The 116,141-nt window shown below is 52.8% G+C and overlaps 5 protein-coding genes across 5 annotated transcripts; 3 read left to right on the top strand and 2 right to left on the bottom strand.

Annotated features, from left to right (window-relative positions):
• Positions 1-1,493: 1,493 nt before the first annotated feature.
• LOC148129500 (uncharacterized) lies at positions 1,494-3,603 on the top strand. The gene is made up of 3 exons (XM_087943263.1): positions 1,494-1,793; positions 2,489-2,599; positions 3,298-3,603. The coding sequence occupies exons 1-3, from the start codon at positions 1,536-1,538 to the stop codon at positions 3,448-3,450; spliced, it is 522 nt and encodes a 173-aa protein (XP_087799389.1). The 5' UTR covers positions 1,494-1,535; the 3' UTR covers positions 3,451-3,603.
• A 2,452-nt stretch (positions 3,604-6,055) lies between these two features.
• Positions 6,056-30,353, bottom strand: LOC113424191 (pyruvate carboxylase, mitochondrial). Its single transcript, XM_087943259.1, is given in 13 exon segments — positions 6,056-6,441; positions 6,636-6,754; positions 6,757-6,775; positions 10,787-11,032; positions 11,445-11,624; positions 12,063-12,307; positions 13,459-13,708; positions 13,995-14,235; positions 14,593-14,749; positions 17,113-17,334; positions 18,807-18,896; positions 19,377-19,521; positions 30,315-30,353. Coding segments are annotated over 13 exon segments (2,187 nt in total). The 5' UTR covers positions 30,339-30,353; the 3' UTR covers positions 6,056-6,192.
• On the top strand, positions 28,599-38,243 carry LOC113424192 (leucine-rich repeat and fibronectin type-III domain-containing protein 4). Its single transcript, XM_026685796.2, is given in 4 exon segments — positions 28,599-28,720; positions 34,876-36,276; positions 37,425-37,880; positions 37,882-38,243. Coding segments are annotated over 3 exon segments (2,055 nt in total). The 5' UTR covers positions 28,599-28,720; positions 34,876-34,894; the 3' UTR covers positions 38,099-38,243.
• A 1,055-nt stretch (positions 38,244-39,298) lies between these two features.
• On the bottom strand, positions 39,299-83,417 carry LOC148129499 (pyruvate carboxylase, mitochondrial-like). Its single transcript, XM_087943699.1, has 13 exons — positions 83,200-83,417; positions 73,017-73,152; positions 72,654-72,838; positions 70,503-70,668; positions 68,621-68,766; positions 68,216-68,333; positions 67,548-67,699; positions 66,939-67,057; positions 60,264-60,426; positions 52,642-52,823; positions 49,383-49,509; positions 40,019-40,074; positions 39,299-39,446 (listed from the first exon to the last, which is right to left on the bottom strand). The coding sequence occupies exons 1-13, from the start codon at positions 83,356-83,358 to the stop codon at positions 39,299-39,301; spliced, it is 1,857 nt and encodes a 618-aa protein (XP_087799825.1). The 5' UTR covers positions 83,359-83,417.
• Positions 83,418-108,186: 24,769 nt separating this feature from the next.
• LOC148129498 (uncharacterized) lies at positions 108,187-110,489 on the top strand. The gene is made up of 2 exons (XM_087943439.1): positions 108,187-109,026; positions 110,031-110,489. Exons 1-2 carry the CDS (start codon positions 108,697-108,699, stop codon positions 110,130-110,132), a joined length of 432 nt encoding a protein of 143 aa, XP_087799565.1. The 5' UTR covers positions 108,187-108,696; the 3' UTR covers positions 110,133-110,489.
• The last annotated feature ends 5,652 nt before the right edge of the window (positions 110,490-116,141 follow it).

The following is a 116,141-nucleotide window of genomic DNA, read 5'->3' as shown; positions in this document are numbered from 1 at the left end:
TCTACCTGTTCACCCAACAAAATACAGCGTTTTCTTCCTTAAATGTTTCGACTCCCAGACCAGCATTACAGAGACTTTAAGAAATATTTTGACAACTTCAGGAACTTGGTCACCCCTCACATTTGTCCATTCTACGCTACTCTGTCTAGATAGGCCCACTTGACAAACACCCAAGGGGACGCGGGGCGAAGAGAAGCACCTGGGATTTCTTAAACCGGCAACAGTGCAATTAATTAAACCCTGAGTCAATTATTCCAAGTCAAAAAGCATTCCATGCCTATTTCATATTTCCAACAGCCTTAAAACTCTCACCTGCTTCTTCTGCAGTGCTGTCTGTCCTCCTTGGCCAAGATATGCGCCTGATTACGGCACAGGCCATTTCCTCAACAGTCCCAGCATGATGGGGTTGCTTTCATGCAACGTCCTGCTACTTCTGCCTTCCCAACATCTCCCCTGCTGGCTCACATCGAACCAGGGATAATCCATGCTTTTTTGGTGATCATTTAACCTTCTGAAAGTTATATGCAATTTCTTGGAAGGACCACGCTTGGTAAAAATTTGTCTCCCAAAAGCCAGGTTCATGCCTCCGAAAAATCCCATTTACTTTTAGAACGCATTATTCACATTTTGATTGGGTGGCAACATTAAAAAAAGAAACAAAAAACGCCAGCTAGTACAACTTTTGTTCGTTCTCCCCTTCCTGTTGACCTGGATGCTCTATAAAGTAGCACAAATGTAATTCGCTTCCATTTTTGAGCAAATGCACAAAATTAATCCATGGTGCGATGCCTCATACTGGAAAGCAACTGTACTGTTGGGTAGTGATATTTCACCTCACCAGATCTGTTATTAAATATTGAGCTTCTTGAGATGGCATTTGAATACCAGCGTGTGTTTATGTATTTTGATTTAGCAGATATGTTATTTCCTTTTTATCGGCTTCTGAGACCATTTCTGATTGGAGTGGAATATAAATTTGATAAATGTTTGTCTGTTTAGAACTACACGTCTACCCCCTTGCTGTGTACCACCTGTCTATCTTATGACTTGATATTCTTCCACATTTTTTCCCACTGGGGGGGGGGGCATTAAGATGCCCTTTCTATCACATCCGTCTGCCCCAGGCAAGCGGTTCCCAATATTCCTTCCTTCCGTTCCCCCCCAGGATTCTGTTTACAGCCAGTCCTCCTCATCCATCTCACTGGGCTCCATCCAATTACAAGTTCTAGTAGGCACAAGCAGAATTCCTAGAAATTCCCAAGAAATTTCAGGCAAGACTGAGGATTGTGCCCAAGGTCTCCGTCTCCTGTGCAGGAAAAGGATTCCTACCAGTGCTTCCTCCCGACCTCCTTTTGGCCCAGCCCTTGAGGCAGCCACCTCTCTCTCTCTCTCTCTATCTCTCTCTCTCTCTCTCGGGGAGATAATCCCTCGACTGAGCATTGGTCGCCCAGCCCAGGGGGAAGGCCCTCTTGCAGTGGCTCCCCTATTTAGAGCAGTGCCACCCTCCGTGGGCACTCCAGTCCCTGACCACCACAATGGCCAAGGCGTTGTTGTTGTCTTTCTCTGGGGTATGTTGCCTTGTGGCCCTTCTGGGACAGCCGAGCCGTGGACATCAGCAGCCGTGGCCTTTCTCAGACCACAATGACTTTTTCGGCCTCTGGAACAAGATGAAGGACGACGCAATCATCTACCAAGCTACCATCATGTACCACCAGGCCGTGGACCACTTGAACAAGGAGCACAACTGCACCTACCTCTCGGCCCCCGAAGAAAAGGTCCACGTCCAATTGATGGTAAGGGGAGAAGGGGTGGGAGGAAGTTTCCGGTTTTTTTCTCATTCTATTCGTGTCCGATTGTAAAACTACAAGGGATTCTGCTCATGGTTTTTATTGCTGACGTATGCACACGTCGTACTCTTCCGTTTCCCTCTTCTAGAGTTCAGCAGCAGTACTTCCATCTTTTAAGTAGATTTGGTCTTTGAAATACTTTTTATCATTTTAAAGAATTCCTGTGTTTCAAAGTGAGGAGTCCTGCCGCCGCTCTTCAGTGGCCGGGAAAGAGAGCCAGAGTGGCGTCCTTCACTCACCGGCCACGGGACGGAAGCGGCTCTCCCTGGTCAGCAGAACCTTTTTTGCTCCATGCCCCTTTTCCCTCCTTAGACCGGCTATTGTCATAAAGAAACAGGGTTTTTTAAAGTACTCTGTTGCCTGCTTCTTCATTCCAAGAGGCTGTTCTTTATCTGACTGAATTTTTAAAAGGCAAACACTGATCTATGCCTGTCATTTTGAAAAGCAGATATTGGTGCAAATTCTGTAACATTAAAAAGACTCGCCGGCCTTCTTCCCGGACTCCATCAGGTCTACCCAACCATGCCCGACCCTCCAGCTGGTCAGGACCTGCTGCCAACCCTCTGAAGGGAAATCAGGAACGTGTGGCGGGAGGGGGAGAAGCGGGAGATCACCGGAGAATTTTCCTGGCTATCTTTCAGAGCATGCACGGGAAAATTTACCACTTCAGAACCATCCTGGTGAAGGTCACCTGCCCTCCGGGGGAGAAAAGACCAAATCACAAGAACTGTCCGATTGTTCCTGGATCACCGGTGAGGAAAGGGGTTTTATGCCTTTTTTTTTTTTCAAGGATGGGGTTTATGGAGTCAGTCCTAGCTGTTAGCACAGCTGGAATCAAGGTGGGCTGGAGGTAGCCCAGTGGGGTGGGGGAAGGAAAGGTGGCATGGGATTTGGGCCTCCAATGCAACCCTGCCTGTGTCATTGTCACACGCAGGCAGGCGCCCCAAGCAGAGAGGGTCGCGGGGGTCCTGCCCCCAGGGTTTCAACCCCCATCCCCCGCTGAGCTCCCCTCTGCCCTGGAAGTTTGCAGCTGGACAGAGGGGCCAAAGCCGCTGGGCTGTTTCCCCCTTTGGTCCGAGGAGGCCAAGTTCCTCTTTGAAGAGCCACGTTGCCTTAGAACCCGAGAGTAGGAGAAGGAAGGAGGGGGCTCCCCATGCAAGTCCCTCCTGCCCTCCACCCATCTGCCCTCCCCCCCGCTCTGGGGAGGAGGGGCTGCCTCCCTCTGGCCCAGCCCCCTTGAGCTGCTGAGGCCCCATCACCGGCACCAGGATGAGAAACCGGGAGCCTCTCGGGGTGCTCTTTGCACGGCCAACTGCCCATAAAAGACAGAGCAACTTCCTAGATGGAAAGGCAGGGAAGGAGGTCGAGAGTTTGGAAAACTTAAAGACCAACAACCTCCATGCAAGAGCTCTGCAAAGTCTCGTCTCTTTTATTTCTTTCATGTCTGTAGAAATATTTGTGCTTCTTGGAGTTGGCAACCTTCCCAGCGTTCAACATCCATAAAACAAGAGTCAAAACTTGTGAGGAGTACAAGCCGAGTCCTCCTCCCGTCGTCACCCCTGAAAAAGAACCCGAAAAAGAAGAAGGCACTCCGTACATGTGAAGGGACCGGCTCCCCCCCCCGCCCCGCCTTCTCCGTCGGGTAGAGGGCCCTGAGGTGGATCCCCAGCCCTGCGATCCTCCCCCCCACATGGGGGTCCATGCCATGAAAATTCTGTAACTCTGAATGTTCAACAGTGGAATGATCCAAAACGCTGCTCTTCTTGGCTCTTCTTCATGCTTTGCTTATCTATTCCAAAATTCCAGTTCCAGGTTGCACAAAACCTTCCCAGAAAAAGTGAGGAACCCTGAGTTTTAAAAAAAGGTGTTTTTTTAAAAAATTCAGGGTTCCTGACCGGTAGACAAAACCGGTTTCCAAACCCTGCCTGAACCACAGGTGAATAGGCCGAAGTAGATATTTACGGCTGATCACCTACGTTGCAAGACTCTGCCTCCCCTTCCCTTGGGAAATGGCAGACCTCGGGGTGCCCCCCCAAAATCCCCCCCCCCGCCATAAGGGGGAAAGAGGATGGGAGAAATCCGAAGGAGGCGATGCAGGGCGTGGGTGGGGTGGGAGGTTCGGCAGAACCCAAGAACGCAAGAGCTGCAGGACCCCCCTCAGGAAGGGAGGCTACAGCTGAAGTGCAGCTAAGATTTGCAATAACGTCGGAAACAACAACAAAATGTTTGGCAGCTCATTAGGACGGGGGAGGGGGGGAGGGGGCAAAGAGAAATTCGTAGACATTTGCAAGGAGAAAATGGCAAGAATGCAGAGCTCCTATTTTACACCGTTGGGTCAGGAGGCCCCCTCTGGCCCCGGGGAAAGAGGGGGCAGCCACTCAGGGGGAGGGAGACGGGGGGAGGGAAGAGAGCTGATTGAAACAAACCCAGGTCTCCAGGTCCAGGTGGGAACCAGCACGGGGGGACCATGGCACCTTATCTTGGAGACGTCCCGGAGGGTTTATCTCCAATGAACAGAAGGGCAGACCCCCCCGCCCCCGCTCCTGTACAGAATGCCCAAGCCATGTGGGGCAGCCCTCCGACAGGAGGAGCTCTGGTCACAAGGCTGGTGGTGGATCAGGACCTTCAGCTTCTTTCCCAGTGAAGATCCCCCCTGCTCAGCTAAGCTTCGCCCCTTTCCTCAAATGGCAAAAGGCAGAGCAGATGGGAGCCCTCCGGGGCCCACAGAGGACACTCTCCTGGGCTGGGGTCTCCCACCCTTGGCCAAGGGCTGGCACGAAACATTTATCCGGTCTGCAGAAGACACACAGCCGGAAGAGATGGCTAAGGGTCTCCAACCGTGGCGACTTTGAGGCTTGTGGACCTCAACTCCCGGAGGCCCCCAGCCACGATGGCTCAGGAATTCCACAAGTTGAATTCCACCCGTCTGAAAGTTGCCACGGTTGGAGATCCCTGGTCCGGACGATAAAGGGAAGGATCGGAAAGACCTGGGCGGGGGCCCGAAATGAACAGCAGGCCCCGGGAAGGAAGGCCCAGTCCTGCCTTTCGATAGAACAGAAAGGCATATAAAAACAGGGTGGTGGGGGTGTGTGGGGGGGCACCTGTGATTTTGGCCACGGAACAAAATGCTGCTGGAGGTCTCAGAGACCCTGTTTGGGGAAGGAGGGGAGAGAAAAAAGGGGGTGTGGGTGGGTGGGTGTTTCTAGCAACTAGAAAGAGGCTTCCAGGAGAAAGCGGGAAGCGAGCAGATGTTCTTCCGGCAGAGCTCAAGCTTTGGAAATGAATGATAAACACGCGTCTTTTTACGATCCCCCCACTTTACAGGCCTCAGTCTCTAAGGCCCCACAGCCTCCTCTCTCCTACAGTGGACCCCCCGAGGGCCAAAGCGACCACGGCCTGCTTGGTTTCCGCTCTGCCAGTTGGGGGCTCCTCCTTCAGCGCCACTGCGATTTTGACCAGTGGCTGAAGAGACGCAGGTGGAGCCGGGGCCCCTCGTCCCAATGGTCCTAAGGACTGTTCTCCTGAAGGGAAACCGAGGCCGAGGGAGCCGAGGGAGCCGCGCAACGTACAGAGAGACACAGAGCCAGGGGCGGCAGAGCCATTGCGTGGCGTTTCATTTCGTGCGGGGGCTTCCACCGAACGTTTTGCCCGTCCCTTGGTCTGCCCTTCAGTGTCCATCCACGATTCTCAGGCCCAGCCCAGAGGATTGATTGGTCCAGTCGTTGGCAACGGGAAAAGCATGATTGGGTTGCGCTGCCTCCTCCGGTGGGGAAGGAGGGGGGCAGCCCCTCCACCCCCTCCAAAGCAGCCCGGAGTCTCGGCTTAGCTGGCCTTTTGCGTCACAAAGCCCAGGGTGCGAACTTGGGCATGGAAACAGGAGGGGGACGAAGCGGGTGGATGAAAGGAGGGAGCGGGGGGGGGCTTTCTTTCCCCTTCTGGAAAAAAAAGGCTGGGGCAAAAACCACCCTCCACAAACGAAGGAGAAAGGAAGGAGGCAGAAGCTGCAGCTGGAGGGGACAGGAGGGGTCCCGTCTTCTACCAAACCGGCTCACAGCCTCCAGGAAAAGGGGGCGCAAGAGAGAGAGGGGGGTCCTTATGCGCACATGGCCACAGCCGTTCCTTCTCCTCGGCTCCTCTTCCCTCTACCAGAAGGAAGGCCACCATGCTCACGGGGGGGGGCAGCAATGGTCCCCACCCACTGAAGCCCCAGCCCTGCTCCTCCCCTAGAGGAGGGGAGGGGAGGAAAGGGGAAAAAAGTGACAAGAGCTTTGAGGGCCTCTCGGCGGCCCCAGGGCTCCCCAGAAGAGGCAGCCACCGGCGGTGGGGGGTCCCTGGGACGAGGCAGCTACTCAATCTCCAGGATCAGATCATCCCCTTCCAAGCTCATCTCGGGCTTGACGTAAATTCTCTTGACCAGGCCTGTCACGGGCGAGTTGACCACGGTCTCCATCTTCATGGCGCTCAAGACGCAGAGCGGCTGCCCCTTCTCCACCTGACCGCCTTCCTTCACTTTGATGTCGATGACTTTCCCTGGCATGGGAGCCCCCACTTGGCCCTTGACGTCCTTCAGGGCTTTGGGGTGGAAGTGCATCTCCTGGCAAGGCAAAAGATTGAGGGCGACCATTGCAGAGCGGGTGGTGGTCAGTGGCCGTAGAGCAATGGACCTCAAGGCCACTGAGGAATAAGAGCCGCTGATCTTCAAGAAGGCCGATTGCTCTGCAAAGCAAAATCCGACCTGCAGGGACTACACGCATTAAGACTGCCCCCGCGGCCTGCCTCGTCCGCTACCTTCATGGCCTTGGCGTCCTTGACCAGGATGGAGCGCAGCTGCCCATTCAGTTCGAAGAAGACTTCCCTCTGGCCAGCCCGGTTGAGGTCCCCCAGGGCCAGGGCCTTGATGTGCAGGGTCTTCCCCGTTCCAGCTCCACCTGTGAGGGGAAAGAGCGCGATGAGGGTCCTATGCAGCCCCTCCCTCAGCCCCACCTCAGGCCCTGGGGACGGGGTCTTGTGAGAGGGGTGCTGCCGCCTCAGAGGCCCCAGGACCCCCCCCAGAGCCCTTCTGCCGTGCCCCCAGGTTAACCAACGGGAGACGCCACGGCGGTCTGGGGCTCTGCTGCGTCCCCACCTTCCGGCCCTTGGAGTCTGGGAAGCGGAGGAGGGAAACCGGGTCACCGAAAGCAATCGTGCCACTCGCGCCAGTGCTACTTTATCCTCACCTGTGTTATCCGAGGGGAGGGGCTTTCCTCCTAGACCCCCCTGCTGTTTCCAGGGGTGTCCCCTTCTTACCTACAGTCCCATCCCTTTCGTTCTCTTGAAGTGCGTGCAGGAAGGAAACGGGTCGCGTGGAACTACCAAGGGCAACTCCAGGAGGGACGCTGAGCAGCACACGGCCAGGAGAAGGTTTGGGCTCCACCACCTGGATCCGTGGGGCAGGCAGGCCCAAGCATCGTGGGTTGCACTTGGGGTGAAATGGGAGGTGAAGGTTATATGCAATGAATGAATGAATGAGTGAATGAGTGAGTGAATGAATGAGTGAATGAGTGAGTGAATGAATGAGTGAGTGAATGAGTGAGTGAGTGAATGAATGAGTGAATGAATGAGTGATGAGTGAGTGAATGAATGAATGAGTGAGGAATGAATGAATGAAGAGAGAGTGAATGAATGAGTGAGTGAGGAATGAATGAATGAATGAATGAATGAGTGAATGAATGAGTGAATGAATGAGTGAATGAGTGAGTGAATGAGTGAATGAATGAATGAATGAGTGAATGAATGAGTGAGTGAATGAATGAATGAGTGAATGAATGAGAAGTGAATGAGTGAGTGAATGAGTGAATGAATGAGTGAGTGAATGAGTGAGTGAATGAGTGAGTGAGTGAAGTGAATGAGTGAGTGAATGAATGAAGTGAGTGAATGAGTGAGTGAATGAGTGAGTGAATGAATGAGTGAGTGAATGAGTGAGTGAATGAGTGAGTGAGTGAATGAATGAGTGAGTGAATGAATGAATGAGTGAATGAATGAGTGAATGAGTGAGTGAATGAATGAGTGAGTGAGTGAATGAATGAATGAGTGAGTGAATGAATGAATGAGTGAGTGAATGAATGAGTGAGTGAATGAATGAATGAATGAGTGAGTGAGTGAATGAATGAGTGAATGAATGAATGAAGTGAGTGAATGAGTGAGTGAATGAATGAGTGAATGAATGAGTGAGTGAATGAATGAATGAATGAATGAATGAGTGAATGAATGAGTGATGAATGAGTGAGTGAATGAGTGAGTGAATGAATGAGTGAATGAGTGAGTGAGTGAGTGAGTGAATGAGTGAATGAGTGAATGAATGAGTGAGTGAATGAATGAGTGAATGAGTGAGTGAGTGAATGAGTGAGTGAGTGAATGAATGAATGAGTGAATGAATGAGTGAATGAGTGAGTGAATGAGTGAGTGAATGAATGAGTGAGTGAGTGAATGAATGAGTGAATGAATGAGTGAGTGAATGAATGAATGAGTGAATGAATGAATGAGTGAATGAATGAGTGAGTGAGTGAATGAATGAAGTGAATGAATGAGTGAGTGAATGAGTGAGTGAATGAGTGAGTGAATGAGTGAGTGAGTGAATGAGTGAGTGAATGAATGAGTGAATGAATGAGTGAGTGAATGAGTGAGTGAATGAATGAGTGAGTGAGTGAATGAATGAGTGAGTGAATGAATGAGTGAATAAGTGAATGAATGAGTGAGTGAATGAGTGAGTGAAGTGAATGAGTGAATGAGTGAATGAATGAGTGAATGAATGAGTGAGTGAATGAATGAATGAATGAATGAGTGAATGAGTGAGTGAATGAATGAGTGAATGAATGAGTGAATGAATGAATGAGTGAATGAATGAGTGAATGAATGAGTGAGTGAATGAGTGAGTGAGTGAATGAGTGAGTGAATGAATGAGTGAATGAATGAATGAATGAGTGAATGAATGAGTGAGTGAATGAATGAGTGAGAATGAGTGAGTGAGTGAGTGAATGAATGAGAATGAATGAGTGAGTGAATGAGTGAATGAATGAGTGAGTGAAATGAGTGAGTGAATGAATGAGTGAATGAGTGAGTGAATGAATGAGTGAATGAATGAAGTGAATGAGTGAGTGAATGAGTGAGTGAATGAATGAATGAGTGAGTGAGTGAGTGAATGAATGAGTGAATGAATGAGTGAATGAATGAGTGAGTGAATGAGTGAGTGAGTGAATGAGTGAGTGAATGAATGAGTGAGTGAATGAATGAGTGAGTGAGTGAGTGAATGAATGAGTGAATGAATGAGTGATGAATGAATGAGTGAATGAATGAGTGAATGAATGAATGAGTGAATGAATGAGTGAGTGAGTGAATGAATGAGTGAATGAATGAATGAGTGAATGAATGAGTGAGTGAATGAATGAATGAGTGAATGAATGAGTGAATGAATGAATGAGTGATGAATGAATGAGTGAGTGAGTGAGTGAGTGAATGAATGAGTGAATGAATGAGTGAGTGAGTGAATGAGTGAGTGATGAATGAGTGAATGAATGAGTGAATGAATGAAGTGAGTGAATGAATGAGTGAATGAATGAATGAGTGAGTGAGTGAATGAGTGAATGAGTGATGAATGAATGAGTGAGTGAATGAATGAGTGAATGAATGAATGAATGAGTGAATGAATGAGTGAATGAGTGAGTGAGTGAATGAAGTGAGTGAGTGAATGAGTGAGTGAGTGAATGAATGAGTGAATGAATGAGTGAGTGAGTGAGTGAATGAATGAGTGAATGAATGAATGAGTGAATGAATGAGTGAATGAATGAGTGAGTGAATGAATGAGTGAGTGAGTGAATGAGTGAATGAATGAATGAATGAGTGAGTGAGTGAATGAATGAGTGAGTGAATGAATGAGTGAATGATGAATGAATGAGTGAATGAATGAGTGAGTGAGTGAGTGAATGAATGAGTGAGTGAATGAATGAGTGAGTGAATGAATGAATGAGTGAATGAATGAGTGAGTGAATGAATGAATGAGTGAATGAATGAGTGAATGAATGAATGAGTGAATGAATGAATGAATGAATGAGTGAGTGAATGAATGAATGAGTGAATGAATGAGAGTGAATGAATGAGTGAGTGAATGAATGAGTGAATGAATGAATGAGTGAATGAGTGAATGAATGAATGAGTGAATGAATGAGTGAGTGAATGAATGAGTGAATGAATGAATGAGTGAATGAATGAGTGAGTGAATGAATGAGTGAATGAATGAGTGAATGAATGAATGAATGAATGAATGAATGAGTGAATGAATGAATGAAGTGAGTGAATGAATGAATGAATGAATGAATGAATGAATGAATGAATGAGTGAATGAATGAATGAGTGAATGAATGAATGAATGAATGAGTGAATGAATGAGAATGAGTGAATGAGTGAGTGAATGAATGAATGAATGAGTGAATGAATGAGTGAGTGAATGAAGTGAATGAGTGAAATGAATGAGTGAGTGAATGAGTGAGTGAATGAATGAATGAATGAGTGAATGAATGAGTGAGTGAATGAATGAGTGAATGAATGAGTGAATGAATGAATGAGTGAGTGAATGAGAATGAATGAGTGAGTGAATGAGTGAATGAGTGAATGAATGAAGAATGAGTGAATGTGGAGTGAGTGAATGAATGAGTGAATGAATGAATGAGTGAAGTGAAGAATGAATGAGTGAATGAATGAATGAGGTGAATGAATGAATGAGTGAGTGAGTGAGTGAGTGAGTGAATGAAGCGCCATGTTTGTGTTCCTTCTAGGGCAGACTAAACTTGCGCTGACCGGCCTCCCCTCTTCACCACCAGTTCCTTGGCTCATTCCTGGGGGCGTGGTGGTGTCCAACTCCTGGTATCTTGACCAAACGCTTGACGCTTCCTGGCTCTGGGTCTCACCTCAAACTCCTCCGCTATCTTGGGCCCCTCCAGGAAGAGCCGTGTATTGAGACATTCGACAGGCCCAAAGGTGGCCGTGAAGTCCTTGAAGTCGCCGAAGACCGAGGGGTACATGGCGGCAGACAGCACATCTTCCGGGGTGATCTCCTCGTGCTTCTCACACAATTCCTGCTCCAATTGGGCGAAGTCCAGAGGGGGCAGGGAGGCCCCGGGGCGGCCCTCCATGCGGGGCAGGTCTTTCAGCACCTAGGAAAGGAGAGTTGGGCTTTGGGGCGGAAGGGCAAAGCCGCCCTGATCTCTTCCTCCTCCTCCTCCCCCTTCTGACTCGCCCGGCCTCCCACTCAACTGCCCCAAAGCAGGCATCGAGGTGTGTGGGGGAGGGGGGGGAGCAGAGGGGGGGGGGTCTGAAAGCCTCGCTTTCCTCAGGTTTCAACCCTGCCAGAACCTTTTCTTTCTCTCTCTCCAAGAATAATTCCGCCAAGATCCTCCTCTGCTGCTCCGTGGCTCTGACGGGCAGGCACCCCAAAATGCAACGAACAGACCCCCCGCCAATACCAAATCCTCAATATGAAGTTAAGACGAGGAGGCTGTGGGCTTACTCCCCCCCCCCACTTTCTCTGGGCTCCTGGGGGTCAAGGCAGGCCCCCCTCCTTCCTACCTTGGAGCGGAAGGGCTCCGGGAAGCCCCCGTAGGGGATCCCGATGTAGCCTTGCAGGAACTCCACCACGGACTGCGGGAAGGAGAGCTCGTCCGCCTGAGCGTCCACGTCTCCCCGCGTCAGGTTGTTCTGGACCATGAACTGAGCCAGGTCCCCCACGATCTTCGAGGAGGGCGTCACCTGCACTGGGCGGCAAGGAGGAGGTCACCGGCTGCCCCTCCCCGGGAGCAGCCAGCAGCCCTCCAGGCAGACCAGGGGGAGGGACCCTTCGGCAGGCAGGGGGAGGCTGGAGGTAGAGAGTCCAATGGTCACAGCTGCAGCGGCGGCATTTTCTTAGAACCAGCGGCGTGCTCAGGAAAACCAGGCCAGGCTCTGGCCACAAAAGCCCCTTTTCTCCAGGCGCACAATGCTTGTCTGAGCCGCCTGTGGCCTTTAGGCCCCTTTGAACTAGAGACCAGCAACCTTTGAGGAGGCCGGGAACAACTCTCAGCCGCTGGCTAAACGGGGGATTAGGCCAAGGAAACTGGAAGCGGGTGGAGGGCTGCTTTGCCTGCCCGAGTCTGTGGGGTTCACCCTGCCCTCTGGGGAGGGGGGGGGAGGGGAGGGGAGAGGACTGACCTTGATGAGGTCGCCCAGCAGTTTGTTGGCCTCCACGTAGGCCTTCTTCACCTCCTTGAACTTGTGGCCCAGCCCCATGCTGTGGGCCTGGAAGTGCAGGTTGGTGTACTGGCCGCCGGGGATCTCGTTCTCGTAGACGTCCGCGTTGCCCGACTTCATGGTGGCCGTGCAGTCGAAGGCCGCGTAGAGGCCCCGGGCCACCTCCCAGTATTCGCTGTAGTCAAAGACTTTCTCCATCTGGATGCCTGGGGGGAGGGGAGAGGGGGAGGGGGGATCCTTCAGCCCTGCCCACCACCCTCTGCTCCGACTGCTGTCGGAAGACACACACCTGAGTCCCATTCTCGGACACCTCCAACCAGCTAACCAAATCAACAAACCTTCTTTCAAGGTTGAAGGTGGCCAGACTGGAGTCAGCGTGAGTCTGCAGGGACGCGGATCTCCCCTTTCCCTCTGACTGGATCCTGGTGACTCACCTGCTCCCTTCCCATCTTCCCTGGGGCCAGAGGGCAACGGGGCCCATATGGTCTCAGCCCGGCTGGGGCGTTGCTATGGGACAAGCTCCTGAATGGGCCCGGGGACTCGGGGCTCCCCCCTCGCTCTCTCTGCTCAGCCCGCCTCACAGGGGGCTCGTGGGGATAAAAGAGGGGAGGGCCTCGGATTATAGGGGAGCCTGGGCAGGGTCCCCTCCCCCCTTGGGGAATCCGAGGAAGCCCCCCACTCGCCCAAGGTCCAAAGACGTCCAGGCAGCCCAACCATCGGCCACAAAGCTCCTCCAGGAAGACATGACTTCCCTCCGGAAATGAACCAGTACGAGGAACAAAGTTACCGAGACTATGGGGAGTTCAGGTGGCCCAGAAGGCAGAGAAGCTCCTTGTGCCAGGCAGGCAGGGAGAAGAACGGCTCCACGAGAGAATCCGAGGGGCAGGAGGGGCCCTTGAGGCCATGGAGTCCAGCCCCCCCCCCATTTTATTAAGTACAAGCCAGATGTGGCTTCTTTCCCACTCCTGTCCCAGACCTCAAGGGCTGACAGGCTGGAAGGGACGTCTGGCTGGCTCCGGAGCCTTCCAAGGGCAGGGAAAGCCCTGGCTGGACTTCCCTGGCATACACACACACACACACACACACACACACACACCCCTTCCTGCTTCTGTTTTTGTCAGCTCTTCTTTAATTCTGATTTTAAAGATAGTTGTAAGCTGCTGTGGGTTCCCTTGGACTGACTGGCCCCAATTCCTTAAATATATAATTTTATTTCTTCTGGAAAATACGATTTTCTAACTGCTTAAAGCGGCTCAGGGGCCTTCGTTCTCCTGCTGCAACCCCCAGGCCAGGTGGGGGGGGGGGCAGATCCTGGCTGCCCTGGGTGGGACGGACCCCTTTCGCTCCCGCTTCAGACCTGTGTCGTGCTCTGTGCCGCGGGTACAAGCCACCATGGCGCCCATGCTTGGTTGGGAAGTCATGCCCGACATGGCATCCACCGCCACGTCCACGATGTCAGCCCCGGCAGCAGCACAAGCCAACATGGAAGCCACGCCGGCACCCGAAGTGTCGTGGGTGTGGATGTGAAGTGGGACGTCAGGGAAGTGCTTGCGCAGCGCCCCCACGAGCATGGAGGAGGCCTGCGGCTTCAAGACCCCAGCCATGTCCTGCAAGGGAAGGGGGCAAAGGCTGCAGGTGAAGAGGAGGAGGAGGGAGGGAGGGAGGGAGGGAAGGGGTGCAGCTGCAGAGGAGACCCTGGACCCCCTGAAGTCGGGGAGGGGGCATCGACTTCCCTTCTGGAGGCGGGCCAGGAGGAGGAGGGGGATAACCGGCTCCCTCGCGCTCGCTCCTTCCAGCTCCAAGTCCCAGGAAACCTCCCTGACGGAAAGGGGTCCCCACCGCGGACAGGGCAGAGCGGGAGCATGCAGGCCAAGCCTTCCCTGTCCTGCCTACCTTGATGGCCAAGATGTGAGTCCCAGCCTTGACCAGCTCCTCCGCCAGGCTCACGTAGTAATCCAAGGTGTACTTGGTCCGGCTGGGGTCAGCCACGTCGCCTGTGTAGGAGATGGCGGCCTCCACCACCCCTCCGGCCTGCCCGGCGGCCTCCATCCCCAGCAGCATGTTAGGGAGGTAGTTGAGGGAGTCGAAGACGCGGAAGATGTCCATCCCGTTCTCTTTGGCCATCTGGCAGAACCTGCGATGGGGACGGAGAGGAGCCCTGAGCCAAGGCCGGCCCTGCACCACCTCTGGGCTCTGGAGGGAGGGAGCAGGCTACCCGAAGGCAGATCCAGGCTAGCAAGGATGTCGGGTTAATGTGGGAAGCCACAATGGCTGGAGCTTTTCCTCCAGGGCGACTGGACTTCCAGGAGGGACCGAAGGAACGTAAAGGATTTAAAGAAGCAAAAACAACATCTTAGCTTGCCGAGCACAACCGGTAGGGCTGCCAAGATAAACCCCAGGAAGGCAAGACCGGTTCTGAGAAAGACGAGGAGAGCGGAAGGCCAACGGGGCGTTCCCTTGCTCGAGCACCTGGAAACAGCCCGCCACTTACTTGAAGACGGCGTTATCGGGGTAGTTGGTGTAGCCCACCGCATTCGCCCCCCTCAGCAGCATCTGGAATGGGATGTTGGGGATGAGCTCGCGCAGTTCCTGAAGCCGGCGCCAGGGGCACTCGTACAGGAAGCGCATGGCCACATCAAAGGTGGCGCCTGGGAGGGGGGGGACAGGAGGATCAGCACGCTGGGTCTCTTGGGAGCTCCCCCCCAGCTCCCCCCCCCACACCTTCTTTTAGAAATACTTTGTTGGGTTTTTCCCATTTTACTCATCACTTAACGAACAGAACTGTGACTTTTTTTTTATACATTTACATATCATATCCAATACAATCTATATATTCTATTTCTATACTTTCTACATTTATTGCATACACTTTTTCTTACTTCTACTGCCTTTCCAATTGTACAATTTTTCCCATATTGTGTAGCATTCAGAGTCTACTCTTCGTTCAATGGTCAATTTATCCATTTCTGCACACCCATAATTTCTTTTAATTACTAAGCCTTCGGATGGCATGCAATCTTTCTTCCAACGCTCAGCATGGGCTAGCCTTGCTGCTAATACGTGGAACACCAAATATTTTATCTTTCTGTCGTAATTCCTTTTCATTATCCCTAAAAGAAATAGTTCCGGGACAAACTCTATTTGGCCTCCAATTAGTTCCTGTAACCACGTTTGTGTTTTCTTCCAATATTTTTTCGCTTCAGGGCAGAGCCACCATGTACGATAGAAGGTGCCGTTATTTTGTCTGCACTTCCACAGTTTGGATAAATCTTGGCCAATCTCGTGGGTGCCAAATGCTAGCGATAAAACATTTCATGCTGGTTTCCTTTATAAGTCCCAGCTCCTTTGATTGTCAGAAAGAAAAATACACCAGGGAAGGCTGAGCGTGTGTCCTCTTTGAGAGCAACTCCAAAACCCAAAGGGTTCCCCACTGGTCCGATGGCTGCTCCTGGGTCAAGGGGTCTGGCTCTGGCCTCAGTTGCGGCCATGGAGCCAAGTTCAGCTCTCTTGTCCCACAGCAACATCCCTGCTTAAGGCCCTTAATTCCACGAGTTCTACATGCCACAGAGCCTCATGCCTGCCAAATTCAAGGATCAACACGGTAGGCAGAGACGCAGCCCACTCATTTCAAAACTGCCTCTCCTCAAGTCTTTCGGATGGATCAGACCTAAGAACCAGATCCATCTGGGAAGGACCTGGACAGAGACCATCGGTGCTCGAGGTGCAGCGTTGGTGAACTTGCAAGGAAGGGAAGATGCAGATTTAATAAGGATGAAGCGACCACACGGGGGTCATCTTATCAGTAGGAATTTTACTGCAATAAGGGCGACATTTCCATCGGCAAATAGCTGGGCCGGCCATTTGTTCAAGGTGACCCAGCCTCTCCTGGATAAAGGAGCCATCAACTGGACGAAGACGTCGCTCGGAAGAGGTCTGTTCCAAAGTGGGCTGGACTGTAAACGTCCCCTGGAGTTGACGAAGAAGAGTTGAACCTGCTGCTCCTGAGGAGCCGGGGAGGATCCTCAGAGTTGTGAGTTAAAAGGCTTGTGTGGCTTATGGTCGCACCAGAACTATCCCAAGATGGCGTGCGGTAGGATCCACCTGGCAGCGATGCATTCTTGAGGGGCGACTCCTCAAGGAACTATTTTGATTTGGTCTCCAAGCCACCCATTTTAGGGAAGGTTGTTGAGAAGGTGGTTGTTAGCCCTCTGGGGTTAGGAGTGAGGGCCTGGAGTTGTGGTGATTCTCCTTTCTCCAAAACCGGCTCCAGGCAACAAAAGGTCTGGCTTTTACGCCACATTTACCCTCCCCGTTAAGTTCTACCTGGCGTGGATGGCTGAGGAATAGAGGACCACCAGAAGGATGGACACACACAGCTATGCCTTCCAATAGTGGAGAAAGCAGGTAGCTCAGGGTCAGGGACCGGCTGAATGCCTCTCCATTAGATTACTCCCAGGTAGGCCTGGCACCACAGTGGAAGGCCCACCAGGATTGGCTGCTGTGTTGAACCCAGGCCTGCTGCTGACTGACTGATCCCTCAGGGAGGCCTTGTTGCTGCTTTTGCCACCTATTTTTTCTGCTGCTGTTGCAGTTCTCTGCCCTCACAGGCTTTGATGAGAGCAAATGGGGCCCTTTACTCTGCTGACTTGGCTCGGGAGTTTTAGCGCCTGTATAATCCTGTCAGAAGGCTCTGACAAGGTAACAAAGAGCCAAATCCTTGCTAAACATTAAAATCTCAATTTTATGCCATTCTGAAGTTCTTTGCGTAATTTTGTTGTTTTATTTACTCTTCTGATTTGCTGTTTTTGACCATTTATAACGCTAAGCTCGCTGTGTCTTCCTTCGAGCTCAGGATTATTTGCAGGCGGGATAAGCCTGTCCATTTATTTCAGGGCTGAGTTGCTGGCTCCAGGGTGAGCCGTTGGTTGCAACGACCCAACCGAGAACTCACGTGGGCACCTCCACCTTGGCCGGCCATCAACCTGCCCGAGGACCCCAGCCGCTCTCTCACCTCCCCAGTTCTCGATGCTGAAGAGCCGGCTGAAGTTCTGGGCTACGAAGGGGGCGATCTTCTTCAGGTCGTGGGTGCGAACACGAGTGGCCAGCAGCGACTGGTGAGCATCTCGGAAGGTGGTGTCCATTAAAAGCAGGCCCGGATGCCGGCGAACGGCCTTGGCGAAGCCCGCAGGGCCCTCGCTGAGAAGGACGTCCCGGAAGCCGGTGGGGAGCTGACCTGTTGCGGGGAAAAAAAGGAGGGCACTGCAATGCAAAGCACAGGAGGCGGCAATAAGAACCTCACCCCTTTCCCAAGAACAGGGAGACCCAGCGGACTCTGATCTAAGAATTTTAAAGCTGGCAGACAAACACCCCCCCTCCTCTTCTCATGCTCCACGTCATTAGCCTCTGGGCTCCCCACGAGCAAGAATAATTGCGGGTCAGTGCAAAGTGACAAACTGTCATGTTTCCCCGAAAATAAGCCCTGGACTGATTCTTTTCCCCGTGTGCCTATAAGCCCAACCCCCAAAATAAGCCCCAGTGAAGATTGCCACCAGCCTGAAAGGGCACGGGAACACGCAGTTTGCACCCTGCCGGGCCCTGAGCTCGGGTCTTGCTCAAGCTGCTGCTACGATGAGGGCGAATGGTGGGTCAGGATCCGCTGCCTGCTCCTGGGGCCGCCGTGCATCGGAATTGCCTGCCTCTATTAGATTGGCGTCAATCCGACCCAACGTCTCATGGCTTGCCCACGGCCACCACGGGGCAGAAGGTCACATGGACGTCAGAATCCCCCGCAACCTCTGCTCAGTTGGTGGGCCTGCTCGCTGCGCGGGGACCCTTCCTCCTCCTGACCGTGCTACTCTCAGCCACCCTGCTGAGCTGCTCCTGCCTGGCAGGGGAGCGAGCCCAGATCTGCAACCTCTGGAGTGCCTGCCTTGCCAGGGCCCCTTTGCCAGTGGTCCCTGGTGGAGCCCCACCACCTGCGCCACCTCGCCCACCATCGCCTTCAGGCTGCTGAGTGCTGGCTGCATGTCTACGGGCTAAGCCTGGCCCTGGTGGGCACGATAGCCCTCCCACTGGCTGTGTGAGGTGGGTGCGGGGTTGCCCCATGCGTCCCGCAGGCCAGGCAGTGCATCTCCCCCCTGCCCTGGAGGGGAGAGGGAGGCAGTTCCACCTCCCCACCACCTGCCTCACCAGGCCGGGCGGAAGGCGAGGGGGTGGCAACAGGCAGCCGCAGGTGAGAGAGAGGCCAAAGGCAGACATTACGTCATTTGAATGAGGCTTTATTGATGGGTTTATATGCTTGTATCTCTGTTTTAACCTGCTTCTGTTGGGTTGATGTTTTCTCAATGCTGGGAGCTTCCCAGAGCCACTCAGGCAAGTTGGGCGAGTCTACCAATCGAATCAAATCAATCCAAAGATTATTGCGTGCGGCTGGGATTGTGCGCTGCTGTGTTCCAGTCCTGCTTTTAACCCTGTTCCTGTACATCGGAATGGAGGCTGCAGAGAGTCGCCCGAGGCTTGGGTACTTTATGAGTGCCACCAAGCCATTGACCATCCTTGGCTGCAAATGGTCCCCTGTGACCCGGAGCTGCAGCATCAGGGCCTTCTGGAGGCCAGCGTTAGTCCGTCAGGAACGCCCAGCCCAGCGTTTCCCTTTGGGGCAGCCGGACGGCTTGGGGGAGGCTGGTTCTTCTGGAAACAACTCACCTAAGGGCACCGCCGGGACTACCGGGTCAATGGGCGAAGGCCGGGCTTTCACCGGGATGGGCGTGGTGGGGCCATTTACCATGACGTGACCTGGAAAGGAAGAGGAGGAGAAGTCAACGGGGGTTCACTGCCTGCAGGGTCTCCTGGCTGCTGGCAGCACGAGAGAAAGGCCCAAGTCCCCTGACCTGGCCCTGCACTTCCGTTTCTAAGAAATAACCCCAAGGTGATTCCGATTCACTTGGCTTCCTTTCTCCCTTCCTGCCCAGTCAATGTGTGAACCCACCGAGGACCCAAAGGGAGGCAACGCAGAAGCAAGTCCAGCTGGGACCTCTGCCACTCCAGGGGGAAGGGGTGGAACAAGGCTTGAAGGGACAGGAAAGCAGGTTAAATGGAGGGGGGGCGGGGAGAGATTCTTCATCGTAACAGCCGCGATGGTGGGTCCCCTCCTGCTGGGTGTGTCCAGGCCAAAAGAGAGGCAGCCGTTGGTCCCGAAGGATTTGGGTTCCTCCCTTGAGCCTTGCCTGGGGGTGGGGAGGGGGACTCGTTTCAATGGGCGGATTCTAAACCTACCCAGGTAGTGGAGCAGCTTCTGGGCTCGGTTCTGGCCAGCCCGCAGGTGGAAGAGGTCTGGGTTTTCATCAATGAACTGGGTGTCCACAGTGCCATGGAGAAACTGATCGTTACTGAGCACGTTCTGCAGGAAAGGGATGTTGGTCTGAAAGGGAAGGGAGAACAGCTTAGGGGAGGCGGAGGGGAGTCACTACGGGGGACTCGGTTCCTGCATCCCTCAACAGCACCAGGCGGCTCTTCGGAACCGAGCAGTTGCTCTCTGGCTGCGTAATCTGGATGAGACTGGAAGTGAGATGTTGCTGGATGAGACTCACCTTTTCCAGCCAGCCACCTAAACCTGCCCCAAACTAAGGCCCAGCACTGGCCCTTAGAGGGGCAGAGCCACTGATTATGGACCTTCCAAGTACCTGTAGCTGCTCGCCAGGGGTGGGATTCAATTTTTTTAACAACTGGTTCTGTGGGCGGGGCTTAGTTGGTGGGCGTGGCTTGGTGGTCATGTGACTGGCTGGGCGTGGCCAACTCAATATCACTCACATCGAGGCATATATCTTCTTGCCTGACCTCTCATGACTGTGGGGATGCTGCAACAGTCATAAGTGTGAAAATGGTCATGTCACTTTTTTCTGTGCCATTGTAACTCTGAATGGTCCCTCCACACAAGCAAAGTACCAGCAAAGGAGGGGGAAAAAACCCCAGAGATGTTCCTGAGACAGGAAGTCTAGTCCTGCCAAGAATGGAATAAGGGTTAACGGGGAGGCAGTTTCTGTAAGCAACACCAGAATGTTTCCTTCCTGCCTTCCTTACAGGATTAGCCCAGGAATTTCTTCTAACAATTGGTTCTCCGAACTGCTTAGAATGTTAACAACCGGTTCTAGCGATTAGGTGCGAACTGGTAGAATCCCACCCCTGCTGCTCGCATAGTAGCTGCTAGAGCAGCCTTCTTTTCTTCTGTGAATTATGTTTCTGTGCAATAAGTTGTGCAAATGGGACAAGGGCCTGGCATCAGGGTTCAAAAGAGACGGAGCCCTGCCTTGTCTCCGGGAGGGAGGGAGGGAGGGAGCGAGCTTCAGCCACCTGAAGCTGGTACCCAAGGGCACAGCGCAGGCTCATCGGGGGCCTGACCACCTTCTCAGTCAGCCACATGCAGGGCAGAAAGGCAGCTGCCCTCCGCAGCCCTTTGCTTCCAGCAGTGGAAATCCCCAGGGAAGCTCCACTGAGCTGCCAGTCCTGGCAGCTTCTCCCGCCACTTCTCCGTCACTTGGATCCGATGCTGGTCTTCGCCGATTGTTTTAAAACAGACGGGGCTGCAATAAGCAATGCCCCAAACTATCTAGGAACCACTCAATTTTAAACCCTGCAGCGGCCTGTCCTGCCTGGGGCGATGGAAAGGATGCGGCTGTGAGCCAAGTTGTTATTTGGATGAAGATCTGTCACCCCAAAGCTCAGGTGAGCCTCTTGCCCTCACCCTGCTCCCCTTGGGGCTTCCGGGGACATCACCCCACAGGCTCTTGTTCTATTCTCAGAAATACACACGGCCAAACTGCATATATGCTCTACAAGTCTCTCGCCTGCCCCCACCTTCAAGCCAATACCCTTTTTCTGGACAATGCCAATTTAAGATAATTGTACCAACATTTAACAGAGTGATTTTTATGCTAAATTTAAAGAAGATAAAACTACAAGTATTGTACAAGTAGAACAAGGAGCCTTAGAACTGACAGTGAAGGCATACAAGGGGCAGACAGCTTCTGCCTTTCGGGGTCCACCAACTACAAGAAGAGCACAGGCAGTCAAGGAACAGGCTGCAGATTGGCCCTGGGCACAGCAGCCACCGAGGCCTTGAGATACGCCTAGACCCACAAAGACCAGAACCAGGCAAGCCGGAGGATTCCATACAACAATGACAGCTGGACCTTGAAGAAGCAGGTTGTGAAGAGCGTTAACACCAGAAGTTCGATGTTTTGAACTCTGGCTTTGGAAAAGGCCGCTGAGAATATCGTGGAGAGCCAAGAAAACAAACCAATGGATCATTGAACGAATCAGCCCACTTAAGGCACAGATGGCCGGGCTCGGATGATCCGTCTTCGGACATGTCTCTGGCCAACTTGTTGCAGCTAACTCATCACAACAACTCACAGTAGGACAACTTGCTGCGGGACAATGTAACAATTCTATTTAAATATTTAAAATAAATTTAAAAATATTTCAATTTTTGCCATTCACATTTCACTCTGTCCTTCCTTTCGCATCCTTTCTTTCATGATTTTATTCCACCATTTCCTTGATATTTAGCGTAACTCTTGTGCTGCAGTGAGTTGGCCGTGGCAAGTTGGTCGTGGAGAGTTGACTGTGGCAAATTGTCATAGAACCCCCCCCGGAAAAAAGATCTATCGCTAGGAAAGGGGAAGAAAAGAGAAAATGTAGACAACCCGCAGCAGATGGGACGCCCTCGGGCACAGCGATGGAGGGAGAGTCCACCTTGAATGCAGCAGGTAGCCTCCGAGGGAGACGGGCGGTTAAGAAATACGAAATACAAGTAGAATAAATAAATAAAAAATAGTCAAGACCTTGTTGATGATCCAAACTCTGTCCAGGACCTTGGAGTACTCATCTCTAATGATCTAAGTCCTAGAGCCCACTGTAACTACATAGCCAAAAAGGCGTTAAGAGTTGTTAATCTAATCCTACGTAGCTTTTTCTCTGGTAATATTACACTACTAACTAGAGCATACAAAACATTTGCTAGACCAATACTCGAATACAGCTCATCAGTCTGCAACCCACATTACGTATCTGATATTAGCACAGTTGAGAAAGTCCAGAAATATTTCACAAGAAGAGTTCTCCATTCCTCTATTCGTTGTAGAATACCTTATGCCACCAGACTCGAAATTCTAGACCTAAAAAACCTAGAACTACTCCGCCTTCGGTCTGATCTAAATATAGTATATAAAATCATACATTGCAATGTCGTACCTGCAAATGAATACTTCAGCTTCAACCATAACAACACAAGAGCAAACAATAGATACAAACTCAAGGTTAACCGCACCAAACTTGATTGCAGGAAATACGACTTCAGCCACAGAGTGGTCAATGCCTGGAATCCTCTACCTGACTCTGTGGTTTCTTCCCCAAACCCCAAAAACTTTAACCTTAGACTGTCTACTATTGACCTCACCCCCTTTCCTAAGAGGTGTGTAGGGAGTGTGCATAAGCGCACCAACGTGCCTACCTTCCCTGTCCCATTGCTTCTTTTATATTTTTCTTATATGTATCCATTTCATGTATTCATAACTATGTTTATACTTATACCTGTTATCTCACAATCGCTTGACAAAATAATAAGAAATTAAAAAAAGCGGTTTGCTTCTTAGAAGAGACAGACGGGGACACACACACACACACACAGGCAGAGAGATGGCCCTAAGTAGGCCAACTTGTTTCTAGTCTGATGCCTTTAACCATTGCACCAAACTGGCTCTCAGATAAGGTGATGAGGGTCTTTCTCTTCTTTACCCCACTGGTGGGGGGGCAGCATCTGTTCCCTATTTGAAGAAGAAGAACTATCTTTAACTTTAAATATTTTTTTCCACATTCCTGGAAGGCCTTCGTTCCTTTTTGCCACTCACCCCCAGGCCAACCCCCCGCCCCCACCCCGTGTGATGTGCCGGTGGCCGTAGCTCCCAGCCAGCTTCCTCCCCCAATTCCACGCATTGCTGCTCAGCTGAGGTAGTGCTTCAAAGGCAGTGGGTCAGTCCTGCCTCTTGGAGACCCCATGACAGCTGGGTGACTTGGGGGCTTCTGCAAAATGCTGGCCAGGAAATGGGCAGAGACCTCCGGCATCATCCCTGCCAGTGCGCCAGACAGAAAACCCAACCAGGTGAGCCGATAGCGCTTTATTGGCAGCTCTCGGTTCACAACCATTCATTTGATGGCCGTTCAAAGTTACAACGGCACTGAAGAGAGAGACACTGACGAGCGTTGCAGCGCCCCAGGGTCACAGGATCGGAATCCGGGCACGTATTTAGGATGGTGGCAACATCCAGGAATCCCCACCTGTAACCTTCCCAACTGGCTTCCGATAAGCCAAGTCAGTGGCGGAGGCCAGATTTGCTGATCGATCCTAGGACTCACTTAACAACAGTGGCAAAGAGGTCGTAAAGTGGGAATGCGACTCACTTAACAACTATCTTGCTTACCAAGATAAATTTTGGGTTCAATTGTGCTTGTAAAGTTGAGGACCACCTGCATGGTACAGAGACATAAAAAGACTTTTGCCAGCCTGAAAGTAAAAACATCTCCGCCCTCCTCACTTTTAGCCACTTTTAACTGCTTGACCCGTCTGTCTCTGAGAGCCCCTCCCCCCTCCCTCCCTCCCCCCCCCCAGGGTCATCCTGGTATTCTGTTTCAGGTAGGCACCAAGGGCCAGAACAGATTCGAAGGCCAAAAATATTTCAAAATTAGAGATTAGTATTTTGGCGCAGAAACTCCGTTCCTGACCCCTTTCCCTACCTTGTCCAAACACGGCCACCGGCATGCTATGTTCACATCTGCATTATTATTATTATTATTATGTATATTATGATGCATATTGATCCATACTAACATAAATACAATTCACAGAAGGAAAACATAGTTCAATAGAATAATAAACAAGCAATTATTTATGAGTTGCGAAACTGTGCGGGAAAGTGATGAAGAAGAGTCACTGTCTTGTCTCAAGAGAAGATTGGTTTTTCTTCCAGCTGGCACTTGGGGCAAATACAGCTGGACCCTTAAATATGCCACAAGCTTTGCATCTGACATCCTGCAGTGTTTCTCTTTTTAGACCCTGATTTCTTCTTGTTCTTGTGTAAGACCGTCTGCGTACAACTGGGACTGCCTAGCTTGTTGTGCCTCATCAGTGGGGTCATCAAGAGTATTGTAACATGGCCATAGCACTGAGAAAGCGAGCTATGGCTGACCACTGGGGAAAGTCCAGCAAGAAGGTCCTTAAAGGAGGCCAACAGAAGAAGACGACAACGAAGGGCCCCTCAAATGGAGAGGTCTTACAGAGGGTGCCTTAGCTTTAAGCAAGTCATCAATCCTTCCATGAGAAAGACATGAGGCTGGAACATGTTTATCTCGTTCCCAGAATTCTTTCACCTGGCCCCTTTTTCCTGATGTCAGACTGGAGGAATGAAATTCGGGGAGAATAGAGCTTTCTGGGTCATTTGCATCCAAGGACACAACATTGGAGGGTCAGGCTAACATGGAGCAAAAGTGCATTTCTCACCCAGACTGGCTAGGAGAAGAGCAGCGGTGGAAAGAGACAAGGGGCCTTCCGGCCAAGGGTTCCACTTGGAAAGGAAAAACCTGGGACACCCCTGCAAGGTGGGGGATCCGTCCCTTGGAAACACGACCCTGGAGAAAGAGTTGGGGTTGTCTACAAGCCATCCAGTAAGGGGAGATGGTGGCCTGGAGAGTCAGTGACCGAGGAGAAGCGCAGGAAAGGCCTTCCATTCCATTGCAGGCCCCTCCATTCATATTCATCGATAGGACAGAATAATAACAGGGACCTTGGAGGTCTTCTAGTCCAACATCCTGCACAAGCAGGATACCTTGTACCCATGATGGCACGAACCTATGGCACGCCTGCTATAAGTGGCACGCAGAGCCATTTGTTCGAGCACGCGAGCCCAAGCCAAACTTACCCGCGCTGAGCACGCACACGCCTCCCAGCTGATTTTCAGCCCCTTTGAGGCCGTTTTCGCCCTCCTGGAGGCTCGAGAGAAGCCTCGGCAGCCTCGACAGGCCGAACGGGCCTTCCGAAATACCGGAAGTGATGAAACGGGCCTGTTTTTCGGCCTTCAAAGGCTGCAGAGGCTTCCCTCGAGCCTCTGGGAGGGCGAGAATTGTTTCAAACAGCCGAAAATCAGCTGGGAGGCGCACGCATGCACAGTGCAGGTAAGGGGGGGTGTTGCAAGCGCATGCGTGGGGGGGGCGCATTGCATTGTGGCTGCCAGCGCGTGTGCGCTTTTGGCACACCACAACAAAACGGTTCATCCTCACTGCCCTACACCGTTCAACCCAATGGCTGTCCAACCTCCTCTCCAAACCCTGCGGTGCTGGAGGATCCACCATCCCTGGAGGGAAGTTGCTCCACTGGTCAATGTAAGGGAAGAAGATTCTACCTCCAACCTATTTGTGCTTCGTTCTCTACCTTGCCAATTTTGTTAATATTTAGGATCTTCATATGTTAATGTTTTACCTTCTTTTTATGCTGAAAGCTGCCTAAAAGTGACTCTATGTGGCTTACACTGTAAAAGCAAGCTAAAACCTTAAAATATTAAGATCATCAATAAACATTAAAATAATAAACATGGCAGCCAAAATTAAAATCATCCCACACAACCAACATCTTGCAATTATCAAAATAGTAGCAAACAAACAATGAAATTCCATTAAAGCAAGAAGAACATTAATCATTTCTGCTTTGGGTAAAGACTCCTGAATATTCACACTGAGTAGAAGGTATTATTATTGCCAAAAGGAGGAGGAAACGGCTTCTTCTTGTACCACACCAGGTGAAGGTGTCCCTCTCAGACATTTTCCTTCACTGGCTTTTTCTCTGGGCTGAAAGCCAATTTCTTCCCAGCATTGGGAGCTGCTACCCTCCCTCCACCGTTCTGGCTCCCTTTCTGCATCTTTTCCAACCCTAAACGTGGATTCTGATGGTCAGGTATAAACCTGATAGACAGTATTTCAAATACACAGTATTTCAAGCGACAGATTTATATCAGGATGCTTCTGTGTTGGAGGCTTTATTTTTTATTTTTTTTGTTCTCTTCCTAAAAATTCCCAGGATGGAATTTAGCACTGTGCTGACATTTTCATGTAATTCAGCACGAATCCTCACTTGTCCCTTTTTAGTTCAGCCCCAATTAATAGGTAGACTTTGGGGTTCCCTGGCACTCTATTGGTGACCCCAATACCTGTGTTTAAGGCCAGTCCCGGAGGACCCTGGGACAATGGCTTTTGTCACTCGCTCAGAAGCCCCGCCCCTGGGCCCTTTCCCAACCCACGGATCCCCATTCCAACCCTCGTCCAGAGCAGGGCAGGGCACTGAACGGAGACCTTCCTCCCTTGGGGTCCCCATGGGGACTGTGAAGAAGAACCTTTCCGTTGCCATCAGTCCTCCTTCCCCAGAGTTTCACTGTATTCTTTCCATGGCTCACTAGTCCTCATTCTGAAGTTCGTATTTTTAGGATGACCAAGTTTAGGGACCTCTGCTCTGCCAGGTGCTCCCCAACCAGATGCGCCCAGAGCCCAGGATGGCTTCACTGGCTTCCCTTGATATTTAATGCCATCAGGGAGTCAAATGGAGCCCATCCCTTTTGCATCGGCCTGTCCTGCCCAAATCCCAACCTCTCCTGTGGACGCCATCATCTTATTGCTCTAGGGAAAACGGGCCTTCTTGCTGGCTCTGGCTCCCAAGCGCATGTCGGGCAAGGAAACAAATTGGCCCGCTTGAGCCCCAAGACTATTTCTCGTCCTATCGCTGGGGCTGCTGACCCGGAGACCCAACACAAGCCACCCTTCCAGGCTCACTTTGGGAGCAGCCTTCCCTGAAGCGCAGGACTGTCTTCGGGACTTGGTTGTTTCAGAGGGTCAATCCTGCACGCTTGACCTCCCCCTTATGGGGGTCCAATGCTCCTCTCCCCCTGCTGGGCCCACCTCCCCTTTCCTGCCCGGAGGCCAAAAGAGCCTGGGCTGGTCCAGAAGCCCCCCCCCCCTTAAGGGAAGCCTGCCGCCTAGCAACCATCCCCCAGGGCATGGAGATCACTTGGCTGCGCTCCCTCCTTCTACGGCGCTGGTGGGGGGAGGCAGGGGAAAGGTGTACAAACACTTGAAAGCCTCCCAAGTCAGAGACGGCATCCAGCCAGCACACCTTGGAACGAAGAGCGTGGGGAGGCAAAATAACGTTCCATTTCCTAATGCAGACGCCCTTTCACAGCCCAAGGACCCTGGTGGGCGCCCCACATTCCTGGAAGAGAGAGGGGGGATTTTCCCCCTGAGCAGCTGCTCCATCGGTCTCCCTTCCCCAGAAAGGCCGGGAAGGAGGGCGAGGGGGAGGGAGGGAGGGCCTTGTCTGGCTCCTCCATCTTCCTCCCCCAATCAGAGCTCGAGGAGGAGGAGGAGGAGGAGGTGGCGAGGAGGCAGCCGGGGCCGCTCCCTGGAAGAAGAGCAGCAGCAGCCCAGCTTCCATCCCCTCAGCCCCCCTCCCCCCGCCAACTGGAACGGGAGCAGCCTGAGGAGGCAGCGGGTGGGAGCCGGGAGAGCAGGGGCTGCAGGCGGGCTGCTCCTCCCCACATCCCCCCCTCCCCCTCCTGCGCACCGAAGCAGCAGCAGCCGCAGCAGCAGCAGCAGCCGAGACAAAGAGGGGCTGCCGAAAGACGACACCATTCTGGGAATCCCGCCAGACCTTCCGGGGGCCAGGAGGAGGACTGCCAGGAACCCCGATGGCAGCGGTCCGGAGAGGTTCGGCCCCACCGGCACCGAGGAAGGACTGAGACCCAGGGAGAACCCTCCACACCTGATCCAAGAGGGCGGGAGGATGGAAGACCAGCCGCCGGGTCTGCAGAGGGAAAGAGGGCCAGCAGCCTCCGGGAGAGAGGAGACGGGTGAGCTGCAGCAGCCGGGGGCTTTCCGGAGCTGAAAGGCAGAGGGGCGCCTGGCCGAGGGACCCCCAGAGTGGGCCTGGCCTGGAGACCCAGAATTTAAGGCTGCCGGGAGAACTACACGCCCCCCCGGCCCCCAAGAGAACTCCGCTTGGAGACCCCATGGAATCCGCCGGGAGTCCCGAGGGCTGAAAGGCCCAGAACGGACCGGGGGGGCACCCGGGCTCCCCACCTCCCTTGGGAGCACTGGGAACCCCAAGGCCTGAGGAGGGCCTGGGACTGGGAGCCGAGACGCCTGAGGCAGCCAGAAGCGAATGGGGCGAGGAGTGGAGGACCGGGTGAGCCAGGGTGCCCATCAGCGCCGAGGCTTGAAGAGCTTGGCATGGCTGCCGCCTCTCCGCCTGCCTGAAGCTGCAGCAGCGTTTCTCTTTCCTCTGCCTGGGGGAGGGGGCCGAGGATGCTCCTCTGCCTGCAGGCTGGATGCTGCCCTCGGCCACCCCGAGCCTCTTCCGCCCAGGCAGCCGGGCGCCTCCCCACGGCACCCCAAGAGCCTGCGGGAGCCCTGGGGCCACAGCTTGCTCAGGAGGGGCTGAGGAGGTGGCACAGGGACAGGTGACTCGGTGTGGGGAGCGGCTGGACTTCCACGGCTCATCTCTGGCGAGCCCAGAGGCCCAGGAGAAGGTAAAGCTGCCCGTGAAGCCTGGGGGCCTTCGCGGTGGGTGGGGGGCCTGCAGAACGACCGCTGCTGCTGCTGCGACGTATTTGGAGGGCCAACAGCCGAGCGGACCAGGGGCCTCGGGAGGCAGAGGAGCTGGGTTTTCCTTTCTCAAGCCTTCCACTCCCTGGACCTTCTCCTTCTCCCCCCCCCCCCACTCCTCCCCAAAACAGCCATGGCAAAGTGGTGCCAGGACAGACACAGCAGGGCCTCCTCCTCCCCCACCTGTGCCCCCACCCCTTGCTCCTTCACCCTTCTATCCTGAATCCAGACCTCCAAGGCTGGGCCCATGCGAGATCATCTTTCCTGCCTCCCAGGCATTCTCCCTTCCTCCACTCCCCCCACCCCAGCCGTTGTATCCCAGTCAGTGGGACCAGGGCTTGTCCTGGTCTTGAGAGGGAGAGGGGAGGGAAGGGCGATTCGAGTGCCCCTGAGAACTGGGGAGCCTTTTGCCATCCGTGGTCCCCTTCCCCAGCCCAGCATCTCCCACCTAGAAGAGGGAGAGGGAGCCCTGGTGAAAACCTTCGAATCCCCCAAATGTTTGTCACTTTGGTCACAACCCTGAATTGCTTTGAGATGGTTCCACCCTTCAGCCTCACTCCCCATCCCAGCCCCCACCCCAAATACCCCCACCCACCCACCCACCCAAGCCAAGTACAGGAGGACCACCAGAAACTGTCCCTGGGCTGGTGGGGCCCCTCCCTGCCCTGAGGCCCCTGCTGCCAAAACTGCCTCCATGAACCCGCCTGCTCTCCACTTAGGGCCATACCTGGCTCAAAATTGAAGGCCCCCACAGTCTGAATCAGAAAAGTGCTGCACAACTAAGATCACCCCACATACACACAAGCCCCCCCGTCCCAGTGCACGCCCTCCCCCTTCTATACGCACCGACAGGCACCTACCAAATATACAGCCTAGCCCAGCTGGACCCCTGCAGCCCAAGCTGAGCACACACACCGCGGGGGCCCAGGAGTACTTGCAATCTGGGTCTGTCCCAGCCCTGACGCAGGCCAGGGCCCAATGCTGCCAGGCCAGCAGAGATCTGGGGTGGAAGAAGAAGAAGATTGAGGGAGATGAACGAATCGCAAGAGCATTGATTCAATGGGGGTTGGACTTATGGGGAAAGCCTGGGTGCTTTTGAGCCCCAGGGCACCTTCAGATCCACAGAGGGGGAGTTTTCAAAATCACTTAAAATGGCAGTCCCACTTTATACCACCCTAAGGAGGCCACACCTGGAATAGTGTGTCCAGTTGTGGTCATCACAATACAAAAAAGATGCGGAGACCCTAGAAAGTGCAGAGAAGAGCCACAAAGATGACCAGGAGTCCAGAGGCTAAATTGTATGGTGAACGATTGAGGGAACCGGGTATGTCTAGTCTGAGGAAGAGAAGGACTAGGGGTGCCATGATACCCGTCTTCCAACATTTGAGGGGCGTCCACAGAGAAGGGCTCAACCTGTTCTCTAAAGCACCTGAGGGCAAGACAGGTGTGGAAGACCATTAAAGGGAGCGCCAACCTGGAAATGAGGGGAGGGTGAGAATGGCCGGAGGAATAGCTCACCTCCAGAAGTTGTGGCTGCTCCATCGCTGGAGGTTTTTAAGAAGAGATCCGACAGGTCTCCTTCTTGAGCAGGAGGTTGGACTAGAAGACCTCCAGGGTCCCTTCCAGCTCTATTATTCTGTGTCCGGTGACAGGCGGAAGAGTGCCAGTAGGGGGGAGGCCAGGAAGAGGCCAGGCAGGAGCTGCTCCCCATTAAGGTCTCGGTTCATTCTGGCCCCACAACTTCCACAGGCTGCAGGCCGTGCCAGGGCTCCTGGGAGACAGGGATGGCGAACCTTTTTGTTGTGGTGTGCCGAAAAGTGCACGTGTGTGCCGGCACCCACAATGCAATGCGCCCGCCCCTCGAGGAAGCCTCTGGCAAATCCGGCATTTCCAGAAGGCCCGTTTTTCGGCCTCCCGAGGCTGCAGAGGCTTTCCTCAAGCCTCCGGGAGGGCGAAAATGGCCTCAAACAGGCCGAAAATCAGGTGTGCACATGCGCAGTGCAGGTACCTTTGGCTGGAGCTCATGTGCCTGCACCAATGGCTCTGCGTGCCACCTGTGACTCTTCCGCTCCTTCCTCATTTTTACAAGCGGGGGGGGGGGACGGGGACTTTAGAGTACCTTTGCCTGCTTGATAAGGTGGTCAGAACTTATGTGCAGTAATCCAAACAGGACTGCCCCAAAACCTGCCTGGAAGTCTTGCCAGTTTCATTTTCCTGCCTTTCCTAATGGCCTTCACGGCTATGTTTGTGGTCCATTATGTCCTCCTTGGCCAGCCCAGACCACATCAACAGAAACACACATTTTGGATCCTGCCCTTGCAACGGCTGCTGCCCCTCCAGCTGCAGCAGCTGACAACCAGCACAATAAAAGAGTAGTCAGGTAACCCCAATGGACAGATACGTTTTTAAAACGGATTAAAAACACAGCACAGCCAGAGCAAAGGACTGATTCCCGGAGGCTCCTTGGACGTCTGCCCTCCTGCATCTGGGCATGCTCAGGTGGAGGGATCTCAAGAGGTCCCGAGACTGGCAGGGCGTCCATTCCAGGCTTCTCCCCATTCCAGGTAGCCCCTGGCAGAGATTCATGCTGACTGATGATCTCTCTAGTGGCTTCACTCGGATTGGGGGATAAAGGAGGGCTTGACCTCTTGCCTCCCAAGGAAACTGCCCAACCGCTGCAGGCAGCTTAGACCACCATAATTGCTCACAGTGAAGACCCCCCCTCCAGCTGACCAACAGTGACCAATGGGGTGCCACTCCCAGGCCCAGGCCTGACCCCTGACTGAAAGTGATCCAGGCTCCCTGTAATGGTCGCCTCACCCCCTCCTCCAATAGAGGTGCCTCTTTTTACGTTAATCATTCCCCCCAAATTAGACATTGTCACCAATCTTGCCTACCTCACTCTGAAGAATTCTTTAAAAATGGCCTTTCTCGTGGATTGAATCGTCCATTTCTCTCGGGCTCTTCCCTTCCCGTCCGGCCCCAGTTCTGGTCAGGGCCTAGCGTTGAAAAGCTCCCTCCCTTCCTTTCTAGATGCTTTTCTCTAGTCAGAGCTTCTCTCCACAAGGTGGACTTTCAAGGTGTCCAACCAGAGAGGCGATTTCACCTTTTAATGTTCTTCCGATTACAACATGACCCTCTAGCGCCCTATTGAGTGGGAGGGCTTCACTAGCGTTGCTTTTTAATTAATTATTCTTTTCTTTTCTTTCGTGGATGCAGAATTGCAGATTATATTTATCTATTCTAGTTATAGATGACTGTTAAGAGGCCAGGTTTAGAATTCCTCCTCTCAAAGTCGGTGCTTTCTTTTCTTTTTTTAACACAAAGCTGCACCATCCTAGTTTTCAAAAGCTTGAGTTAAGGGCTTTGAAAAGAAGTCTTTTAAAAAAAATAAAAGAGTGGCTATTTATTCAGAGAAATTCTTGTTGCATTTGGCCAAGCAACAAACGAAGAAAAAAAAAAAAGAAGTTTCCCTAGAAGAATCCTGAGAGTGACCCATAAATCCAATAAACAATAAAGACTTCTGGTCCAAACTGCAGGCAGAGAGGAGCCAGGGGCCCAGGTGCATCTCGCCCACCCCAGTTACCTGGCCCAACCCCCGAGCAGCCTTTGGGTCCCTTCCAAGCAGCAGGATCAGAGACGCAGCTGGGCCAGCCTCTCCAATGCAGGAGGAACCTCCTTAGAGCCACCGTGGCTCACAGGTGCCAGCCAGCCAGCTAGGCTGCTTCAGGGCAGAGAAGCCGCACCGACACAGGAGAAGATCGGCCCACGATCCGAAGGGGGCTCTCGCTCCAGGGGTTCCCAAGGCGGGAGGACAAGGAAGAGTTTGGGCCACGTTGCCTGACCTGAGACCTGCGGGGCGCCATCTCAGCCACTGGTTCCCTTCCCAGGACATCATCCACAAGGGGCGCAGCAGGGACCAGCTCTCTCTTGCTCTGGCCTGCGCGCCTCTCGGCTGCCCCGTTGTTTTTTATACCATCTCCTGTTCTAAGGATGAACCTCCAGGGCCGCGGAAGTTAACGGAGCCTCCCCAAAGGACAATCCAGCATCTCACCAAGGCTGGAACAGAAGAGCAGGAGTTTCGGCTTTGCAAGCCCTCGGACACTCTGGGTGGGCAGAAATCAAGTCATCCTATGCAACACCTCCTTCCTAACCTCAGATAGTTGCTAGCAAAATTGGGAGTATCCAAGACAGCACGTTCTCACACACAACACTGTACTAAGCCATGGTTTGACTATGATTTGTTGTACAAGTCAGTGGTCTGGATCACACAAGACTCTAACCATAAAACGGGGTGGGCAACACACAGACCACATGTCAGTTTTCAGCACTCAGACCGTTGGAGGCTGCTGCCCAAATTCAGAATTGTGATACAACTAACTAGGCTCCATTACGGCTTTACAAGTCGTGTGCACCAGCCTCTAATTTTACACACCTTATGCTGGACAGAGACTAAGCTCCAGCCCCTTGGTGTGGATTTTTTGGAACCCGACATGGCCTGCCATCTTCTTTTGGGCCAATGCTCAATTTTGAGCAGTGTGCCACGGCTCACTCAACAAACTGAGTACAGCCTCAATAAAAGCTAATGCAGATTTAATTTAATGTTTATTAGATTATGTTCACTCAACAAACCAGGTATTAGACAAGTATCAACATTCATTTAATTTACTTTAAATTTGGTTTAATTAATTAAACGCCATCATGGGGTTATTCTATATCAGGGGTGTCCAACCTTGGCAATTTTAAGACTGGCTGAGGAACTCTGGGAGTTGAAGTCCACAAGTCTTAAAATTGCCAAGGTTGGACACCCCTGTTCTATATATTTTGCCCTTTAGCCACTTTAAGAATCTCTGTGGCAGCAAATTTCAGAAGGCCTCCTGGGGGTGAGAGAGCAACTTGTGAGAAGCTGATCCCGAGAATCCCCGATTCTTCTCTTCCCCCCTTGAAATCCAGGAACTCTGGTAGCTGCCAAGCGGATTCCCAGAGGATCCTCCCAATGGAAGCAGGGAACTCAAGCCGGCCAGGTTAGCAAAACCTGATCCTGGCCGGCCCATTTGCTCCATGCTCACATTTCACCCAGAAACAGAAATCCAGGGAGAAAAGAGGATGAAAACCTTGAACCGTGCAGTAAAAAAAGCCTCTAGAAGCGCCAGGTTTTTCCTCACCAAGCGCCTTTTGGCGTTCCCCCTTTCTCATCTCACTCACGATAATCAGTTCAGATTTTCCATCTGGCTCGCAATTGTACCTATTGGGCTCAGAGGTGTCGGTCGATCAAAGGAGCCCTGAAGTTCCTAATCTGAAGGATTTCTAAGTAAAAGTGGCAAAGCTCTGTGCTGAAATAAGATGGAAAAAATGTATGTCTGATAAATCATTTATAATTGTATATAGTTTATGGAGACTTCAATTAACAGAAGCCAACATCGGCTTGCCACAGATGACACAAAGGTGCAAGAAGGCGCTAAGATTTTGGACCACAGAAGATTCAAAAAGATCTGGGTAGCCTCAAAGACTGGGCTGAAATAAAGAGGATGGAATTTAAGAGCAGAAATTCTGCACAGGGTAGGAAAAAGAAAGGCGCAGGAGGGAAAGGGATCGGAGCCAAACGCAATCTTGTACTGCCCTTCCCTTCTGCCCTGGCCAGAGCACCCGGGGAGAGCACGGTGGGTCCAAACCTGAACGTCAGAAAGGGACAGTGAGGAGCTGGGATCCAGGGGTGGGCACCAAGCCGGAGGAGATTCAGTTAAAAGATCTGGGTAGGTTCGGCCCACGGAACAGACGACTGCGACGCAAGAGCGGCCTTTGCATGCCGCCCAGAAGAGGAAATGGGCTTGCTGGGTATTGCACGGCCAGATTAACTGCTAGATTAAAATAACAAAGAAGGAGATGGATCCATGGAGCAGGCAACTTTCAGAGGTGGTCCAGCGGTAAGAGGGGACCACCAGCGGCCTGGGCAGGAAGGGATCTCAGTAAATAAGCGCCACGTCCCGAGAAAGAGAGGAAAGGGCCAAAGGTCCCGAAAAGGACAAAAACTTACCAAGGGTCCCTAGGTGACCACTGACCTCTTTTTTCTCTCTTCCAGGCCTGCCGAGGCGACTACCATGGAAAGGCTGCTCCTGGTCCAGGTTCTGATGGTGGGGAGCACCTTAGCCCAGGTGGAGTCCTGCCCCTTCCACTGCGTCTGCCAAAACCTCTCCGACTCGCTTAGCACCCTCTGTGCCAACAAGGGGCTTCTCTTCATTCCGGCCAACATTGACCGGCGGACGGTGGAACTGCGCCTGGCCGACAATTTCATCCGGGCGGTGGAAGCCCCGGACTTTCTGAACATGACGGGCCTGGTGGACCTCACCCTCTCGCGGAACACCATCGACACCCTCCGGCCCTTTGCGTTCGGGGACCTGGAGAGCCTCCGCTCGCTCCACCTGGACAGCAACCGGCTGACGGAGATCAGGGGGGAGGCCCTGCGGGGAATGCTGAACCTCCAGCACCTCATCCTGAGCAACAACCAGCTGGTCAATATCTCTGGGGCTGCTTTTGATGACTTCCTCTCCACTCTGGAAGACCTGGATTTGTCGTACAACAACCTGCGCAGCGTCCCCTGGGAGGGCATCCAAGGCATGTTCTGCCTGCACACCCTGAACCTGGATCATAACCTGATTGACTTCATTATGGAGGGAGCCTTCGACGAACTCTATAAACTCTCGCGGCTGGACATGACCTCCAACCGCCTTTCCACCCTGCCCCCTGACCCACTGTTCGCCCGCTCCCAGATTGGGGCCGTCAGCCCAACCCCCTACATGGCTACCATCGTGCTCAGCTTCGGAGGGAACCCTTTGCACTGCAACTGTGAGTTGCTGTGGCTGCGGCGTTTGGCGCGCGAGGATGACATGGAGACCTGCGCTTCCCCGCAACACGTGGCCGGCCGCTACTTCTGGTCCGTGCCAGAGGAGGACTTCACCTGCGAGCCCCCCCTCATCACCCGGCACACCCACAAGCTCTGGGTCCTGGAAGGCCAAAGGGCCACCCTGAGGTGCAAAGCCCGCGGAGACCCTGAGCCGGTCATCCACTGGGTCTCCCCCGATGACAAGATCATTGCCAACTCCTCCAGGGCCGTATCGTTCCGCAACGGCACCCTTGACCTTTTGGTGACCACCATCCGTGATGACGGGGCCTACACCTGCATCGCCATCAATGCCGCTGGGGAGTCGACAGCCACCGTGGACCTCAAAATCATCCCCTTGCCTCATCGGGGGAACGGCAGCGTCACGGTGCTGCAGCAGCAGGACCCGGGCTCCTCCGACATCAGCACCTCGGCCAAGAGCTCTGCCAATGCCACCCAGGAGGCTTCCGAGGAGAGAGTGGAGGTGCTGGGGGTGACCGCCACATCAGCCCTGGTGCGCTGGCTGGCCAATAAGTCCACCTACGTGGCCTGGATGTACCAGATCCAGTACAACTGCACTGCGGACGATGCCCTTGTTTACAGGTAAGGGGGCTGCGGTGGGGGACCGGGGGACGAGCAAAGGGTTTCGGGTTCTCCTTCCTGGAGAAATCCTGGCGATGAAGGTCCCTGGCGGCTTCCGTACCGTTCAGGTGTCTCGGGTGACAAGTGGTCCTCTCCCGGATTACATCATGGCTGCTCACTCAGCCGGAGGGCTCTTCCTGGTGAACCTGGCTGGACTGCGCAACAGGCAGAGAGCGGCCTTCCTCCGTTCGCCCCTTTCCTCTGTTCCCACAAGACCTGAACCACGTACCAGGGAGACAGCTGGCTGTGCAGCTGATGAGATTTGGGGTTGGGGACGCAGGAGGTTGTCAAGCAGAGTACAGCATACCCAAAAGCTCTAGCGTTGCTCCCCTGAAACTGAGTCACCCAAGGAAAGTGACATCGGCCCTCGAAGGCCTTGGCTCCGCTTGGTGAAGAGCCGGGCCCGGTTCCTTCAGCGAGGTGGGGGAGGCTTCCGAGGCTCAAGCACAGGGCGAGTCCGGGGTTTCGGATGGCTTCTGCCCAGCTTTCTGCGCAACAGCAGGTGGGGTGGGGGGAATTAAACCACAGAGATGGGTAGCAGAATCCATGCTCTATGAACGGAATCCTTCACTATGAACAGCAAACCCAGGCAAGAGAAAGGATTCTGCACAAACAAATCTCTTTCCTAATGGCTCCATTTCGTAGGTATTTCCTGCCCCTGAGCAGCCCAAACAAGCGCTGGCTCTGAAGAAATCGCCTCTCCTTCCCAGAGGCAGGCAGCCTCTCTGCCCCTCGGTCCTCGCCCACCTGAGGCAGAGGTTCCCCCTCCCCGGTGCCACATCCACAGTGCCCCTCACCAAGCACCTCTCAGGGGTTCAGCCCTGGATCCCATTCAAGAACCAGGTGCAACTTCTTCGCTGGCTTTGCAGGAAGGCCGGAGAGACCCGGAACAGCAGCTCCTTTCTCTACGCTCACCTTTTCTTTCCTTTGGCACCAATAACTGGGCCACAAGATTGATAGAGAATAATAGGCCATTAATGGGCAGATAAGCTGCCTACGTAAGGGGGGGGGAGGCCTGTGGCCAGGAATGAGGGAAGGACCCCCCCCATCAGAGGAGGGGAGGGGTGGAGGCCACGGAGGCTCACTCTTCCCCTCTTTCTCGCCTGCAGGATCATCCCCGCCAGCAGCCAGGATTTCCTTCTCAAGCACCTGGTGCCCAGCATGGATTACGACCTGTGCGTCTTAGCCATCTTCGATGACCTGGCCACCTCTCTGGCAGCCACCCACCTGCTGGGCTGTGCCCAGTTCACCACGCAGGAAGCCTACCCAGACTGCCACTCGCTGCACGTCCACTTCCTGGGGGGCGCCCTGACGGTGACGGTGGGGGGCATCATCGTGGCTTCCTTGCTGGTCTTCACCGGAGTCATGATGGTCAAGTACAAAGTCTGTGGCAGCGTCCACGGGAGCCTGCCCAGGGTCAGCAATGTGCACTCGCAGACCAACGGCGGGCACCCAAACGGCCTGCTGCCCCAGCGGACACCCGCCGCGGAGTGCCAGCAGGGGCAGGCCAAGGCGGCTGCAGCCCAGGGCGCAGAGCGTTGGATGGGAGGCGCTGCCGGGAGCCCCGGCCTCCGCCAAAGCCAAGCGCAGCAGCTCCCTGGACATGGGGGACGCCTCCTCCAGCGCCTGCTACAGCTACGCCAAGCGCCTGAGCTTCATGTGGGCCAAGCGCAGCCAGTCGGTCCACGGGAGGCTGGCACAGAGCACGCCCCTCGACGACAGCGCCGGCACGCAGCCGGGGCCCTTCCTCAACGTGGATAAATTGGAGGAGAGCGTGGTGTAGCCCTCGTGGGGGGAGGACCGGCGTCCTACCCCCGAAAGCACCTGGGACAGCGACCCCCGAGGGGGAGGCCCACGGAGGAGGACGAGGCGGCAGCAGATTCAGCTGGCCCTGCTCCAGCTGGTTGAGCCCTGCCTCCCCCATGGAGGCCGGCCCTGCCGACCAGGCCAGGCCTTGCCCAGAGCAGAGTCCCCTCCCCCAGCCGGCCAGCCAGGCTCAACCTGGGGAGGGAGAGGAGAAGCGTGGAAGCAGCCTTTTCCTCTGCATTTTGCAGCTGACTAATTGAGGTGCAAATAGTGGCCTGGATTCGAGAATCAATTATTTTGAAGAGGAAAGAAGGCAGCTTTGAAAGGGAGACGAAAACAGTCGCCAAACGAGAGCAAGGACATGCCGTTCAATAAGTCTTAAGTCTCAAGGATTCAAAGGCAAGAGAGTTGATACAGAAGTGATGCCTTCGGGCAAGATTGGGCGTAATCTGTGTTAAAACAGAGGTGTGGAGGCTGGGGGTTGGGGTTGGGGAATATGAAATTCATGTTAAAGGCAAAATCTGTACGTGGCATTTAACGACCTCTATAAATGTCCCTATGTGTGTCTCTTTTGGCATACGTGTTACTCGTGCTGTGCAATGGGGAAGGGGCTTCTCCCCACTAAACTCACTCTGTAGAAGAGGGAGGGAGGGAGGGAGGGAGGGAGGCAGCTGAGGGCAAACCCCCCCCAAACCCCCAACTCTGGTTCACAAAGGAACATGCAAAGTCTACCTTGGCAATCCCATTAACTGAGGTAATGTCAAGCGCCAGGGAAATCGGGCGATTCAGGCGGCTCAAATGGGCGTAAAGATCGACTTCTAGCTCAGGCTCTCGACAAGAATTCGGCCAACTAACGGACAAAGCAAACTGGCGGCAGGTCAGGGTCAGCGGAAGTCAAGATGGGCCAGACTTGGATCTCTTGTGGGCACAAAGGGACTTGAGACAGATGACTCGCTTGGCCCCTCCCTCCCTTGGCCTCAGCCTGGTCCTCTCCTACCAGGAATTTGCATTTTCCCCCCGAAAGGTAAAATCCTACCTTGGGTGCAGATTTTTACTGCCCGGTGTGATTCTCACTCTCTCGGTGACCTGGGGCCCCTCAAAGTTTGCCTAGAGAAGTGGAAGAGGTCAACCTGGGCCAGCTCTCTAGCCGGATATCTGGATATCTCTGTTGTCCCTTTCAAAGGCGCTGCTTTCTCCAAGAGCCCAAGAGCGACAGGTTCAGGCTGCAGGCATCGCCCGCTGACCCTACCAAGAGAGTCTGGGCTAAGGGGAGAGCGGTGATCAGCGGCAGCCCCAGAACAAGGCGGGCACAAAGCTCCTGTCCCCTGGGGAGGACCAAATGGACAGGCCGGAGGGATTGACCATTCGGAAGGGATGAACAGTCTACCTCCCTCTCTGTCCCGTCCAAATGACAAGGAAGCCAGAGGGGGCGCTTTTAGGGGTAGGGGGTGGGACTGAAAAGTGGGCAGATGAAAGAAGTGATAGGAGATGGGGGGGGGTCAGATTGACCCTTCGCCCAAGGAAGACTTGCATTCCCTGTTTAACTTCACCCCAGAGCTCCATCAGCCAATGCCCAGTCAAGGAAGGGACTCCTTGAGATCCTCCAGAAAGGTGGCTTTCCAGGAGCCTGGGGTGGGGGCAGAGATCCTCCCCACACAGCCCCTGCCTGAGCTGGCCACAAGCTGTGGGGAAGAAGCGCCCCCGAAGGCAGGGGGCACAGGAAGAGTCTGTCTAGCCAGAGAAGGCTGGCCTTTCAGGGCCGGGGCTGCAACATGCCTACAGCGGCCCCCTTTGGAAGAGGGAGGGAGGGTGGCAGGTGGGCGTGCACCGAGCCCTCCCCCTGGAGAGCCCATCTCCGTGGCCGAGCAGCTCCCTTTGGAGCCACGGCAGGACTGACCTGGCCACTAGCCAAGCAGCACCGTTCCAAGCCTCTGCGCCCAGCCGGAAGCCCCTCTGGAAGGAGGACCAGGGCAAGAGGGGAGGCCGAGCCAGCTCGGCTCCAGGTGATGAGACCAAGTGTCCTCAAGGCCTCCAGGGGCAAAGCAGAGGCTGCAGTCCGAGGGCTAGTAAAGAGAGAGGCCGTTTCCGCCCCTTGACCCCACCTTCCTCCCAGGTAGGGGAGGAGCCCCTGGAGGTGGCTGGACTGGCAGAAGGCCGGGCTTCTCTCAGCCTTAGGGAGCTCAGTCCAGACCGGATGCCCACCCGACTCTACTAACTCTTCTAACCGAAATTGGCAAGCCTGAAGGGACACCTTCCCTCCCTGCCCCCCCGCCCCCATTCCTTCTGTGGACTGAGTGGTCATTCCTCCACTGGGGCTCCACACACACACACACACACACACGCACGCACAGTCTCTCTCTGGGTCATTTCCCCAACTGCCCCCTCGCACGCTGGCTGGAGACACAGAGGCCCATTCAGGACGCCAAAGCAGGAGAAGAAAGCTCACCTTTGCGCTGCTTGGGGAGAAAGCTGTGGGGGCGATGGCAGGGCCCCCCCAAAGCCCCCCCCCCAAAGCCACTCATGGCAGGCCCACCGCCTGCCACAGAAGCCACTGGCTGGAGGGAAAACACCAAAGGGTTTGGGGAGCGTCCTGGGATGGGGGGGGGGCAAAAGGGGGTCTTGGGGAATCTGGAAGGCATGACAGGAGGGGCAGCTTTTGGGGTCTCCTGTGGGGGGTGGGGGGGTCCCCTTTTTTTCTTCCTGGGCTCCACGTGGAGCCTTGGACTGGAGAGGGACAGACGAGGATGAGCCACTTTGAATCCTTGGAGCAAACTCCGAGACTAGCCTGTTGGCGTCTTAAATACCTTCAGGGGCCAAACAACAACAACAACCACCCACTCTTTTTACTAACACAAAAGTTGCCAACACATTAAAACAAGGCAGGAGAAGAAGGAAAGAGAGAACGGCCCACCATTCACACAGTCACACTAATAACTCGTAAAGGCACACAATAAACGGCTCGGAAGGAACCTTTCCCTTCCCAGAGAAGCGATGAGTCTAATTGCACCCTGAGTAATATAGGACTCTAGTCTGACCCAAATTTATGACCCGATAGCGCCACTTTTGCTTCTCAAGAGTAAAAGAGCCCCGGACTGGGCAGTTTTATCAGTTCCTCAAGCATCCATGCGATGGAATATTCCAGGCAGCATTTCACAGCCTGCCGTGGCTTTCTGGGGTCCAGCTGAACAACGTGCAATGAATCTTTGACTTTTTTAACACCGACGTTTTATGGCCCTTTCCTGTTTTTATTGATTCCTGTCACCAGATGCCAGACAAGGGAACGTGGGCCGCCTCGCAGGCGGTTTTTATTCCAAGAAGCTTCCCCGTGTGTGTGTGAGGCAGCTGGTAGAAGCAAAGGCCTTTTCCCCAGGGATCTCGCATATTTCATTCTCTAATCCAAATTAAATTGTGACAATTGCTGGCCTCGGATGACACACCATGCCCAAACCGATCAGCCCCCCAAGGCAGCTTAATGCCAGGGCCTGGTTCACACCACACAGCTGGGTTCCTGCAGAAGCCAAGCACAAATTTGGGGAGGGTGAGGCTCCTGAGGCCGTGAAGCTTTTCTTTCTCGTCTTCTAAAGCCCTCGCCTCAAACCAAAACCTGGCACCAAAACGTCTCTTGCAAAGGCCCCTTTCAGTACAGATGAAATGCTACTGTTTAAATTAAAAAACCCCGTCCAGAGCGAGAGTCACTTCCACAGGCTCCACGGACGGGGCTGCTGCACGTGAGTGGCGGCAGCTGTGATGCGGGCCCCGGAAGCAGCCCAAAGGACCGGGCCCCAAGGCCTCGGCTCTTGCTCCCGGGGGCCCTTCTGACGCCCAAAGGGCCCCCAGGACACGGGGGGGGGGGCTTTGCCAACAGCTGGCCCTTCCGAGCTCACCTGGTGGCCTGGCTGCCTTACCTATGGGGAGCCTTGATCGCGAAGAGAAAAATTACGTGATGCTAGCGGGAAACTGTCCTAGGGGTCAACTGTGGTCAACTATTAATTACTGCCCTCATATCTGTTTCTGCCTAGGTTTTGTCTGCTGGGGTGTCAGTCACAGAATAAACTCCAAAATGCACACACACCAGTGGCCAAAGTTATTGGCTTGAGAGGTCTGGGCCACCTTTTTGATTTATTTGGCACACACATTATATGTTGTGCCCTTGCCTGAACTCGGTTAATCTCTCTGGGTGTGGAAGGAAGAAATAGAATAGAACTTTTTATTGGCCAAGCGCGCTTGGACACACAAGGAATTTGTCTTGGTGCAAATGCTCTCAGTGTACATAAAAGAAGAGACATTCATCAAGAGTCAAGAATCATAAGGTATAACAATAATAGTCATAGGGTACAATAAGCAATCAAATCATACTAGGAAACGTGTGTGTAGTGTGTGTCTATGTATACATATGTATATTTGCGTGTGTGTGTGTGTGTGTGTGTGTATCTGTGTGACTCACAGACAAACACAATACAGAAGCCTGATGATGGCAGATGAGATTCTGCCGAAACGTTGCTACAACTTTAAAAGCACAACTATAATGACGTGGGAAAATACCCGAACAAAGCTGAATACCATGCATATCTATCTATCTATCTATCTATCTATCTATCTATCTATCTATCTATCTATCTATCTATCTATCTATCTATCTATCTATCTATCTATCTATCTATCTATCTATCTATCTATCTATCTATCTATCTATCTATCATCTATCTATCTATCTATCATCTATCTATCTATCTATCTATCTATCTATCATCTATATCATCTATCTATCTATCTATCTATCATCTATCTATCTATCTATCATCTATCTATCTATCTATCTATCTATCTATCTATCTATCATCTATCTATCTATCATCTATCTATCTATCTATCTATCTATCTATCTATCTATCATCTATCTATATCTCTATCTCTCATCTCTATCTATCTATCTATCTATCTATCTATCTATCTATCTATCTATCATCTATCTATCTATCTATCATCTATCTATCTATCTATCTATCTATCTATCTATCATCTATCTATCTATCATCTATCTATCTATCTATCTATCTATCTATCTATCTATCCATCTATCTATCTATCTATCTATCATCTATCATTCATTCTATCTATCTATCTATCTATCTATCTATCTATCATCTATCTATCTATCTATCTATCTATCTATCTATCTATCTATCTATCTATCTATCTCATCTATCTATCTATCTATCTATCTATCTATCTATCTATCTATCTATCTATCTATCTATCTATCTATCTATCTATCTATCTATCTATCTATCTCATCTATCTATCTATCTATCTATCTATCTATCTATCTATCTATCTATCTATCTATCTATCTATCTATCTATCTATCTATCATCTATCTATCTATCTATCTATCTATCTATCTATCTATCTATCTATCTATCTATCTATCTATCTATCTATCTATCTATCTATCTATCTATCTATCTATCATCTATCTATCTATCTATCTATCTATCTATCTATCTATCTGTCATCTATCTATCTATCATCTATCTATCTATCTATCTATCTATCTATCTATCTATCTATCTATCTATCTATATCGTATTCAGCTTCATACATATAGATACCCGCGAAAACTTAAGAAAACACACACACACACACACACACACACAGAGTTGAATGTGTGTTTAAATGAGACTAAGGCAAGAGCAGAGAAATCAACTTGTGCAGCTGCTTTGGTTGGACCATAAGACCACCTGATGCAGAAGTCCAAATGGGAACCCTTGGACAGCCTTCCTCTATATCCTTCGTCCATATCAACAAGAGGAAGATGGTATTGTACCTATAAGCTCCCAAGTTGAGCCATCTGCACCAGAGGACCTACCAAAGGAAACCAAGGAATTCGTTAAAATTAGTTAACCAGGACTTAGACAAGGAGAGGAAAAAGAACGAGGAAGCTCAAGGAAAAATAGGCCCTTGAAAGGTGACCTTAGAGAACCCTGGGGAACTAATTCGCCAGAAAGGGTGTAACCTTACGTGGAAGGAAGAACGGGTTTAAAGGGGAAAGGGCTGCGGAAGGACAAATGTGCGAATGTGCTGATGTTAAACGGAATGGATGCCTGTGTCGGCTGGTGACAGCCTGTGTGCCTGATCCCACCCCACCCCAGCGTATGAAAGGGGCTAGTTACTTGGATCCCCTTTCTTACAAGGAAAGAATAAGTTGCAGATTTTTTTATTGTGAAGTAAGTGGAAGGGAAATAGAAATGTTTACAATGAAGTGGAAAAGAAATGGGGGGGGGGGAGTCGCATGGAAGAAAAATGTCTTTGAAGATGTGGGAGAGAAATTCATGGCAAAATACAAGTGGTTTACTGAAGAGAGAGGGGGGGGCTGCCATAAACAAGGGTGGCCAACTTATTTTTAGAATGTGCTTAAAGACAAAAAAAAATTTCAATAGCTGCAAGTCAAGAGAAAACCAACCTCGAACTACCAACCTAGAACCTAGAAGTGCGTCATTACTGGAAGTTTTTAAGAGTAAATTGGACAACTATTTCTGAAATGAATAGCGTTTCCTGCTTCAATAGAGGGTTGCATTAGAGGACCTCTAGGATCCCATGCAACTCTGATAGTGTGTGTGTGTGTGTGTGTGTGTGTGTGTGTGTGTGTGTGTGCGCTGCAAAAGAGGCAAACACCCAGGTTCAAGGTAGGTCAGAGAGTAGTAACCAAGGCCTGGCCCATTCCACGCTGGGGTCGGTTTCCTCTCCAGGAGCCTATAAAAAGAAGCCCATTTAGGGTTCTCTCCTTCCTAGGGAAGGGGGGAGGAGGGTGGCCAAGGGGGGAGGAGGGTGGCCAAGCCAGAAGCCCCACCAGGACAGCCAACTAAAAAGCAGAGACACACCCCGCCAACAAAAGTATGTAGAGTCAAGGCTTTGGTTTCCCCAATGTATGGCTGTGAAAGTTGGACGCTAAGGAAGGCTGAGTGCCAAAGAATGGAGGCCTTTGAACTCTGGGGCTGGAGGAGGAGACTGCTGCGAATCCCTTGGACTGCAAGGCCATCCAAGCGGTGAGTCCTAGAGGAGGTCAACCCTGACTGCTCTTTAGAAGGCCGGATCCTGGAGAGGAAACTCAAAGACTTTGGCCACCACATGAGAAGGAAGAAGGGCTACCTGGAGAAGAGCCGAATGCTGGGAACAATGGAGGGCCAAAGGAGGAGAAGAAAGGGATGGCAGAGAAGGAGGGGGCTGGATGGAGTCACGGAAGCAGTCGGCGTGAGCTTAAAGGGACTCTAGGGGATGGTAGAGGACAGGAAGGCCTGGAGGAACGTTGTCCACGGCGTCGCGATGGGTTGGACACGACTTCGTGACTAACAACAACAATGGTGAAGCAAAGGTTGGGAATCACTGTTAAATATATTAAATTACATTAATTCTCCTTACGTTTTCTCTCCTTTCTATCCTATTAAAAGCGCTGGAGAGCTCCCCCAGAGGTTTTGGAAACTGGAGGCCGGTTTTCTAGCTCAAGCTAGAAATGACCAAAGGAGATTCCAGATCTTTTGGGATGCAAAAGGAAGCACAAATGGAAATGGCTGGTGCCGGGAAGACAGGAAGGGTCTACTCTGACATGCTTTGTGGTGCCCCATGGAGGGGGGGGGGGGGTTTCAAGCAGGTGGGGAGCTGCTGTGTTGCCTGGATTGCGGGGGGCCTCCACGGTTGCCCCTCCCCTCAGCAGCAGGAATAGGGCCATTCCTCCGACTGAGTGCAATTAGGCCATCGGAGGGGATATGTCATTTGGCCTGATGATTAATTACCTTTACTGTAAATCTGGTCCCTCTTGACTTTTTCTATACGTGTATATAAAAAAGGGGGGTTTTTTTTTTTTGGTCCCCAAAAAAAGGGCCACCCTTTTTGGGGGGACTTTATCCCCCCCCGCGCCCGGGGGGGGGGAGGGCGGGGGGGTGGGGACGGCACCCCGAGGGGGAGCAAGCAGGTAAAAACAAACAAAAACAAAAAAAAAAAAAAAAAAAAAAAAAAAAACCAACCCCCCCACCCCCCCCCCCCCCTTTCCCCTTTTTTTAAATTTAATTTTAAACGTAAATTTTTAAAAAAAATAAATATACTTTTTACCCCCCTATTACGTGGGGGGGTCCCCGTAGTAATTAGAAAGTATAGTTGGAAACACTTTTATTTGGTGAGGCTTTAAGTAATTTTGATGTTTATTACTTTTATTTTTCTATGATGGATAAAGCATTATTACCTATTACCTCCCTAAATAAAACAACGCAGAGTTTTTCAGCTCTTTTTCAGCCATCCTCCTTCCTCAAACTCGGGGGTTGAGGGGCTCCCTGTTCATTTATGGAAAATCTGGAGTGGGGGGACAGTCAGACATTTCCAAGCGATCCTGAAAACCCACCTCGCCAATCACAGAAGTAGCTCTTTGAAGAGAGTCGTATTTGGAGGGGCAAAGTTTAGTTTGCTTTATTGTCACTGCACCTCATACAGCGAAATTAAGGGCCATCTTAATCGAGGGTGGATGAAGGGAGGCTCAGCCAATCTCATTGTACACGTTGTACTTTGACAATAAAGGTTATTGTAACTATAAAAATAAAACACAAACACACATCCTTCACATTCTATACATTGAATTGAAAACTCCTGATATTGCATTAATATTGCACTATACAGTAGAATTCAATATAAGTTATTGCTTCGGGATAGAAACTGTTTTTCATCCTATTTGTCCTTGTTTTTATTATCCTGTACCATCTGCCAGGTGGTAATAGTTTAAAAAAAAGGGTGCCCAGGATGAGATGGATCTTGAAGGATGTTTTGAGTAAAGGCAGCCTCTTGTAGCATTTGGGTTCAAAGCCAGTCAGTCAGAACAGTGGGACCGGCTGCAGCAGAGGTTGATTTATTTAAAAGGATTTTTAAGAGTCAACGCTCACAAAGGATGCGGCAATATATGTCTATTTGATGCCACAGAAGGAAATATAAAACTATCCAGTAGGCAACACACAAAGAAACAAAGATCAGCCCCAGACATCAGGCAGAAGACAAGGAACCACCAAGGAGGAAACTGGCCGGGCCAGGGGCGGCACATATGCAGGCAAGCAGACCCCTCTCTGCCTCCCACCTAGCTGGGCGACGAATGTCGCTCTGCCAGAGTCCCTCAGAGTCTAAGCTGGGCGACTGTGGGAACAACGGAGGACTCCGCGGCTGGCTTCGTTCTGGATTCTGCTCCTCCTGAGGGAGCCCGGGGGGGGGGGGGTGTTAAAGGCAGACACGACTGGCATTGGGGCAGGGCATGATCCTGACTTGTTTGGAAGATGCCCAATTAGCTCTGCTGGGCATCTCTCTTGCAACCCTTCACTTACGGTCTACCTGGACTGTGCATCGTTCTGCAGAAGTTTTGCGCCACCAATGTGTCTTCCCATACGGTTTCCCATTCCTCTCCTAGGGCTGCATGTTGCATGTTGCATTTTGTCATGATCCCGGGGGGCAGCAAGCTGAGGAAATTGTACTCCAGGCCTGCCCTGCAAATCCTCTTCCTGGCTACCCATTCTGTGGTCCTTCCAGCCAGCCCAGCCCACCTGGCAGGGAAGACCTCCTGCGTGAGAGCTTTGGTGCCAAGGCAGGAGATGCCAGGAGGACGGTGGGGCCCGTTGCTCGGTCCAAGGGCTTCTGGGGCCACAGGCAGAGGGAGCCCTCTGGGCCTGCTCTCTCCGCCAGGGCACCTGCTGGGCTCCAAGGCGCATGGAAGCGTCCCTTCCAACAACACAAAGAGCGCTGGATTCCTTCCTCCACTTGCATTTGGCATTGCACAGCAACAAACATTTTCTTCTTTTAAATACGGAATCTGCCAGCAATAAAATTTGCCTTGAACTCGGGAGGAGGTTATGAACTATTACACATATTTCTTTCTTTATTGTTTGTTTTGAATGACTAGAAAAGGAATTACCAAAATGTTTTATTCAACAATGAATAATGAAGCAGTCATGAATAAAACATGCCCATTTATTTGCCAGGCTACTTGCCTCATACTTAATTATTACGTTTTGGGTTGTTTGTTTTTTGACTCTGGCCACTGAATAAAATAAATGAATGTTGCTGGGATTCATGGACTGCAGCAAAAAATGCTCTGGGTGGAAATGGAAGGTGCAGGTGGGTCTTAGTTGCACCTTAGTTAGGGCAGAGGGGGAGGGAAGTCCCTTTACCCGGGGAGGAGGGGAGGGGGAGGGAGGGGGAGGGAGGAGGAGGAGCAGCCCTCTTCCTCAGATGGACCTTGAGCTTTTCCTAAAAAAAGATGGCAAAGGAACCCAGTGCAAAACACGGAAAGCTTGGTGAAGATCTGAGAACCAATATGGAAGAAAGCTTCTTCAGGTCTATTTCAAAGAAAAGGGGGAGGAAGAGGAACCCTTTTCCCAGGTACTCCATGAAGGCAGCCAAGTCCTATCTGCTAACAAACACTTGGGGTTGTATCTCTTCTGAGGAGGAATGAGGCTCAAAAAACACCTTGAATCGTGGATGAATTATAAGTCCAACCTAGAAGAATTGCTGTCTCTGGGGAATACTGGAGAACATCTAAGAGGTGACAGAAAGAATCCCCATCTTCAGGCAGGGGGAAAGGAGACACAAAATTAGCCTGACATCAATTCCTGGGAATATTAGCAGATCATAAAGGCAACTATCTGAAAGCATCTTCAAAAAAATGCAGTAATTATTAGCAGCCGGCGTGAATTTGTCAAGGAGGAGGCTTATCAAACCAGGCTCATTTCATTTCCTGGCTGTATAACTTCCTTCGTAGCATATACTAAGGAAGTTACTTTGTCCAGGGCTTTAATGAAATCAAGATAAATTGTGTCTACTTCCTTAATAGAGAGGGGGATGTTGCAGACATAATTTATCCTGAGTTTATTAAAGCCCTGGACAAAGCATCCCATGGTAATCAAACAGTTTGATAACTGGGCACCGTTGGCACAGCAATTAAGCAGGTACCTACTTGACTGAAGGTTGACATAAGGTTCGTTTCAAAGGAAAGCAAGGAGCAGGATTTGGAGATGTGAAGTGGCGCTGGCCAACATTATAATTCTACGGAGCCATAACTAACCAAATAAACGGTGTTCACTCTACATGCTAACCAGAAACGGCACAAGGACGTCACAGTCCAGAAATGCTTTCTAAAATTTCAAGTTTGTAAAATACACAGCAACATACAGACCAATCAACACACTTGGGAGAATACGGAGGGCAGCAGGGGGGGACAGATATTACAGCCTTCTCACCTGCATGTGGCAGGACCTCCAGGGAAAGCCAGATCTGCTCCTTGGTGGGGCAGATTCCAGCACAGAGGAACTTCCAGCCAGAGACTGGACGGAAACCCCTTTGGGGATGTGCAGCCTGTGGACTGTTCTACAAAAAAACAGGGAAGGGGGCTAAACAACCAGAAAGATTCTCCCTGTTTCCAGGAGATACTATTTTTCAGTATTAAAAGACCAGATCTTGCCGCCAGTCTTGTCAGCCAAGGAAGCTCAGCTGCTGTGAGGTTCCCAGTAATGAGATTCTTCCAGGCGAGACGCTTTTTGGGAGTACAAAACAGGCGTGGCAACACTCTGTGGCAAAGTTGCCCTCCTCCTCCTCCTCCTCCTCCTGCATATCCTTCGCCTGCCCTTTTGAAACGGACGACGTGCTTGTGTAGTTGTGTATTCATTACATTTTGTACAGGGTTTGCTTCTGTTAGAGAAGAAACCACAGCTCGGACTCTTCTTTCTGCTTCCATCACAACAGCTTTACCCAAAAAGATCCAATTCCAGCCTAATTAGCTTAGGAAAGGCAGAGGAAGGGGGGCGGGTGGGGGGAAGCTGTTTTACAGACCACCCAGATAAACTCTGCTTCCACTCCAGGTCTGCAAAAAGGCTGTATTGCTATCCTGGTTCCTTTGCCCCTGGAAGCAACAAAGCCAGAGGTGGGGGAAAAAGGAAAATATATAATATATTTAGGCTTCGGTAAAGCATTCGACAAAGTAGACCACAACCTACTTCTTGGTAAGCTAGAAAAAAGTGGGATAAATAGCCTCACCACCAGATGGACTCACAACCGACTGACAAACTGTACCCAACGAGTGGCCCTTAATGGGTCTAAGTCTACACGGAGGGAAGTAGGCAGCAGGGTGCCACAAGGTTCCGTCTTAGGGCCAGGACTCTTCAATATCTTCATAAACAACTTAGGTGAGGGAACAGAAGGGAAACTTACCAAATTTGCAGGTGAAACTAAACTGGCAGGAATAGCTAACACCCAAGAAGATACACTAGAATACTGGGACGTATCTAACAAAATGAAATTCAATGTAGAGAAAAGTAAAGTCCTACACTTGGGCAAGAAAAACCAAAAGGATACATATAGACTGGGTGAAATCAGGCGTAATAGCACTAACTGGGAAAGGGATCTCGGAGTCTTAGTGGACAACCAGCTAAATACAAGCCAGCCATGTGCAGCAGCAGCCAAAAAAGCCAATGCAATCCTAAGTTGCATTAACAGAGAGATACAATCAAGATCAAGTGAGGTACTAATACCACTCCCAACCTAGAAATAAGGAGAAATTTCCTGACAGAGCAATCAACCCATGGAACAGAAGTTGCCTTCGGAAGTTGTGGGAGCTTCATCCCTGGAAGCTTTCAAGAAGAGACTGGACTGCCATCTGTCAGAAACGGTGTAGGGTCTCCTGCTTGGGTGGGGGGGTTGGACTAGATGACCTACAAGGTTCCCTCCCAACTCTGTTCATGTGTAATAATGCTGTTTGAACCTCCCGAATGCAGTGGGCGTGGAAGGAGCTGCTTGTATGAATGCTTTGATCTGCTAGTTCCAGCAATGAAGAAAAGAGTAGAAGGTCTGATTTCTTTCTCTGAAGGCAGAGAGCAGGATCCGCAGGGTAGGAGCTGGGGAGGAGGAGGAGGAGGAGGCTGGGGAGACTCACCCACATCTATTCCACTGGGCATCAAGACCAGGTGAGCAGCAGCAGCCATATTCCTTGGATGGCCTCATCAGTTCCTGCCACTGCAGAAGGCTGAAGCGCCCAGACAGCCGGGGCAGGAGCTGACCCCAGGGCTGACCCCAGGGCCAGAGTCTGGGTGCGTTTGCTGGCTCAGAGCCCCTCCGGCTTGGGGGAGGAGGGTCAGCCTGCAGAGGCAGCCTGGGCTTGAATGGGGCATTGGGGCAGATAAGAGAGTGAGCCCCAAACTCACAGCAAGCTGCCCAAGGCCCTTTGGGCACAGGCAAGGGCACGACCCTGACCAGGGGGAGAGGCAGGGCAGCCCTTTCTGGCAAGGACCCAGGATAAGCAGGCGCCACGTTGCTCCAAGATCCGCAGCGGTGATCCACCAGCCCCGCCCACCCAACGATCAGGAACAGAACTCTAACCAGTAAACACCAGGTAGTCCTCCCTTAGTGACCACAATTGGGACCAGCAATTCGGGGGTTAAACAGAAAATCACATGAGTGCAACTGTGCTTACAATTTTGCAACTCCTCTGGTTCCTAAGTGAGGTAGTCACTAAGTGAAAAACCACACAACTGCCATTTACAATCTTGCTTCAGCTTTCCACACTGTCCAGTTTTCATTCTGCTTGTTGCAAGTGAATTGCGACACACACAAACGGCAGCCTCACTTGACTGAGAGGCCGAGGTGCCACAATGGTCACAAAGGCAAGAACAGATTGCAAAGTTAGTTTTCAGTACCGTCGTAACGTCAAATGACCACTGCACAAGGCAGTCAGTAAGCAAGGATTACCTATATATCTGATAAGGTCTGCTTTGTTTTAATTATTTGTTTACCGTGTGATTTTTATTTGGGTTTAATGTTGCTGATGCTGCCCTGAGACGTGATTGTGATATGAGCAAGTGCTATACAACTCAAGCCTACAACGCAAGAAGAGCACAGGATCCGTCTCCTGCTACACAGTCACTCAGCCAGCTGTGCCGTCTTTGGGGGGCTCCCTCCACACCCCACGCGGAGGCCGGGGCATCTCTTCTCCTGCAGGATCCCTCTCTCTGCCCCCTCCTGGATTCCCTTCCTCACTCCCTGCCCAGATCGTGCTCCGCTCACACCCAACGTGGGAAGAGGCGTCCGCTGGGTTTGCCCATAACCTCCCACCGGCCTGCTAGCCAGAGTCGGATGTCCCCACTGAAGCCGGTTCCGCTGCAGCCAAAGTCCCCAGAGGCCTCCTCACTGGCCTCTCAAGGCGGCTTCTTGGTACATGGAGCACCTGGTTGTTGTTTGCGGAAAGTGGCAGGGATGGGGGGGGGGTGCAATTTCAGCAAATAAAGAGCAGAGAATAAAAGGAAAACCACACCTGGCTTCATAAAAGGCAACGGCAGCCGCCCAAACTACGGCATAACAGTTGGACAGGATTCCCTCAGCTGCTCCCTCCGGCACCCCTTTGGCCCCACAGGGCTCGGCTCTTCCGCCCCCCGTCATTACCCTGAGGCCAAAGACAGGACTTGCGCCCCTCCGAGCCCCCCCGAAAGGAGGCAACACTCCCGGTCCTACCTTGACCCCCGGATGCGGAACTCGGCCAGGGCCCGGCTCATCTTGGAGGCTGCCGTGGGGTGGTCTTTGCCGTGGGCGATGACCTTCACCAGGAGCGAGTCGTAGTGGGGGGAGATGACGGCTCCCTGGAAGGCAGAGGCGCTGTCCAGGCGGATGCCCATCCCCTCGCCGCTCCGGAAGACCTGGAGGAAAGGGGCCAGAGGTCGAGACCTGTCCGGGAATCACAGCGTGGACTTTCTGCACGTGCACCGGGGAAGAGGCAGGCGCACCCAACTGCAGAGCCTGGAGCCCCTCTTCCCCCACCCCCCACCCCTCTGGCCTTGTGGGGGGTGCGCACCTGTTTATGTACACACCACCAATGACACCCATGGCCAGCACAGATGCGGTCGATGTCAGGCACAACAGGGACCCTATTCCTGCCAAGGCCCAAGGGCGCCTCAGTCAGTGCCAAGCTCTGGAGCTGCTTTGCCTCGCCCAGGACTGGCCCTTGCCTGCAATGCCCCGCGTGGGAAGCGCTTTAAGAAAGCCCTGGGGCTTCACACACACACAACACGCAACAGCCTTCCGCTTTGGGGCCCTTTGCCGGCTGCTGCTCCTCTTCGTGGAGATGCATCCGCACTTGGCCGCTTAAGGGTGGCGTGTTTGGAAGGACGGCATCCATGAGACCCCACTCTGGACACCCAGAAATAGTTGCCTGAACTTGGACCACCCGGGGAGGAAGGCCGTGCCCAGGGAGAGAGGAAAAGAGGCCCCGGATGGGATGATGCCATCCAGGGAAGCAGTGGTGCCCAGGACTGGCCAAGGCCTTGTGGAGGAGACCCGCGTGACTCCGACTCTTCCGGAAGGCCCTGCTGGCTTGGGAGGGGCGGGAGGACGACTGAGGCCGGGTCTCTGTTCCTTAGGCCAGGCCTTGCCCAGGGCCCCCGGGGTGGTGGTGGGGGGGCTGGGGGGGTGCAGAGCCAAGTGCAGCTGGCAGATGCTGCTTCTCCTCCTCTGTTGTACCTGACAGCTGGTCTGAGTCTTCAGTGCTTGAACTGCCACAATAACATTTTGATTTAGATGTTGTAAACCAGGCAGACAATTAGGTTTGAATCGATTAGGCAGGACTTACAATTGAAATAAAACGAAAAGTACCCCAAACCAATTGGGGAAAGCAGAGCAGGGGGCTTCTGCTATGGACGTTTTCCAGTCCTGAGTGGCGACTCTCATTGGGTTCCATCAAAGGTCAGGAGTGGTGCAGAAGCTACGTCCAGCCATCTTACTCTGCACCTGCTGCAGGAATTCTCCACCACAGGAGGATCCTGACTTCCAAGTGGCCTGAGATCAAAGAGCTGCAGGCCCTTTAGAGGCCATGTAGCCCAGCCTTCTGCTCAGAGCAAGATTTGCTATTGCTCCGGCCTCCAGCGTCTCTTTGAAGACTCCAGCCAAGAGATTTCCAGCTGCCACAGGCCGACTCTGCCACTGGCTCACAGCTCTTGTGGTCAGAAGCGCCTCCCACGCCTCTCCTCTAGCCTTCCTCAGACACACACACACCCCCCCCCCGTTTGTCTCTGTCCTTCTGGAACTGGGCAGGGGGCTCCATCCGAGGCCTGACCAGGGCGAGAGGAGGACCAGCCCCTCCCAGGACCTGCTCCTTGTAACCCACCCCAAGGAAGCTACAGCACCCAGCTGGCTCACATTTAACTCGGGGCATCCACATCCCTTTGACAAGCACCTCCACTATCAAGCCAGGTTTGCTCCAACCAAGAGTTGAGCCTTTTGTTTTTCTACCTGCCACACCATCCCTGCCTCCCTGCCTGACAGGCCAGTTCTTCTCCCCAGCGTCTTCCCGGGGATCCTTTCGCCCTCTCCTCCTGTGGGGGAGGGAGACCACATGCAGGCTGTAAACTACGTCTGAACTGCCCGTTTCACGCCAAAGGAGATGAGGCGAGCAGGATCCAGTCTGGGCCAGTCCGTCTTCCGAGCTGCAGGGTCTGCCGGAGAGGATTTCCCTGAGGACGGGCTGCAGCCCAAGTCCAGCGGAAGGCAGAACCACCGGTCCCTGTGACCAACCGACCCAGGTGGGATCCTGCAACTTTATCCTGGGACACGTAGATTTGCCTTCCTCCGTGAGTCATGGGTGTGCATGTGTGTGTGTGTGTGTGTGTGTGTGTGTGTGTGTGTGTGTGTAGTGAGAGGGGGGAGTCCAGAGTGGGATCCTTCCCTTTCGGCCAGCAAGCTCCGTCCCCTGAGAACCCGGGAGTCGCTCTTCCTAACTGAGTCAGGGAGACTTTCCAGATTCTGCTTGGCTCGTTGGTCGTTTTTCTCGGCAGCCTCGGGACTCAGCTGAGCCTGGGGAATTAGAAGGGGCCCGTCTAAAGCAGGCAGGCAGGCAGAGGAAGCCCTGCCCCACTTTCCCCCACAGCACCGATAAACGGAACCCAGCAAGACGCTCCTGGCTGCGTCCGGACAGAAGGCTTAACCAGCCTAGCGCTTCCATTCCCACACCAAGCTCAGCCTGGTTAGCATTCATCTTCACTCGCGTGGGACGGCTTAGTGTGTGTCCTGTGAACCCAGCAGTTTCCTTAGCTTATCATTGCGCGCATGTTCTGCAAACTTGAACAACGAGACAATTCCGAAATCAAGGTGGTTGAGGGATGCACTGCGGCGATAATTCCCGCCTCACCACAGACAGGAATGAAACCTTGAACTAGCTCAGATTTCCTGTTTCTAAGAGGCCGGGGGGGCTGGGTGCAGAGGACAGGTAGGAAGGTCACTTGATCACACAAACCCTGCAGGCTGCAGCGAGGAGGAGTGGAGGAAGGAGATCAGTTACAGCCTCCCCTCCAAATTAGGGATGACAACTCCCCGGAGCACAACAGCGCGTCTCTCCCCCCCTCCCTGCTTCTTTCCTTGCCAACAAAAGAAAATCCTTGGCGAGGTTGTGGGAGCTGCACCTGGGTGGGTCTGCCTGTTGCAGAGCAGAGCCCGCCTGTCTCCTTGGCAGAAGCTGCGGGGGGGACCTCTGCCCTGACCCCCCTCTTCCTGCTCCCCTCCCCTCCTGCCTCATTTGCTGTGCCCCCTGAGAAGACACCACCGGAGAGAGGTCTGGCTTTCACCACCAGCCGCAACCTGGCCCCACCCATTGCTCCATCCCAGGGAGAGGCAGGGCAGCAGCATCACTGGACGTGTGAACGGCCAAGTTAGGGGGGGAAAGGAACCCAAAGCCGAAATGTGTTAATAGCATCAATCAGAGTGTCACTAAACTGTGGAAAGGGTTCTAGTTCTGCAGAAATTTTCGTTGAAGTTTTGGAAAGCGAAGAAGCCCACAACAACGTAAACAAACGGGTGTGGCTAGCGGGCTTTGCAGTTAGGGAGGAAACATGGCAATCACCTTGGAAGGAGGAAGGCAAGGACAGTTGTGTAAACCTAACTCGTTTAGCTCTCGGGAAGAAGAGAGAATGAGAAAGAAACTCAAAAAAAAAACACCCCGCCTTGATTCTCTCAAACTTTCAGGATGTTATGATATGTGACAGTAATAAAGTGGAACTCCAGGAGTTCTTGTGGGATCCGTTTCCTCACTTGGAAGGGCCGGGCCTGGGTCCAATTCTCCCATTCCCAGAGTCAGAAGAACTGGGAGAAAGTGAGGAAGCCCTCAACCATCGCAGTAGACAGACTTTTTTCCCCCCCTCGCATGCCCTACAGAACTGGACTTAGCATCCGGGTCTGCCCACGCAGGGTGCAGCCGGTTGGGTCTTTGCCCCGAGGGGCCATGTGGGCAGACGACCTTCCCTCTTTTTTTGTGGAAGAAGAACGGGGAGGAACCCTGGGAAGCCCAAGGTACCCAGAGGGCCATTCAGGAGGGACTGAAGACGACGCCCCTGTTCCAGAGCGGAGAGTTGGGACTGTCCTCCCAATCCCTCTTCCGGGGCTGGGGGGGGTTGCCTAGCCACTCCCTCCCCCCAGTCTAGCAACTTCCGGTTTCTTTCTCCAGCCGTTTCTGCTATTCTTTTCCCATAATATTCACCAGGAGAAGCAGAACGAAGCACCAGGCCGAAAGAGCTTGCGGCCCAGGGGCATTCATCTTGGTTGTCTGAGGCGTTGTGTGAATGCAACCAAACCATCCAAGACAAGGCTAACAATATAATGATGAAAGTAACATCGGCTGGTTCTAGTTTCTGGCGTCCCCTTAATTTGTCTCTTGGAGAACTAGATGCAGCCCGGTGTGTGTGTGTGTGTGTGTCTGGAATGGCAACTGCAAAGAGGGAGGGAGGACAGCATGCCTGGAGCCGTAGACCTGGCCTAGTGACCCTTTTTATGTGGCCCTCCTGCTCCACCCACCCCTTTCCAGATCCATGCGGAGGACCCCGCAGGGCCCCCCTCAGCTGCTGGCTGCCTCCCTCCCATCAGCGCCTCCCTGGGTCTTAAAGGTCCCAAGGTAAACTGTCTCGGGACCATCACTCCAGGGAGGAGGAGGAGGCCAGATAAAAATTGGACGGTGATCTAATGTGACTGAACTGCCTCCTCTCAAGAGAGCTGCAGAGGACCTGCTGATTTCAGGAAATCAGATTTGCAGTTGCTTCTTTACTATTTCCAAGAGCAGCTCACCCAACTCCTTCTCAAGCTGTTCATTAGCTGCGGTTCGATTGATTATGTGTTCAGAAAAAAAAACTCCTGGACTGGTGGCTTTTGAAGAGCAATTTCTTCACATCTGCATTTACTGAAAACAAAGTCGGATTCTGTTTCAGCTACCAACGTGCAAACTGTTCCAAGTGGGAAGGGGGAGGGCGAGAAAGAAAACTTAAATTCCTTGAAGGCCCTACACTGAAAGATCATACAGAGTCAGGGGCAGGAGGACAGTTAACCCCACCCCCCAATTCATCATCAAGGAGGCCAAGCCTTGGCTGTCCCAGGAACCCAAAAGCACCCACAGCTTGTCTGGGGGGTGCCCTGTAGTCCTTCCAAAGATCTTTTGCCTGGCGGAACTTGGAAAAGCGGCAAGAGAGGCAGCAATTTGCTCCGTGGGGCCAAGGAAGCCCGAGGGAAGGTGGAAGGAGGCATATTCCCTCGCGGAGAAAGGAGAGAAAGGTCAACAGGAGAGGGAGATGCCGAGCGCCTGGATCTCAGGAGGCAAAGCTTCTTCCCGTGATGTCCTTCTGGCCCACAGGAGGCGTTGCTGCAGATGGTGTCGCACCAAGAGCGCCCTCTGTCTTCAAGAACAGGGAAACGCAAAGGCGGGTTGACCGCTCTGCTTAGTGGCATCGGGGTGAGAAGCCCCTGGGACCCGCCAGCTGAGCGTGAGCAAGTAACGCCCTGGCTGAAGCCGCTCTGGCATCCTGGGTCCGGTCCTGACCAAGGGAGAGGCTGGGAGGCTGCCCGGGGTGGGTGGGGGGGTGGGTGGGGGGCTGGCGTCCAGCCCCAGGGAGAACCTGCTGAGCTTGCAAGGCAGAAGATGGGGAGGGGCGGGGAGGGGAGGCAGGTGACCAAGGCTGCCCCAAGGAGCCTCAGGCGAAGGGGAGCGTTTGCTGGAAGAATCCCCCGGACAGACGGACGGTGCCATGGCCGGAAGAAACAAGCAGAGCCGGCCTGGCATTATCTCCCCCCAAGATCAGGGATAAGGAAAGGCAGAAATCCACCCTCAGCTCCTTTCCTTCTCCTCCGCCTGACTTTGCTTCCTCGGGCTCTCAAAGTCTCTTTGACCTCAAGAAGGCAGGGAAGAGAAACGGCTTTCTTCCAAATTCGTCTTTAATTGCAGGCTGTTCTCAGGGAGCTGGAGACGCCGGCATTGGAGGGGAGGCTTGGCAGGGAAGGGAGGGAGGGAGGGAGGGAGGGAGGGAGCAACCTGGAACCAAGGCCCAAGGGGGGCCCTGCACGAAGGGGGAGCAGGAGGCTCCTGGGCCCCCGGGCTCTTCCCAGGACAACTTCCGTTGGAGGACTGGGGGGGGGGAGAGGCAAACCCCGGAGCCCAGACAGCTCAGGGTCCCCTTGCCCCCCCCCCCCGGGAGTCAGGCAAGGGCTCCCCACTCCCTTCAATACTAAGAAATGGGGGGGGGGGGAACCTGCTCTGCCCCAAAGAATAAAATTAGGTAAAAACATCGTCCTGCCGGCTCTTCTGGATTAGAAGCCCCTTCCTTGGGCTGGTATGCACCAAGCGGCTGTCGGAGGGACAGAGAGGTTTTGCAAGCGGAAAGGAAGGAAGGAAGAGAAGAGCCCACGAATTATTCTAGGGGGGGCAGCATAATCACCTTCAGAAGGTCTTGTTTGCAATCACGCTTCTCTTCCTGAGAATGAGAGAAAGGGGGGGAGGCAGAGCTACTTGGAGAGTAAATGGGAGGGAGGGAGGGGGAGGAAAAGCTTTGTGGGACAAAGAGGAGGGAGGTGGGCCAAGCCTGGCATCCTAAGACCTGCAGAGAAGGAGCAGGCTGAAGACGAGGGGCAGAAGGACAGGGGCCTGGCCTGGCAGACCCCCAGCCCCCAGGGAGCAGGAAAGGCCTTGGACACGGATGCCCACCTGCCCTGCCCCACTGGCCCAGGGAAGCCAACCCTTGGGATGAGGCCACCCTCCTCTGACGCGGAAGGGCAAAGACAGGGAAGCCTTTGGATCTGGCAGAAGCCCTTGCTGGGCCAAGAGATGGAAAAAAGCTGGAAATACAGAAATGATGGAGTACAATTGGGAGGAGAGCCAGAGCAACTGTTGGGAGGCACCCCAGAAACACCCCGCTTGTGACCAGCCAAGAGCTGACCGCACCCCATCCAGGACTCTTTTTAATTGCACCCCTCTCCAATGAGAGGGTCTCCCGGAAATGCCCCCCAAGCAATCTTTTAAAACACGAGATGACTAGAAACAACTGTGGACAGAGGCTGAGAAAGGAAGATTTTGCCATACCCCCAAATATCAGTTATATGTTCCAGAAATTTGAAGGAGGGAGCATATAAAAGAATATTTGCTTCAGAAAGTTGTTGTGCAGGTACAAATTTGCTCATCGACTTAGGTAGATGCTTGATTTATTTTTCTGTGTTCCATAAATCTAATGTTTTTACTGCTCTATACAAATGTGAATCCCTGTCTTCCTTTCCTTCCTTCAAGCCGTGCAGGAAGAAATTAATTTTATTTATAATTTTCTGATCGTCTGCAGTCAAAGGAAGTGCAGGGAGTTGGGAACATCTCAAAAATAAAGTCACACACGTTCCTGGATGCTGCCGTTTAAAAGGTGGCAGACAGGACGGCTGCGGCGGCTGCTGCTGGGTGCTCTGGGCTGAGCCAGACTGGCAGAAGCACCCGGGGCCTGGGCAGGAGGGGCATCCTCTAGGGCAGGGGAGGGGAGGACTTTTGCAAACGCGTGCTGCTATTTTATGCCGATCTTTGATTGGCTAACAATATTGGAAAGTTTACAGCTTGTACCGTGTCAAACGTATTTATATTTTTCTTCCTATCCTCAGATGAGGGTAGATTTTATGCTTGACCAGATAGATCCAAGTTTGCATTTTTTATTCAATATTACAATTGCAGCTCAAAGGAACAGCAGAAAGACTTATCTGAATGAGTTATGGAGACCTCTTTACCATGCCTGCCCCCCCCATCTCCCCGCTTATCTCCTCCGTGCCCCAGAAACCTCAAGGGGAGCCACACTGCGGCCTCCTACCTCAATCCGGCCTGTGTCTGGCTGGAACCCACGAGCAGGGTCCTCGGTCGTCACACGGCACTGGATGGCACAGCCGTTGATGCGCACGTTCTCCTGCTTCAGGCCCAGCTCTGGCAGACTCTTCCCCTCGGCGATGTGGATTTGGGCATGGACAAGATCCACACTGCGAAGCATAGGAGGAAGCAGCTGAGACCAACCTATGGCTGCAAAGCATGCCACAGCTGTGCCACACAGGTGGCCAGCTAGCTAGAGAACACAGGACGCCACCTTAAGAGGGCGCAGGGAGCTCCACAAGCTCAGCTTTAGGAGGACTGCAGCCTTCTCCAGTGAGGCAAAACCATGCACATCTGAAGATGACCATCGACCATAGAACAATAGGGCTGGAAGGGACCCTAGAGGCTGTCCAGCCTCCAGTTATGGAGCACCCACAATTTCTGGAGAGAAGTCGTTCCACTGATGGTTCCTACCGTCAGCAAATTGCTCCTTAGCTCTAGGTTGGTTCTCTCTTTAATGATCTTCCACCTGTTATTTCTTGTCCTGCCCTCCGGTGCTTTGGAGAATAATTCCTTCTTTTCTGCGACAGCCCTTTAGATACTGGAAGACCACTTTCACGGCACTGCTAGCCTTTCTCCTCGTAAGACTAGATATGTCCAGTTCCCTCAATTGTTCATCGTATGGTTTAGCCTCTTGACCCCTTCTCATCCTTGCGGCTCTACTCTGCACTCTTTCTAGAGTACATCTTTTGTGAATTGTAGGGACCAAAACTGTATGCAGAGTTCCAAGGATGGTCTCACTAACGGAGTATCACTTCATGCGATCTTGAAATTACTTCTCTGCCAATGTTGTATCTCGGACTGCATTAATTTATTTGGCAGCTGCAGCACATTTCTTGCTCCTACTTAAGTGGTTGTCAGCGTTCCAGTAAACCTCCATTCCAGCCAATAACTCCGAGACCGACATCTCTCAAAAGTTCCTTTTATTTGGATAGTAACTGGCTCAACTGTGGAATCCCGAATCTGAAAGTTTCGGGCTTCCTTGCAATAAGTAAAAACTACAAAATCCATCCCCTGCACCCATCACCACATCCCATGGCCCAATCACCATCCGTCCCACTTCCTTTCACTATGCGCAACACGGCCTGACCTTGAATCAGGAAAAGAATGTTGTTATGTCTAACTAGATCTACTCCAATGAATTCCCCCCTCCCACTTTCCCAGGCCCAATTGTGGCAGCGTGGGAGCACCGGATCTCAATGCGGCTTCCAAAACTGACAGTGGTGATCTACCAGGACACCTAAATCTCTGTCACAGTTGCTACTGCTGAACCAGGTACCTATAGATACCTATATATCAGTGCATTTGATTTTTCTTGCCTGTGTGTGGGACCTTACTTTTCTCACCACTGACTGGTATTTTATTGTCATAAGGTCCAGGGTTCAGATCTGTCCAGGTCCTTCTGAATCTTGAGTTCATCATCTAAAGTGCTAGCTATTCTCCCGCAGCTTGGTGTCCTCTGCAAACATGAGGAGTTCTCCTTCGTCCCCCTCATCCAGATCATTAGGAAGAGACTGAAGAGAACTGGGCTTAAGACAAACCCCTGGGATGTCCCACCGCATGTTCCCCTCCATGGAGATGTGGTTCCCTTGAGGGCAACCCACAGAGTGTGATTGGTCAGCCAATTGCGAATCTATTGGACGGTGATACTGTCTATCCCACACAGTTCTATCTTATCAAGGGGGCATCTGTGGTCTACTTGGACAAGTATCTTACCGAAATCTAAGTAAACTATGTCTACAGCATTTCCCTTATCCACTAATTTAGTCATTTTGTCCCAAAAAAGCAATAAGATTTGTCTGGCGTCATCTGCTTTTGACAAACCCGTGCTGGCTTCTAGTCACTGTCTTGTTCATTTCTAGGTGCTCACAAATGCACTGCTTGGTTATCTTTTCCAGGGTCTTTCCAGGGGGAATTGAGGTCAGGCTCATTGATCTCTAGTTTCCTGAATTTAATTTCCCCCTTTTTGTAGACTGGAACCACGTCAACTCTTTTCCAGTCCTCCGGTATGTTCCCGGAGTTTTGGAAGATTTTGTTCAGGGGTTTCAGCTTCACGTCTGACGATCTGAACTGATCTAAAGTGTTCTATTACCGTTTCCTTGTCTCTTTTTAACTTGCCTTCCTATTCTGTCTCCCACGGTGCTGCTTTTGATAGGTTAGGCTACTTTTTCCTTTTGTGTGAAGACAAACACAAAGAATGAATTAAGCCATCCCACTTTCTACCCACTACCTATATATCCTCCTTGCCATCTTCCCCCACTCGTGGACCAAATGTCTCCTTGCATTTTTTTTCTTGCTTCTGAAAGAAACTTTTTAAAGATTATTTTTGGCATTTGTTTCAAGTCTTAGTTCCTCCTGAGGCTTAGCTTTTGTCCTGGTGGGTTCAGGCTATGGCTGGTCATCTGTTTTAGTGATAGGGCCCTCTTTCAATTTACATAACTAGGGAGGCGTCTTGTGGCTTGTGGGTGGACGGATCGACATAAGGGAGGGACCTTTTTCTGAAGAAAAAAATTAAAAATTAACAGGCACACACACGCATGAGCTGGGAGGACTCTGGTGGGAGGCTGGGAACTGAGGCGGCTTTTGCTGTCCTCCCTTTAAAACCAGCCGCCTCTCCTGACTGGCCCCATTCAGACTCTGGTGTTTGTGCAGATGGATCCGGGCTTCTGGCTTTGGACTGGAAAGAGATCGTTTCTGCAGAGCACCGGCTCCCTTTTCCTTCCTGGTGGGAGCTGAAGGATTCAGTGACCCATCAACCCGTTCACTCCTGCCATTACCAGCCAGGGTATTCCTCACCCAAGATCTCCACTGTCCACCGTCCAGGGGTTCTTGCTCCGTCCTCTGCCTGTTCCTGGGATCCTCTGCCCTCCCTCCTCTCCTGCAGCTTAGGAGACCTGGCCAGGGAAGGGCTGATCCCAGAGGGGCAGAGTCGGCACGTTGCAAACCACCCCCAAGCTGGGTCAGGGAGAAGCTGGGCGCCCTTCTCTGCTCAGCCCTCCAATGCCCCTTCTTCCCCAAGGGGCCTCAGCCGGGAAACAGCCGTGCTTCCCCACACACACACACCTGCCCCACAGGCCAAGGGGGGCCTGCCTTCACAGAGAGGCTCTCGGTGGCAGAGCGCACAGCTATTTTTAATCCGGGGTTGAGGTAACAGATCTCCCTCCTGCTCTCACATATAAAAGCATCTAACTGCAGATTGATTTTTTTCTTTTAATGGCTTCCTATTTATGTGGGGCCGTAAAAGCCGTGCCTGCCTCTTTGGCTTCGGGTCCCTGTAAGGGGAAAGGGGTCCCTCCTCACAAGAGAAGCCCCCTCCCTCAAATGGTCCCTCCCCAGAAACCAGGGCTGGCACTGCCCTCCTTTGCCAGAACAGCCCTGGCCAGAATCCACCCCGAAAAAACCCAGTTAAGCCCAACACGGAGCCTGCTGGGAAGAAAAGCTAAGAGAAAAGAACCGCAATTTAGCCACGGGGCAGAAGGACATCGATGGATCATGATGGCCCAGTTGTTTTCAAGGATCAGTTCACTCTTTCTAAATTTAGTCTTTGCGCCCTGAATGCCCAGAACAAGTTTTGAGTTCAGTCGTTTTAGCGCTTTTGTGATTCCCAAGTACTGATACAAAATCTTAATTCCAGTTTGAGAAAGAAAAGAAAAACCCAACCACCTATCAATTATGGCCTGCCATAGGTCTCAGATTATCATCTTTATTCTGAAGTCAGTGGGGTTTTTTTTTCAGTGTTCTAGATGAGGGGCAGAAGGAGAACTCATCCAAATTGCAGAGTCGCTCCCATCTGGGAAAAAAACACTGGAAGGTTTTTTTTCAAGATTTAGAAGAATCTTGTCCAAGTTGATGCTTGAGCACTTAGGCAGGAAAAGCCAAAACCAAAAGGTTTAGACAGCAACAGGCAGCCCCTGGCTCAGCAGGACGAGATCCCGGTGAAAGGGATCTGGGAGCCCGGAAAGGTCACCACTTCAGCAGGAGCCAGCAGGTCCGACAGCTGCCAAGAGAGCTGATGGCTCCAGGAACTCGTGGGGGGAGGGGGGAGACGGAGACTGGACATCCGTTGTCCAGGAGGGTGTAAGGCAGGGGTGTCCAACCTTGGTAACGTTAAGCCTGGAGGACTTCAACTCCCAGAATTCCCCAGCCAGCTTTGCTGGCTGGGGAATTCTGGGAGTTGAAGTCCTCCAGGCTTAACGTTACCAAGGTTGGACACCCCTGGTGTAAGGTCTCCTCCCTTCCTCCAGCTATCCGGTTTGATGTTCTGATTTTGTGAATTAGACTTCTTTGGAATCCTGGGTTGGGATTACCAAATGTTGAGACACTTTTCTTCAAAATTATGCACCTATTTTATACCTGAGTAAATTGATTACATTTTGATTTTGAGAGCTAAATGTTCAATATCGGGCTTAGCGAACCGTGTTTTGTATTTTACTCCAACTCAGAACTCCTCCTCGGTGAACACAAACCCCAGCCTTCTGCAGAAGTGTCTCTCCACTTGTTCCTTTCTTAGCAAGGAAGTTGCGCAAAACAAATCTTATTTACGCACAGAAACCCTGCATATGAAGTCTCCCCAATAGGTTGATTTCTTTGTTGCCTATCAGTTCCAGGGCAGGCATGGCAAAATTCGCCTGGTCTCTGCGGAAAACCCGGGCCCATTCAAAACAGTGGCTCCCCGTTACAATATGCACAGGTTGGACATTCCTACTTTGATACAGGGGGCATTAATGGAAGATAGCCTTCCAATCATTAATTCGTTAAATGTGTGCTCCACGTTCCCGCCTGAAGGAGCAACAACATTATGCCTCTTTTACTTTTTGAGTACCGTCGTGGGGTTCTTTTGTTCTAATGGTTTGGTGCTTATTTCGTAGGTAACACTTGTGTACCATCCAGAAAACCTCCAGTGTTCCATTAAATACAAATACAATATTAATGCAGTTCATTCTAAGTAAAAGGTAAAATACCAGTCGCAAGAGAAACACTGCGTCTGCAGAGATTCAAGACACGGGAAACGTCCCCTGGGCTCTGCAAGTGGGCTGCCCCACACCAGCCCTTGCCCCCCACCCCACTTGATCAGGGCCCAGGGCTCTCCAGGAGGCCAGAGCCAGCCTGCAGGCCTCTGGTGTGGGCGGGCGGGGGAAGGCTGAGTGGCTGTTGGCACTGGGGAGAGCCTCCTTGTGGGGTTCAGAAAGCTACCGGGGGGGGGTGGAGGGGGGGATTAACAGCAAGCCCAAGGCAGCCTGGTTGGGAATAAATTTGTCCCCAATGCCCTTTGCACTGCTGAGGGGCGCAGGAGGGAGGGATGGGGCTCCCAGGGCAGGGCAGAGTCTACCTTAGCTCAAAGCTGGATTTTTTTTAGCCAGGAAATCCAGTAGCTCCAACAGGTCAGGACTTGGAGGATTGGGCTGAAATGGCCTGGGGTTTTCTGCCTGAGCAGGAGGGTTGGTCTACAAGACCTCCAGGGGTCCTTTCTGTTATTCCGGACGTTTTGGGAGGGGCATGTCTGCAAACGCTTCTCCATCGTCACCTTCATTTTTCCTTCTTAGAATATACCAGCAGGAGAAAAACGTTTTCTTCTGCTCCTGGACCTTAGGAGTCCCTGAGAGATGCTGTTTCTCTATGTCCCCTGGGGGGGGATGACAGGATAGCAATATTCCAGGATTTGAGGGGCTGCTCCAAAGAAGGGGGTGGGGGGGTCAATTTATTTTCTAAGCAGAACAAGAAACAAGGGATGGAAACCAACCAAGGAGAGGAGCACCCTGGGACTGAGAAGAACCTCCTAACAGGGAGGACAATTAGCCAGTGGAACTACTTGCCACCAGAAGTTGCAGCTGCTCCAGCACTGGAGGTTTTTAAGAAGGGACTGGACAGCCACTTGTCTGAAACGGTATAGGGTCTCCTGCTTGAGCAGGGGGCTGGACTAGAAGACCTCCAAGGTCCCTTCCAGCTCTATTGTGGGTCCTGATAACCAAACATTTTCCCTTGACTGAGGGGAAAACTTTGTGAGGGGTCAATTAACAGTGTTCCGTGTAGCCATGCTGGCCCCATGAAGACCCCTGAAGTGTCTCCAGGCGACACTAAGCAACGGAGAGAAGCACTGGGCCTGAGTCGGACGTGACAGGACAGATGCGTCTTTGCCTTTGCTTTCAGGCCCATCGGAAGCCGACTAGGACAGGGGGGTCTCCAAACCTGACAACTCTTAAGACGTCTGGATTTCAACTCCCACGCTGGCTGAAGGATTCTGGGAGTTGAAGTTCACGAGTCTTAAAAGGTGCCAAGTTTGGAGACCCTTGACTGAGGAGATAATCTTGGCTGCGCGCAGAGCCCAGCCGGCCCTCCTTCAGAACCACAATTTCCCCTGGTCTCTTCCCGCTTCTTCCTGTTCAGTTGCCCAGGGACAGCTCACTTCCTGCCCTGCATTCCTCTTGCTGCCCAACATCTGCAATTACGGTATTCAGAGAACCCCCTTGGATCCCCTTTTCACCTTCTACGGCTGGGCCTGACGGCTCCGGGTCCTCCGTCCCCCCAAAGGAAGGGCAGCCGGCCTGCTCCGGATCACCCGAAAGCACCTCAGAACCTTAAACCCTGGTTAAGAGCTAAATCTCGGGGGGGGAGAGCCACTCACTCTGTGATCTCTTCTGTCACCGTGTGCTCGACTTGAAGCCGGGAATTGACCTCGATGAAGTAATACTTGCCGTGTCTGTCCAGCAAGAACTCCACCGTGCCGGCATTTTCATACCCAACCTGCAAGAAAGAACGGAGTGAGTGGGACTTAGTAGCACAAGCAGAAACTCCATATAGGAATATGGGCAACACCCCACGTTCAAGGCTGCAGGGGATTTTACACTAGAGGAAGAAGTTCCGACAGGAATCTGTGACCCGGGGGGGATGAGAGGAATTCCGCAAAGTGGAAGGTTTTCTCTTTTTCTAGCCAGCCTCCAGCAGCTCAGAACAATATCGGCAGACGGGGAGGGAAGGAGGGGAAAAAACAGGGCTGCAGTTTGCTGAGAGCAATTGGCACCGAAAGGAGCCAGGTCCAAGCAAGCCAGGAAGAGCCTCTGGGCCGCTTTTGCCCAACGGATGCAGGGAAGCTGACCTCCTGCTCTCTGTCCGAAAAGGCCGGGGGGCGTCCCATCCCTTTGCTGAGGGGCACCGTGGCCTTTAGCCGGGGACTTCCTCGCTGACCCCCAGGGCCCCCCCTCCCCAAAGGGCTGGGCTGCTTGCGGTCCCTCACCTGCTTGGCCAGGCGGACGGCGTCAGCAGTGAGCTTAGAGCGCAGCTGGGAGTCGAGGTGGGCGGCCGGGGCGATTTCCACCACTTTCTGGTGCCGCCGCTGGATGGAGCAGTCCCTCTCGTACAGGTGCAGCACATTCCCATGCTGGTCACCTGAGGAGGAGGAGGAGGAGGAGGAGGAGGAGGAGGAGGAGGAGGAGGAGGAGGAGGAGGAGGAGGAGAAACCAGGCCAAAGATGAAACTGGGCCGAGGCGGAGGCTCCCTCCCTGCCTGGAGTGGGACAAGCCAGCTCTCCTCTCTGCCCTGGACACGCTTCCTTGGCCGGACGGGCCCTCCTGCCTTGACACGGGGACTGTCTGCACCGAAGGAGGGGTTCCCTGCCAAACCCTGCATCCCGCTCTTTTCTTAAAAGCTGCGACTTAATCACTCCACTTATCAAACTCCTAGATTATCTGGCCAGTATATGTAGTCAAAGGAGTTGTTCAGTGTAATTAAGTTATTTACTTTTCTAGTCAATGGCCATAAAAAACATGTTATGCTTCTTTTCATTCTTCTTTTCATATAATCTGCAATAAAATATTTATTTTTCTGTTTCTCTTTCTCAGATGAAGAAATCATCTTTCGCTGCTACCCTCCCAAGAAAGGACACGCCCCGATTTCATTCCCTACCCAAAATCTGGACTTCGATGTGTCTTGGCTTCTCCACGAACTTCTCCACAAAGAGAGCCCCGTTGCCAAAAGCCGAAAGGGCCTCCGAGAACGCCCGGGTGTAGTTCTCTTCCAGCTCCTGCCCAGAGAAAGGGGGACACCTGGCTCGACACCCCGTCCTCAACCCAGACCCTCCTGTCCCCAGCTGAGGATGCCTCCCCCGCCCGACCCAAGAAAAGAGCCTCCTCAAAGATTGCGTTGTTTGGGGCCATCAGGCGTCCCCTTTTGTCAACCTAGAGCCCCCCCCTTCGATTAGTTCTGGGGGGGCTTCGGAGACAAATACGGACGGACTCCCCCCGTCCCAGCCTGCCTGGGCACAGCTCCTTCCCCAAATTCAGGCCCCGCCTGCCGAGCCACACGCCCTACCTCATAGCTGCGCACGACTCTCATGCCTCGTCCTCCTCCGCCGTAGGCAGCCTTGAAGATGATGGGGAAGCCGTAGGCCTGCGAGAACTCCTGCGCCTCGCTCAGGGAGGAGATGGGGGCGTCTGTCCCGGGAACCACGGGCACCCCTGAGGGGCAGAGAGGAAGACCACTGGGCACCATGGCGCCTGGGCTGTGCCTGAAGGCCAGACTGGGAGCCCTGACTGGGAGTGTCCGGTGGGGAGCGGAGTAAGGAGCACCTGCCCCCAAGGCCTCCGCCCAGGCCGCCTCCAGGTCTGTTGCTCTGTCCCCCCTCCATCCATCTCCTGGAACTGGGCCTCAGAAGGAGCAGGAGGAGGAGGAAGGGAACACGGAGCTGACCTTGAGGGAGAAACTCAAAACCGCCTCTTCTCCAAGTTCCTCCCCTTCCTCTCTTATGTTAAATGAGTTTCTTTTTTCAAGATTGCCGACACCCAAGGCCCCCCAACCGACAATCTGGGTCCCCATTTTACCAACCTCAGAAGGAGGGAAGGCTGAGTCCACCTGGAGCTGGCGAGAATCAAACTACCGAACTGCCAGCAGTCGGCAGGCGGCCTAATCCGCCTGCAGTACTGCGTTCTAACCACTGCGCCACTATGGCTCAACAGGAGCCCCCTCCTCCAGGGGACACTCTCCCACCCCCCACCCGGGTGTGTTCTTCTGGAAAGGCGATACATTTTCAATGTATTTTTGGGCCCCTGTGGACACCTCTTTGCTGGTTCCTTATTTTGGGTCCATGTCAAAACATCCTTTCTAATAGGGCAACTAGTATCGCTGCCCGTGGGAATAAGAACGCATCGTGAACCTGATTCTCCCAAAGCAACTGCAAAGTTCCCTGCAAAATGCAGAGAAGGTGACAAGAGACAGATTGTCCTTCCTCCTCTCTGTGTCAAAACGGTTGAAGGGCATCCCGCAGGGGCCCTTCCTTGGCTCTGCGCAGTTCAAGATATTTATACATGGCTGGAACGAGGGGGGGTGGAAAGGGAAACGGGTTGATGAGGCAGCAACGAGGGTGGATAGCACGATCATCCCACCCCGGTTCCGAATATCTCAGGCCACAATGCATCCGGTTTGGGCCCTCCAAAGTTTATGAAGGACAGGTCAGGAAGAGAGAAAGCAAGAGGAGGAGGAGCCGGGAGAAGCAACAGCTGCCTTTGAGGATCTGCAGGGCTGCCACGCACAAGGCAGGGCAGAATCCTTGCTCAGCGCTGCTCTGAAGGACAGACCAGAAAACAAAAATATACAGGCAAAGTGCAACAAAGGCCTGAGAGGAGTTGCTGGGATGTCCTTGCTGGAGGCATTCAACAGAGGCTGGGCGGGTTCCTACAACCAGGCTGGGATTCGACTAGATGCTCTCTGGGTCCCTTTCAATCATTAGTTTCTAGGATTTAAGACTGCAAGTTTCATGGAACACAGAGAATTGGCTAACGTTGTTTTTAATTTTTGAGTGTACGTTGAGCCACTGGGAAACTGGACGGAAGTTAACAGGGTGCAGCTGGGGGGTGGGGGGCGGTATATATGGGATGGGGGCAGATGTGACTTCTCCGGAATGCACCTCAGAGGACCAGGGCATCAATGCCTGCCTGTATCCACCTGGACGATAAACCTCAGAACTCCAAGGAAGGAAGAAGCTTAAGGCTGCATGTTGTAAGGAGGATTTTGGGAAGGGCTACTGGCCTTCGGGATGGGAGAAGCTGTTTCCCAGGGCTGAAACTGCAACCAGCGGCTGTTTTGCTGCCTTAGCTGAGGACGGACTGCAAATGAGCCAGCCACCTCTCTGGGCCGCTTAGCAGAGGCCGGTCACCGTACAAACAGCTTTTGCTTGGGGAGGCAGAGGCATTCTTACCCGCGGAAATAGCAATGGCGCGGGCCTCCACCTTGTCCCCCATCTTGCGCACCACTTCGGGAGAGGGCCCGATGAAGCAGACGCCGGCTTCCAGGCAGGCCTGGGCGAAGTCAGCTCGCTCGGAGAGGAAGCCGTAGCCGGGATGGATGGCGTCCACTGCATTCTCCTGGAAAAAAAGGCGGGAAGCGCTGGAACGCTTGGCTCTCTTCACAGGCAAAGCAGCCCCGAGGTTTCTAAACCGGATGGGCCGTTTAGAAAGCTGGTGTGCTATTTGTCTCCTGCAAAATGTGTCTCAAAGATCAAAAATATAAAACATAAAAACACCACCCTGCAGGCGCTGGTTTAAACACCTGCTGAGTTAAAACTTAAGTTTTATGCTAGAAATCTTTCTGCAGAGCCACCTATTTAGATTTGCCAAGGCCTTAAATCCGAGACCATCCGTGTCCACTGCATCTGCTTCCACAACCGGAGTCGCACTTTCCCTCTGCAGACATCACACACACACACACACACACACACACACACACACACCGGCAGCCCATCCCGGAATGGCCCCCAATGCTCCAGGGACGATTTAGAGCAGGGGTGTCCAACCTTGGCAACTTTAAGACTTGTGGACTTCAACTCCCAGAATTCCTCAGCCAGCTTTGCTGGGAGTTGAAGTCCACAAGTCTTAAAGTTGCCAAGGTTGGACACCCCTGGTTTAGAGGGGGAATCCCAAATGCAGACCAAACGCTCCCCCCAAAGCCCTCCCTGGAGTGGGAAAGCAAAGTCCGCTCCGGCTTCTTCCAGAACCCCTGAGAAACCCCCCCGAGGAGCAGGGGCAGAGGGGCCTCTCCGCTTGGCCCACTTTTCTAAACCCTCCTGCCTGTGCAGCTGCACCCACACGATGCCTGGTGAGCCGTTCGTGGAGGAGGCCGAGGCCCACTGGGTTAGAAATCCTCTCTCTGTAGCTCAGAACCAGAGAAAATAATGTGGAAAGCAGCTTGACTTTTTAAGAGCGAGCAAGATCCGCTGCATCCAGCGCATGGGATCCCCACCGTGACCCCCAAGGACCTTCACAAACAATACGGTGTTCAGTATCGGGGAACTGCAGTCGTGTCACAGTCCATTCATGAGCTGGAACAGAGCTTGGTAACAAGGTCAGCCAATGAATAGGCACAGCAACTAAGTCAGCCAATGAGGACTGTTTGGAAACTGAAACCAGAAGTAGCCTAGGCGTGGCTCTATATTACGCTCTGCAGATCTGCAGCTATGTTGAGCTCCGAGTCTGTCTATTGAAGGTGAAACTGTTTCTCTCCTCCGCTTGCCTGCTGAACTAAAGTGAAACTGAGGTCTGCTTCTGAGCTACTGGAGTTGCTTGCAACTTGTTTCTGTCTTGAGTTTGCTCCACGCTGGAGAAATCTACAACTGGTTTGTAAAATCTACTTATTATGTTTATAAAGATGTTAAATGAAGCCTCAGCCCCCTGTGTTTATTTTTCTGGCGCTCAATTAGCGCTGCACAAACTCTGAACAAGTCAGTGGGTGCTTCACGTGTGGACACACTGGGTCAATTTGATTCTGGGTCAACTTTAGCTCAGCCCCAATAGGCCTCCTGCCTGCCCCTCTCATCTTCCGCAGTGGCGAGAGAGGCGCTTTTCTTGTGCAAATCTTTTACATCCGCACAAGTTCCTGTTTACAAGGAATAAACGGCTACAATCCTCTGCCTTCAATACCAGCAGACACAGAAAGACGGGGCCTCTCGTAACGGCAGGCAAAATGCATTGGCACCTTGGCAACCAGTTCCCAGATTCTCTACCAAGAAGCTTCCAAGCGGTTTGGAGATGTGCTGGGAAGGAGGTTGGACTACATGATCTCCGAGATCCCTTCCAACTCTTATATTTGACTCTAGGTCAACAAGACTTGAGAGTATTAGTGGCATTTGGATTTTGGTCCGTTGTGGAAGTGAAACCCCACCTGGGACCCAGGACTGATCCAGGCCTTGCTTTGCCAGCATCCTACCAATCTATCATTTCAGCACACTAACCCCAGGCCGAAGAATGGCCTCCCCCCCGGCCGCTTGGCTCTTTGCGGGCAAGCGATGGGAATACCTGCCTGTCTTCGGCCACGGGGTCAGAGGTGAGGCCCATGGGCCTCTTGGCCTTCTCACCTTGGCGACTTTGATGATGTCTGGAATGTGCAGATAGGCCTGGACTGGCGGGAGGCCGCGGCCAATCAGGTACGCCTCATCCGCCTTCTGTCGATGCATCTGCCCCGTGTCCTGCTCAGAATAGACCGCCACCGTCCGGATGCCCAGCTCCGTGCAGGCTCGGAAGACCCGGATGGCGATCTCCCCTGGAATCCACCAGCGTTAAGAGCAGAATGTCAGGATGAGGGGCCTCTCGGAAAGCATTTGGGATCAGGGCCCAAAGGAACCCAAATCGGCCACTCAGACTTGGACCTGTGACGGGGTGGGGTGGGGCGGGGGGGGCAGACCAGCTCCCAGCAATCCCACTTCCCCAGCCCTGCTCACCTCGGTTGGCTACCATCACCTTCTGGATCGGCTTGTATTCTACCCGCGGGGTGCTCAGGAAGGCTGCAGGGGGCCGGAAGAGGCGCCGGAGGGCCAAGAAGGGCATCCTGCCCTTGGCACAAGGCAGCCGCAGCATCTGTGGAGAAAGAGAGAGGGAGGTCAGCCGCTGCCGCTGCCGCTGCTGGGCCTCCAGTTGCAGCCCGTTCCAAGATTGGGGGGGGGAGACTCAAGGTGCAGGGGAGCACCAGGTGAGCTCCCACTGATTCTCCCCCCTCCTCCCCCGGGTCACAGGTCCAAGAGCCACAGGGCCTCTCCGGTTCCCAGGCAGAACATGTGAGACAGAGAAACAGTCACTGCTCCTTCTTGGCTGGCTCTTTTGGGGTTCTCTTTGCTGCTTCCAGGACTGTAATAACCAGCTCGGGCTTTGAGCAAAGAGGGAGGGGCGTCTTGGTCTGTTGAAAGGTACGGGGGGTGGGTGGCGGGGGGGAAATCCCACTTCAGGCTTCTCCCAGCATCAGAAGTTGAGGGACCCACCTGGACCTCTGGACCCCACTAGAAGAAGGAGGCAGCCCAGTGTGTGTGTGGGGGGGGGCTTCTCTCACAGAATTTCCCTCCCACCCACCCACCCAGTTCCCTTTTGCTTGAAGCCCCCAAAATTGCAATGTTTGGGTTACAGTTTTCCTCACTCGCTCAAAACTCAAAAGGACAGAAACTCATTATCGGCCCATTCTGGAGACGAGAGAGTGAGGAATCCCAAGCTGGTTGGGTACAAATGGGTGAAAAGTTGCTCTTGAACTTCTGATTAGAAGTTGCAAGAAGCTACAAGAATCTAGGAAATTGGATGTTGGGGGGGGGGGGCCAAGAGAAACTCGTTTTTTCCCCCGGACACCCACGTGTTTCCACAAATAAACCAACTCCAAACCCAGGGAGGGTCGACTGGTGCTGCTCTGCAAGCCTTTGCCTCCTTCCCAAATTAGCAAGATTAAACTATGCAGGAAAGAAAGGATGCAAATTAGCACTATTTGGATAATTTATTTCATGACACACAGAATCTGCCTTTCCTTGGCACAGAGCTTGAATTACGGAGCTTAAATTGACGCAAGGCTAAGAATATCTTAAGTGCAAAATAAACAAAATGTTTTCTAGAACTTGTGGATGGAGCACAAAAATACTATCAGCTTAAAAAACAGGAGGAGGGGGGGGCAGATGATGCCTGGCATTCTGCAGTCCTCCAACTCATTTAACTTGAGTGTTGAATGGTTTACATTTTTCTATACACTGAACTATAAACTATCCAATAGGGATTCACAGAAAATGCGACAATGATAAGAACAGTAACAACAACAAGAACAATAGCCAGGAGTAGCTTTTGGGAAATAATCTGAGCTGCTAAAAAAGGAGATGCTCAAAGCGAGCTTGCAGACGGTTGGCAAGAAGGGAACAACCTGAAAGCAAGAACACACCCAAAGAGAAGTCAGCCATGGATGCGAAGAATACAGTTTCCTGCAAAGCTGGCTGAGGAATTCTGGGATCTGAAGTCCACAAGTCTTAAAGTTGCCAAGGTTGGAGACCCCTGGTCTAGATAATGCAAAGGACTAACAGCCCTGGACCAGTTGCTCAGTGGATGTGGCCAAATTCTAGCCAGCAGGGAGGAGGAAGGGCAGCTGCTCCACTCCTGTTTCCGTCCAGCCTTCTTCTCCCAGAAGACCGAGAAGAATTTGCCTGAGAAAGTGTGAGAAAGGCTGGGTGACGGGAGGAAGAAAATAAATGCCGCTGATCTTCTAACAGCTTGAAAGGCAAATACAAATTTAAATGACCTTGTTAGGACAGAGAAATAGGCTGGACATAATAGAGTGAAATTTCAACTAGGCCACAGAAATGAAGGGTGGACACACACAGAACCAGGGTAATCACAACTGACTGTACATTAAACGAGAGAGGGTTGTGGCTGGAAAAGGCAAACAAAATAAGGCCACAAAAGAAAAGAGAAGAGAAGAGAAGAGAAAATAGAGAATAGAGAATAGAGAATAGAATAGAGAAGAGAATTCTTTATTGGCCAAGTGTGATTGGACACACAAGGAATTTGTCTTGATGCATAAGCTCTCAGTATACATAAGAGAAAAAATAAATATATTCGTCAAGAATCATAAAAAAAGAGAAATAGAAGAGAAGAGAGAATAGGAAGATAATAGAATAGAATAGAATAGAATAGAATAGAATAGAATAGAATAGAATAGAATAGAATAGAATAGAATAGAATTTTTATTGGCCAAGTGCGATTGGACACACAAGGAATTTGTCTTAGTGCAAATGCTCTCAGTGTACATAAAAAGAAAAAAATACTTTTGTCCAGAGTCAAGAATCATCAGGTACAACACTTCATGATAGTCATAGGGTGCAATAAGCAATCAAATCATTCTAGGAAACAGTCAATATAAATCGTAAAGATACAAGTGACAAAGTGACGGTCATCCAGTCACAAGTGGGAGGGGATGGGTGAAAAGGAGGGATAAGAAGATGAATAGGAATAGTAGTGCAGACTTTGTAAATAGTTGAACAGTGTTGAGGGAATTATTTGTTTAGCAGAGTGATGGCGTTGGGGGGAAAAACTCCCCTTGTGTCTAGTTGTTCTGGTGTGCAGTGTCTATAGCGTCGTTTTGAGGGAAGGAGTTGAAACGGTTTGTGTCTGTTTCTGCGTCACAGGAACCAACTGTTTCACATGACTCTATTTGGGGAAAGACGTCTTCTTGAGGGCTACTTCCGGTTCGGGGCGCCAGACATGGAGGAAAGTTCTAGGGAGCTGGAAGACGTGCGAAGGGCACCAGAAAGCAAGTCCTCCCCGGGGAGGCCGAAGGAGGCGGAACACGGAAAGAGCCTCCCTGAGGGGGGCCTGGTGGAGCCCGGTTCTCTCTCCTGCATCACCTTCAGGAAAAACCGGCCCGTCTAGATCAACTTTAACCTTAGACTGTCTACCATTGACCTCACCCCTTTCCTAAGAGGTCTGTAGGGGGCGTGCATAAGCGCACCAACGTGCCTACCGTCCCTGTCCTATTGTTTCTCTATTCTTTTATTTTTCTTATATGTACCCATCTCATGTATTCACAACTATGTATACACTTATACTTATTATCTTGTAAACAATTGACAAATCAAATAAATAAATAAAATAAATAAATAAACAAGCTGAGGAGGAGAGCCGGGCACGAACCGTGTCCATCTGGAGGCCGGAGGTGGGAAGGTCAGTTTGAGGAGGAGGGCTTGGAGGCCGAAGTGGTCAGGAAAGGGCTTTGCAACGGGAGGAACTGGGGAGCAGCTAAACTCTACATTCCCTAAGTCAAAAGGGATTTTGAGGGCTTCTTGAAATACATTCGAAATAAAAAATTAAGAAAGAGAAAAGATCACAGCCACCCAATGAAATTGACAAAAGGCTAATTAGTGACCAAAACAGGCAGAACTGCTCGGCTCCTCCTATCTTGGTTTAGCCTTCCCCAACAAAAAGCACCCACCGTCCACCAAGACAAGAGGAAGAGCCCGAGGAAAGGCCAGGACTGAGGCGGGAGATGGCAAGCGCCCCCTCCCCCCATATCTCACAGAGCCAGGTAAACTGCAACAGAGACTGAAGGAAGCGGCTTAGCATTGAGGCTAATCTTGGCAGGCTGTCTTTGGGAGATTCTGGAGAAGGGATGAAGAAAGCAGATGCAGCCCCTACCACCAGACACACACACACACTCACACACAAAGGGGGGGGGGTCCTGCACCCAGCAGAAGGTTGCAGCCAATGGGCACAAGGGATTCTTCTTGCTCTAAATCTCGCTTGATCCCCAAACCCCTCCCCAAACCGCCCCCCACTTCTGTAGAGCTGTTAAAATTGCTCCCCCAGCGATGATGAATTGTCCTGCACAAGCACACTGTCTCTATCGCAAATCTTCCAAAAAGTGTGTCTGCCACCCAGCTCTTCACTACCTGGGTGGCTTGAACAGAAACTCGACAGGAATGAGAGAAAGACCCAAAAGCTCACAATCCGATCCGGCTTTGCTCCCCCTTGCGAAAAAGGCCTGGGCGACTCTTGAACGCCTCCAAAGCAACAGCGGTGGGGGGGGGGGAACACAGGCCCCGGGGCGGAGCAGACAAGCTTCCACAGCTCTATTTAATCGGAGGGCCCTGGAGCAGGCCAACCTGGCCAGGTTAAACCAGCAGGCCCTAGGCCGGAAGGACCGGCACCTGGAAACAAACTGCCAACAGCGCAATCTATGTTCTACCGCTGCATTCTGGACCAGTGGGAATTTCCAGATAGTCTTCAAGGGCAAACCCACGTAGAGCATCTTGCAATAAACCCATGACGTGACCAGGACATGAGTGAAGGGGCTCCTCATCAAGGAGGAGCATGAAAAAGTAGCACCTGAAAGGTTAACCCCCAAGGGAGTGTTTACCTCCGCGCCAGAGTTCTCCAATAATCTTTGGAGAAACCACCCAATGCCCAAATCTGCCCCTTTCGAGCCACCCCATGGCTGAGCCTGCCTTGCCTTCTTTACCCCAAGGCCTTGGGGCTCTGCCGAAGAGCCTGGGACCTGCCTGGGGTGGGGGGAAATGGAAATGCCAGAAATACAGGGAACGGGGTCCCCCCACTCCATGGCTCCTCCGAAGGCCAGCAGTGAGCAAAAAGAGCAGGACAAGGGGGGCTGTTGGCTCTGCTGGAATGCCAAGGGGCAAACACACCTGGACTGGAATCCAGGATCACCTAGGATCACCAAACTCAGGCTGGCAACAAGGATGGCCTTTAGCTGAGCAGAGCTGATCTCCACACGGGCAAGGAGGACGAGGGAGGACAGCTGCCCACTGCCCAAAGCTTTCTTGTAGGGCACCGGGGCCAACATCCGTTTCCAAAATAAAACCATGCAATTGTCTATGGAGGTTCTCTGTCCCAAAGGTGCTTCTCCAAAAAGCAACACAACTTTCTTGGTTGTTGTTGTGTTTTTTTTTTTAAATGTTTGCTTCTCATCCAAGAAGCTTCTTCAGTTCAGTTTCTTAGAGACGACAAATGAAATGTTTTCAAGGAAAAAGCCAAGAAAGTCCAGTTGCCTTTTGAACAAGCCCCTCTGGGAGAAAGCAGCCCAAGCTCAACGTACCCTGAGATGCCGTGCAGGACGAGCAGCGGCTCCAGCAGGATCTGGCCTTCAGCTTCAGCCTCTCGGTCCTTCCGTCCACTGGCCAGAAGGGCTGGAGAAGCGCCTGGACTTTGGAAGCTGTTGCCCAATAGATAAATAGATGCCGGATTCCTGCCGGAGGCGGTCCAGCCTCCGCCAGTCAAAAGGGAAGCCCGAGAAGGAACGGGGACTCAGGCTGCCAGGGGAGAGGGTTGGATCTGCCACCCTCCAAGCCTCGGGAGATTCAAGGGGAGCATCCCAGGCGTGTCCCGGGCTTCATGGAGGCGGCCCCAGAAAGCAGGCCGGGTCCTTGCAATGCGCAGCCCCGTCTGCTTGAATCCTAAGCCAACTATGGAAAGTCCCTCAGGCTCTCAGCCAAAAAACTGCTCGGGAGTCGGGATGATGGCGGATAAAAACGTCCCAGACCCTCCTTGGCCATGGAAGCTCCCCCCGTCGCTTCTTCTCGGTCAAATCCATCTCCCAGGACCGTCAGGGGGGGAAACAGGAGCAGAGAGCACTGTGGAGGCTACCTTGAGCTCCGGAAGGAAAGGTGGGAAAGCCAATAATCCATCGGTCAAGGAGTAAAGTAGCTCATGGTCCATAGAGAAAGACCCCAATAAGGAGGTGTGTGCTGTCCCAGAGTCCTTCGAGATCTGGAACCCCAAATCAGAGGCCCCCGTGCCTTGGCTGGCTAGCTCAGCGGGAGGCTCCAGAGCCCACTTAGCAGGCCCCAAATCCTAGCCGGCTCCTCCTGGGCGCCCACTCAGGTGGGGAGGTGGAGCAGCGTGGTGTGATTCTCGGAGCGCCTCGCTGTCCTACTGCAAAAGCAAAGGCATTTTGTGCCGTGCATCTCTGTGAAGGAAACCTCCGTGAAACGCCCTTCCCAAAGCAGACCCGAAAGGCCAGACTCTGACCAGAAAGTAGACTTCTAATCACGCACAGCACGAGACCCTTCTGAGCGGGGCTGCACGAGGGGATGGGACTCGGGTGGAGAAGCATCCAGAGGCACGAAAGGGACTTCCGGGAAGGGCTAAACGCAGGTGGGACATCCCATCCCAACTCTCTTGGAAGGAAGACCCTGCTGAGGAAAACTCTGAGTCGGTGGGCCTGTGTGGAGGCACCAGGGCGGGGTGGGGGTGGGGGGGTTCTATAGAGCCGGGCAGAACCGGAAGCATCCCACCCCTCCGGCCTGCCCGAAGTCTCTAGGCTGCGTGACAAGGACGGCCTCCCAAACAGGTGGATGGGGGCTGCTTTGCAAGCCTCTTTCCCTGTTCGATTCAGGAGCCCTGATGGCACAAGTGATTAGAAGGCAGGGTTGCAGGAGGACTCTGCCCGCAGTCTGGAGTTCAATTCTGACCTTCCAAGGTTGGTAAAACGAGGACCCAGACTGCTGGGGGCAATGACTCTGAACAACACTTAAGAGAGGGTGTGTGAGGCAGTCTATAAGTCTAACTGCTATTGCTAAACTATGCAACAGAGAAAGTATGCAAATCAGCATCGTTTGGGTCATTTATTTTGTGACAGAGCATCTGCCTTTCCTTGGCACAGAGCTTGAACTACAATCCTCCATGCAAGGTTAAGAATACCCGAAGTGCACAGTAAATAAAGTGTTTCCCAAAACCGGAGGGTGAGGCCAAGGGCATAAAAAGAGCTAAAAAAGAACAGGAGGCGCTTGGCATTCTGTTGCTGTGGTCCTCCAACTCATTTAACTTGGTTGTTGAATTACCCGAGCACCTTCTATACCCTCCCTCAAAAGACCATGATAAAGAAGAGCAACGGGTAGCTTTAAAAGAGGACAGGCGGAGCCAACGCACGCAGGTCAGTTCAAGGGCTCGAGGACTGCAAAAAGGAAGAAGAAGGAGACACTTTCTCGAGGAAGACTGGCCGCTCGCAGGAAGCATTTTTCTCTCTCACTCCACTGCAGATCCTTACGGTGCAAGATTTATATATAGGACTCCTCTCTTACCCCAAATGTCCACCTTGGGCTCACTCATGTCTGCTCTTTTTACAACAAATGCTACATTTGCCAATGAAATTCCTCAACTTGCCTTGAGCATCTCACATTAAGATCACATCACCGGTGGGAGGACCCACATTTACAAATCTATCCGGCCACCAGAAAAGGTGACTCACATCAAATCTACACCAAAAGGAGCCAAATACAAACACACAGAAACATCTACACAAAGACAACCCCCCGTTTCACCCCAGGCGACTGCAAGGAAAGGTGCCCCATTCACTCGGCCCTCCGAGCAATTCTTTAACACCCCCCGGCCACAGACCTAACCCTGGGCTCCCTAAGGCACCTTAAGCCAGGTTTGAAAGCCAGGCAGGCTCCTGTCAGCATCCCCCACCCGCACCGCTAGCCATTCAAAGCAGCGGGGTTCTCCCTCGCTCAACAGGATGCCCTTGGTTCACACGGCCTGGACATTTGGGGGCCCCACCCCACCCCCGCTTGAGCCCTGGGAAAAGGCGACTCTCTCCTAACGGCTGCTAAGGGCTGTCCTTCCCCAGGTGCTTCTTCCCTCTCCGCCACTGGCTGCCCTTGGAGCTTGGGGAAGAAATGCTGCTGCCTAGGGAAAGATAAAAGGGAGCCAAAGCCATTCCAGTGTCCTGTTAAACATCCAGCAGAACTGAATCGAGGACAGAAAGAAGACACAACTGAGCTGTGGGAGCTGAGGGAGCGAGTGAATCTGGGATTTTCGGAGCCACAAACAAGGCATGCCATAAGGCTTGTAAAAATTGGTAGCAATTTCCCTCCATGGTGGTTAGCAGCCTAGAAAAAGAATCAGCGAAACAGGAGCAGCAAGAATAGCCCTTGGATGATCTGACCAAAGTTTTTAGTAGGATCTCTGAGACAGCCTGAAGAACTGGAGAAAGGCCAGACCCCTGGAGGAGAGCAAAGAAGGATCTGGCAGTGGGAAACAGAAAGGCAATGGGAGAATGGGAATTATTCTAGAACGCTTGCATTCAAGAGAAGGATCTGAAAGCCGCTTGGAAATAACGGAATTGTTGATGTGTTGAAAACAATCCTAGCCAAAGTAAATTTTCATGGGGTTTTTGGCTTTTTCATCAAGTAACTAGTTTCTAGGATTATGGGAATGCTGCGCCTTAATTTCCACAAAGAACTTCAGCTATGCTTGCTGCGGAATTCTGGGAGTTGAAGTCTACAAGCCTTAAAGTTGCCAAGTTTGGAGACCTCTGGCCTAGCGGATGCACAGTGGGCTCAAAAGCTGCTCCTTAAACCTTCGGGCTTGTCTGCAGCTGCACTGAGGAGTTGATGCTGCAAAGGGGTTGATGGGTCAGCAAAGGCTGCGGACCAGCCTGTGCCCACCCCTCCCAAATCTCCACTGCTCGTTATGCACCCTGCATGCTGACTGGCCGGTCCCCTCATTAACATTAATATTGGTATGAAGGAAGCAACTACGCAACCGTCTTCGAAGGACACACACACACACACACACACACGGTTCCCCCTCTCTCAGGCTTCACCCTTTCCTGCTGATCCTCACCCGGCCTCATTCGCTCCCTGAAGAGGGAAGGGAAGCGTCATCTTAGCCTTCCTATTGCTTGCAGAGGAAACACTAACGTCAAAACTGTAAATGAGACAAAATGGTTCAACTCCAGCGTTAGCAGCTGGAAAGGGCGGAGTGGAATTCGACAAGACCACCCGAACATTCTTCCCTGAGGCCAAAGTAGCAGCAAGATGGCGACCCGGCCAGGAAAGAGCAGCGGCAACGATTGCGTGGTGGCTATCGGAGGCCAAGGCAGCAAGGAGAAGAGGCCCCAGGGAAGACAAGGGCCGTTGTGGTCACAACTGAGGATGCTCGTGCAGAAATACAGCAGCCGGTCAAGACCTCTCCCCTGTCCTTCTGGAAAGCAGGCCGGGGCAGCACCAGGCAGAGTCCAGCTTCTCGCTTTCGCTGAGCTTGGGGTGCCAATGCAGCCCTGGCCTGGTTAGACACGCTGTGGGAACGCTGTCTCCTTGCTCCTGAAGCCCCTGCGACTGGCACAAGGGAAGCCTCCTCCCGAGGAAGCTGTTTCCGAAACCCGGCTAAGGGGAGAGACCTGCAAACTCTGCGCCCCTTGCCCAGGAGGGCCTGGATTCCAACGAGATCTTTTTGGTTTCCCCTTTCTCGGTCCTGGCCCTTCTCCAAGCCTGACCCCTCAAGCCCCCCCTTCCTTTCCGTGACCCCTGTCCTGCGAGAAGCCTCTTCCTATGGGGGGGGGGGGGCGCAGGCCCAGAGGGACCCTGGCGATTGTCTTTCCCCTCCACTTGCCTCAGAGAGCAAGGCCAGATCACAAGGCAAGGAAGACACTGCAAAGAAGCCGCCACCTGGGAACCACCCCGTAGAGTTGTAATTGCAGGAATGTCTTTATCTTGGATGGCAAACCTCAAACAGAAAAGAATGGTTCCGAGCAGATACAACTCAGGCAAACAAAGTTACTCATCTAAAGGAGGATTAGAGAGAGGAAGTCAACATATGTTGGACTTTGACTAGAGATCGTTAATTGTGTTAGTTACTATGCTGAACAATAACGAAAGTCAAGCAGAAACCAAAGTTAACCAATGTTGGAGGATAACTAAAAATGTGTATAAATGCAAGACTAGATTCCAATAAAGATCATCATGAATCAGTTGATCATGATCAAACACCTCGACTGCCTCGTCATTACAACACTACCCGAGGAAGGGGGCCTTTTTGGAGGGAGGGGGGGCATCAGCCAAGCCAAGGAAAAGAGCATTTTCCTTAAATGCTCCACCATCATCTCCTGGGGGGTGGGGGCTCTCCCAGGCCAAGAGGGTAATGGAGGGAAGGGCTGGTGCCCCACAGGGAGGAGGGAGGGAGGGAGGGAGGGAGGGAGGGAGGGAGGGAGGGGGAGCGTGCCTCCTGGGGAGGGTCCAATCCTCCTCCCCCTCCAGCTGCAACTAAAGAGCCCGGCTGGCCCAGGAGACAGCAAGGAAAATACAGAAATGGCTCCCTTGAAAAAAACAGAACCGTTTCTTTTATTGATGACTTGGCTGCTAAGAGTTTCACCCAACGCCTTTGCACCGTCTGCCTAGGGAAGCCGGCAGGAGCTTTCCAAGAAGAAGCAGGCGGCAAACAACGGACGCGGCTGCGTTTGCTGGATGCCGCCTCAGCAGGAAAAGCCTCAGCCGAAAGGACGGGGTGAACTTCTCGGGAAGCAGCTTCCATCCCACAGGGCAGACCAGTTGCCTTGGCAGGCCAGGTTGATCCCTGCTCTTCACAAATCAGGAATGCAGCGTTTTGTGTGTGTGTGTGTGTGTGTGTATGTGTGTTCCCTTTTCCTTTCTACCAATTTTGGCTTAATGATCCACCAGTGTTTGCAGGGCGAGAGTCCAGCTGGAATCCAGCCTTTCACCACGGAGGTTCAAGGCCGGCCCCAGCCACCATCAAAGCCTTAGGAGGCTCACCTGAGCCCCACTGACCTGGAGCGGAGAGGCTGCCTACACACACACACACACACACACACACACACACACACCCTCAGGCTAGGGATAACACTGGGTAACTGCAGGGGGGCTGGACGGGCAGGGAAAGGGAAGTCGGCCAGATCCTGACTCGGAGATGGTGCTGGGCCAGATCAAAGGACGGTGCGTCCGTCCCTGGTACGATCTCCCGGAAGAAGAAAATCTCGTGGGATCTCCCCTGTTTGACTCCCCTCTTCCAAGCCAATGTGCGGGGGGGGGGGCTCCCCCTTTACCAGAGCCAAGTTCTGCTGGTTCTGAGCTGCTCTTTCCTCTCTACATGTGATGACCCAAAGGGGCGTGGCACAAAAATAACAAAGTCACCAAAGTAGATAAATTCCCTTTAATGCCTCCAACTTGGCCCCCAATGTCCAGTTATCCTCGGCTGGAGATCAAACTCTTCCAGTAATGCAGTCCGAAACCAAAGTACAGATAAATTAGAAATAAAAAAACCAACACAAACCACACTGAAGTAATAAACACGGCAGGCTAGGATGATAAATTGCAGACTTTCACAAGATAACACAGCAACCACAGTTGGGAGGACGCCAAAATCCAGATAAGCCTTGACAAAGATAATGCACGCTTTGCTTCCGGCAAGGTGCTGTGTGCAAACGCCCCACTTATATCCTGTTCTCCCAGCTGCAACTAATGAAAGGGATCAGGGCCTTTTCCTCTCCCTTAAGCCACATTGGTCCCTTCATACCCTAGGATGAAGAGGGGATGGGCCTGGGTCTTTCTCTTTCCCTTCCCCCATTTCCTCCACAGCCACCGGAGCCTCACTCCCACTCCCTGTCAGCTGCTCAATCTCGCCCTCAGAGTCAGACTCCAACAAGGGCATGACACTGGAAGAGCAAACCTTCCCCAGGTGCTGAAGGACTTGTGGGTTTCCAGGCCCTCTTCCTCTCCGGTCCCGGGGCCTCTGCTTTTCACCCAACGGCTGCAGCCACAGTTGCTCTGCCAGGAATCAAGCCAAGGAGCGACACCTCCCAGGCTGCACAACCACAGCTGCTTCCTTCTCAGCTGCAACCTCCTGAGCGCTGTGGGCAGAGGGCCACCTGCAAGGGAAGGGCCTCTTTCTACGCCCACCTTGGCCTGTCTCTGAAAAGCAGAGCAGAACAAAGGCCGCCCCTTCCTTCTCGAGAAAGCAGTTCTGCAGATAGACATTGGCTGATGCACAGCCCCCCCCAAAAAAAAAAAGCCAAAGGGATGGAAGCTGCCCTGCCAGTCCACTCAGGCCCTGTCCATTCACCTGGGGCTGGCAGGAAGACAGGAGGCCTACATCAGGCCACCCTCTCCCAGCCAGGAAATGGCAGACCCCAGGACCCCAAGGCCCCAGCTTGAATTAAGAGAAATTCAAGATACAAGGAAGCCCCCGCAGCATCAGCCCTGCCCAGGGACTGGGGAGGGGGACAGCCACATCTCAGGGCTGTTTCAAAAAGAGGGGGATACAAACAATGAAAGAAGAAAGAAGTAATGCAGATAGAGAGTAACAGGGCATGGATAAAGGGATTATGGGGCTTGCACCGTGACTGTTTTATTACACCGTTGAAGGAAAATCAGTCACACAAAAACAGACTTCATTACTTTGACGGTATGAAGGATTTTATGGATCGTTTCGGATCTCTTGAGCTCCGTGCCAAAGTTTTCCCTATTTGGCCACCGGCAGCCCTCCACCGTTTCAAGTTACGAGGGACCTCCCTCGGTGCTACCTAGGACCCAGATCCCAGGTGTCAGGGTTGCCACACAACGGAGCTTCTTCGGGCGCTGGGCAACACGGCTGCGTTTACAGCTGCTTGTGGCATCCCATGGTTATGGGACCATTTTTGAATGATCGTTTTGCCAAAAGCTAGCACTTATTTCTGGTTTTCAGCAAAACTGTGCCACTTAAAAGACCATGGAGTTTGCTTAATAACTGCCGAGTTCGCTTAATCACTGTGGTGATTCACTTAACGACTGCCACAAAAATAGTCACAAAATAGTCGGTCACATGGCTGACGCGTTTTATGACCTTTACAACTTACAACCAGGATGGGAAGTCTCCATTATGGTCTTAAATTGAGGACTGCCTGCGTTTAAGAATGACAAAAATTAAACACCAGAAAGACTGCTGACATTAGAAGGTTCAAATATTCTTCCTCCTTCCTTACTCTAGGTGATTAATGTGCCTTGTTGTATAATATGTAATATTGCTTAAATATACTTAAGCCAGTTGTGGATATATGTGTTAATTTTGCAATCACTACACACACCAAGTTCAAATTCCCAGAGTGATATAATGCATCTTTTTTTCAGCATTGTATTCAATTTGCCTTGGAAGCCATGAACATGTCCTGTATCTTAATAAATTTACGGTGATATTTTTGCGTTAACAATATGTCTTGGAATTATGCCTGGTTAAAAAAAGAGATTCATTTCAGATTTGACTTCTAAGATTCTCTCAATAATGTGGTATATTTCTTTTCAGAACTTTTGTGGTTTTTTACCTGTTCATGGATACAGTAAAATTTTCTTAAGGCATTTCCAATATTTATTACTACATGACTTGTTTATCTTCGTGATTATTGACAGAAGTTATTTTACCCTCGATGTAAACATTTTATACTAGTTCTCCCTCAAGTTGTAATTTGCAGTAAATTTTATAGATTTATTCCATAGTTTTTCTCACTGTTGTATTGTGACTGTTTCTTTAAAATTTTGCATCCATCCTATCAAACAGTGTTTTAAGTGTTGTGTCATATTTAAGTGTAGAAATCATCCTAGAGTGGTCCTTCTGGGCATAAATGACCAGGATCCCAGGGGGTCCCATGTTAGATGCCCTAGGACGGTGAAGGCCTGGGTGTGGAGAAGGTGGGAGGAAGAAGAGGATGACCAACTGCAGGATGGAGGGACACAGCACGGGGACCACCTGAAAGGCCAGGCTGGGCACAGATACAGTGGGGGAAATCTATCCATGGGGCGGCTAAGATTCCACAACAACTCAATGGCACAGAAGCAATCGATCATATCTAAATAATACTTTATATATATAAAGTGAACACACACACACACACACACACAAACCAATAAGTAGTCTTGACATGCATGAGCATTTCAAATACGTTTTTCATAATTGTGCCAACATTTTTGAGGTCAGTTTTTATTTTTCCAACAATCTGTAGGTATAAATCAGACAGGATATGCTGCCTGAAACCTTTACTGAAACTTTTCTGTACATGTTTCTTTTTGTGATTTGTTCTTATTAATGAAAAGCTGAACCACCCCAAGGTAAATGGGAATTAAAATGGGGGTTCAGGTTAGGGCAGTACTTGGGAGATATAATTTTTGACCCAGGGACCTTGGGGTGCTCTGTCAAACAGTTTTCTGACGACAAAATATATTATGGCCGCAGCATTCTCACGCTCTCTTGGGCCAACTTCATCTGCTAAGATTTGTACTTGACAAATGTCTGGTCAACCCAGAACCTTATAAATATTGTGGAAGAAAAACTTTGCCTCGGGGAAGCTAGAACTCCCTTTCTGAAATTGCTACAAATGAACAATGCCTTTGAAAAAAAGAAAAGAAATTAGCAGGTCTTGAAGGAAGCCAGAAAGAAAGTGCGATATCATAAGCATGGCTTGATCAAAGACCTCTTCAATGTTTTCCGATTTTTGAATCTCGCATTATTATTCCTTGCCATGCCTGGCCAGGAAGAAATCAAAACCATCTTGTCCTCTACAAACATGGAAGAAATAATATTGCGGCGAATTCCAAAGCTCCCCTCCACCTGCAGGAGCCCTTTCTGCATCAGGGCTCCAGCCTGGCTCTCTACCGCCCTCCTGTGGCAGCCTGTGGGCATCCCTGATGGGGAGCCAGATTCTCCCCCACCAGCTGTTTCTGGCCCTTCCCCAACCTGATCGCTCTGCAGGGACAGCGAGAGAGAGAGAGCGCGCGAAAGGCTGGCCCAGGAGGAGAGGCGGCAGCCTCCCGTTGGGAAGGGGACGTATCCCTGGGCACAGGCCTAGCCCTCGACTGTCCTTCAAGGCCGGCCATCTGACGCAGCAGAGGCAGGAAGGCCGCGGGGCCCAGTTCCTGACACACACGCTGTGATCGGTCAGCAATGCCCAACTTTTATGCAAAAAAGGAAACGGATCCCTCTGACATCAGAAGAGCATTTGCTCTCCCAAAGGAACATTAATGCTGCTGGTCCTTAAGAGGAATTTAACCAAGAAAGCACGGCAGCTCCCGAGGGGGAGGGGGACGCTCTAGGTCAGTGGGCGTCAACCGCTGGGCTGAGGACCACTGGGGCTCTGCAAGAAAATTTTGGTGGTCCGCAGAGAAATGTCCCCCCCAAAGCAATTAATCCAGGCTGTGCAGGAACACAAGGCTTGTGTTGCTTGCATTGCAAACAACACAAGTAGTGAGGGGAGGGGGGAAAGGGCGGGGGGGGGACTTGCCCCATGTGCCCGGCCTGGCCACCGGGCTGCTTCTTTCCGCTTCTTTCTTCTTCTGCTTTTGGCTGCACGCAAGGAAAGCAGCCAAGGTCTTTCTTTCTCCCTCAAACTCCGCCAGAAATGAGTCTTTGGGACCCTGCAAGGCCTCCCTGCTCCAAGAGGCTGCGCCAGCACGACAATGAGTCATGACAAAGACTCATTTCTGGCGGAGTTTGAGGGAGAGAAAGAAAGACTTCTGCTGCTTCTGCTGCTTTTCTTGCATGAAGCCAAAAGTCTCTCTTTCTCTCTCTCTCCCCCCCGAGAACGGAGCTGGAGACGGTATCCTGAGATCCCAAATAAAGAACGATCTATCGGTAGGAAAACGGGATGGGGGATTTTCCTGCAGACTTTTGGGGGGATTTTCCCAGGGTCTCTGGTCCGTGGGATTTAAAATGATGAGTTTGGTGGTCCCTGCGGTCCAAAAGGTTGTGGCGACCCCTGCTCTAGGTATCCCAGGGTGCTGATGCCCCGAGTGCCCAGGGGTCCGGAGCTCCTGTTTCCCTCGGAAGAGGCTTCCCGAGAGACGCGTATCGGTCCACTCCAGAGCCCCCGCAAGACGCCTTCTGGGCTCCGCCACAGCCTTCGTGCCCTGGGGGGCTCCAAGGGGGCAGGGGAAGCTGCTTCCCTTTCCCCCAAACCCAATCGACAGAACTGCAGGCCAGAGGCTGTCCCAGAAAGCATGCCCAACCGCTGGGCCCTTCCGAAGAGCTGGAATGCTCCCAAGGCCTTTCAGACGGGGCCCTCAGATCTGATCACTTACAAACACAGGAAACGTTTTGGTGCAAGCTGTCCAAATCTCTAGGCAGCCAACATAGCGAACAGTCCTTCCTCCCATTTTCCCCAGCACAACAGCCCTGCGAGGAGGAGGAGGGTTGTGCTGAGAGGAAGGGATTGGCCCAAAGTCACCCAGCTACCTTCGATGCCTTAGGCGGGGCTAGAACTCCCGGACTCCCGGCTTCTAGCCTGGTCCCTCCCACCAGGAGACCAAACTAGTTCTGCGCTTAATACTTAAAAACTGTAGCACGATTTACCTACATATGTTGTAGCACCTTAATCACCAAGGTGAGGAGGCAGGGCTGACGGGCACCTTGTGCCATTGCTGCCAAAGGCAGGCAGGGAGCCAGGTGGGCAAAGAGCCTTCAGCTCTCGGAGCTTCCTTTGGGCTTGGCTCAAAGCTTGCTTGCAGGAAAGACGTTCACACACACACACACACACACCCGTTCCCCACCTGGCCCAACTCTTTGTTGGCTCTGGCACTTGGCTTTGGGCCCCTTTGCCAGGACTACGAGGTCACCAGCAGCGTCTCCCCTTGCCAAACAGAAGCCCACACCAGCCCCCTTTGGGCGCACACAGGCAGAGCAGCCTCTGGAGGGGCCACCTCAGGAGCGAAGGGAACCCCAAAAGGCCAGCCCAGCAGCAGCTCCCCTGCCCAGCCGCCTCAGCCACCAGGGGCCTCCCTGCTCCGCCTGCCCTTCTGCACCGACCCAGATACCACCGCCTGCCTCCCCGTGGCACTTAGCCCCGTGGTGCTCGCAGCGTCCAAGGCTTCCCTCTTCCCTGCCCTCCAAGGTGGAGGGAGATGCCAGGGAGGTTGGCTCACCAGCCGTTTCAGGAGGGCGAAGCTGAGCTTGCTGTGATGGAAGAGGGGCAGGAGGCGGCTCCGTTTCTTGGGGTGGGGGGAGGGAGGGATAGGGCCCTGGTCTTGGCACCCAGGAGGAGCCTGGGCTGCTTCCGCTCCTCCCACAGCAGGTGGCTGGAGGGAATGCCCACTTCAGCCTCCAGGGAGAAACGTCCAAGCAGCAGAGCAGAGCCCGACCAGCTCAGCCGGCCGTGGTCGCCGGCCAGGTTTTTTCCACAGGCAGCCGATGGGGACCCCCAGGGAGCAAAGGCCATGCAACAGGTTGGCACCGGACAGTGTTTTCACGACAGGCTCAGTTTGCTGCTTTTAATATATCATGTATTAGGCCGTATCTTTTGGTGACCAGCCAGAATGACACCAGCAGGCAGCGGGCGACAAAACATGAAGAGGCTCCCTCCCTCCCTTCTCGTCCAGCCTGGGGAGTCCAGTGTCCAAAGCCTTCAAAGCAGAACCGCCATGCAGGGCAGGAAAACGAAATCCTGCAAGTATTTCTGACCCCAGAGTCTTTTCAGACCCCCCCCTCCCTGGGCGGGAAGGAAGGAATCTACCCCGACCCCTCTGGAAGCCACCCTATCTACAGAGGGGAGCCTCCCGAGGGACATTTCCAAAGCGAAGGCGGCATTTTCAAGGCGGCCTCCCTTCCTTTCGGGCTGCTGTTCCTCCGTCTCCAGAGCAGAGTCAAAACGGAGGCCGGTTCAGGCCACACGTTTCAGCCATGGATTAGTAGAAACTGTACCGTGGCAGACAATCAAGGCCTCCAACCCCGTTTTTTGGGGGGCTGCCGGGCAGATTGCAAACATCCAGCGTTATCGCTGCAGCTCCGCAGTTCAGGGGGTGGGGGGGTCGCCACCCCTCCCCCGGGGCCCCCGAGCTGCCGCCACCAGCCGTCTTAAAGAGGCTCTCGGGCCCAGGGGGACCACGTGGACTGTAAACAAATCCAGGCTTTTGGCGCACAAGCCAAAGAGAAGAACGAACTGACTTCTCACCCAGTGGATCCCAGGGGATATTTTGCAATTATTTGCATAAACTAAAAAGTGCCTTTTCCGATAAGGAAGGAGGCTGAAGGCCTGGGCCATCCTCTCCAATGCCAGCCCTACAACGGAAAGAAAGAGGGGCTCCTGGACTTGTGTGGACCGGAGTAGTAGTTGTGTGGCCTCCTGGGGGAGAGTTAGGAAGGCGCCACGCCAAGAAATTCTGCATTCTGCACGCTGGACAACACATCTGTTCATCTGCTCCTAAGGCTTTTCTGCCCCGCAAGTCCAATGGTGGGATCCAGTGGCATTCCAAGCCACCATGAGGCATCCACCAAACTACTCCAGCTCCCCTGAAACTGCCCTGAATTCCTTCCTTCCTTCCTTCCTTCCTTCCTTCCTTCCTTCCTTCCTCCCTCCCTCCCTCCCTCCCTCCCTCCCTCAAATTTATTTGACACCCATCTTGTACTCAATGACTCTGGGCAGGTTATAGCATAAAAACACTGGAAGATATTAAAATCATCAGTTGTAACACAGCAGATAAAAACATGGATAACATTAGGGACCCAAGATGGCAAAGAGGGGTGGGGTTTCCATTAATCAACCCCCTGCAGTGTGAAGCTCCCCCATGGGGTCCCCAAGGCGCCCGGCAGAGCCAGCTCTTAGGGAAGGTCGGTGAGGGGAGGAGCCCACCTACCCTCAGGGGCTCAGGGGGTTCTGCAGATGCCATATGCTCTGGCTAAATGGCCAAGGGTCACAAGGCTGCTCGGCTGCTTATTTGGGATGTTTTTATTGCTTTAAAAAGTTTTAGTGTTGAATTGTAATGTATTTTTTTTTAATTGTAAGCTGCCCAGAGTCATTGACTGAGATGGGCGGCTACAGAAATTGAATAAACCAGCAACTGAAAAATATGTTTTGTTCAAATGAAACTGGTGGAATATAAAGGGAGAAAACTGTGAATTAAAGATATCTCAAGACTTAAGATGTTACGTGAGGTGGAAGACGCAGCCCTGGGGTTGACCCCCCCAACCAAGAAGGGTGTGTGTGTGTGTGATGACTTCAAAAGCTGAAACGGTGAGAGATTTTGGTTCCTCACGTCTGTCGGGAGTCCAGCTCAACCAACTTTTGCAGGAAAATTCTGCCTTCTTTCACAACTTTCTCCTTCCCAGGATGAAAACAGGCACAGGGGACTCAAGCTACCTTGGATGCAGCCAAAGGGGAGGAAGGCTCTGCAGGCGTTGTGGGGACTTGGGACCTTCGGGTGACTTGATGGTTCTTGACATGAAGAGGAAGGTCAATCCCAGGAGGGCTGGTGGTCCTCCTCCTCCTCCATACCAGCTTCATGGCAAGGGGGAAACATTCCCACTGCTGAGCCCCCCTTGCCTGTTGGCACTTTGCCCCCGAGACAGCGGAAGGCACAGAAGATGGGCTCCTCATCTGGACCCAAAGGGGCGTGACACAAAGGCAACACAGTCACATAAGTAAGAAAAGTCCCTTTAATACCTCCAACTTTGCTCCCAATGTCCAGTTACCTTCAGCTGGAGAAAATACTCTCCCAAGAGCAGTCTTTAAGTGGGGGAAATTCAGTCCCAACCCAAAGTACACACAAACTGTAACTAAAAATCCACACAAACCACGCTGCAGCAATTAACTGGACAGGGCAGGAGAAGGAATTGCAGACTTCAGAGGCCAACAAAACACACACAGTTGGGAGGGCGCCAGGAACCCAGATAAGCCTCGACAATAAAAGATAACTCACAATTTGCTTCCAACAAGTTGCTGCGCGCAGCTTCCCTTTTTAAACACTGTGTTCCCAGCTGCAGCTAATGAAGGGAATCAGGGCCCTTTCCTCCCCCGTAAACCACGCAATTCAAATTGCTCCCTTCTCTGTTTCTCCCTGCGTGCCCTAGGATGAAGAGGGGGTGGGCCTGGGTCTTCCTCTGAATTCCCTCTCCCTTGCTCTACTTCTCCCCTGCTCTGCCCAGCCGGACTGTGCCTTTTCCCAGTTTCTTCCACAGCCAATGGAGCCACACTCCCACTCCCTGTCGGCTGCTTGGCCTCCCCCTCGGAATCAGATTCCGACAGGAGCAGGACATCATCTTTTCTTTCCATGGCAAGAAAAGCCATCAAAGTCTCAACTGGCCAGGTGGAGAGAGAGAATCTGGGGGGTGGGTGGGGTGTTTTTTTCTCTCCTTAGGAGTTCTACCTAAGCGAAACTGCCAGAGGAAAGACTGCAACGTTTCCACGGTTGGAGAGGGACCGGACTCCTCAGAGAGTGCCAAGGACTCCGCAGTAGGAGCTGCCCAAATTGCTCAGAATCCCTGCAATGGGGACACAGCCGATTGCACGTACGTGGCCGGAACGGCCCTCAGACCTCAAGAAAGCAGAATTTTTTTAAATCCAAGTTATTGGGGGTTTTTTTCTTCTCCAAGGCAGGAGAACTACTGGGAAAAGGAACTCAAAACCGGGGTGTGTGGTGGGGTGTGCTTTTGTACAACTATTCCAGCGAGTGGAAAACGAAAGTCAACTGCAGCTTTGTGGCCGCCCAACCACGGGGGGGGCCACCTCAGGTGCGGCGCAGCTTGGAATGAACCGAGTTGGGGAAAGGATGCCAGCTACAGACCCGAGAGCTTCCTCAGACGAAGCCAAAATCAAAGCACCGGCATCTGCTGCTAAAAGACGAGGCCGAACTCCTCCATGCTGGATTTAGCCCCGTCCCCCCCAGAGAAGAGGAAACCTGCTCCCCCAATCTCTTCGGGAAAGAGCAGGAGGAAGGGGGCAGGAGGATTGAAGCTTTTGGTCAGGGGAGTTTTAAAAGGCAGAGTTAAATGCACTGCATTCCAAGGGAGGAAAGGAATTGGCCAATAATCTTGCGGAACCGCCTTTGAGAAACCCCAAAGGAAGAAGCATCGAAGGAGAGGAAGTTTTGTTCTCCTCTTTAAAAGTGGGTGAGAAGGAAAAGTGGGAAGCTGCAGTTCTGCCTGGTGTGATTGTCATGCAGGAAGATCGACCACAGGTCATAAGCAGACCGAAATCCATGGCTGCCTACGGAAGGGTTCCACATCCAATTGAAACGGTACCACGGGATTAATGGAAATGATACAAAATTCTTCCTTTAGGAGGAGAAGTCAAACGCACAGCTCCGGGGAAAGGGAATTGGCGTGCATAAAAAGGCCGTTAGAATGAGAAATGAGAACGAGCTGAAGTGTGAAGTAATTCCCCAAACACAAAAGTTTCCTTCGTCGTTATCTCATTCGATTCATACCTGACCGGTTTAGGTTATCACGCTGTTCTTTGGGTTCAGAGAAATTCAGAGGAGGAAAACGAGGACGATCAGGAGAGAAAAAGGAGAAGTTGTTAGCCTTCGGCAAAGATAACCAAGATAAGATGAAGAGAGCCCTTTTCAAGCGTTTTAAGGTGTGTCACACAAAGATCTGACCTCTTTTTCATCCTAAGGACACAAACAAATATCACAGGATCATAAAATTGGAAGTGACTTCGAAGGTGACAGAGTCCAGCCTCTTGCTCAACGCGGGGTCTGTGGAAACAGGACGGGTATCAAGACAGCGCTCCCCTCACCAGGCAGCTCAGGAAACCTCTCCTCATATCTCCTGCCCTGCAGAGTCAGCCTCTTAGCCCTGGACCCGGGTCAACAGAGAATCCAGGTCCTGTCCCCCTCCTCAGGCCCCTGGCATGTTTCCCCTCCGTTCCTGCTTCTCAGGGGGCCGGATGTCTTCATGCTCCTTCCGCGAGCCCATCTCTGTGCTCACTCGGGCGGGTTAATGTCCCAGGCAAAGGAACACGGGCTTCCTGCAACCCGGACTCTGCTCTCTTAGGACGTACCAAAACGGTGAAAGAACGTGTTGACAAGGATCCCTCCGCACTATCCTACTTTTAAATTCAATTCAACCTTTATTGTCAATGCGCAACATGTGTACAATGAGATTGGCTGAGCCTCCCTTAGTGCATTCCCCCCCCCAGCATAAATACACATCAATAACTCACAATGAAAAAAAGATAATCCCTTAACCCAATAAATCATACTAACAACTCACAATCCTCTATGTGCATAACGCTACATTATCATAGGAATGTTGTGCCGGCCCTGCAAGTCTATCATACTACATGCTTATGATGTTATGTTGCATTCGGGAGTCTGACAGCCCACGGGTAGAAACTGTTCCTTCAGTCTGTTCCTACCCCTGGCTCTGCTTCTACATCATCTCCTGCTCGATGGTGGGAGAGTGAAGAAGGGCTAACCGGGGTGTGACTCGTCCCTGAGGATTCACCTCACTCTCCTAAGGCAGCGAGTCCTGGCGATTTCGTCCAGTGGTGTCGGGGGACAGCCCAGGATGTTTTGTGCTGTGCTCATCGCGGCTGTCAAGCCAGTGTGCCATATTCGTAATGCAATAATTGAGGACGCTTTCTATTGTGGACTGGTGAAAGGAGGCCATCCGCTGTTCTTCCACAAGCAGAAACCAAGCCTTTAATCACCGCCATTCAAGCGACAGCGAGCGCTTCTAACAGTAGGGTCTCATCTCCTGAATATTAACTTTTTATCAAAGAAGAACTTCTTTGTTGGATGTTTTCCTGGTGCCTGGTGCATTCCCACGGTTAATCGTTCAAGACCTGTTCGTGACAAACCCAGTCTGGCTCTCGGACTGATTGACACATTGCTATCCGTGCGCTCACAAATGTCCTCTTAATCTGTGCTGAAGATCTTTGAGCAGGAGGCCAGGGTGTCAGGGTGAGGCCTCCTCCTTCCCTCTTTGGAAGACAAGGACAACCTTTAGCCTCTTCCTCTCTTCGGGGATCTCACCAGATCTCTGTGGAAGTTGCCCATCTGAGGACTAACCAACCTGAACTGGTTAAGCTTCTGAGACCAACTAAACGCAAGCAGCCTCAAGATTTTAAAAGGGTTGCCTTGTTTGTCAAAGATCCCTAACAAAAAGGACCCTGGTTTGTATTCGATCTGCTCTCTTGTCATTTCTTCCAGCCAAATTCTAATTTTCTGCCAATATTTTTGAGCTTCTGTACAGAACCACCACATATGGAAAAAAGTTCCCTCTTTGACAAACAAATATATAAAAAAAAGCAAAATACATAATAATACACATTTTGACAGCTGCCAGATTAGCTTTTGCCCAGTGTTGGAAGCAGCCTCAGGTTCCATCAGAGGAATTGATCATTCAAAAAATTTCATGTTGTGCAGAAATGGACAAATTAACTTTGGCACTAAAAAATGAAGACACCTCAATATACTACAAAAGCTGGCTGGTACAAATAGACAGACCAAAGATAGATTTTACACTATAAGGCAAAAGAGGATAGGATAAACCCATAGCAGTGATATACAGATATATGTAAAGATTAGGTGTGTGTACATGGCATAAATTAAGGGTTAAAAAAAAAAAAGATCTTACAAACTGTTGAAAATGAGAATGTTTTTAATTGCTTTCTATTTTTTCTTTCTATTTTCTCCTTCTTTTCTTTCACTTGTGTGTGTGTTGTTGGTTTGTTTTAATTGTAAAATTAATAAAATTTATTTATTAAAAAAAAGGGTTGCCTTGTTGTTCAACTGACTAACAATAATGGGGCAGCCCCAAAGGAGGAAAACATAAATGAGCCATCGATGTGGTAACAAGGGGGGGACACAACCAGGAGGGCACAATTCCTGCAGGGCCTTGCAGAACCGGCTTTGCAAGGGACTAGAACAACTAAAATGATTTGTCAACCACCGTCTGAGTTGAGCCAAGAGGCTTAGATTCCCCACCCCGGCAGGCCAGGAAATTGGAAAAGGAGACTGAGCTGGAGGGGGGGGGGGGAGGGAAGTTGTCAAACTATACCAGCTCAAAGCTCTCCGGCTTAAAGCCAAAACCAGACAGCATTTGCCTCTTGACATCTTTCCTTCTTTCTCCCACCAACCTTGGCCCGCCTGAGAAGATCCAGTGGGATGGGCTCCCTTCTGTCAGGGGCTACCATCCGCAGGGATTCTGGAAGGGAATCTTTCTTGGAATGGCCCCCACCCCAATAGCTTTTGCCCCACCCCCTTCGCCTTCAGAAGCCCATCAAGCCCGTGGCCCTCCCACCAAGGCCGCAGGCATGGGGAAACTGTCCCCCCTGAAGAAGAAAGCTGCCTGGCCCCCGATTTTTATTCTAAATCTCAGTTTACAGAAATGGGAAAAGGGCAAGAACGCACTATGACCGAAGTGACTTAGAAGCAGAGAGACAGGTAGCCAGGGCTGTCATCGGGCCGCTGCCTCTCTCCTCCCGGGGCTGTCGGTCTGAGACGCATTTTAACGCCATCACGTATGTCACGGTCTCCACGAACCCAACATGCTCTGGACATGCGCCTCTCCTCGGATTTACAGCTGTGTCCTACTTGTGTCGAAGTCAGAATCCAAGAAGCAGCCTGATGGATCCTCCTCCCTCCCCCAGGGCACCAAGAGGGGACCCCTCAATGCAGCAACACTTGGATCAGCCAAGAAGGTCATGTAAAGCAGATCTGAGGATACCACAAATCTACACTGAGCAACTGCCAAATCTCAAGTACAGATAGTCCTCAAATTACGGCCACAATGAAGTCTAAAATTTCTGTCGCTAAGTGAGGCGTTTGTTAAGTAGATTTTGCTGCAGTTTGTCACCATTCTTGCCACGGTTGCTAAGTGAATCACTGCAGTTGTTAAGTTAGTACCACGGGTGTTAAGTGAATCTGGCTCCCGCATCGACTTTGCTTGTCAGAAGGCCGCAAAAGGGGACCGTGTGACCCCAGGACACCGCGACCACATCCTACTTACCAGGCTGAAGCGCCTGAATCCGATCACGGGCCGTGGGGAGGCTGCAACCGTTGTCATGGTGAAAAAAGGTCAAGTCACTCTTCTCAGGGCCACTGTAACTTCAAACGGTCCTTAAATGAACTAGGAACACTACTGGGACGCCGCAGGTAAAGGACTCAAGGAAGGCAGGAGGACGAGGAGGAGGACGAGGTATTTGCTTTGCATGTTTCCAAAGTACACAATGAGTAAAGGAGCAACAAACGGATCAGCCCAACACTTGCACAACACTGATAAGGTCCAGCCGGGCACTTCATACCCTGTTTCTCCAACAATACGGCCTCCCCCAAGAGGAAGTCCCAGCATGTTTTATAGGCATGAAATGAAATTAAGCCCCTCCCCCAAATTAAGGCCTATATTAAAACATGAGAAATGGGGGAATGGCGGGGGGGGCTTCCCGTTAGGAAGTACTTTTGTGGCACACCCGGATATGGTCCTGCCTGCGTTGACCCCAATACGAAGTGCCCCACGCTTTGGGAGGTGCTTTGGGGGTGAGATTTCTCTGCAGACCACCAAAATTTTCTCGCAGACCACCAGTGGTCCCCAACCCACCGGTTGGCGACCACTGGCTTAGGATGTCATGTAAACTCAACCCTTGTTGAAAAGATGAGAGTCAACGTTGGACATTTTGGAAGAGGACGAAATAGCTTTCAATTCCAAAGCTGACTTTGAACTGTCCTCCTCTTGCAGCAAAGAGGCAGCCGCCGCTCCAACAGAAGAGCAGCTGCAGAGCACTCCCTGCAGCCCGAGGGCAGGAGGGGGGCCTTGGCACCAATGCCTCCATGATCCTGGCTGTGAGGTTGCTCATCGCCCCCAAAAAAAAAAAGCACACACCTTTCTTCCAGGAAACGCGGTTCCTCTTCTGGCACCCTCGGCAAAGGGGCCTGAAGCCCAGGGTCCTCTGCAAGGCAGCCAACCGGCCCGGTCTCAAAGAAGCAGGAAGGGGGCCTATAGAGGGAAGCGGGAAAGGGACAACGGTCACAGCCACCCTCACTCCAAACTCTTCCGAAAGGAGCTGCTGAGGGGAGCAGTTCCCAGCCGCCAGACCACCTCTGGGGCAAATCCCGTCTCCCAATTCGGCTGGAGAGGAAGTGGGCCGCTCTTCCTTCGGTCTGAGAGGGCGCCTGGGAAGGCCCCCTGACCCAAGTCATCTTCAGCACCTCTCGCAGCAGAGGGGCACAACTGAGGACTCAAAACAATACCAGTCAACCCAAATTCCAATTAAATGGACCCGGGACATTCTCCAGCACCTCATCCCAAAAGCAAGACTAGATCAGCAGTTGCCTTCTGCTAAAGGACGGGCTCTTGGGGAACAGGCACCCCCGGGAAACTCACGAAGGGTCGGGGTGGGGACGTGGCCTGGAGTCCCAGGCAGGAGGGGCTGCATTCAGAGGACCAAGAGATCATTGGGGGAGGAGAGAGAGGGTCGAGGTGGCTCCTCCCTAGAAGTTGTGCGTCTTGAACTAGGCAAGGAGCGGCTTCGGTTTGACAAGGTTTGTGTCTACGAAGAGTGAGGAACAATCAAGGAAAGTGTTCAGAAATAACTGTGTGTTCCTCTCGGTTTTTGGAGCCCGCCACAAAAATCAACTCAGCCAAAACTGCAAAGCTGCCAGCCCTGCAGGGTTCCTGCTCTCCCTTTCATGTCCCAGAGGAGCTGATGCTGCGTAACTGGAACAAGCTGGTTGGTGGGTAAAGAAAGTGGGAGCCTTTTGCCAGTTTCAACACAAACTCGGCCTCGGGAAGGTGGGCAACAGGGCCTCGTGTTTATCACAAGAGAGGAAAGTTCTCAATGGTCACATATTGGAAGAATCGGTATGAGTTAACTGGGGAGAGGCAGAAAGATAGGAGCTACCAGTCGGTTCAACGACCAAGAGATGTACCGGCACCACTAAAAGCTGCAGAAAGTTAAAAGGAATTTGGGCTTGGAAAAGGAGGCCACAATAAAAGGCAACGGGGGGAGGTGAGAATTAGTAAGAACAGAAACGAAATCTGACAATCACATTTGCGGCAACCAAGTCAAGATTCGGGGCGATCTTGAGAAACGGGCACACTAGGCCTGGACACCTTGAACTGAGGGGGGTGCTGAGCAACCAGCGGGTCAGTGTCTGTCCCCCACCCTCCCCTCACGCAAGAGAAAGGGCCAGAAGAACCTGGGGGGTTCTCTGCCAGGACCCCCTGGGCACAACCCAGTTACGCTGCAGCATCCAAGGGCCAGCAGCTGGTGGGAGTGAGGTGGGGGCTTTGGGCTCAAGAGACGCAGGCCGTCCTCATTTCTTAGGGGTCCTGCTGGGAAGGGGCTGGAGCGAAACAGGCTCCCAGAAACCCTTTGGCCTGCATTCTGAGCACTGGGCGACTGCCAAAGGGGGCCTGCAAACACTCTGCGGACCAAACAAACATCCTTCAGAACTCGGCAAGCCAAGGAAAAAAGCTGCTAAATAAACAAAGGTGGGGGTGGGGGGAGGAGGAGAGATCTAAATCGGCTCCCTTCCTTAGTCAAAGAAACTTGAAAAGCAAGTTGGTAACTGGAAGCAGGGCAGCAAACAACCTCCTTGAAAGGGGCCACGGCCTCTGGGGTAGGCACCGAGTAGCAAAGGTCCCCGTCGAGTAGCAAAGGTCCCCGTTGCTGGTGATAATGGAGCCAAAGGCCCCACAGCAGAGAGGGGATATGGGTGGGGGGTCCTCTCTGCATCCATCCACCCGCCTGACCAGCTGACCAGAGTAGAGGGGGGGGCTCCCTACCCAGCAAAGCCAGGTGCACAAACCGCTTCCCTCCCTTTTCCCCCTCTTCTTCCAAGCACACAGGAAGGAAGCTGCTGCCTGACCGCCTCCTCCGGAATTCCTCTTCGTGAATCTACGCCGGTCACTTTGCCATTTCATCCAGGCTAAAACATTCCCGGTTCGCCATTTGTCGGGCTGGCCCACGACTTCCTTCTGCAAGGGGGAAGAACTTGAACCCCCCCAGAGCACAGGACCCCCTGCGGGTCAGCCCTTGCTGCACAGTGACCAGAGGGGCCCCAAAGCAGAGACCGGACGGTTGAGTGGGGGTGATTGCTGGGTGGGCCTGGAGACCAAGCAGACCAACAATGGCAAGGATTTGCTTAATGACTGTGGCAAAAAACAAAATCAGGTGTGGCTCATTTGACAGCTGTCAATCAGTAGCAGGAATTCTGGTCTCAGTGATGGTTGTGGCTTGAGCATTTCCGGTGAAACTCTCCCCTTCCCCAACAGCAGAAGCTCCGGTGCCTTCGGGCCCTGCTACTCTGAGGAAGGGAGCAGCTAGCTGGGCCCCGCAGGTGGGAAAGGAAAAGGGCCAGCAGGCTGCCCTGCGGATCGACTGAGCCAGCCGTGGCCCCCAAGGGCAGCAGCAGTGACAGTGTTCCCCCCCCACCCCACTTACTGTATGTCCCACCGATCCAAACTCATTCCAACCTAGGAATAAGCTTGAAATTGAGAGGCACAGATGCCAGATAAATAAAATACACCCGTGTTAAATGCTGTCCTTCAAATGAATGATTCCTCTGTTACAGCACCCCTTAAAATCACAACGAACAGAATCTTCCAAACAGCTGTGAACAGGAAATCTGCTCTCGGCCCTCGGCTCAAGCTCACAAAACGTTCTGCTTTGCAATAAAAGTTGTGTCTCAAAGAGGCTTCAGGCTCCCAACTTGTGGCTACCTACCAGAGGCAGCTCCCTAAAGAAGCTCCCCTTCCTCCTCCTCCTCCGAGGCCCCTTCGAGGCAGCTGCTCCTCCTCGGGGACTTCAGAATCGCCAGCCCCCTCAAGGCAGACATGCGCACGCGCGCACACACACCCATCGGCTCAAGTATCCCCCACATTCTGGGGCAGCCTAAACCCAACACCATCAGGACTTCTCTAAAAAAAGCTCCTGAAAGAAACCCAGGAGATAAATTGTATTAGCCCACTAACGACCAAATAAGAACCGTCGCTCTCCATTCTATTGAGAAAAGCCGAGGGGGCGGGGGGGACACTTGGAAGGTAACTTCAGGTGGCCTGGAAGCTTTCGACTGACCTGAGGCAAATGGGGCTGAAAGGCAAAGAGGTGCATCAGAACAGAACAACAGAGCAGGGACCTTGGAGGTAGTCTTCTTCTGGGAGTCAGACTTTCACAGACGAACCCAATACAGAAGCCTGATGATGGCAGATGAGATTCTGCCAAAACGTCACAACTTTAAAAGCACAACTATAATGACGTGGGAAAATACCCGAACAAAGCTGAATACCATACATACATACATACATATCCTCCAGCCCCCTAATCATCTTTGTTGCTCTTTTCTGCACTCTTTCTAAAGGTCTCAACATCCTTTTTTAAAACCTCACCAAGGAGGTATCTTAGCAAGAAGCTAATTAAATAAATCCACTTTTTGCTAAGACTATATTACTATTCTTCTTCTCATCCTTCCTGGTACCTATTTCTTTCCACTTATGACTATAACCATGTTGCTTGTATCTTTACCATTTATATTGTTTTGTTTTTGCTAGTATGATGTGATTGCTTATTAGTAACCTAGGACTATCACTAGGTGTTGTAGTTATGATTCTTGATGAGTGTATTTCATTTTTTTCTTTATGTACACTGAGAGCAGATGCACCAAAGACAAATTCCTTGTCTGTCTAGTCATACTTGGCCAATAGAGAATTCTATCTATCTATCTATCTATCTATCTATCTATCTATCTATCTATCTAATCTATCTATCTAATCTATCTAATCTAATCTATCTAATCTATCTAATCTAATCTAATCTAATCTAATCTAATCTATCTAATCTATCTATCTATCTATATCTATATCTATATCTATATCTATATCTATATCTATCTATCTATCTATCTATCTATCTATCTATCTATCTATCTATCTATCTATCCATCTATCCATCTATCCATCCATCCATCCATCCATCCATCCATCCATCCATCCATCCATCCATCCATCCAATTGTTAGGAAGTAACTTAGGAAGGCCCATATATCTCTTCCCCCAGACATTAGGGGCCTGTCTAAACAGGAGCCTGCCTCTCTTCCCCTCCCCCCACCCCCACCTCCTTGGTTGGTTGCCTTTCTGTGACCAGAGCATCAAAGGATGGGAGACGGGCGAGTGATGCTCCTCTCCTCCCAGGTGAAGAAAGAGGATCCAGGTGAGTCAAAGGTAGCTGGGATACTAGACAAACTTATTTTTACAATCTTACCTGTTTTATCCCCCTCAAGCATGTGTGAGCTTAGTTCACAGCTGGGAGATTAAGGGAACAATGGTCCTCCCCCCCCAGGAGGCAAGCAAGGGTCAGCTCAGTCCGCAACCAGCTCCTCCCCCTCACCTGGACTGAATCGGTGGAGGGCCAAGGGGCTCTGCTGGTTCCGGTTTTTGTCTTCTTGGACAACAGAAACGCGGGAGGCGGCCAGGGAAGGTGAGGGAGAGGCAGGGAGCCCAGGCAGTCAGCGCTGCAGTTCTAGGCAGGTCCAATTTCAAGGGTTTCCCATATCATTTTCTCCCGATTAACAATGGATTTTCTTAGGGCACAGAGAGACAAGCCGGGCCCAGCCTCCTGTTTCCCAGAATGGCAACAGCTCCCCTTCTTCCCATTTGGACTCCAGAAGCAGCCAGCGGTCCAATGGCTACTTTGAACCATCATCCACTGTCCCAATGACCAACGCTTCTCAGACCAGCCTCTTCAGTCCAGGAGCTCAAATGCAGCCGCGTCTCCTATCCAGCCAGCCAGAGGCTAAATTGCAAGCAAGTTGTGAGCCATCGCTGGTGGACGCAGAAGAAGTCAGAATATGCCTCTTTCTGCACTGTGCTGTGGCCGGTCCGTGCTTTTTTTGCCTTCCTCGCCCTCATCTCATTTCGGGACTTGGCCTAAAACCCCTCCAGGTCAAATCAGCCAGCTAAGCCGAACTTTGACCCCTGCCTAAAACAATGATGAATGGTGGTGCCACTTTCCCCAAGATCCCCTACACACTGCACGCCCAAATCTTGTTCCAACAAGCATCACATGCTCCCTCTCAGAGTCCTCTTGTTTCAATAGCCAGGGCTAAATCCCTGGCAAGCAATCAAGGAGCTGCCAGCCAGAGACGGAGGGAAGGGGTGCCACCCGAGTGAGGCTCCATGAGAGGCTGGCAGAAAAGCTGCCCTTTATGATGGGGCTGCGGGGGGGAGGACCCACACCTCTTGGTTGGCTATGGGGCATTCTTAGCAAGGACTGAAAACTCTCCCGTGGCAAATCCCCCCCTTTGTGCCAAGACTCCCCCATTCTTTGTCAGAAATGGACGCCAAGAGGGACAATTAAGGCTTTGCAGCAATGGAGAGGAAGAATGAGGCAGCCGAGGGCCACGGTTCTCCAGGAGATTTTCAATTAGATTTAAATGAGACTAGAAACACCCACCGTGCCTACCTCCCTCTTCTCTGAATGGGTCTTTCAGTGGCAAGCAAAAAGGAAAGCGTGAAAGCTTGTAACACGATTCGTAAAAACCCTCAAGAAGCAGAACTGGCAGCATCCTATCCCTCTACGAGACACAAGCCCACACTTGCTTTGCCCGACACATCCTTCGCCTACTCCTGCAAGACCATGAGAGCTTTTTTCTCTCTCCTTGATTCTTCAGCCCGCTGAGTAACCCAGGAGGTCACTGTGCTGCCCCACACTACATACCCTGCACTTACTCCCCACCTTCCCCACCTGGAAATGCCATTTTCTCACCCGTTTGGACTTGGAAGCCAGGAAGAGAAGGATCCCCTGAGAGGCCCGGATAAAAGGCTTCATGCAGAGACTTGAGGGAGTCTGAGAAGGAATTTCCTGTGAGGCGGGAGCAGGTTCTGCACCACAACGCCCGCCCTTCCCTTCACCAAGGAAAACCAGGTGCAAACTGACAAAGATCCCCTCCCTTGTCAACCCAACAGCACCCCAAAAAGCACCATCCCAAGTATAGCAGTTGGAAATAAAAGGATCCGAAATAGCAGGAAAACTCTAGATCTTGATGTTTGAAACCCAGAGTCCGCTAATAAAAGAAAATTCAAAACGTTTAGTGCAAATATTTTCTTGCAACAACTTAGAAGATTCTGTACTTGGATATCAACAGATAGATAAACACCAAATATACTCCGCCAACAAAGATGGAGGAAGTGTTAAGTCAACAAAAACAGGAGCTGGTACTTGCCTGCAGCTCCAGTTAAGATATCCCCAGCCTCCAGAAACAATATTCTATTAGGTTACACAGCAAGGTTTAATAGACTAGATTTGAAGATCTCATGCACAAAATTCATGACGCTATTGAGACAAACAAAAAATATGACGAAATAAAGAAAGCCAATCGAAAGAGCTGCCCATTAAAAGGGAGAAGGCAGAAAGCAAAACCCAACAGAACAGCGAGAGGGGTCATATCTAAACATCCTGTACAGAAGAAGTCTGCAAAAAATTAATGATACCAGTGGGTACAAAGGTTGGGTCACCGAAACAGAGCCAGTTCAACAGCGAAGTGGGCCTTAGAAAATGCTGCTAACCACAAAATGGGGGGGTTTGAGAAAGACCAGCTGAACTACTTCAGGATGAGGCCGTTCAAAGGATGGGTCAGTCGTCCATATGTGCAGCACTCCAGACTGTCCCAGACCACTAAAGCAACTCCAGGCAGCCCAGAGGAGGTTCAGACTTCGAGGACAGCCGGAATGAAGGCGGCCAGACCCCGAAGAGGCGCCTGACATCCAAGGGACAACGGGGTCCCCAAATGCCTCCCCTCCCCTCTGGCTTTCCATGCTGCTCCCTTTGCACCGCAACCCATCGGGAAGAGTCCCGGAAGGGCCCAAGACAGGCAGAGCTCTGCATTCCCTGGCAGGCGAGGAGGAGGAGGATGAAGGCTGGTCTGGAAGCTGCAGAAACGGGACTGAAACCGCCGGGAGAACCGTCAGCAGCCCCAGAGGGTCGTGGGGAAGCCAGGCTGCTCCCCGGGAGCCCCAGAAGGGAGGCGCTGGAGGGGCTGGCAGGGGGGACCCCGAGGCTTCCCGGGTGGGATCCTTCAACACAGGGGTCTCCAACCTTGGCCTCTTTAAGACTGGTGGACTTCAACTCCCAGAATTCCTCAGCCAGCAAAGCTGGCTGAGGAACTCTGGGAGTTGAAGTCCACCAGTCTTAAAGAGGCAAGGTTGGAGACCCCTGCTCAACAGAGCTCGGAGACGGAGAAGCCCCCCACCAACCGTCCTCCTGGATCTCCTGCAGGAAGCCTCCTCTGCCCCCCGGGACCCCCCAGCCCTTCAGGGGGCTTTGACAGGCTCCTCTCGGCGCCTCCCGGCCCAAAAGCCAGCGCTCCCCGGTCGACACCCTCTTGCCTTCCCGAGGAGGCCTGCTGGGCTCCCGGGCGGAGACGCCGCCCGGGTGGGGGGCTCCGCTGGAGACGGGGCGGGAGGCCGGGTCAGGCCGGGAGCCCCTCAGCCTCGCCCGGCTCCGCTCCCTCACTCACCGGCGCCGAGGGCTTCCCCGCTCCGCCTACGCGCGTCCCGGGAGTCTCCCCGGCCAGAGGGAAGCCGGCCGGCCCGAGGCAGAGCGGACGGAGCTGGGTTCTGGGGCCGCGCGGACCGGGCAAGGCGAGGGACCTCATGAAGGAACGGCGGGGCGTGACGCTTCGGCCGGGCACGGTGACGTCACCCCGGGCGCTCGCGCTGCTCACCTCGGCTCGGCTGCGCTCCGGCCCGCTCGCGCCGCCCGCTCCGCTTCCTCGCCGCCGCCGCCGGACGCCGCTCGCTCCGGATTGGCCACTCCCGCAACCCTCCCGCGCTTCTCACTGGCCCCCGCGGAGGCCGCCCCTTTTCTTTCCTCCGTGGCCACGCCTCCTCGCCTCCGCCTCTCCCCTGTCACTCAGCCACACTTTCAAGCCTGGCGCCTTCCAGCCGATCGTTCCGCCCCCCTTTCGGAATTCCGTCTTCTCGTTGGCTGCTTGTGTGGCCGGGCGTAGCTGCTAGTGGTTTCTATTTACGCCACTCCTCACCCCCGGGTCTCTCGCCGCAGCCATTGGCCGGGAAGGTCCCACCTCGTCACTTCTATTGAGTCGTTTCCCCGAGGTTGGTTTGTTTCGCCCCGCGCCGAAGGGAGACAGAGGAAAGCGCCCCGGAGCCTTTCCCGGCCTCTGATTGGCCGCTGGCGGGAAGGGGGCGTTCCTTCGAAGGCTCCCGCACGTGGCGCACAGCTGGCCGGCCGCCTCGCCTTGTTGTCGTTTCTGCTCGGGCGGCGAGGCGAGGCCGGACCCCTCCCGCCCTGCTGGCCGTTCCAGAAGCGGCGCGGGGCGGCCTTGGTTCCTCTCTTTATTACTTTTCTTGACTCTCAGGAGCCAGCAGAGAAATAAGAAGAGAGTCCTCATCAAACCACTTAGTTCCCATTTGGATGGGAGACCACGAGGAAATCCCACTCCAGGAGCCGTTTTTGGAATGCTGCCAAGAAAGCAACGGAAACCCAGTTTTGGCCTTTAGGAAGAGGTTCTCCAGCCTTTGGGGTCAACTAGGACAGCCAGATCTGCTCACACAAATGCTTTTTCAAGATTTCTGTACTATTGTCCATTTTTTTATCCCACCTTCACTACTCTTAACTAAGTCGAGTGGCAAATATACACAAGGCTCCTTCCTCCTCCTCCTATTTTCTCCACAACAACCACCCCGCGAGGTGGGCTGGGGGCTGGCCCCAAACCTCCCAGGTGGCTTCCAGGCCTGAGGGGGAACTAGGACTCGGCTGCCTCCTGGTTTCTAGGCCAGTGCCTTGACCAGACGCCCAACTGCTCCTCTTTGGATGCCTTTCTAGTCAGAATGGCTCGCAGCTTAGACCTGAAAAACCCCGCCGGCCAGTGTAGAGCGCTATGGGCTGTGCTGGGGCCCCAACGGGTCCCTCCTAGGCGCTTCCCGCTTGGCCTCGCACCGGCAGCGGCCTTTCCAGAGACCATCGCGGGGATCCCAGCAGGGGCTGCCCCACCCCACCCTGCCTCCACAGCTGGAGCCTGTCCAACCGCTGCAGCCGCCGGACGGACTGGAAGGACGAAGCGAGGCCTGAGCGGAGCAGATGAAACGGCCGTGTCTTTCCCGGACACAGGAGCCTCTCAGAGGCCGGCGCCGGACGTGCGGCGTCTCTGGGGAAAAAGGGCTCCGAGCGCACCGGTCCTCCTGCCCCAGTCCCCGCAGGCACTCAGAACGGGAAGCATGGAGCCGGAGCAGGTTCTGCCTTCCGGGGGCCTCCTCGCTTCCTCGAGCGGCTGCCTTGCCCTGGTCCCGGGAGCCCCACGCTCGCCGCCCACGCTGGTCTCCCCCTCTGACTTGGGGGGGGGGGGGTTGAGAAGGAAGGACCCCCCTGTCCTCTGAGTAAACCCTAGGCTCCGGGGAGGCTTTTGGGGGGGTAATTTTTTTATTTTATTTATACAAACGATCCATCTTCCATTTAAACCAGGGGTCCCCAAACTTGGCAACTTTAAGACTTGTGGACTTCAACTCCCAGAATTCTCCAGCCAGCAGAGCTGGGTACAGATGGATAGCAATTACAGTTTATACATATTCATTGCTTTGATATTGATACTCTATTCTTACTTAATACTGATCTACGTTAATTCTATGCACATTACTATTTTTCCCTAATCTTTTTTATTGTCTAACTTCCATCTTTATTCTCCAGCCACTGATAAAATAATTCCCAGATCATCTAATACTCAGCTCCGGGGAGTTAATCCAGTGTTCCTCTAGCTGTGCTGAGCGCCCCCAGGGGTCCTGTGGACTCCTCCACCTGCTCCTTTCTCTCCAGACCTGACCCAAGCCCTGCAGGAAACACACACACACACCCAGGACAAACTCCACCTGGCTTCCTAAGGTCCAGCATCCCTTCCTGAAGAAGAGTGAGGAGGTGCCTGCCGTGGGAAGCAGGGGGGAGGGAGGGAGTCCCCGAGCCCTTTGCCCCCTGCCTGGGGACGTGTTTGGAGGGCCTGTCCTGACCTTTCTCCCCCGACTGAGGGGCAGCTGATAAAAAGGGCTATTTGGAAAGTCCAAAGAGTTCAAGTCTGCAACAAGAAGGGGAAGAAAAGGCTCTGGCTGAGCACAGCAACTTGACTCTTGCAAAGGGCTCGTCTTCGTCCTGCAGCCAGCCGGGCCGCAAAGCCCCATGACCAAGCACGCAGGCGTCCGGAGGGCCTGCTCCCTGAGGGTCTCCAAGGCCCAGGGGCTCCTGGATCGTGTCCCTGGAAGCTCCTATGGCTGCTTGGAGGAGGCCCCTTGGAGAGCGGACGGCAGCCTGGGCCACAGCCAGGAAGGGGCTTCCCAGGAAGCAGCCAGAAAGAAGGGCAGCTGCAGACGCCGAGCCCTGAGCCTGCAGGGGCACGACAGGAAGGACAGGGAGGCCAACCTGGCAGGTGAAGCCAGTGACGGGCAGCTGCTCATCGGGCAGGCTCACAACAAAGCCCAAAGCGGCAACAGGGTGAAGCAGTGCCAAGAGGTAAGCGGGGAAGAGTCCAGCCGTTGGGGGGGGGGAGGCAGGTTGCTGCCCAAAGGAGCCGGCCCTCCCCAGAGAGGCCCCAAGAGAGCCTCACCACGCCTGCTAGAAAGCTGGCAACCTCACCCACCGTTGCCGGATGAGCGGACGACCTAAGGCGGGACAGGAGAATCTGCTGCAGCCCAGAGGCCTCCCTTGTTGTCCCTCGGGGTTGCCAGGCAGGGTCAAGAAAGAAGACCCTCTCCCTCCTGCCTCCCCCCTTTGCAGGAGTCCCTAGAAAGGGGCCCTGTCCTTCCACCTTCGTTTGGTGGCCTCACTGTGTAGAAGCTGCTCTGGAGCTGCTCAAGCTGACTCAAGCTTAGCTGGCTGCCATTCTGGCAAGCAAGGAACCGAGGGACACACACACACACACACACACACACACACACACACACACACAAACAGAGCCCTATCCCTGCTTTTCCAGCTGTGCTCCCCACAGAGCATGCAAGCCATGGCTTCACAGGGTGGCTGGTCACGCACCTGCTTGGACCCAACTCCTTCCGCCCCCCTTTCATCTATTCCCAAAGCCCTGTGACTTCTTCTCTGGGCCGAAGAGCGTGTGAGGCTTGGTGGCATTTTATCCCCTCCTGGGAGGCTCTTCTTCCCCTTCTTCCTATCTTGACTGGCGGGTTTTACAGTCCCAGCGCCACTCGGCCGAGGCCTCCTCCGTAGGGTTCCCCAGGGACCCCAGACTCTGCGCTTCAGCCTCTGGGGACAAGGACCCACATAGTTTTCTGCAGCTGAGCCAGACCTGGGTCCAACCCGCTTCCCTCGCTTCAGGTTGGGGAGAAGAGGCCCCATCGTTGTCCTCCTGTCTGGGTCCAAATAATTGCTCCATGTAGACAACACACACACACACACCCCAGTGGGACAGAGCCTGGGGTGCTCCTGCCCAGAGCCTTCCTGGGCCAAAGCGAGAGGCAGGAGAAGCCTCAGGGGTTGCGCCTAACTCTGCTTGTCCCCAGCAGGTCAATCGTACCCTCCAGAGGGGCTGGCAGAGCTTCCTCGCCAAGGTGCATCGATTGGCACTGATGCGCTCGGCCTCCCTGCACACCCGCCGATGGTGACAGGCCTGTTCCTGGAAGCCGTTCCCTGGAAGGAGGCAGAGCAGACCCCACAGAGCCACCAGACAGGTCCTTGGACAGGCCACCCACCAAGGGCTTCCCTGCCGGAGTGGAGAACAGCCGCTGCCCTCCTTTTCCAGGGGGAACCGCCCTGGGCCTTCTCCTGTCCCTGGGCGACCTGGAGGAGCCCCCAGAAGGCAAGGAGATTCAGGACACCCGTGTGGACCATGGACCCCGGTTCCCCCCTGTTGATAAGGCAAGACTGGCAGCCACGTGGACCACCCACCTCGAGCAAAGTCTCTTTCCTCTGCAGACTCCTCCTCATACCGATCGATACCGACCCCACCCCACCTGCCCACCTCTTTGGCACTTGCCCAGATCCTCAGGGGCCTCCCAGGACTCGGTCTTAGGGGGTGGGATGTTGAGCGGAAAAGAGAACCTGGGGGGGAATTCTGCCCCTGAAGCGCCATTAATAAAAAAATGAAACCAGAGGTTTGCTCTACATTCTAGAATTGCAGAGACCATTGAAAACCCTCCCCCACCTCCCAGGGTATGCACACACACACACACACACACACACACACACACAGAGGGCAACAATGGGCAGCCATGGTTTGTATAACACCTGAGATCTACACAAGGAAAGGGACCAGTGGGTTTTCAACACTTTCCTGGATCTGTCAAGTGTTTGGAGCTGCAAAAGACCCCAGATTTGGGGGGGGGGTTTTCCTGTTTTATCCCCAACCCTTCCGCAGATCCTCCAAGTACGGTGAGCACAGGGCTGACCGCCAGCCTGTTCTCCAGGCCGGCCCCTCCCGCTTGTCTTTGGCTCTGGAAGGATGGCCGCTGGGATCTTGGTCCTTTCTCACTTAAGGCCAGAGGACGTTCAAACGGGTGTAGCTCATTGAGGCTCAGGCCGAGTAGACGTCCATCCCCTGTGCAGCTGGTTGGGTGAAGGGTCCTTCCAACTGACTCACGTGGGGTCTGGGGCGTTCTGTGAAGGCGGAAGGTGGCCCTTGCAACCAAGGTTAGTGCCAAGGTGACCTGAAAAGGCAGCCGCCATCCACAGGCCATCCCACCATCTTCAGGATTCATCTACCCTGCCTGAGGAAGGACAAAAGAGTTTTGCTGGCCATCATACACACCAATCCAAGAAATCCCATTTAAAAAGCAGGACACCACGTTTGGGGGCCAAACCAGCTTGCTCGCCCCAGGACCAGTTGCCACGACCTCCTGCCCAAACAACCGTGGGGGTCTGCTCCTCCGGGTTGAGGGTTTTGAGGAAAGCTGCCCGAGGAGGGGGCGAAGCTGGGCCCACCTGGAAGCGAGTGAGGGAGCCACACAGACGGAGGATTCAGGGGCCCAGACTGTCCTGTGAGTTTAGTGCAGTTTACCTTCACGCAGAAATGTGCTAAAATGTGCTGAGGACAAAAGGGCCCCCATAGATAAAGCCGGTGGTAGTATTCAAATTTTTTTTACTACCGGTTCTGTGGGCGTGGTTTGGTGGGCGTGGCTTGGTGGGCATGGCGGGGTGTTCCGACCCAAACCTTGTTCCAAGAAAACAAATACCAAACAGAGGTAAAAAGCAAAACCTTTTAATGCTTCTCTGCAAATTCCGTTCATTCACAGTTAAAAGGCTGTTTCAAACTAATTGATAAGAACGAGCCTTGCCAAGGTTGTGCAAGGCCGCCAAGAACACTAAATTAAGTTGCCAAGAAATATTTCAAATGCAAAGAGTCTCCAAACACCAAGATATCCCGAACGTCCACAAGGCTTGAGTGCAAAAACTTCTTTGCTTCCTGCAAAGAACTCCGGTTTCTCCACTGGCTTTTATCTTGTACTGCTGCAGCTGCTCTTTCCTTCGAGCAGCCCTGGGCACTGGCTCCTCAGGGTCCTCTTCCTCACTGCTGCCAACCTCCACAATCTCCGAAGGCAGCGTGCCACTCCCTGATGGTCCTGGCCCCATCCCTGCATCCCACGCAGGCCCCTCATCCGAGGCCTCGCTGTCCAAGGCCTCAGCTGTCCGCACCTGCTACTGGCGAACCACAATACAGGGGGAGGATATACTGCCAAATCCCCCTTCCCTCCCCACCCCACTAACCTGCTTTCCAGCTCCGTTCTCCTGTGCAGGGCAACCAAAGAAGACCCAGCCGATCAGCTGGGACTCAATGGGAGGCAGAGAATAGATGAGGATGGGGCCAGTCGGAGTGGGTATTTACCAGTTCTTGGAACTACTCAACATTTCCACTATCGGTTCTCCGGAACTGGTCAGAACTGGCTGAATACCACCTCCGGATAAAGCGGCATCAAAGTTAAGGCACAGAAGCTTCTCCCTTCACAGCGGCCAACTGGCTGAAAGGAGGAAAGCAGAACGGAGCAAAAAGCAGTGCCCACAGACACCTCGTGATGCCTGGGGGGCATTTGGAGGATCAGGATTGGGAGAGAAATGTGCCCACTGCTGCTGGTGTGATTGGGGGCATCTGGAGGGAGGGCCGGGCTGTTGGCTGGAGTGCTGCTCCCCCCAGCAAGGGAAGCAGGATCAGGGAAAATGGGGAGAGGGGCTACCCTGGCTGCATCTTCTGCAGGGCGGGAATATCTCGGGGTACATCGGAGGCCTCTCCCCTTTTGGTCTCTCAGTCCATCCGAGACAGCCAATCTGACTGCTTTGTGGCCAAGGCGAAACAGGGACCCTTAGGCCCTTCTCATGCCAGGGAGAGGCACAGAGAGGTATTGGGGGGGGGTTTCCTGTGACTGCTGCTCTCAGACCCACCCGCCCCACTTCCAGAGGAGATAGATCACTCCTGGCCCGTAGGCATCCTCAGGGCGACCCTACCAGGACAGCCTTCCTCCCCCACCCACTGGCAGACGGGGGATCTAGGGGTCTTTGCAGCTGCCATGGAAACCCTGGAGCCCTTCCTGGATTCAGCCTCTTCTGTCCAGGGTCTCAAGCACGTCTGGAACAGGAGGAGGGGGCCGGGGTCTCCTCTGCGCTTCACTCTGCTAAGTTGGGCTGCAGTGCGCAAGCCAGCCCCAGTGGCCGCAGGAGTCCTGCTCAGACCCCAGCCGGACCAGCCAAGTGTCTCAGCCAACCAGAGACGTGCATACTTTGGCACATGGCAAGCCCAGAGGTTGCACCGCTGGCTTGAGGCTGGGGCATCATCATTCGCTCAGCACAGCCAGCTGGCCCGCAAGCTGCAGTGGCTGCTCCTGTGGTGGTTTCAATGTTCCTTGCTGAGTCTGCAGAGGGAGGCATCTCTCTCCCCCCCATCTCTCTCTCCCCCCCCACCCCACCCCCGGAACAAATGATCTCATGTGCGGAAGCGCCTAAGCCAGCCTGGGGATGGCTTGGGAGGCCTCCAGGTTGCCATGGAGAGCCAGGATAGACACTGGTGAGAGGGAGGAGGGAGGAGGAGGAGGAGGGTGCCACATCCACACCAGCCCTGGCCTTTCCTACCCCTTTTGCAACCGAGTCCTGCCTCTCTCCAAACCACAAAGCCAAGAAAGTCAGAATGTCTATTCTTTCTTCACAGAGGAATTGTAACACTTGTGTGATGCTTTTGTGATGGAGAATCATCGGCCTCGAGGCTCAACCCCGTCTTCTGAGCAGGGATCCTCCGCTCCCCACAGATCGAGGGCTTCCTTAGCTCGCCAACTCCTGGGACGGAGCCACCCTCACCTGCAGCCAGGGAGTTTCTCCCTTTCAAGGCCTTTCCAAGAAGCAGGAGGAGGAGGAGGAGGGCGAGAAGGAACCGGGCTGGGCCTCCTCTGGGCAGCCTGTGGGAGGGCGCAGTGGTCTTCCTCTCCAGCAGGAGCCAAGGGGTGCAGGAGGAAGCCCAAGGAACTGGGGGGACCCCCCCTTTTTTTCTTTACCCACCTGGAGAGCCTGAATTCTATGCCTGCCTGAGGCCCAAAACCAGCAGGTGACCTTGGGCCAGGCCTTCTCTCACTGCCCTGGGGAGGAGGCAATGACCAGGAAACGTCTGGGACCCATCAGGGCAGTGGCCAGGAGTTGCCCTCTGGTGCACGAAGGTGCGCACACACACACACACGCACACACACACCCCAGACAGAGGCTGGAGAGACTGCAGCACCAGGGCAATGAGCAGACGACCCTCCTTGTAAACTCCCACTCTCCCTGGGGGGGGGGGGTGAATTCCGCTTATTGCTTTGGTCCCCAAACTGCCTGGTTCCTGCCTGCTCCTGCGTTGGGCTGTGCAACTCCCTCTCCTCCTCCTCTTCCTCCTCCTCCTCCTCCGAAATGCTGACTCAGGCAAGCAAGGAACCCGTGGCTGCGCGTGCAATTCTCACGTGCTCCTGTGGAGAAGCAGAAGGCCAGGCCGGCATCCCCAGCGGCTCCCTTTGTTCGGCCACCATCAGCTCTCTCCATTCGCCCCCCCCCCCCCCAAAAAGGCCGAAAGCTCCTTGCAATCAATGGCTCCGGGAAGGGGGGGGGCACTCTCCACAATAGCCCAGCCCCTCCCTCCTTTTGGGAAGACCCGAAGGCCTCAAGGATGAAGCAACCATCGAGGCACCCTGACAGGAAGCTGTCACCATCTCTCAGGAGCCAAGGGCCCGTTTTCCATTTAGGACTCTGGGCTGTGAAGGGCAGCAAACTTTCCCCCAGTTCGGCTGCCTTTGGACTCCACTGGTAAGTGGAAACATACGTTGGGGGAGGGGAGGGGGAGGAGGACACGGCAGGGTAATGAGCTGCAGGCTGGCTCCCTCCTCTGAGATGGAAAGATCTGGGCACCAGCGGGAAAACGGCCAGGCCCCGCTGTGGCTTTGGGGCCATGCCTGGCTCTGGGCTGTGGCTTCGGCCTCCTCCCTTCTTCGGGGGACAGTTGCAAAGCCGGCCTTCAGCCCCCCTCTGCTCTCCTTTCTTTTGCCCCCTCCGCAGGCGCCTCTCCCTCTGAGGGGTCTGCCCTGAGAATCCCATTGCCTGAGGGTGGGGAAGGTGCCCACCTCAGGACTCCTCTGCCCAGGGCACCGAAAGGGCTCCCTCCACCCTCAGGAACTCCAGCCGCCGTGGTTGTGGCTCCTTTGGATAAGCTGCTTTTGTTGCAATTGCGCAGAAAGCTCCAGAAACGGATAAGCGGCTCCTGAAGGCTCTAGCGATGGAGCCAGGTGAAAAGCCCTGGACTTCAACCCTTTCCGCCATGACAGGCGCCTGCCCCTGTTTGGACAGTGATCCCATCTGCTCCTGAACTCCTTTCCAAGTCCAGCCCTTGCACCCATGTCCTCAGCCCCGAGGATGCTTTCTGAAGCCCTTTCAACTCGAGGGGGAGGAGGGGGGTTTATGGCTGTGCACCCCAAACCATCCTTGTTCCTCCCCCCCCCGTGATTTCAGTGGGCTGCGGCTGAAGAGGGCCCTGTTCACACCAATAGGCCTGAAAATGGGATAGTGCTCCATGCCCCCACTCCTTCTGGGGCTGGGTCCTTCCACAGGAGGCTGCCCTTAGTACTCCTCCGCCACCCGATTCCTGTGCCACCCCGGCTAGGAGTCCTTCTGCCCAAGTGGGAGCTATGGAGAGGTTGGTCGTGTGAAAACTCTGCTCTCTTTTCTGAGCAGCAGACGCACATTCCTGGGTTGGCCCCACCTGGAAATTGGATGGCATCGCGAGTTGGGGGTCAAAAAGAGCCAGGTGGAGACAGGGAATGTCCATCCTGGTCCCTGTTGTGTGAGATGCTTTGTCAACAAACGTGCAAGACCTGATTCCGCCATCTTGCCTTTTTTGACCCCCCCCCCCAATTGCTCTTTGGTCTGGCGTTCCAGGGGCAAAAGGCTCAAACGGTTCTCGGAGACCCCCGTCTCATGATTACATAAACTTTCCTTGTGGGGCTGGTACCGGTATTAAAAAAGGATTCCACGTTTTGTTATTTCTCACATGAGAGATATCAAGATTTAAACTAAGGGGCAAGCTGGCCTTCCTAAGCCCCCAGAGCTAATTGGTGAACCCCTGGCATTTCGCAGAAGGCCTGGCCTTCTAAGGGAAACTCCTTCTTCCCCAAGTT

This window comes from Notechis scutatus, chromosome 14 (assembly GCF_049901735.1).
Source record: "Notechis scutatus isolate UNSWTSFEM ecotype Mainland chromosome 14, rNotScu1.2, whole genome shotgun sequence".
Taxonomy (NCBI): Eukaryota; Metazoa; Chordata; class Lepidosauria; order Squamata; family Elapidae; genus Notechis; species Notechis scutatus.
This window is presented reverse-complemented; position numbering and strand designations above follow the sequence as displayed.

Coding starts and splice junctions, on each gene's coding strand:
- LOC148129500 (XM_087943263.1), top strand. CDS start 1,536: ATGGCCAAGGCGTTGTTGTTGTCTTTCTCTGGGGTATGTTGCCTTGTG. Junction 1,794..2,488: donor AGGTCCACGTCCAATTGATG/GTAAGGGGAGAA, acceptor GCTATCTTTCAG/AGCATGCACGGGAAAATTTA. Junction 2,600..3,297: donor CGATTGTTCCTGGATCACCG/GTGAGGAAAGGG, acceptor TCATGTCTGTAG/AAATATTTGTGCTTCTTGGA.
- LOC148129499 (XM_087943699.1), bottom strand. CDS start 83,358: ATGGAAGCTGCTTCCCGAGAAGTTCACCCCGTCCTTTCGGCTGAGGCT. Junction 72,839..73,016: donor GGTGATGGTAGCCAACCGAG/GTGAGCAGGGCT, acceptor GGTGGATTCCAG/GGGAGATCGCCATCCGGGTC. Junction 39,447..40,018: donor GCTGCTTGGCTAGTGGCCAG/GTCAGTCCTGCC, acceptor GGTCCTCCCCAG/GGGACAGGAGCTTTGTGCCC.
- LOC148129498 (XM_087943439.1), top strand. CDS start 108,697: ATGACCAAGCACGCAGGCGTCCGGAGGGCCTGCTCCCTGAGGGTCTCC. Junction 109,027..110,030: donor GGGTGAAGCAGTGCCAAGAG/GTAAGCGGGGAA, acceptor GCTTGTCCCCAG/CAGGTCAATCGTACCCTCCA.